Here is a 144,179-nt window from a genome sequence, read left to right on the forward strand (position 1 = left end):
AAACATCCAAAAAACTAACTAATTGTTCACTAAAATCAAGAAACATGGATATGATCTTGTTCCCATCCCTAATTTATCATAGTACATTTAAAACTTGGGTCTAATTTGCTTCATAAGTAGCTCAAGCACCATAGAAGAGAGAGAAAAATAAAACTCTAATTACTCACTAACCAACCATTAAAATAACAAAAAAAAGTGTGGAATAGCATTTTCTTACCTTCTACAACCTCTTCACCAAAGAATTTGAGACAAAAACCTTCCCCCTTAGTAGAGCAATTTTTAGGAGGTGCCCAAGGCCTCCCCACCTTTATTTCACGGATTGGAGTGAGTGACCCGAGGAGGAAGAAGGTGGTGCAGCTGTCTTATATGTGGGTCATTTGTAAGGGCGGTTGGTGATTGAGCCGCCCCTACAAATCGGAGCTATGTATACGGGGGGGGGGGCATTTGTAGGGGCGGCTGGTGATTAAGCCGCCCCTACAAATCGAAGCTATGTATATGGGGGCATCTGTAGGGGCGGCTCAATCACTAGCCGCCCCTACAAATAGCAACTCCAGAGGCGGCTGGTGATTGAGCCACCCCTACAAATCAGACCGCATTTATAGGGGCGGCTCGTATCACCAGCTGTCCATGTTGTTCCATTTGTAGGGACGGCTGATGTCTGGGCATCCGAGCACGTCACTGTAGGAGCGGCTCCATCACCAGCCGCCCCTAAAAAATAAACTGTTGCTAAAAATCATTTTTTACGTAGTGGGTACTGCCACTCATAGATGGTATTAGTGGTAGATATCTAGGTTTAATTTCCATTGAAAAGCAGGTTGGTTGGTTGGTTAACCGTGGCTGGCATGTCACTCGATCACGCGGGCGGCCGGGGCGTTGCTATTATTTGGTAGCGTTGGAGGGAACTGAAATACAGGAGCTAGCTAGCTCCAACTACATGAGCAAGAGCAATGCGATTAAGCGGTGGATAGAGATGACGTACGGTTCAGACGACTATTCTCTAGCTAGCTAGCTCATCTATCCAGTAAGCTAAGCTAAGCAATCAAGCAGCTTGCAGGACACGATCGACGGCGGCGTGGTTACGATTACGACTTTGGGATGATGGAGCTACATCAGCCAGCTACTAGCTCTCTAGCTGAGTGGGAACGGGAGAAAGAAACAACCAAGCTGCTGCCTGCCTTCTGGTAGTTAGTGCGTGTTCATTTTGACATCGAGTTGGCTTAGCACGCGACGCGACTGTTGAGCGAGACCACGACACTGACACGATTGACTAGCTAGCTAATTGCAACTACCATCTCACACTCACACTTTACTCTCTGCCTGGCCTGCTCTTTTTCTTTTGTTCAATTCGCACGCAAAATTATTTTGGGTGAATATAATCCCGACTGATTCGGGGGAACCGGTCGGTCGGTCGATTTTGGAAGAAACCCGGCCACCCTCATTCTGGGAGCCTACTTCTTCTCAAATTGGCTAAGCCGGTTTACTAAGCTTTATTCAATTGTAAAATTGGGTTTCATTGTGTTTTAGTCGTTGAGATGATCGATCGAGTTGCACATATATACACCCTGTTTAGCCTGGTTGGGGCTGAGCTGGAAGTGGCTAGAGTGGGCTGATCATTTCAACCCAAACCAGCTGGTATATATACCGGCCAGGCCACCGCTGGTCTCCGTCTCCCTCTTGTATTCGCTCGCGCCATCCTACGGTTCCTCCTTACCAGCCGCCTCCCGCAAACTCCGGCATCGCCCCCTCCCCTCCGATCTCACGCAGCGGCCGCCCTCAACCTCGTGCCATCCCATCGGGGCTCCCCCATCTGCCGTAGCCAAGCTCGGCCCCACCTATCGGACCTCCCGCAGCCACCGCAGCCAAGCTCAGAGCCTCGCATCGGACCTCTCGCATCCGCCACAACCAAGGTCGGCCCCTCCCATCGAATTTCCCGCATCGTCCACCTTCCACCTCGCCCACTGCACCTCCCGCATCCACCGCCTCCAACTCCGGCAGTCAGCCTCAGTCGTATCCCCAACCGCGCTCACCCTTCAGATCCGTCCATCTCCGAATCCATCCTCGACGTCATGCTCCTCCAACCAGCTCCGCCCGTTTGTCGGTCGCCGCTAGGGTCGTGGCCGTCAAGGTCATCGTCGTCTCCACCGCCACAACCGGTAAGACTTCCGGATCTGTGTGCATTTCCTTTGTGAAATGGTCTGCCCGAGGATGGAGTATGGGGTTACGACGGAGATTCACATTTAGGTCTATGGATTTTACAAAGTTATAGTTCTGGTACATTTATTTATCTTTTCATTGGATTGTAGAACACTAATTCAAATTGTGTTTTGAGAACTATTGAACTCGGCTGCGTATGCGTGCAGTCCAGTAGGAAATCCTCAGGGTGGCCTTATGACTTACATTAACTATAGTAATAAGCGCCATTTCTATTAACTAATCTAGATAGTAATATATACATTCTGATGAGGTTGTACGGTAGCAACAGATTAGTGTCATGCATGGCCTATCTATGGTTTGCAAAGCATTTTCAGTTAGATAATTAATATGGTGCCTTTGATGAGACAAGTTAGAATACATATAATCATGTTTTCTTAATATTAGGTCTCATCATTTGAGGTTAATCCTTGAACGGAAGTCTATGTTTGTAAGAATATTGTTTTTATTCAGTGCTATGAAGTCGTGCACTTGTGTTGCCTCTGTAATGCACATGTGAAAGCTCTAGTTTGGTTTTGGTAAATTGATGAAACCCTAAGTGCTAACCTAGCTTGTCAAGTGATCATGAGATAGGTAGCACATTCCAAGTGGTGAAGCAAATGAAGATCATAACATGATGATGGTGATGCCATGATGATGATCAAGTGCTTGGACTTGAAAAGAAGAAAGAGAAAAACAAAAGGCTCAAGGCAAAGGTATAAATGGTAGGAGCCATTTTGTTTTGGTGATCAAGACACTTAGTGAGTGTGATCACATTTAGGATTGATAGCCGTACTATTAAGAGGGGTGAAACTCGTATCAAAATACGGTTATCTAAGTGCCACTAGATGCTCTAACTCATTGTATATGCATTTAGGATCTAGTGGAGTGCTAACATCCTTGAAAATGATTGTGAAAATATGCTAACACACGTGCATAAGGAGATACACTTGGTAGTTGGCATATTTGAGCAAGGGTTAGGAACTTCACCGGCGGAGTGTCCGCCCATATGCGGACAGTCCGACGGTGCCACCGGCGCCCTAGATAGAAAAGACTGAGGTCAATGTAAGTGACCGGACACTGGTCTCGGTTGGACCGACGCGTCCGGTCAGTGGCAGCAGAGGGCGCGCAACGTCGGTCTCTACCGGACGCTGGGTCACTTAGTGACTGGACGCTGATAGGGTGCGTTCGGTCCTGCTGACGTGGCAGCGCACAGGGGAGTTGCCGTGTGACCGGACGTTGGGTGTGTCCGGTCGAGCATGACCAGACACGTCCGGTCATGAAAATTATTTCTGGATGCTTACTGGAAACGACCGGACGCTGAGGTCCAGCGTCCGGTCACTTTGCAGCAGCGCGTCCGGTCATCACTTGACCGTTGGGATCGGACGCTCAGTATTTTAAGAGAGGGGACATGTGGCGTGCATCGCACGACCAGACGCTGGGGTCCTACGTCCGGTCAATATGACCTGAGCGTCCGGTCACCCCGTGTTATGCCCAGTGAAGGGGTACAATGGCTCTATTTCGTGGGGGCTTCTATTTAAGCTCCATGCCCGGCTCAAGCTTACTCGCTTGGCAATTTGTATTGACATAGCAACCTTGTGAGCTTAGTCAAAGTCCTCCCACTCATCTCCATCATTGATTCATCATCTTTGTGAGATTGGGAGAGAATCTAAGTGCATTGCTTGAGTGTTTGCATCTAGAGACACTTGGTGTTCGTGTTTCACTGTGGGATTCGCTTATTACTCTTGGTGGTTGCCACCACCTAGATGGCTTGGAGCAGCGAGGATCATTGAGCGGAGGGTGGTGATTGTCTCTGGCTTCAATCGTGGTGATTGTGAGGGGTTCTTGACCGTTCCCCGGCGGAGAGCTAAAAGGTACTCTAGTGGAGTGCTCGTGGCTTGTGTAATCCTCATCTTGTGTTGGTTGTGCGGCACCCTATTGAGGGTTTGGCATGTGATGCCAATTAGCGTGTGAACCTCCAAGTGAGTGAATCGCCACAACGAGGAGTAGCTTGCCGGCAAGCAAGTGAACCTCGGTAAAAAATCATTGTGTTCATCATTTGATTTCGAGGTGATTGGTCTTTATTGATATTGATTCTTGTGATTGATTGGTTCACTCCTCAACACGGCGGTATAACTATCTTGCTCTCTCTCGTTACATTACCGCAAACTAGTTATCAAGCTCTTTAGTGTAGCTAGTTGTGAGAGCTTGTTAGTTTGGTTAGTGTGGCTCTTTAGTTAGTCTTTGAAAGCACACTAACTTAGTGTAGTACCATAGCTATTGTGTGGTTAGAGACAATAGAAACTAAAATTGTGGTAGGTGGCTTGCTTTTTAGTAGGCTAGTGCAACACTTGCTTCGCCTCATAATTGTCTAACCGGTTTGTTAAGTGTTGTTGTAGAATTTTTTATTAGGCTATTCACCCCCCCTCTAGCCATTAGGACCTTTCAACATGTTCATACATTTCATAACTTACTTTGTCGTATTCATTCGTTGTAGGAACCTTTGTGCAGTACCATCTGCGCACCACTCCCTACGCTGGCACTGTCATCCTCGTCGTCCTACTCACCTACTGCACGACCACGGTACATCCTACGTCCGCGATCATCCAATCGTCCATTCAAGGTGAGTTCAACTCCGACCCTTTCTCGTTGGACTTAGTTTTTGTGCGACTACGTACGTTTATGCTTGCTACTCAATCCATGGTCGTACTATACACAACCGATGCGTACATTGCTGCCATTCAACAGATGCATGCTCCACGTGCGAACTGGAAAACAACGCATTCCAAACCGCTGCTCAAAATCTGTCAAAATGAGAAGAACCAATACAACTAGTGTAAACAGGGTCCATGTAAGGAAGGGTGGAAGAATGTGTACCAGGGTTGTAGGAATGCAGGGCTGCCGTACGACAAGAAGCAGATCCGCAACAAATTCACAGACATGAAAAAGAAATTTATCAACTGGCACACCCTACAGAACAAAACAGGCCTCGGGCAGGACCCTTGTGGACAAGGACTTGGCACCCAACCACACCGAAGGAGGCAGCCACGAAGCGGTAATGCCTCTTCCCTTTCCTTTGTCATTATGCACTAATCCCAACATGTGGTTTTATTTGCCCTTTTCCACTAATCCCAACATATGGTTACCATTATGCAGGAACCGAGTGCAGATGCAGGAAACTTTGGAGACCCCCCTGCCCACTTCGATGAACTGTGGGCCCTTTTGGGGGATCATCACCGAGAGAGGGGACATTCAATGCTACGGGTGGTGTTCAAGATGTAACACGCACTCCCCCAGGACACCCTTCGTAGCATTTGGCCATTCTAGTGCCGAAGACTCCTCCAAAAGGGCCACGACGGACAATGAAGTCAACAGCCCAAAGAAAGCAAAGAGGTCAAAGGAAGTAGGAGAGTACTTGGCTAACATATCTGACAGCATCAGGGCTAGGAGTGCAAAGCCCACTGAAGCAGAGGAGATGGCTGAGGTCATGTAAATGCTACGTGATGATGGTGTCTCCCAAAAGTTAGAGTTGTTCCTTATGGCATGTGACCTTTTCCAAAAGAGGGGGTGCTGTGAATAGTACAAGAACATCGATGATAGAGAAGATCGTCTCACTTACACCACCTAGACCTAGAAGAATGGCAGAAATGCCAGTAGCAAATAGCATCATCGATAAGCAGTCGCGTGTTTGAGTGAAGCCTACCTAGTTTGCTTTCATACATCATTTGTTTTAGTTGTCACTATGTAACAAACCTTCTGTTGGGCACATTTTTGTTTTCATTTGACCTCGTATATGTCGGACATGGTTTGAGTACCTATGTTGAATGTTTGATGTGGTTTCAATCTAATCTATCTATGCATTAGTGTGGCTTTATAATGTACAACTGTTGTAACTAACTTGTTCCATTTGCTGGTTTGCAGGTTGTTGCAGTGGCTGGGCATCATCGTGAGAACTAGTCAGCGGTGTTGTAAGGTTAGTACTTCTATTCATAAACTAGAAACTTTAGGATGATAACTATTTGTTTGTAGGACTGTGCAATTAATATGATGTTGTTTTGTATCAGGGGACCGATTGCAAAGAGATTGAAGAGGCATGTCGCGCAGTGACAGCGCTAGTGAACATTCAAGTGATTCCATCCTAGTTACTAGGAGGATGTGAGATATGCTGCAGCTGTTGGCGGATACGTAGCCGCTATAGCAGCTAATGTCCTGGTACCACCTCCTTGCTTCGGTTGGCAAGAGTTGAACGGCAGTCAGTGGGTACGCAAGGTTCTTTCTCACCCAAAAAGGAGCGGTCTAAATTTTCGTATGGAACCTACTGCTTTTTTTGAAATGCACGAAATGCTAATTAGTAACCATGGCCTACGAGACTATGGGGACTTTGATACACAGGAGGCTTTAGGGATGTTTCTTTGGGCACTAGCAAAACAAGTCGGACAACGGGACATGGGAGAACAGTTTAAAAGGTGTCTTGGGATGGTTAGCGAGAGGTTTGGTCAAGTGTTGGAATGTGTTGCTAACTTTGCAGATGTGATTTGTACACCTAGGCACGTAGACATGTCAAAAAGTGCATGATAGGCCACACAAGTACACACCTTTATTTGATGGCGCAATAGGCGCTATCGATGGGACACACATCAGGATCAGTGTTAATAGGGTGTTCCATGATGATTACATAAATAGGCACGGTTGGCCTAGCCAAAATGTGGTCGTAGTTTGTGACTTTGATGGGTGGGTTACATTTCTTGTTGTTGGCATGGCGGGGGCAGTTCCTGATATGAGGGTCCTTAGGGAAGCTTGGACTAAACCCAGGTTAATTGCATTTGCTGTTATAAAATTGAACCCGATGTTATCATGGTAATGTAGATGTTTGATGTGCTGATAAGTTGAAGGGGTTGTCATATGCAGGTAGGTACTATCTAGTGGACTCGGGGTATGCAGGTGAACATGGTTATTTGGGGCCACAAAAAAGGCATAGGCACCATTTGAAAGAGTTTGATGATAGGCCGGCTCAAGGTCCTAACGAGGTGTTCAATTTCCACCATGCTAGCTTGCATAATGTGGTGGAAAGATTATTTGGGGTGGTCAAAGCTAGGTGGCACATGTTGAAAGGAGTGCCACACTATCCTAGGGAGAAGCATGATAACATTATTAAGGCAGGTTTTGCCCTTCATAACTACTTGAAAAAGATGAAGTAACTAAGCCACTCCATCCACTAAGCCCACTGTCGATGCAGTGGCTTACTGCAAGTGCAAAAGATTCCATGGACAATGTGAGGATGTGGATTACCCATGGACTGACACATTTGGGGTACATGTAAGCCAATGGTGCCAGTGGCAAGTTGATGATTACGCATGCAAACTGATAGGAATTTGACAATTGTCTCTTTGCAGGTGATGGCTGGAGGTGGACGTTGGAGTGGAAGGGGACTAATGGCTGTCATGACGAGTAGACGGCAACAAGCAGAGCAGTGCATGCGTGAGTGACTATTGTGTTTATACCATGCTGTTGTTGGTGGTTATGTGCCTGAGGAGGGTATAAATTTTGTGTAGCAGCACTGAGGTCATTGGAACAGCTACATGTGTTGTATAATGCTCCAGTAATCCATGTGTACTAGAGTACTGTGTTGCACAAATATACTAGAGTACGGTGTATGTCTTGCTGATGAATAGTACCAAGTCGTAGTTGTTAATGGACAACTTTGTATTTGTATGAAATGTATGCCTTGTAATTGGTGGGTTCAGTTTACTGTTCATTGACACCAAATGTGTAGTGATACCTGGGCTATTGGCGCCAGATTTTGAATGAGCATGTTGAATTCAAATAAGCCATGATCCAACCAGCCGAGCAGGGATCAGCCCACTCCAGCCACTTCTAGCCCAGCTGCCAGCATGAAAATGTGTCAATCGTGCCGGGCACATGAGCAAGCCGGAAGGATCTACTCGATGGAGCTGGAGATCCGCCTGGCTTCAACGCAGGGATGATCGATCCTGCGTACTCCTCCTAAGACATGCCAGTTAATTTGACCCTACAATTGATAAGGAGAGAAAGTTTATCAGTAATTTAAGGTGGAACATGCCGCTCTGTGCCTAGACAGTTCCAAGTGTGACGCTTAGGGAGCAGCCATACAGGAAGAGCGACTGAATAGCCGATCCGCACAGAAATCGATTGTTACGGACTATAAAGCTCGTTGGTAGCGATTGATTTTATATTAACAGGTACAGTGCATGTATATATAAATGAGATTATCAGCTAGGTGGATATTATCAGTATGAATCATTAAGCCAATGAATCTAATGAGAAAATATATAACATGCGAACAAATCGACTATCTAATATAAATGGATCTATTGATGCTCTAAATCTAATCTGTTACCACCAACAGTGAGGTTCGACCAGATCGATGGCAGCTATGATGATAGTAACAAACTAAAACCGAAGAATCCGCAAACACATTCGTACTTCGATAGGCTTTCCGAAAGACATGCTGTACGTGAAGGCTCGGATGAATCGGCTAAAATAGCCGATTCAGGTGAAAAGGACTACAACGTGTGAACAATCGACTATTTCACATGAACAAACCTATGGGCTCCTCAGACTCAGCCTGCTATCTCTAACAATGGGGTTCGACCGGATCGATACAGCCATGAAAAAGACAACAAATCGAATCCTTAAAGCACACAGATCTACTCACGATTAACAAAATCATGGACGCACACTGTAGGTGTTAACGCATAGGCGATCGGCTATTTAGCTGATGCAAGCATAGCAAACAGCTAAGATCACGCCTAACCAAGAACAAATCTACTAACTAGCATTGTCCAATCTACAGTGCCATCAGTGGGGATCGACCAGATCGTTGCAGCCATAATGGTGAACTATAAACCAGATTCAACTAGCCAGCAAACCTCTTCAAGATTACTCATGCCTTAACCGCGTACTATGCATGATCAAGATCGAAGTAAAAATAGCTGATGAAGCATAATCCGTCACTCAGAGTAAGAAAACATCATGTTGTAGTAAAGCGAGCGACGGACTGAAATGATATAAGGCCGATCTAATTTGATCTCGACCGGGCGGATTGATGTTGCTGTAAACTAATAACAATGAAAAACATCAGTAAGATCAGTAACTTAATGAATCTACCCAAAGGACGCCACCCTTAGATAGAGCCGATAACTTGACCTTAATCTAGTTCGAGCAGTGGAGGTCGACCGGATCGATGCAGTCATACTTGAACTAGACAAGAGTCGATAACTAGCTTATACTAGAGTCATAGTGGAGGTCAACCGGATCGATGTAGCCGTACGAACAGAAATATAAGCCATGACGGTACTTACAGACAAGCCAGAGGTCGACCGGACCGATGCAGCCCTGCTCGCTGAAGAACTCGCTGAGATCTACTCTACTCCTACTCCTAAAGGGTGGCCGGAGCCGAAAAAGTAAGTAACTTGTATTTGATTGATTGTGTGTTCTTTACAATAGCCGGGGTCCAATATTTATACCCAGAACCTACGCATGAATCCTACTTAAGCACGACTCATTACAATCTTTGGCATAAGAGAAAACATTCCTAATTTAAGATAACTTGGACCATAATCTTTCCCTTTTTGTAGAGTCCAACATGTTTTTTCCTGACGCCAACCATAGTTTTCATCGTTATCTGCTGGCGCTACCTGAAGAGAGCTGATTCCAGCACTGCATTCGAATCAGCTGATACCGACCTTTATGCAATCGATTCCTTGATGACACGATCTTGGGAGCTTTCGAGTTCCTGCAATTCTTCTTCCCAAATTTTGGTGTAAACACATGCCCCCCAATTTTGGGATAAAAGTAATTTTATTCCAAAATTATCATGCATGTATCCCCGATAGGTCCATAGTCATGGGTGAAGAATCTTGATCTGGGGTCTACTATCTATCACCGTCTTTGCCAGCTTATGAGCCCATGCTTCAAAACTTTACGAGAGCATTATTGCTTCACGGGCGCTTGGATCCATCCTTCAGACTGACTATAAAATGTCTATCCGACTCTAGCGGGAGCAATTCAATAACTTAGTTATGTTTCTTTTCTACCCGCTTTCTCGAGTACCTCTGGCTTCGCCAGACCCTCCATGGTCTCATTTTTTGCCATGAAGACCTTGAGTGGTTAGAATAATTCTTGTGCATAGGGTGATTGTGTCACTCATCTTAGCGCCTTATCGAGCAAGAACATCAGCTACTGTGGTTAGAAGAATTCTTATGATATCACCTGAGTCTTCTCTCTGTGCTCATAGAGCTGTTTTAGTGTTTGCAAGGGCTAAAATGTGTGGACACCTTCCCCTTGTTCGCTCCATCAAATACCCATCGGGAAAGCCACAGACTTCTTTTCCATAGTTTTCTAGTCACCGAGAAATCAGTTGGGCATCTGTTAAGCAGCGCGGCCTTTCCCCTTCTCTTGGTACAATTTTATCAACGGGCCGATGTGACTCGGTTCATGATGACCTTCGGCCTTGTGGGGACTCGAACTCCCTTCAATCCAAAGAGGCCTTGGTGGGTTGATCGCTGGTCAATGTAAACCTTTCGTATCCATCTCATGAGCGTGCAACTCATGATGCCCCCACTGCCTTGGGGCATAGGGCCGACTCCATTTAGCCTTTGGGGTTCTCTTCGTCAATAGCTCACCGCTGGCTCCCCTGCTATCCGAGGAAATGGATCGACAACAATGATCTGCTCGCCTCCATTGATCGGGCTGGCCAGAACCTCGCCGACTACCTTGTAACACCTCGGTGTTATGCCAGCATTTAGGCACTGCAAATCATGCATATCATGCATCATCAAGCATCCTAATCATACATGCCTAATCATGTAAATAACAACTGAAACACTGCTTCGAAACATACGAAACGTGCTCGTGAAACGTCAATGTTGCATACACCTGTTTAAGAGTTATTTTGCCCTGATTATGTTGCTAGGCTAATAAAACATGTTTGGCTATCATGGTAAATCATCTAGAAATGTTTAGCACAATTTTTGGAGCAAGGTTTGTATTTGAATTTTGCCAAATTTTGCTTTTAAAAATATTTCTCCAAAATTAGGGTTTTGAGTTAAAATTGACTTTAATTTTAGAATTCAAAATCTATCAAGAATTTGGCTTTGGTCATAAAAGCAAAGTTGTAGAGAATTACATTCTAATCAATTTTCATTTTTGGTACATTTTCAAAAGATGTCATTTTCTTGCTCAAAATGATATTTGAAAGCTGGTATTTAAAAATTTCTTAAAAATCTAAATTGAAAAAGGGCTTTTCTCACTTCGCGGGCCGCCGCCTCGTTTCCGGCCCACGGTCGAAGCCGGCCCGGCCTGCAGCCGCGAGCCTCCCGCGCCAGCGCCGCGCGCCTCGCCAGCCCAGCCCAGCCTAGCGCCGCGCCCGGCCTGCCTCCGCGCTCGCCCGCCCGCTGACGCGCCGCGCCGCGCCCCGACCATGGCAGGGCAAGCCCGCCGCGTGGCGGCCATGCGCCGTCGATGCCGCCGCGCGTCGCAGCCGGCCTACGCCCGTGCCCACGTGCCCGCCTACTTCTGCTGAAGCCGCTGCGCTCGCTTGCACTCTCCCACGCTGCCTCTCCTCTCCGTCAGCGCGAGCTCACTCACTCTCCCCCTCGCCGCGCCACCGCACCCGTCGATCAAATTCGCCGCCTCTCCTCCACCTCGGCCAGCAATCGTGCGCCCGTAGCTCCGCCTCACTCTCCGGCACATGGTGCTTGCGCTTGTGCCGACTGTTGAGCCCAGGTAGCGCCTTCTAGCGCCTCGCCACCGTCGGCCATGGCGCCGCCGTGCTCGACCGCCGTGGAAGGCACCCTTCCTCCCTTTCTCCTCCCTGCCTAGCTACCTGCCTGCATTCGCCAGCTTCGCGCGAACCACATGCGCCCGCTAGCTTGCCTTGGCACGGCCGGCAATGGCCGCCAGCCCTGTTGGCCGAGCCGCGCCGCTGCGACGTCACGGCGCCGGCATGGCTTCGCCTCGGCCGAGCTTGGCCAAAGAGGCCATGGGCCGAAGCCCCTGCTGAGCCGCCTCCCCTTCCCTTCGCTCAGGCCGCACAGGCCAAGTGTGGCAGTGGGCCGGCTGATTTCCGCGGGCCGGCCCAGTATCAATAGGAGGATTCGTTTTCAATTTTTCTTTATTATTTGAAAATAGAAATGGTTTGAAAAATGTTTGGATATTCAAATTTGCTCCAAATCTATTGAAATAAATTTTTCTAGGTTCCTTATCACTAGATCTACTTGGGAAAATTATTGCATGTCATTTTTGGGACACTTTTCTGTAGGACTTTATTTAACCATGGATATTGCTGATAACTTGAAAAATGTGTAGAAAAATCTATGGGCTTTAGAAAAATATGATTCCAAGTTTGTTAATCTTCTTATGTAATGTACTTCCTAGGAAAAATATGTGTCATGCATGTACTGTAGAAAAATTTTGAGGTGTAGTTCAAGTACCTTTAATGGCTGATTTTTGTTATTTTAGCTAGAGAGCAAACTTTGTATAAAACATGCATGTGATAATTTTTGTACAGTAATTGTATGCTATGAAGAACATAGAAAAAATGCTAACTCTGTTGTTTGACACTTTTCGCAGTACAAAGTATTTTCATGTTCATAATCATGCCATAGCTTGTTATTTTTGTGTAGGCTAATCCACTCATTCAAATACCATGAAAATCTGATAGTAGACTATTTAGGGTAGTACTGTGCTGTAGTAATTTTCTAAGATTTTTCTAAGCAATAAAAATAGATGTTGCTATTCAAACCTATTATTATTAATTAGGGTTTAATTAAGTGTCGCTTTTTGTGTGATTAAGAAATTAGTAAAGCTTTGGTGTATCTTTGAAGCATTTAATAAGATGTGTTGATTTAGAATATTAGTAGTAGAAGAGAATGCAGTAGATGACATGTGCTTGTAGTATATGTTCTTGGATGATGTTGACTACCTTGCATTCAAGCATATCCCTTGTATTCATCTCATCCAATGCACCGATTGCATAAGCCCTTACGCACATTGCATCATACAGGATCGCAAACCGAGAACCCAGTCGTCATACCCGAGGAGCCCGAGGAGCAGCTCGAGGTGCAGCCGTAGGAAGTGCCCGAAGCCGACGAGGAGGACGTTGAGGAACTTCCAGAGTGCCCCGATCACCGCCCGAGCTCCTTCGAGAGAGGCAAGCCCCGGAGCATTTTCTCCCGGTTTGCAATTATTAATTAAATGCTTTACTTTAATTGATGCATTACGTTCAGGAGTTGTTTGCAACTGTTGCTGCATTATACCTTGTCTACCTTTGTTATACTATATCCTTGTTACCCTGGTATCCGCAGTCGAGTCAATGCTTAGCTGGCTTAGACCGGTAGAAGTCGGGTGATTTCCTATCACCTGCGAGCTATAGGTGGTTACCTGGATCTGCTTGGATGACTATGAAGTCATGGTATAACTAAGTGTTAAATGAAGTTGAGACCGGACGGAGACTTGCAGAGTTTTGGACTGTAGTGCTTTCCGTCTGTGTTGATTAAGGACCGACCGTTGTTGGGCCTCGAGTCATGTTGAACGCATGCCTTACATTTAGCTAGCCGAATAAAGTACCTTCCGACTATGAAGCTGGGAGATTATTCGGGCCGAGTAGATTGCCCGCAGCGCACTGTGCCGGAGCAGGTGTGGTAGGACACGGGGGCGAGATGATAAGACCAAAGTGCAGTCGGTCGGCCCCCGGGTACATGTGGTTCCTGGCAAACTCGAGATTCCTGGATAGTTGACTCGGTGATCAATATCTCACTTTAGCGGGTGAGTGAGGTTTGTGTAAGGAATAAATCACCAGCTAGTTAGGAATCGATTCGAATCGCCATCGCTCCTGGATAGTGAGCACTTGACTTGAGTTACTTCATCGTAGTAATGTTGATGGAACACTTGGACAGTTATAATGAATATGACATTATGTAAGTTGTTTAATGATCATTGGTTATCATTATTTGCTTAATCACATGTTTGCTCTAGTGTAGGTGCAAATCTAGTCGACAGGTTATAAATAATTAATTTGGCAATAATACTTTTAGAAAGGTCCTTGAAATGCTAAAAATGCTTTCTTTTTGCAAATGAGTCAGCTACCCTACTATAAAGCCCTTCATAATCCTTGGTGTCACTTATTTTCGATTATGTCGGGTAAGTCTAGCTGAGTACCTTCTCGTACTCAGGGTTTTATTCCCACTTGTTGCAGATGGGCAGATGTATTACGGCTACTGTATCAACTGCCTTTATCCTGCGATGGGTGATGCTTAGGACCATGAGCATGGTCATTCCTTACGTCTTGTCTAATGCTTTTGTTGGAGATGATCATTCGCTGGCACTGTATTTGAACTCCGTGTGAGAGTGTGTGTGGTTTGAACAAATGGCTTCCGCTACTTTTATTCGAACTTGTTTTGTAATAACTATGTTTAAACTCTGATGTATCTAAGATGCAAACTTTTATGTAATATGTGATGGTGACCGCTAAACTTATTACGATCTTGGCTGGAATGGAAGTTGGTTTGAAATCCTTCGTGATTTCACGGACTACCGGGTTATACGGGCTTAAGTTTGCTAAATCGTTTGCTTTGGCGGATGATTTTCTTACTTAATTTCGTATAATTGGTCGGTTCTGTTACATACCTCTCCCTCACAGAATTGGCTCTGGCCATGGTTTGGTGCGGATCACCTCCCGAGGTTGATCTGGTGGAGGATAGGTTGGCCGAGGCCGAGGTCAGAATCATGGGTGAGATATCTACCATAACTTTCTGTCTCCTCTTAATTTTATCTTCAAGATCCTGATCATCTCCCCTTTGAATCTTTTTAGACCTATTAGCTCAGCTAGAAAGCCTCCAATCAGCTACGGAGTATGCGGCGGGATTCATCAATGTCAGAGGCGCTATTCTAGTGGTTCGCTTGCACAACATCCCAAACCGTGTCAGGGAGGTTGCTTTGCATGATGTTCGTTATGGTGCTGCCATGGCATTGGCTACTGCGTAAACCCGTTCCGGCCATGAGCTTCAGCTTCTTCCCCACGGTTTTCCAGCCGCGGCACACCATGGGGATCTTGAGCGCCTGGTCAAGGATTTCTTTGACACCGCCAACTCTATAGCCCTTACTTCCTAGGCTGATGATATAGTAAACAAACTATTTTCTGGCCTGTAGTTTGTAATAGGTGATATTAGCAAACAATTTCTTTGTCTCAAGTGATTTTCCTTTTGCTTCGCACTTCATATTCCATGCATCAATCCATCCGTGTTTGGTTTGCTTTTATAGGTGATACATATCGTACCGGCTTCTACCCCTTCGGGCTTATTTTTGTACTAGAGGCGATACCCTTCTGGTATCAGCTATTAGAGCCGATGACCGAACAAATTAGTTGTCAAGTATTAATCCAAATGCTAGGATAATATTTCTTTAGATATTTTCCATTGATCGCTCTACCAAATTCTTTCTCTCCTCTTAGTGTTTCCAAAATATAAGCATTACCACGCGCACAAAGTTTAATCCGATAAGGTCCTTCCCAATTAGGTGACCATTTGCCGAACGTGCTGTCTCTTGACCCGATCGGCAACTTCACTTTCCAGACCAAGTCTCCTTTAGAAAATTGCTTGCTCTTGACCTTTTTATTATAATATTTTGCAACCCTTAGTTTATTGGTTTCAATATTCTCAAGAGCACGCAGCTGATGGCAACTCAAGTCCTCCAAGTCATCTATCATAAGATTCTTGTAGACTTCGGCTGACAAATCATTTTACAATGTAACATGCCTCGATCCAGTTTGTACTTCCCAAGGAAGGACTGCATTATGGCCATACACAAGTTCGTAAGGTGACATTTTAGTCGATCCATGACAGGCCATCCTATATGCCCATAATGCCTCATTAAGTGTTGAATGCCACTTCCTTGGCTGCTCCTTAATCTTTTTCTTGATCAGCTTAATCATAATCTAATTGGACACCTCTACCTGGCCATTAGCTTGAGCATAGTATGGAGAAGAATTTAGTAGCTTAATTCTCATACCGGCAGCAAAATCTTCGGACTCTTCTGATGTGAATATTGTTCCTTGATCGGTAGTGATAGTTTGAGGAATCCCAAAACGATACACAATATATTCTTTGACAAAATCAACCATGTTCTTTGAGGTTACCGTCTTCAAAGGAGTTGCCTCAACCCACTTAGTGAAGTAATCTATTGCTACCAATATGAACTTATGTCCTTTACTTGAGGGCGGAAAAATCTGGCCAATTAAATTAATTCCCCAGCCTCGAAATGGCCACAGTTTGATTATTGGATTCATAGCCGATGCAGGCGATTTCTGGACATTACCAAAACGTTGACAGTCCTGGCATCCCTTATAATATTCAAAACAATCCTCCAATATTGTTGACCAAAAATATCCAGTTCTACGAATAATCCATTTCATCTTATAAGCTGATTGATGAGCTCCACATATCCCTTCATGCACTTCGCCCATCAACACCTTAGCTTCCTCTTAATTTAAGCATTTGAGCAACACGCCATCGACTGTTTTGTAATATAGTTGATCATCTAGTAAAACATACTTAGTTGATTTATACCTTAGCTTTCTGATAACTTTCTATGACGGATTCCTAAGGTAATCGGCTATTTCAACTCTCCAATCATCATTCAAGGTTTCACTACTCAAGACTTCTTGAAACACTCAATAACCTGATGCACTTTGAGCTAAATGATTAGTCTCTTGATTCTGTGCTCTCGAAATATGTTGAAAAGAGACATGAGGAAATTCCTTGAGCAACCTTTGGCACTCATCATAGTATCCCCTCAGAGTATCTTCTTTGCACTCATATAGGCCGATCAACTGATTAATGATTAACCGTGAATCTCCAAATATTTCAATTGCTTCAGCCTTTACTTCATGAAGAAGTTGAAGTCCCTTAAGAATAGCCTCATATTCTACTTAGTTTTTGGTAATCATTGGTTCAGTTGGAAGAGCGAACTCAAAACTTGCCCCCCAAGGTGAAATAATAACAATACCAATGCCACCACCTTGCTTGCATGATGACCCATCAAAGAACAGCGTCCATGGTACCAGCTCCACATAGCCAACAATTGGCTTATGATGCTGGGTGACAAAATCAGCCATTACTTGTCCTTTGACTGCTTTAGCCGATTCGTACCTCAAGTCAAATTCTGATAACGCAAGAATTCACTTTCCCACTCTTCCATTCAGTATTGGCATTGATAACATGTGCTTGATCACATCAGCCTTGGAAACAACCGTACACTCGACCGATAATAAGTAGTGTCGCAACATAGTGCAAGAGAAATATAAGCACAAATATAACTTTTCGGTGGGAGAATATCTTGTTTCTAGATCTAGAAGTCTTCTACTCAGATATAAAACAACGCACTCTTTTCCTTCAAACTCTTGCATCAAGGCCAACCCAATTGTTTTGTCATTGGCCGATATGTACAACTTAAAAGGCTTACCTTGCTGAGGAGGGACCACCACAGATGGACATTTCATATATTCTTTTATCTCCTCAAACACCTTTTGTTGTACGTCATCCCACTTAAATTCTTGATCATTTTTCAACTTCAACAAGGGAGAAAATGGTAGAACTCTTTCCGACAATTTTGAAATGAACCTTCTGATAAAATTAATCTTACCAAGCAAAGATTGTAACTCTATTTTAGTAGTCAGGGGAACTGTCTCATCAAATGCTTTTATGCTTTTTGACCAACTTCGATTCCTCTCTCGTGGACCATAAAACCCAAGAATTGTCTAGCTGAAACTCCAAAGGTACACTTCTTAGCATTAATCTTTAGACCATGTTTTCTTGTGCATTCCAGAGTCTCCCATAAATCAGCTAGATGCTCCTTGTACCCCTTGGATTTTATCATCACATCATCAATGTAGATTTCAACAATCCTGCCGATCAACTTATGAAAGACATAATTCATTGTCCTCTTGTCGGTGTAGAAAGTGACCAACTAGTAAATATTTGTAGTTTTGCTGCACGTTGTGATCGGAGGTGGCCTAGCACTCAATGACATAGGATTTATACTGGTTTAGGCAACGTGCCCTACGTCCAGTCGGGGTCGGTCGGTGACTTTATTCCTGAGCCCAGGTGCTCGAAGTCTATAGTGGGGTTACAAACGAGAAGGAGAAAGGAGGGGGAGTACAAGAGGTTCGGTTGGCTCCGACCGGAAGGGTTGCGGTCAGAACTTGGTGGTCCTACAGTTGAGAGTATTGATGTCGATCTGGTGAGTCTAAGCTTGAAGAAGTCGATCTTTTCTATTGGAGGGAGGGCATCCTCTTTATAGATGAAGGGGATGGCTTTATAGGTGAGAGGGAGAGAGTACGGGTGTTTCTCAGCCTTGCTGTCTACAGTGATGAAAACTAGATAATGGTTGACGCCCCCAATACTGTCGATGTCGCTGTAGGATGTCAGATGTGCACGGGAGGTCGAGCTATCTTCTTCAGGAAGGATGACGCCGGTACCTGCAAAATACTTCTTGATGCCTAGTGGCATGTGAGGAGTCGTGCTATGTTCACCCGGTATGGCAAATCCTGGAGCCCATACGGCGATCGATGTCCAGAGACACGTGGGGGGCTTACCATATGGGAGTTTCAACTGGGCTAGTTGATCAGAGGAGTCTAGAATTGTCCATGTGTTTGTGGGCGCTCGATGAACACTACACTTCATTTTTTTATTTCAAAGATGAATAAACACGACACTTAAATACTGCCACTTGACCAGCATGTCATTTTCATCAGTGCACTGATCAGCATTCGCACAGACAACAAGCAAATAACTGAAGCTGTTCAAAACTACTTTGCATCCATCCATGACTTTGGAAGTCTTGTGCTGAGTGGTATTATTAGCTCCACTGTTGCACTTCACTTAGACATACCGAGCCACATGCTACATCCTATAGTTGATTCATGATGGACTTGGACTCGAGTGTGTCTTTGTCGTGCCAACAGGGCTGATTAGCAATAAAGAGTGTATGTGTGCTAATTAAATTAAGAAGGGAGAGGGAGAAGATCATTCGCAGACTAGCTCAAGACGAACAAGCAAGGAGACGCGTGCGGGCTCGGTTACTTCTTAAACACGACAGCAGGACGGCCAGGCCCAACGTGGCCGGCAGGGCGTGTCGGTTGGCACAGACAAGACCACGGCCATAGAGCCAAGCAAGGCAGGCAATCAGAGAAACAGAGACAAGCAGTGAGGGAGGAAAAACAAGGAGCAGCTCGGCAAATGTAGACAAAAGTAATCAAGTCAGAGAGAGAAGCAAAGCAAAAGCCAGAGAGCATGGATGCAGATGGATGAGAAGACTTTGCAATGTAGAGAATTGCAGGGCCACGATGAGAACGAGACAGTAATCAAAAGTAATGCCAGGCGAGTACGTTGCACGTCGAAAAAATAAACGAAGCTGCTCCGCTCTCTTTCTCATCAGTTCGTGCTTAACAAAATAAACCCGTGAGTTTATATATATGTATCGTTCTATTTATTAATGGATTTTATTTTATTTATAAAAGTTGACTTTCATGCTTAATCTAATTGAACAAACCGTTCTCTAGAATCATCGTCGGACATTCCTGAATATTTCTACGCACTGCGTAATTTATCTTGGGTGTTTATTTGAGTCCACAAAACTGAGTCACACAGGATTCACTTATCGTATCAAGTACATTTTAAATCCAAAAATTCTGAGAACTCATTTCGAAAATTTTACTTAGGCCTAAATCGCGGTGCTAAATGAGATCGTAACACTATGGGTGTTACAACCAACCCCCTTTAAAAAGAATCTCGTCCCGAGATTCGAAGCAAGAACCAGAAGAGGGGAAAACACGATTACATCCCGCAGATCAGAGGTTACATGAAAGATTACACGGCTTCGAATACTAAACCACACGGGGATCTAGGGACACATGGTTAAGAGCAACCTGGTACAACCGAGACTTAATCCAGAAGTCGAGATAGACGAGGACAATGGAGAAACAACAAGATAATGATTATCCAAAACATGGCATAGCACCAACAGATCCAAAAACAGTCGATTGAGAAGTAAAACATCACAAATCCTAAAATCAAACTATCCAAAGGAACTTGAACTTCTTCGGCGAACCAGATCCTTTCTTCTCTTCAGGTCACACCATCATCTTAGACTGACGAACCTAGCTTCACAAGATCAATTGGATTTTGTAGCTCTGCTCCGTATGCGAGGGGAATGGAGATGAAGAAGAAGAGCAAGGACCAAGGGTATCTTATAGAGACGAATAAAGGTGGGGCGCAACACATCGGAAGTGGAGGCAGAGTGGATGGGATACACAGACAGTTCATGCTGTGAAGATAAGATCGGACATGGTGCGCTTCCTGCGCGAGCGGCAGAGGGGGAAATAAAGGAGAGGAGAGGGGGACGGGTCCGCTCGATGAGGCAGGCGTGCGGGCGACCATGTTCACAAAAGACGAAAGGAGGGAGGGGATGGGGGGTCCGGTACAAGGGACGAGGCGTGGGCGTCGAGAGCCGACCGGATGCCAGGAAAAGGAAAAGAGTACAGTGCACAAGGACGGCGAGTGCGGCACGATGCCACGGCCACGCGAAAATGGGGTGCTAAAGGGCCCAACACAGACAGCGTTCGCAAGGCATGCAGTGAAATAACCCAGCATACGTTGCGCGGTCAACTAAACACAGTACTTGGGACACGACAGCCACTCAGACTTCTACACACACTCCCTACTACTCGAGACTATCCTTTCTTACTACTCTTCTTTTCTTTCCTTTACTCGACCATGTCCGTCTTTCATGTAGACTGAGACCATGTCATACTTTCTTCCTCCAAAACCATCTCCTCTTGTTTACCTTGAGAGAACACTATGTCATCAACCCGTTGTGGATTTCCCGTTTGAACACCTGAACATTACCAAGGAGAAAATTTTATAGCAAAACGGTACGGCGGTGTAACTTGGTAAATGTACTTAGTCAAAAACCTCGATACCATAGAAGTAGTAGCAACATATTAGCAGATAAGTAACAAAAAAAGTTGATCGGTGGAGAAGTCCGAGCACCAGGTGATGATCCTACAATACAAATATGTAGAACGGGTAGTACATGATGTAAAAATATAAGAACTCTGGAGAAAAATCAGCAATGGTGATGAAATAGTGTATGTAGCTCGGCGGTCAGTTGGTGTGAAGATGTATTTATATTTAATATATACCGCCCGACCAGTTAGTGTATAGCTGAGTCTCCAGCCCTAGCTAGCCTATAGTCCATAACGTCGAGCGCGAAGCCCGTGCACGTGTAGGAGGAACAAGCGTCGCCAAGGAGCCGCTGCCGACCACCCATAACGCAGAGGACAGACGCTCGTGCACGTGTAGGGAGGAGCCGGAGACAGGGCCATCTCTGGGGACATCCGAGCGTCAACATGACTGTTCGGGGGTTCAGAAAATCGTTTGGAAAGCAAACATGGAGAAAACAACTCGGAGAAATATTATGGCGATATACGAAGATTGGAGAATAATTAGAAAAATATTAAAGCGTGACTTAGCTTTGGACGGAATGTCTGGTCGGCGGCGTATGGCGTTATCTGATCGGCGTATGGCCATACCCCCACATCGAGCGAAGGTAAGTTATGTCCAGGGGGTGCCAATGCACCACCCAAAAAATATATAAACAGTGAATTTGATTAAATTTCTACCATATATGCACCTCATATTAGACTTGTTTATACACCCACAAGGCCAATGCACCACCCTCTAATTTCCTATAGCTTCGCCACTGGTCCTCTGTTGAGCAGGGGAAGAGAGAAGGGAGGAGTCATAGGGAGAAAGATGACCGTAGGGGCAATATGGTCTACGGACCAATCTTTCTCTCTCCAAAACTGTGTAAAAAAAACTTTATACATACTTCAAACTATATTTCTAGTTTCAAAACATAGTGGAACTACATTGATTGAATTGAGTGGCAAGAACAGAGAAACCCCATCGAGTGAGATTTATGTGTCATGTAGGCTGTTTTATCTCTTCCTTGATTTGTTTTGGCTCTGAAGTTGCTTTTTTTTAATGTGTCATGTACTCATAAAATTTCTGAAAATTCTTCTACTATATTAGACTCAAACTTTGTCCAAATCTCACATACCATTGGGTGTGTCTATGATATATGTAGACATGCATAATGTTATAGACTTAACATGTGCCGATGAGGAACTAATTCTTCAAAGTACGTTGTTACAGGTTTTCTAATAAAAATAAGTAATTAGTCAAAAAAAAAGTAAGCGCTCAGGCTAGGCTATCGTCGTGTAGCCGTACAGCTCGAACCAGACTCACTAGAAACACGGAACATTTTGGGCCTCGTTTAGTTCGTGGCAAAGTTGGCGTTTGTACAGTGCTCGATGTGACGGCGAATACTGTAGCACTTTCGTTTGTATTTGTGAATTATTGTCCAAATATTGACTAATTAGGCTCAAAAGATTCGTCTCGTAAAGTTCAACCAAACTGTGCAATTAGTTTTTTATTGCATCTACATTTAGTACTCCATGCATGTACCGTAAGTTTGATGTGACGGGGAATCTTCTTTTTGCATAGTGTCAAAGTTGGGAGTTTTGTAGTAACTAAACATGGCCTTGGTTATCGCGGCTAGTTCCGACAAATGCAATTAAGGTGCACACCTAAATCATACGCATCAAGGAATATTATGTCTAGCCCTAGCTACCAAATAATTTCTCAACCGATTTAGAAACCACGGAAGTAAATAACCAAACGCTTGCACCTACACCCATATAGACAGGTTGAGAGTTACGGCCAGGCTAGGAGCATTCAAGAAGCGAATCACGCCCACAGGTTGTGATCGGTTTCAAGTCGAGCCTAGCCTGGCTAGCATATGGGAACCAAACCCTCACTAGCCTAGCTAAGTCCATGAGACTGGTTCAACCTAGACGGGTCGAGAGTTAAGAACTTACGAGTCAGTTTAGGAGTATTCAAGTAGCGAATCACACCCACAGGGTGTGTTCGGTTTCTAGTCGAGCATAGCCTCGCTAGCATATGGAAACCAAGCCCTCGCTAGCCTGGCTAATCCGTGTAAGGCGTGTTTGGTTCCATGATTGCATCCTAGTCTAACTGTCCAACTAAGCTCTAGCCTATTGTTTGGTTGTCCAGCTGTGTTGTTCACACGTCAAGTGAGTGGTGGTTCCCCTGTGTTCATGCCAGTACACCACGAACCAGGCGAGCCAGGCTCCACGGAAAGAAAAAAATTTCCGCAACATGCGAGCTAGCATATGGCACGTGGACGATGTTGTTTGGTTGCCCAGCTGTGTTCATCACACGTCAATTGGGTCCCCTATGTTCACGTCGTGCACCACGAGAGCCAGGCTAGGGCTACGGTTTTGCATCACGGGCTAGGTCTAGGGCCTATTTCAGGCATCCAACTACGACGGACTGCTTGCATACTACCCAACCAATTATACCCATATAAGCGATGAACAAGTGAAGGCACGCGTAGCATGCCACTTATACACGTCACAATAGTTTGATTTCTACATTGATTTTCTTGCTTTACTTGAGTCATAGAATTTTTGGTAGCGAAGGCTAAAAAACCCACTCTAGCATGCTACCTATTTCGCCACATAAATTTGTTAGCCCCTACTTCTCCTCTCCAACTACCTACTTCTGTTGACTCAACACATGAGCACCTAAAATTCTTTTTCGCCGTTTGCAACCCGTGCTCGTCCGTCGTGGCTCGCTCGCGGCTTCTCCCATGCTGTTGCCCCAAGGGAGCCTGCTGTCGTGCCCTTCCTAGACCTCGACGGTGACGTCTCAAAGCTAATGGCGGATGGATCTGGCCACCCCTAGCCGTTCCCTGCCTCCACAACCGTCGCACGGCTCCTCGCCACATGTCTTCCCCGACCGGAGCCCGTCTCCTACTCCCCAGCCACAGGGAGCACTCGACGACCGGTTCCGGCGAGGGCAGATCTAGCGCTTCCCCGGTGGTGTGGATGCCGCAGCGGCGGCCCTCTCACCCGAGCGCTCGAGATGGCGATGAGGGAAGGAAGAAGACATGTGGGTCCACATGTCATTGACTTTAGAATGAACTTGAGGGCTATAGTTTAGATAGTATTGCTAGATTTAGAAGAAAAAATAGATATGATCAAAATGGATGGCTATCCAAACATGCAAGTAGGGGTCTATTTTAGATAGCATTAGAGATGCTCTTATGCTGAGAGAATGGATGTAAATACGTCCCATCCGTATACTTCTCACCTTCATAGATGTAGCTCGTATCTTGAGAAATTTGAGCGCATGGGCCCCACACAGCAAAGCATAGATGGCACTGCATGGACCCGAAAAAATTAGGTGGATATATAATATGCATAGAGCTTCAGTGCGACCATCCATGATATGCTGTCACGTGTATACAAATAAAATAATCAAACGTCTATGGTCTTTCTCTATCTACTTGTATGGATCCGTGATTGACTCGCCCCATGTAGAACCACGAGTCTGATGTGTGCCGTAGCCCGTGCTGGTTTCTACGACTGATTTATTATGAAAGAAAAATACTATATCATAATTAATAAGTCGGTATATTTTATATGCATCCAATTTACCTTGCTACATAAGACGTGGCATGGAGCACGGTTTGTACACGTCATGCGTGCATGCAGGGCCCCACATGTCAGGGAGGCAGAGCCTCCAACATGCGCATGCATGTCACGTGACCCGAGCCAGCGGCGGCGAAATGATCACTTTTTTTCAGATATAGAGAGCCTTTTAGTTGTAGTATAGTAGCAGTACTACTACTCCATTAATTATGCAACTGCAGCAGAGATTAAACCTGTTAATTACAGTTGAGCCCTCCCTCTTCAGTCCCCTCTGCTACCATGCATAAACCCTGTTTCTCGAGTATATAAAAACGCAACATTATGGATCTCATTTTTTTTGCAACATCCCTTTTTTTAACTGCTATATAAGTAGTATATACTCTATAAATTAGTGCGTCTGAATAGTATCAATCAGCTGATCAGCAGCAGCAGAAGTGAGGCCAGCTACATCAACCTCAGCTGCTGCGGCTGCCTGCCACCTTGATATGGCGCGCACAAGAGCTCCATCTGCGGCGGCCGTGGTGGCGACGGCAACGCCGGGGGAGCAAGCATGCCCATCGGCCGCAGCGATGACGAAATGCCGTGCCACGCCGCCGCTGCCGCCGACACCGACGCCGGGGAATGCGTAGCGTCCGGCCTCGCCTGGTACTGCGACACATGGTACTGCCACATCATCTGCTGCTGCGTCGGCATGAGTTGCTGCAGTTGCTTCATCATCATCGCCGACGAGGTCGCGGCGGGGAGGCTGGCGCGCGGGCCGTACCCAGGGCTGCACACGTACTGTTGTGGCATCTGCGAGTCCACCCGAGACGAGACAAGACGCCATCGGTCAGACGCCATTTGAATTGAACCGCAACGCAATGCAGAAGCCAAGAAACCAGAAGCAATGGTGCAGTGATGAGTGATGACAGGAAAAAAAAAGAACTACCTGCTGAAGCGCCGCGGCGTGTCCCAGACTACCCATGCTGTAAGGGAGGTGCGGGAACGGGTACGGCGTCGCGTCCCGCGGCGGCGGCGGCGGCCGCGGTGCCATCTGATGGTGCAGGTACTGGACATGCTGTGCCGTCTCCGGTAGCGCCGACGATGCCGTGGCGGGCAGGTTCTGCCAGGAACCACCACTGACCTGAAACATGCAGCGGCACAGCAACGGCTTCGGTTAGACAAGAGTTCAGAGCAGCTCAGTTACTGGTAGCAGCTTTCACAAACATGATCAACGGTAGCCAAGCTCTAGTGTCTGTTGCGCTCACAATCTTCTGTCGGCTGGCGCCCACATCGCAGATGCCAGTGGATGACTGCTGGTGAGCCGGGACGCGCACGTCGAAGTGCACCGTGTAGAACTTCTCGTCCCGCGTGGCAGCGGTGGCCTTGTGCGAGGTGGTGAAGCCACCGTTCGGAGGCCTCGAGCAGCGGGCGAGGGGTCTCTCCTCAGGCTTCGCTTGGATTTGTGACGAAGAAGCGGTGGCCTTCTCCTTGTTCACGTGCATCTGGATCACATGGCTCACGTACACATGGGTGATGCTTCTCTTCCATGCCTTTGGCGCACCCACGTTTTTCACCAGAGGGTGCTGCAGACAACAGCGTTGCATCCATCAGCTAGATAAAAAAATATTCAGTTTTCTCAGTAGCTTGGCCAAAACCATTTTGGATTAGATGAATTTTAGCGATCAACCAGATGATATTTCTGTTGCATTTGCTGAATAAGCAAGTTAAGAACGTAGGCAAAGAATGAAGTAGATAGCACCTGCCTTGTTCTGATTTCCAGGTGTGGTGAAGTTTGTGGATTCAGAAATTGTATTGGCGCGAGCTGCCAGTTTGCTTGAAGAGGGCCTGGGAACAGTCATACATTTATCATCTTCTTAAAAACCCAACTGATAATGTCTTCATAGGAAAAGAAATAATGTAACCAGTTTAAACAGAAACTTACTTTATTAAGTACCCAGCTGGGGTACAAGGCAATGGAGTCTGAACCAGAGGTGCAATTTCTGATAGAAGTAGTAGCAACATATTAGCAGATAAGTAACAAAAAAAAGTTTTTAGTCTAATGAACTTCAGCTGTTCTGGCGTTCTAGATTTGTAGGAGTACCTTGTGCACTGTTGTTCTTGGCATTTTCCCTCTCATGTGGCACACCCTCAGATTTATCAGAATTTACCTGTACAAAAAACATATTTGAGGGAACCATGAAGCATTAGGACCAAATGAAGGTGTGGTTACACCTGTACTTTCAGAAAGATAACAGTGCAGTACCGGCCAAAGAGGAGCCTCTGGCTTCTGTGCAGGGTGACATTTGCTATCATCAAACTGCACTTTCTGCTGCTTTCGCGTGCTACAAACAGAAATAAACATGAGAATGCAGTTTAAAAAGGACAAGATTAGCGACCAAAGGGCTTCCATGAGCAGTTCTCTACCTGTTATTGGAGGTGTCTTTAGATGGGCTTGGCAAATTCACAGCAGTTCCCATAGAAAGGTCCTGTATTTGCTCGGTTGCTGACAAAGGTGGGGTTTTGTTGCTGGATTGATCTGTAGTGCCAGCCACTGGATTTACATTTGGAACGATATTCGTTTGTTCCACCACTTTATCTATGCAGGCACTTTGGTTAGCCAGTTCGTTAGCAGCACTTGGCAGTACGACTGTTTGGTCACCCTCCTTAGTAGGTCCTGCATGGGCAATCACACAAGGACTATGAACATTTTCTAAAATCACAATACTTCCTTTTTAGTATGATAATCAGAAAAGACAAGAGTGCAGACAAACCTTTTGAATAAGAAGTTGAAGCAACATTTGTGTTTGAACTATCTGCTATAGCCTTGTCGGCTGTGAGCTCACTATGAAAGGGTACTTGAGATAGAGACAGCAAAACATCAGCAATTGCTTCCTCTTGTTCTGTAAACAACTGTAAACAGAATGTGCATCTCACTACCAGTTTTCAGTTTTGCGTCAAGAGAAAACAGAGGAAATTGTAGCAGCAGAAAAGTATTTACAGAGCTTCCATTGGATCTTGTTTCCTGGTCTACAAATGAAATTTGAGCACTGATAGCCGAAAGATGACGCCTCTTTTTGACATGACGTGATGATGCAGAAGCAAATCGACCGGCTCGCTTGTTTATGGCTGAAAGTAGGATGCCAAAAGTTGAAATATCATCTAAGCTTAAAACCCACAAATGAAACTACTCATCCAATATGCCATCCTCACAACTCAGAATCAACTGCTTCCTATTAATTAATTACACGATGCCATCTGTGGATAAAGCAGAACACTTGGAAAGAAATTCAAGTACCCACAAACACATAACCACCAAGGTTTCAGGTGATCACTATCAACTGTTCCCTGTCTAACAATAACAACATTAACAAGTTTCTCCAACCCAGCGTTAAACCATATTGTTAACTTCAATTTTAGTTCACAAAAAAATGTCAACTTAAAATTAATGGTATTTCGATTGAGCTGTCTTACATTAGTGTGGCTATATGTGAATCGCAGAGGTAATCTCTTGCAATTGTATTCTTGAATCCCATGCGAATACTACACTTATTTTGGTGCTGCACTATTTTTAATTTTATTTTTTATTATATAGATAAGTGCAGAAGGGCGGGCCTGGTGCAAGCGGTAGAGTCTTACCGCCTGTGACCGGAAGGTCCCGGGTTCGAGTCGTGGTCTCCTCGCATTGCACAGGCGAGGGTAAGGCTTGCCACTGACACCCTTCCCCAGACCCCGCACAAAGCGGGAGCTCTTTGCACTGGGTACGCCCTTTTATTTGTCGAGTATACTGTAATTAAAAAATAACAATGGACGAGGAAGCCGAATTCCCTTTGCTCTGACCATGCGGAAGAATAAATAGTGTGGTTAATTGGTACCTGATCTTAATTTTCTTGGAACTGGAGGATCGACAGCATCACACCGCTCAGCCACCTTTGAAATAGAAAGAATGAGCTCAAAGATGCGCATAACGAACAGAAAGCAAATGGTTGAACACGGACATGGTAAAAGGCAGGAAAGATACCTTTCCAAGGGTCCTCACTCTTTTCCAACTAACCAGGCCGCTGAAGCTGGCTGTAGACATCGAGCAGAGTACTGCATCATCACAGACCTGATCAGATCCCCCCGCCTCTACCTTGCTGTTCATGTCGCCGTTGCTTGATCTCCACTTCAAGGTCTTAGCCTTCAGTTTCTTCTGCCTCAATGCTGCCTTGTGATCTCCACCTTTTCTCTCCTTCCCGTTACAACCTGGAGACAAACAATATGCAACAGCAATTAGCGTTACAAATCATGGCGCGGCAATTTAACGGTTAAAACAGCTAGGCACAGTTTTACAAATTGCTTTTCTATAAAAACAAGAAACGAAAGGGACAGTTGATGCCATTTGGTCTTTTGGAAATGATAGTAATCTGAAAAGTTCAGAATCAAAAATCTTTTACACTAATAAAAAAACTCGAAAGCAGTACACACAGCAGATCACGCAGGGGGAAAAAACTATATGATTGCGGTGCCAAAAAACATTGAAACAATTTAAAAAGATTTTTTTGGAACGACAGTGCCAAAAATCTGAAAAGTTGGAGAGAAGAGCTCTAAAAGCTCTCCAATTCTCCATGTTCCATGAGGGGAGCCACAAGCAGCATCTGTGAAAAGGACAAGAAGCTGAAAACGAAGGCTTTCAAGGGTCGCCTTGCGTGCATATCTATCTACACGTAGGCAGTAGGTGACAAGCGAGCGTTACGACCCAAGGCAGCCAGCCAGCATCACCGTATCTCGGGAAATTTCTTCACGAAAACCTTCACCCAAACTAACCATCCAAAACCAGGAAAAATCTGGGGCGCTCCACAGAAAAGAAAGGCTTCAATCTTGTGGCCAGGGGATCGCTACACGTCAGGGCGAAAGGAGCACAGGCCATGAACTGAAGATGGCAAGCTCCATCCATCCTACGGTTTACGCTTACAGCTAACTTTAACTTCCCAAAATTTAAGTTCATTGAAATTTTTAGATCGTCTATCTAAGAGGATGAGGAAATTTGAGAAAATCAGTTAGTACTAGTAGTGGCTAGTAGACAAATGCTGTGGTGGTCTCCAGCACGACCCCTAGTACATGATAGTACGAGCTGCAGCCAATGCTGCTGCAGTCAGTCTTGTCTGAAGCCTGAACCAATAATAAAAGGAGGAGATTTCTCGAAGGGGGAAAAAAGAAGAGAGAGATATAGTAGGACCTTTAAAAACAATCGCAAGAACACACACTATATCAAGGTGGTCAGTGGGCCCAGCGTCCCCACCGGGTGAGGAAAAGAGACCAGAAAAGTTTTGATCTTTTGAGGAGGAGCGCGCATTAGGAGAAAGATAAGGGGCATTTTGGGGACGACGACTACAGAGATGGAACAGCCGCCGGGTTAGAGCACTGTGACCATCTGCTACTGCTCTGAACATCGGCGGCGGCCGGGGAGAGAGGGATAGAGAGAGAGAGGGATAGAGCGAGAGAAGCACCAATGGAACAGCACGCAACGCGACACAACACAACACATACCAGCGGCAGCAGTTGGAGGAGGAGACGAGGTGGAGCCACTCCCTATCGCGTGTCTCCTTGCGAGCTGCTGACGCCCAACCACCGGCTCCTGCTTCTCCCTCTTCTCCATATCGACCACCCAGAAAGGTTCACTCACCGCTAGCTAGTCCTAGGCTAGTCTATCTCCAAAAGATCTCACAGTGCTCTCTCTCTCTCTCGTCTTCACTCTACACGGACTCGGGGAGAAGGAATGCAGCGAGAAGAGGAAGAGGAGGAGGAGAGGAGATGAGGCATGGGATGATGCATGGACGGATAGACATGCACATGCTTAACTTAGGGCAAAGTGAACGGCAGCTATCTATAGGACTGCTGTGACTGGGACAAGGAGACAAGCATCCAGAGACCAGCAGTACTACTCCGTACACTCGAAGCAAAGTAAGGCCCGGTCAAAAAAAAAAAAACACAAACTATCACAACAAATCTTACCGGACATGTATGCAATATTAAATATAGACGAAAATAAAAATTAATTGTATAATTTGGTTGAAAATCACAAAACGAATGTTTTAAAATTAATTAGTCTATAATTAGCCATAAGTGCTACAGTAACTAACATGTAGCTAATGATGAATTAATTAAGCTTAATATATTCGTCTCGCAGTTTTCCGACAAACTATATAATTAGTTTTTTTTATTAATATCCGAAAACCCTACAACATCAGCGAAACATCACGTCCAAAATTTTCATTTCGCGAATTAAACGCACCCTAAGGCAGCAGCGGCAGGGAAAAGATAGGATAGATAGGAGGAAGAAAAGAAAAGAAAAAAACATGCTGCTGGCTGCTGCTGCTTGGTCAGTTAGTCCTATGATGAATGCCGACGAATCAGATGCCGGGAAAGTGTGATGAGGGCATTGCAAAAGGCAGCAGGCTGGGCGAAATGGAAGGAAAGCGGACGGACGGGGAATTTCTTTTATTTTCTGTGGTGGTGTTTGCTGCCTGAAAACGATTCATGGATCTTTATTGAGTCTCATCTTTATTAGACGACCCACCCCCTCCAACCCCCCACACAAAGGAGAGGGAGTGCATTTCTAAACCTTTATCCAGATCCAAAATATAAAATCTTTTTGTTTCCCAAACTATTATATAGGCAGAAAAGAGGCAAAACAAAATCAGATTTTTTTTTGTTTCTTTCTTTCTTCAAGGATCAGATGATGATAGCTTCTAGTATTAACTACACGCCCATATCTTTACCCAACCAGAAGGAAGGAGACGATAGATGCTAGCTTTACTACTAGTTGGGAGGACAGAGACACAGAGTTCATCATATCTTGGGGATCGTTACATTTATTTAACACCAGAAATGGTTGGTACGGCAGATTACATAGTAACCGCCGAATTAATCCTGATCCTGGGCCGGGAGAGGAGATGCCCGAGGTCCCCATCTCATGATCCCAGGCATGCAACTAAAGCTCGAGTAACTAAAAAAAATCACAAAACAAGACGAGAAAACAGGAGCAAAACTGAAGTGATAAGATAACAGCAAGAACCCAAGAAAAGGAAAGGAGACGGCTGCGCCTGCGACTGCGAGAGAGAACCGTCGCTTGGAATCCGCAGGCCGCAGCCATAAAACCGTAACGTAACACAGCATCGCAAGAAACATAGCAGAGCAGAGTCGTCGTTGCAGGAGAAGACGCGACGCGGCGCAGAGCAAAAGCCCGAAAAACCGGAGCTTTCCGCACACAATCCTCCAAAAGCTGGAAACGCGCGGTCGCACGGAAACGGAACGGGAGCGCACGGGCCTTACCTCCGATCTGCATCTCCTCGACTCGAGTGGTTGCCGCAGCAGCGGCGGCGGGAAGAACGGCGGCGGCGTAGCAGGGGAGGGAGCAAGCACGGGCGGCCGGCGGCGCGGGAGGGCGCGAGCGGCATGCGACGCCGAGAGCCGCGCGCGGGTGGGGTGGGGGCGGCGGTTGGGTGCTCTGCGGGAGAGGATGAGATGGAACTACTGGAAGCAGGAGGAAGGGAAGGGGAGAGGGTGAGTGAGTGAGTAGAGTGGTAAATGCGAGGTGAGGACAGGGGGGAGCAGCAGCGGCAGGCAGTATAGATGACCAACGGGGCGGTCCGGCCCGGCACCGCACGGGCCGTGCCAGCACGGCTCGATAGTCAACGGGTCGGCAATCGGCATGGTACACCGTGTCTCCCGGACCGTATCTCACAGAGCCACGGGTTTGGTCTTCGTCCAGCCACGACCCTATGGACTGATTTTTGTGTCACACCGGGCCAAGAAACACGGCCATTTTCACAGGTCGTACTGGCCCGAGGTCCACTACTAGCCCAAGGTCCACTAAGTGTCGACATAGAGAGAGAGGAGGGGGAAGAGGGTAGGCCAGGTCGCCGGGAGCAGGCAGGGTCGCTAGGACGCAGAGGGCGTAGAGGAGCGGCGGGGGCTCAAGGCCCGCCATCGCGCGGGGGCCTTGGGGAGGAGGGCGGCTGCCGGCGTGCTCAAGGCTGGCGCGTGCGCTGCGGCCGCGAGGGGAGGCGAGGAGGAGGTGGCCGCCAGAGCTGGGAGCGGCGGAGCTCCGGATCTCGGAGGCAGGAGCTGCGCAGGCGGCGCCCTCCCTCAAGCGATGGAGAGGAGATGAAGAGGGGGTGAGCGAGATGAAGAGGAGAGAAAACAAGGAAGGGAGGGAGTCGCCGGATCTGCTCGCCCGTGCGCCGCCGAGGGAGAGTGAGTGAGGGAGGGAGGTCATCGTACCTGCACCAGATCTGAGCGGAGGAGGCACGACAAGGGAGCCCGCCGTACACCGAGGGAGAAGATGGGAGGGAGCCCGCCGTGCACCAAGGATGAGGAAGAGAGAGGCCATCGGATCTGAGCTAAGGAAGGGAGGGAGGGAGAGAGATCCGCATGGGGAGAGAGAGATGGAGGATGGGGGAGGGAGGGAGGGTGCCGTCGTGCACCGAGGATGAGGGAGAGAGGGAGGCCACCGGATCTGAGCTGAGAGAGGGAGGGAGAGAGATCCGCACGAAGAGGGAGAGATGGAGGACGCCGGGGCAGCCGTGGGAGGTGGCGGCGGCCATCGGCGTGCTCGTCCCCGAGGCGGATCTGACTGGAGGCGGCGGCCGTGCACCCGCACGTGGCAGGAGGAGGCAGGGGCAGCCCGCGGGAGGTGGCGGTGGACGCCACCGAGGAGGATCCGGCCACGTGTAGCAAGAGGAGATAGGGTTAGGGGGAGCCGGGGAGGTGAGCTGGGAGCGCTGCCGCGCGGGGTTGGCAGACCGGGCCGCTAGCGGGCCTCCGGCTCTAGAGCGGGCCGTGTCCGTGCTGGGCCACGTGCCTGGGGTAAGGCCCAGGCATGGTCTGCTCCTCCGGGCCGTGCCAGCCCGGGCCCGCTAGCCGTCGGGCCGGGCCAAAAAAATAGGCCTCGGGCAGGGCCGACGGGCTCGAGTTGCATGGCCATATATAGCAGACAGGCAGGCGGCTGCATGGCTGAATTTTTTATTTTCAGCTTTTTCTGAAAGATATTTACAAATACACCCCATGCAGTATCCTTTCAAAAAATAGACACTGACCTCTGCGCCGTGATAATTGGCGCCGAGCTTATACGTCTCGACGCCAATTGCTTTGGTGCCGAGGCCCAGGGTCATTTTCTGTGTGTCGTTGACGTGGCTGCTTGCGTAGCGCAGACGCGACATGAGCTCGGCGCCGTAGATCTTGGCACCGAGCTCGGTGCCGTAGATCTTATCGCCGAGCTCGGTGCCATATTTTTTGGTGTCGACCTCGACGCCACTTTCTCTGGCGCTAACCTGCCTGACATGGCTGGGCCTAACGTGCATGTCTCCGCCGGAGTACTATAATGTCTGCAGTAGAGCCATGTTCTGGTAGACTAGAGGAAGTAGTACTAGCGTGATAGACTGTATGAGTACTAGCCGGTGAATGAATGCCTAAGCCAAGGAGAAATGTGATGCATTATCTGGGCTCACATCCCCATACGGTTCACGGCAATTTTGAGCTATAGTGTGGACAGTAGCTAGCTGTAGCAGTAAATTTTCACTTTCTTTTTTTGAGCTATAGTGTGGACAGTATCTGGGCGTCGACATACCAACATAACAAGTTGCAAAACAACAGCATGGAATGGAAAAATAAAGGAAAAAAGAAAAAAAGAGTAATAAGGGCTGGGTCAGCCCACCTTCGTTCCAAAAAGGACGCAACTATGGGATTCGTGCCAGTCAATTTATCTAAAATTTAACGAAGGCTATGTTGGCTTAGCTGAAAAGCCAGATTGAAAAATATTGTTCGTTGATTTATTGTGCGAGAGAAAAACACTGTACCATGGCTGAGTTCAAGCTAACAGGGCCCAAGTTTACAGTGATTAGTATTAATATTTATGCCTAAAATAAGTTTTATTCCAAAAATATATTCCGTCACTAATCTATTGATACTTATTTTGTATTAAAAATGCTAGTATTTTTTGTATAATTTGGATAAAAGTTGAAATTGTTTGACTCCTTCGGAAGTCGAGAATTGCATTATTTTTTAGGACGTAGTACTACTCTGAAGGGTTAATGTTTCTCTGACTATTACGCATGCGTTGTTCAGTCAAAGTTGCTTGTTTCAAAAAAAAAAGAAAGTGAAAATTTGCTGCTACTGTCCACACTATAGCTCGAAATTGCCGTAAACCATATGGGGATGTGAGCCCAGATAATACATGGTTCTCCTTAGCTTGGGCATTCATTCATGTGCTAGTACTCGTTGAGTCTACCGGTCTAGTACTACTCTCTCTAGTCTACCTGGATATGGCTCTACTGCAGACATAATAGTATTTCAGCGGAGACATGCACGTTAGGCCCAGCCATGTTATGCAGGTTGGCGCTAGAGAAAGCGGCACCGAGGTCGATGCCAGAAAATATGGCGCCGAGCTCGACGAAGATCCACGGTGTCGAGCTCATGTTGCGTCCGCACCATGCAAGCAGCCACGTCAACGACACGTAGAAAATGACCCTGGACCTCGGCGCCAATAAGCAATTGGCGCCGAGACGTGTAAGCTCGGTGCCAATTGTCATGGCGTCGAGGTCAAGGTCTATTTTTTGAACGGATACTGCCAGGGCCGTATTTGTGAAAATCTTTCAGAAAAAGGCTGAAAAACAAAAAATTCAGGGCTGCGCGGCCTGAGAGTAGGGAGAGGGGAGGAGCAGGAGTTGTTGGCTGCTGCTGCGGTGCGACGGGGCCCACCCTTTTTCCTTCTGCTCGTTTGACTAATAAGTCATGACTGAAAATACTGTTGACTGATTCGTTGTGAAAAAAAATACTGTTAGTTCGATAAAAAATACGAATTATAAACCAAGCGAACAGAGCTGCGGCCCTTTGCACTTGCCTAATCTCCGTCCCTCCGCTAGACACGCTAGAGAGACGAGAGAAGCAGATACATAGCATAAATATCTGAGTCAAACTAATTTAATAATAATATAAATTTATATAAGAAATGGCCATACTTAATTAAGTATCTTTAGGTTCATTACAAGATATAATTTTTTATAGAATATCTCTCGCTGTCTCAAAATAAATACATATCTCATTTTTTAAAGTCAAACTTTTTAAATTAGACTAGTGATATGGAAAATGGTATCAACATTTATGTCTCTAAATAAATTATTATGAAAGCATACCCCATGCTCGATCTAACGATACTTATTATACATCATAATATTAATATATTAACTTTTAAAAAATTTAGCTGCTCAGAAAAACGAGATGTTCGTTTACTTTGAAATGGATAGAGTATATTTTATCCTATAATATTACTTAGTTAAATTTTAGAGAGCTTGACTAGCGATAGAGCTAGAATTACGCCTTTTCCTAGACTAGAGTAGGCAGCAGTGGTATGATGGTGCAGGACTGGCAAGCGGATGGTGATTGTTGCGTGGTGATCTGCTGATGCTGCCGCTTCTTTATCAGACGTGAACATCCCCTTTCCTCCTTGTTTGTTTGTTGCCCCTGAATCGCGATCAATAATAATTGCTGCAACGAGTTCAATTAAACGACCAAGAAGATCACGTACTCCGTACGCGTCTGTTTAAAAATAGAAGTCATTCTCTCGCTGGTTGAGAAGTCAGCTTTTTTAACTTTGACCTATTATATATAAAAAATATTAATATTTATAATACATAATTAGTATCATTAGAGAGATCGTTGAATATACTTTCATAATAAACTTATTTGGAGATATAAATGGTGCACGTATTTTTTTACAAACCTAGTCAAAGTTGAAAAAATTTGACCTACACGCATCACATAACGTCGTCTATTCTGGGACGGAGGAAGTAGTTTGGAAATAGAGTGCAAGCGGGCAGTATAGTGCCCAAGTCATGTCTGGCACGGTTAAGAGGCATTGGCGAATCTAGCCGAAAACATTGTCGGGTCAACTCCATTACATATATAATTTTTCTTAAACATTAACAGCCTTTTGCTAAAGGATTAATTTTGATAAACCCCTCTAAATCCACCCCTGTTCAGAGCCTCATGTTGCACTTTCAATTGCAAACTCGATTTGGAGAGCTCAGGCTGATCAAAGGAAACCATAGCATGGTTTCTTAGGCAAGCAAAAAAAAATCTTGAGAGCTGATTAGGTAGAGGCAGAAAGTTCTTTTTTTTCATTTTTTCTAAAAAAATAGCGACACTTTGTGATAAGCAATGAACGGCACTTGACCTATGTGTGCTTTGCCTTTTTTTTTGGCCGAGGAAATGTGGACACGTCCACAAATGACGGTACGAGAGATTGGCCGGACCAAGCATTAGAATTCGTGGACTGCTCAACACTGTGGCCCTTTTGGTAGCATTTTTTGGTAGCTCCTCGTGGCCATGAACCAAATAGATCCTCCATCAGTGCTCTGCTCCATATAAGACTATCTTCAACAACCGTTACCTAAAATACAACATATTTTACGTTTGGGTAGCGCTATAGACAAAGAGTTCAATACATATTTTTAATCTTCTCCAACAACAAGACACAAAAGAAAACCCTTTCTGTAAATAGGACTTCAGGAGAGAGGATACTCAAATTTTGGTTATATCTCTCCTGACATCCAAAATAGGTTTTCCATACAGGTACTCTGTTGGAAGCTATAGATATTTTGTTGAAGCCCCATTTTGGGTTTGGGTCTCCTGATGGGTCTCCTGTTGGAGACAGCCTTACCCGCTCTTTGGGGTCTGAATCCACTGTAGGAGCTAAAAAATAGCTTCATTCAACTTCTCCTTTGTGCATGCGAGTCCTCGAAATGCACTTCCTTTGTGCGAGTGAGGCGCAGGGCGGGGGAGGTAGAGGTGGGGAGGGGGGCAGGAGGGACAGAGACGGAGCTAGCGACGCGGTTGCGGCCAAGGCGCGAGGGGAGGTAGAGGCGGGGAGGGCGTAGAGGGAGGAGCTAGCGACGCAGTCACGGCCAAGGCGCGAGGGGAGGCAGAGGCGGGGTGGGGGAGGACAGAGATGGTGCTAGCGGCGCGGTTGCGGCCAAGGCACAGGAGGCAACATGAACGAGGAATCGACGTCTGTCCATGCGGTGGTGCGCGAAGGCACAGTGAGGGATGACCAGATAAGGAAGAGATAGAAGGGGGAGAAAGGAGAGAATAGGAGAAAAAATAAAGGAAGAAAAAAAGAAAATTACATATATTTTATCCTTTTTATCCATTTTAAACGGTTAAAAGAAGTTGTTTTACTTGATACCTTTTCGAACCAGATGAGCTAGAGCAAAAAAGATGCTTCATCAAAGGAGTTGCTGCCAGAGTCGTTTCTGAAGCAGACAGAGCCCTATCAAAGACACCCTCCATAGAATCTTGGTAGGCGGCTTTTTTGTAGGGACATTCCGCAAAGGCAGCAAAGGGCAATTGTAACAGAACCGCCCAATTTATACAAGATCAAGTACGGCTGTCCCCGCTAACACGTTGACACGCGTATACTTTCACTCATATAAACCCGGTAGTCCGCCGAGTGTCCCGAAAGACCTCGGTAAATCAACATCACAACCAAGATCGCGTGATTAAGCAAATACACATCACATACGCAGGGTTGCAGCGGAAAATAATATTACAAGTGGATTCATAAATAATAGTACAAGTTTGGGTTTCAAAACCGATTAGTGAAAACAACATAGCTTTCAAAAAATTACATTAATATATGTTCCAAATACATTGCTAGCATAAGTGACATCATCCGACAAAAGCATATAGATGAGAAGTAACTATAGAATAACCGAGCCCATCGGTGGTTAGCCACCATCTTCAACAAGCCGAGAACTTCACCTGCAACATGGTGGGATAAACCCTGAGTACGAGAAGGTACTCAGCTAGACTTACCCGTCAAAACTAGAAATAAAGGACACCAAGGGTCATGCAAGGCTTATGAGGTGGACTAGCTTGACACAGTTGCATAAAAGAGCTTATGAATATAGTGACCAATTAAAACTTAGCATCAAGATTATCATCATTTACCTGTCCACTAGATTAGCACCTGTACTAGAGCACTCACTTATTAGGAGCAAACAATATTAACCATAGCAGGTATAATAAGGCTGTCATCATCATATCATCATGTCTGAACCATTATGTTATTTAGTGTATCTACTTTGGAGATAAGCCCGTCAAGTTCTCACTAACCGGGAGAGACGGCGACTCGAATCGAATTACAACTCAGCTGAGGGGGTATTCCTAACTCTCACCCTGGCATACTTTGCAAGGGCAGCCGTGGGTCACTTTTGGGACAACTCATGAACCAAATTCGTGGGTTCGATCAGCGCCAGCACTCTCAGGGATTACCCTTCTGCCAGGACGATCAGGACTTTTAAATCACCTGCCCTTGGACTCACGCCTATGGCTCCCTTCCGAGGCGTACTTTATACTTATCGACTCCTGGCCTGAGGTGAGCTACTCGGCTTCGTGGTCGGTCTTCGGACACGGCCAACTAAGAGAGAGGCATGCGTTCAACATGAATAGGAAAGGCTCCAAGATTCAGTCCTTAAGCGACACAAACGGAGTCACTACAAACCGGCAAGCCTCCGCCCGGTCTTCATTTCAAATTAAGACAGGTTCTTTTCCACGATAGCAAATATAGTCAACCGTGCCATATGTATATTCCTATATCTCGCAGGTGACAGGAAATCACCTGACTTCTACCGCGTTTAAGCAGGGCTAAGCACTACACGAACCTGAGCTACATAGGATTAAGGGTATCAATATCTGGACAAGGATTGGATAACCAATGCAGCAAGTGTTTGCATCCAACACCTAAACTTAATGCAACAATATATATATGTAACAATAATACTTTAACTGTATTTCGGAAATTAGGAGGCTTAATATGCTCCGGGGCTTGCCTGGGATCCGACACAAGTCAGTTCAGTTAGCTTGCACCGTCATGGGGACATCTCCGGTCCTAGCACTTGCTTAGTCCTTCCATCTTCGGGATATATCCACCAAACCAAATCTTTGGGTTTGGCTCCAACATCGCATCCTTCACGTGGTGCATCTAGCGTACCTAGATGAGATGCAATATACAAGTGCATAAATATGAAGAATAGTACCATGAGACGCATCACAAAATAGCAAGCAAGACAAGCATAGTTTACACTAACACACTTAAGTACTTTGCGATGCTTAACTTAAACATCACACAATCTATCATGCTAAGATGGCAAAGAAGACGACAACCCCAAGCATGACACAAGTTTCCCAAGATCTCAGGTGCTCTAACTCAGTCATCATTCAAGGCATAAGTCACACTTAACAATATACAAACAAACACTATAATTGGAATCTACCAATTTCTGGACATGCAAACAGCAGCTACAAGATTTAGCTATAACTAGAGTTACACAAATCCAAATGACTTGCAAGAAGACATTTTGGAAAGCTTATGGAATTTTCTACAATTCATATTTAATCATCTTAGCATGATTCTCAAGTTAACTAAGTCAAATATATCCATTTATAGAAACTGGTCCACAATTGACAGAGAGCAGCCATTTCTGAAACCCAACTTTAAACAGGCATAACTCACAAACCATAAGACCAAATACCACCAAATTTTAACAGAAGCTATATACATGAATTATCTATAACTTTGTTATTATCACCAAAAGCTCATTCAAATCCTAACTAGATCAAACACTAACATCTTTTAGATCTGCTCAGAACACAATTAAAACCTGACAGAAGACTTAAAAGTCATGTAACTCCTACACTATCAGGCTTATGGCCTTACAATTTGAACACAAGCAAGACCATGAAATTTGCTACAACTTTTGTATTCACTACAACCATAGCAAACATCATTTACACCACGAAAATAATTGCACAAGCAAAACTGCCAATGCAGCCCAACCGCAGTGGTACAGAAAAGTGATAGGAATTTCCGAGAAGCATAACTGGAGTTCTAGACCTCCAACAAACATAAACCATAACTTTTTTAAAAGCTTAGGAAGTTACCTACAACTTTCTTATTCTCATCTTAAGATGATTCTATAGTTAGAAGGGTCAATTAATCCAATAATTGCACCTCTATCCAAAACATAGACAGAAACTGACATGCCACTTTAAACAGCTATAAATAGAGTTATACATGTCCAATAAATGTGGTTCTAGACTTTTTAGAAATCTTATCAAATTCTAAACAACTTTGTTGTAAACACCTAAAGCTAAGTCTACTATTAAGAAGGCCCCACAGTAAGAACAAGGAAACCCTCTCTGGGTTTGGGCAGAAACAGCCACAAAGATTTAAGCAAGTATAACTCAAGATCTACTTAACCAAAAATCATGATATTTAGCTTTTTGAAAAGCTTAATAAAAGTACAACAACTCATGTATTATCATAAAGTCATGATTCATAACTTAACTAAGCCAATTAATTCAAGCATGCAGGACTATTCAGAGTTGGAGCAAAGCAATACAGTACATTTGTTATTTTTAGAACTCTTAAAATATAAATCCTACACTTCTGAAATTTTTACCAGACAACAACAATCAGCTTATGAGAACTTCATAAAAATTTCACATTTATTTGAGCAAAATAACTACAGTTATGAAAAAGACAAATACAACTAGCATTAAAAACCTAACTGCCTATATCTATTTTTACAGCTAAACCTTTAAACTAAAACATGTAATATTATAGATCTAGTGCATAGATAATTTCACAAGGATTCCAAAAAGTCCTGATTTACTATTTTAAGATTTTTCTATTAATTATTACGATTTTCCAAAGTTCAGCACAGAATATGCATAAAAGGAAAAGATAAAAGAAAAACACTTTTACGTAGGGAACCCTAAACGTTTCACGAATCGAACAAGCCCAAGAAGGTAAAATCTTGTCTCTGGCTATTTTACAAGTGGAACCTTGATACTTGTTTCTATTTACACGTTAGTCCTTCACTCCTTCTTCACGGAGTCGCAGCAGAGCACGGTAGAGGACCGACGGATCAGCCAGCTCCGGCGCGGTGGTGCTTCGCCAGCGGCTGCATGCGTGATGGCGAAGACGAGGGCGTGGATGGCATGGCGGTGGACTGACCCACGGGCGGCCAAGGAAGGGCCGGTCTGGCCAGCGACTACCTACGGCGGCTCGAGCACTGGAACAGCGACGTGGCGGTGACGGCGCTGCGAAAACGAGAGGGCGGCGCGGCAAGGGTTACGGTGGCGCATGCGTGCCGTGCCTAGGCACAGCAGCGGAGGAGGAGAGGGAGCAACGCCTAAAGCAGCAGCGACAGCGTGAGCTCCGCTCGGAGTCAATGGCGGCCATGGCCATGGCGCCCACGGCAGCAGAGCGGAGGAGGGCGAGGGCATGCGCGAGGGAGAATGAGGAGTGAGGAGGCTCGGGTGTCCGCTTTGGAGTAGTAGGCCACGCGGCAGGGTCGCTGGGACACGCGGAGTGGAGAGGGAGAGCCATGGTGGGGCAGGCTCTGCATGGCTGCCACACGCTCCCCCATTGAGGAGTTTCCCAGAGCACCTGGCAGGCGACGACGTGGCCACATTAGAACCAAGTTTTGGGCATCTTCCGGGCATATTCGGTTCTAGGCGCCTTAAGCAAATTGGCTGCTCTCTACGTCCTCTCCAACTTTCATTAAGGGTAACTGGCCATTAGAGCTATTTATCAGCGGTTAACTAAGGCACAAACTGCTAGTGTCAGCATGTTGATAACGGTCACGGGAACTCGCATTCGGAGGTCAAAACTCGGTCAAACTCAATGCAACTTTTTGTATGCTCTTCTCCATAATATAACCTTCAACTTTTATTTTTGGACCAACTCAAGTTGCTTAGCAAAATTTAGAGAACGCGGGATGTCAATGTCGATGCTTAGTGAAACTCCAGACTTAGAATAATTCTAAGTGCTGAAGACTGCAGCAGAATCAATCTTGTGACCTTTGTTTGTCAAGCTTAGAGATAGATTTAGACTTAGGTCCTTAAATAAAGTTTGTAGTACACAAACTATACTACAACTTTTATTTAAGGTCAAACCTTGTATCTTGAATATAAACCATTCTTTTACTTTGGTCAAAGCAGCATCTCGTTAACCCTAGAATTAGAGTTTTCGACCAATTGAGGCATTTTCTTGACATGTGCTCAACACAAACCCTTCATGACTTTTGTTGTAGAGTTCAATTAGAGTTATTTGAGCAAGGTTGCAAGGTTTGGTTGACTTCATAGGTTTCCATCCACTTGATAAAGCAATTCATGCAAAGATATGACTTATCATTTCATGTGACTTTTTGATTCCAAACTTCATGAAACTTTTCCATGGATCAATATAGATGGATATTAATGCGAGACACATGAAACAAGTACATCCAGCATTACTCAAGCATACTTTTTAGAAAGGGCAACATGTAAGCAATGGTGCATGGTCCAAGTTTAAGTGGTGGCTCATTTTCATATGTTTGACCTAACATCTCCAACACCACTTAACATGTCATGGTTGAGCTTAAACCCATTGCTTAACTAGTGACAAACACCTGGGGTGTTACAGCAATGGCCCCACATTTCTAACGAAGACCGCTTGAAATATTTGGAAAGGGAGGAATATGAGAATATATTTCCAAAGGGAAGACGAATTCACCGGTACGAAGTTGTTGACAGCCAAAAGTGGCCAAGGCTTAAAAAGGACTTTATGACAATGTTCCTAGTGTTAAAACAGTAAGAAGAATGTTGGAAACATCGGAGCTTGGAGGGTGAAGAAGAGAGAAACCGGCGCTTGTAGAACTAGTCTGGCTGGTTTTCATGTGAGCTAGCCCGGCCACCCGCATCAGGCTCGTGAAAACCGTCCAGGCCATTTTGGGACTCGGTATGGCCGGTTTTCCTATCCTATTCCGAACTGATCGGTTTCCAAATCGGTTTTGGATCTATTTTTGACGTGGAAAATTTGGAGATTACAATATGAAGGTGTTTTCTACTAGGATAAGACTACTCCCTCTATATAAACAAGAGGACATGGCCTATTGAGGGATCCAACATCCAATTGACTTTTTTTTACATCGATTACACCTTTGCCATACTTTTCCAATTTCCTGTTGTTCGTTGCATCTCCCTGCGAGATCCAGCGGCGTCTTAGGTGGCCTTGCTGACTCTAGGACAACCTCAGACATGCATCTCCCCGACGTGTCTTCCCTAGAGGTGTTTCCGAGTTCTTTGCGCGGCAAAGAACGGGCTCCAAATCGGTCTAACCGATCCCTTGATTGGTTCATCGGTCTCACTGGTTTTGAAGTTGTTTGATTTGTGTGATGGATCCTGTGCGACCTCAGGCGTGCTAGTCCGTGCTGGTGTGTGATCCAATTCGTCGTCAACAGAAGTGTTTGCCTTGATGAAGAACGAATTGGCGTTACGAAGAGATGCTTCTCATCCATGGATGGATTAATCTTGTTTATCACTTTGAGTTTGTGTGTGCTCCATTCCATTATGTAATAAGACTATGCAACACCTGCCTTGATCAAGAACGAATTGCCTTGAGTATGAATTTATATTTATATGATGTATAGCAGTACGTGCTCTGTGCTCCTGCTATTGTTAGCAATCAAGACAGGCAGGCGATGACCGATGAACCCATCTGCTGATCTGCAAAGCAAAGCTCTTTGATCGGCCTAGTTATAGCTCCGATCCAGTGATTTCGGTGACTCAGTCAGTCTCATCTCTGCAAATCTTCAATGGTGGCCAATGGGGATATGTACATGTACCCTCCCTCCTGTCCTGCGTCTGTACCGCGATCTTGCCATTGAAGGAGAACATGCAGTGTTTCCTCTCCGTGTCATTTCCTCCTCGTGATCGAACGTTTAACGCCCCACTCCACTCGATCAGCTTGCTTCAGAGCAGAACACATGGATGGTACATACGAGCTGTACTGAGTTCCGGAGTTACTCTTCACGCGTGTGCCGCACAGCGCAGCACATGCATGCGTGTATTCTTGCTGCTGTTTGGACTTTATTTGGGGGGTTGGAACTGGAATCCAGGCGATAATGCATTCGGATACTAGCTCCGTCCACGCAACTATAGAATTCGTGTCGATCAAAATAGTCTAAGTTTAACTAAATTTATATCAAATAGTATTAATGTTTATGTCTCTAAATAAATTTATTATGAAAATATATCTTATAACGAATTCAATGATACTTATTTCGTATATCATGAATGTTAATGCTTTTCTATATAAATTTAGTCAAAGTTTAAACTGTTTAACTTTTTTAAAAACAAGAATTGCATTCTTTCGTGGATGGAGGGAGTACTAGCACCGGTGCAGCAAGGGTTTTTGCTCCCGGTTGGAAAACCCCTTTAGTCCCGGTTTCCCAACCGGGAGTACCAATCCGGGACTAAAGGTACCCTCCTTTAGTCCCGGCTTGGCGCCCGGGACTAAATCCCGGTTGGAAACACCAACCGGGACTAAAGGGGGGTCTCCAGGGTTGGCGTTCAACGCCACGCGGCAGGACTTTTAGTCCCGGTTGGTGTTACCAACCGGGACTAAAGATCCCTCTTTTTTTTTCCTTTTTCTGGTTTCTATTTTTGGTTTCTTTTTTCATTTAATGATTAGTTAGTTTTGATATTAAAATATATTTTCGAATACGCTGCTAATAGTAATATATAATAGTAATATATATGTGTACTTCGCACGCGTAAGTTTTCGTTCGAACTTTGTACATAAATAACAAACGAATATACGCGTCCTTTGTACACCATACTCTATATATATTACAAATGTTTGATATATAAATTGTTTAGGTCCTTAGGAATTCACTCCTCCAGATTTGGATTCCACGTTTCGTTCGGGTCATTGTAGAACTCGCCGTTAGGGTTGATGACCTGGTCATTGAGAAATCCTGCTATAGTCTCTCGAATTGCTTTAAGTTGGTCAAGTCGTATGACTCTTTTCCTCAACCATTCAGTCTTCAATAAAAGTTAAAGGAAAAAGTATTAATATATATATATATATATATATATATATATATATGTATGTATGTGTATTGCTCATGTAATTACTTATACAAATGAGAGCAATAAAGAAATTGTAAATATACGATCGAAATAATATGAAGGAAAAAGTATTTATATACGTACTTTGAGACGCTCTTCAGGAGTTCTCTTTGAGTACGCCATGATGAACTCGCAAACATAGTATCCGCAGTAGTCGTTACCCTGCTCCTGCCTTAGAACCCACTTTTACGAAAAAAAATCAATTAGGGTGAATTGAAATCATCATATGGTGTTAATTGAATATAAATGTGTAGTTATAGTACTTACTTTGTGTGCGATTACATCCAGTGGCTCTTTGCAATGTTTTATTTTTTGTTCCTCAATTAACCTTTTCCAAACCCTGCTCCCAATAAAATAAAAAAATAATTTAACCTTTAATAATTGTTGAGAGATCGGTGCCATTATATATATATATATATATATATATATATATATATATATATATATATATATATATATATATATATATATATATATGTTGTTATAGAGAAACTAAATTAATTACCCTTGTATAATATCTATCATGTCTTGATATTCAGTTTGTGATTTTCTCAACGAGTCTAAGATTTTCAATCTACTATTGGCCATATCGATGACCATCAATATCCAGTGATTGCTGCATAAACATATATATATATATGTGTGTGTGTGTGTGTGTGTGTGAGAGGTAACTAGCTAGTAAGGAAATATTGATGTCCCATATATATGATCGACATTAATTACTTATAATAACACTCACTTGAAGTTGTAGGAGAAGAGTCTCTCCTTCTTGTCGCGTTGGTTCACTAAGAAATTCATGAGATTTCTCTCAGGTTCTGGCTTATAATCCTTCGGGGGGTTAGGGTGTTTAAATACGACATACGGATCAACGAACCCAACATCATTATCCTTTCTCTTTCTAAGTTCTGTCATCTCATATCTACATACATGAAAATAGTGAATATATATTGTGAATATATAATAAAGAAATTGTGAATATAGTAGAAAATAATCACACTTACAGACAATAGCAGCTAACGAGACTTTTTATCGAGAGAGTCCAGGTGGCATAGTTGGTGTAATTCTGGAAGCTCGACATAGATAATGTCATTGCCACAGAAGTAATGGTGGTTTCTAATTCTGACAGAAATATAGATTTGTCCCGCAGCAGACGCCGACATGTACCACTCGTTTAGCAGGTACATTTACGTACCCAGTTCATCTAATTTCTCTGGGTTGTATAGACTCTGGCCTGCTACAAACTTCTTGTAAGGATCCACTTCCGGAGCAGATGGTCCTTCAGCGAGCACTTGGGCAAGGTTCAAACCAGTGTCGTGATAAAACTGAAGCAACGACTCATAGCCGCCTACCTCCTCCATTAAGTTTAAGTTTGAACCATATTCGTTAGGAACGACAAGGGGGGGATTGATTGTTGCGATTGTTGTCCGAGTTGTGCAACACCTTTCCCTACTGTCTTCTTTTTTTGCGCCGCCTCATATGACTTGATGAGAGAGCGGTCATAGTCCGATATCGGTTGTTTCGCGGCGCTCTTAAGAGAATCCCGTTTTTTTTTGTTCCACCTTCTTTCTTAGCTGATCCGGAGGTAGGTAGAAGTATGATTTCTCCGGGTTGTCCCTCGCTCGTTGTGCCTGTTTTACACCTTCAAAGAAATCATGCACATCTTTTTGTACTGCATCCTTTAATTTCTGATCACTTTTCTCATAAGATAGTTTTTGGGGAACTGGATGAGTACTTGCTTTCTGCTTCTTTGCCGACGGGCGGGGCAACGGCTTCGTTTGCGGGGCGGACCTCTTAGGGGCTGGCTTCCTTGGAGGCGGGGGAGGCATTGGAGACCGCCTTGGAGGCAGTGCAGACTTTGGAGGCGGCGGAGGCGTTGGAGACCTCGGCGGAGGAGTTGTGGACTTCCTTGGAGGCGGCGGAGGAGTTGGAGATGGTGGGGATGCAGCAGTGCCTTCGAAGGCGTCATCATTGCCCTGAGCACTATGATGGTCGGGAGAAGCAACAACTGGACTTAGGTTGGCGGAGGCCCTGCTTTGTGAGTACAAAAAATAATGAGATATAAGTAAATGCTTATTATTAGTCATGCCCATAGAAAATTATCAAAAAATGTTTTGTTAACTTTTGTCCGCACCTAATGTCTGCTGGCGGTGGAGCAGACGCCCTAGGGATAATGATGTAGCGCTTGCGCCATAGTATATATGCCTTCTCTGCTTCTCCTAGAGTCTTCTCTCCATCACCTCCTGGAATGTTAAGAACTAGATCCTCATAACCTTTGCTCACTTGGTCCACTGCAACCCTAGCATATACAGGTTGTATTGGTGCCCCATGGATTCTTGGTGTCTTGGTAGGGTCTGGAGGAGTAAAAACACCGACAGCGACCTTGATTGTGTCATTCCCCCTTGGAACATGTAGCTCAATTGATGTCATTGGAATAGTGACATCATCCACGGGGAAGCGCAGCGCTGCGTCATCTTGCTTTGGCAGCTCAGTGGAAGCGCAGCTACTTTTCAACTGACCAGGGGGGCTAATATTAACATTCATTCCTGGCTCTGATGCCTGCCTCTGAGCACTCATTGCTATCTGCACTTGCTTTCTGATTTCTTCCTGCATTCTTGCTTCCATTGCTTTTTCTCGCTCCTTTGCTTCAAGCACCATTTCCTCCAACACTGCCACCCGCACTGCTTGCTCCTCCTTGCTTCTCTAGCGGCTTCGGTAGGTTTCCCTGTCATCAGGAAAACCATGAACCCATGGAGTGTTGCGTTCTAAGCCTCTGGTTCGGCCAGTGTGTTCAGCAGTCCCGATGGCATACGTCAGCTCATCCTTCTCTCTATTGGGCTTGAACGCACCAATCTCTTTGGCTTCTATAGCAAAAGCCAATCGGCGTGCTGCTGTTTCGAGTTTTGGCCCATACACTGCTCGACCGGTCTGTGGGTCGAGTCTTCCCCCATGACCGAAAAACCAATTCTTCGAGCGTAGGGGCCACTTGGCTGATTCTGGTTCGATCCCCTTGGCAATAATGTCCGCTAACATTTTTTGCCACTTCGAAATGGCAGTATTGTAGCCACCTGATCCCATGTCATGGTGGTATACCTTTTTTCGGGCATTCTCTTGGTTCCTTCTCACCCGTGCCTCACCCTCTTCTGATGTCTTGTACTGTACGAAAGCATTCCAATAGGCCCTCTGTTTCGAGATCGGGCCCTTAGCAGTAACCCAATTCGGCGTTTCGTTCTTCTTGATGTATGTGTTGTATAGGTATTTCTTCCAAGTCTGGAATTGTGTGGCCATCTTCTTCATAGCCCACGATCGAACTAGCTCCTTCAATTCATCATCGTTGATATCATCATAATCATCCGCTTGCAACGTGAAATGGGCAAGGATATCATTCCAGAGCAAATTCTTGTCAACATCAGGGACAAAACTAACATAAGGCTCGTTGATCTTTTTCTTCCATTCACGGATACTGATCGGAATTCTGTCCCTTACAAGGTACCCACAGTGTTCCATGAATTTCCTTTTATGTGGACCAAGTGGTTCGCCTGTCTCGATCTTGAATTCCGATATTATGTACCGGCCCTCCAGTGGTTTCTTCGGTCCTCGAACATTTTTGCTCTTCGCCGTTGTGGTCACCGATCCAGAGGGCTACATATAAAATAATAATAAATAAATATCTTTTGTACACAGAAATATATACAATATTCCACATATAATATATATTTAGTATATATACCTCGTCTGTATTTTCTTGCAAAACAGTTTCTTGCTCATTTTCAAGAGCTAGATATTGACTTCCGTCATCAACATCCTGCGCATCACCTCCAGCAATAATATTCATCATTTCTTCATCCATGTTGTCTCCCGGGGCAGCCATATCTAACAAATTTAACAAAATCTAAGTCACATATATAAACAAGTCATATATATAAACAATTCATATATGTAAACAAGTCATATATGTACAATTCGCCCTAGCGAGAACGACAATTCGCCCTAGCAAGAACGACGATTCGCTGTAGCTAGAACAACAATTCGCCCTAGCGAGAAGGAAAAATCGCCCTAGCGAGAACGACGAATTCGCCCTAGCGAGAACGACGATTCGCCCTAGCGAGAAGGGCGAATCGTCGTTCTCGCTAGGGCGAATTCGTCGTTCTCGCTAGGGCGAATTCGCCCTTCTCGCTAGGGCGAATCGTCGTTCTTGCTAGGGCGAATTCGCCCTTCTCGCTAGGGCGAATCGTCGTTCTCGCTAGGACGAATCGCGACGTACGTTGCTACGCATATACAACACAACGGGGCGGCGTTGCTCCGCATATACAACAACAGGGCGGCGTTGCTCCGCATATACAACAACGGGGCGGCGTTGCTCCGCATATACAACAACGGGGCGGCGTTGCTCCGCAGTTACAACATACACTGCATACACACAAGTCATATACCATACACACAATGCAAGTCATATACCGTGTGCTCGGCGGTGAGCTTCGGTGGGAGTCGGGGCGGTGATGGCCGGCGTAGGGTCGGCGGCGTAGTGGCAGTGGGGGCGGCGTAGGGTCGGCGTAGGGCCGTCGATCCGGGGCGGCGTGTCGGTGTGGCGTGCGGCCGAGACGGTGTACGTGGAATGCGGGGTGGTCGGGGCGCCGGTGGGCCGAGCCGGTGGGGGTCGGGGGCCGGCGTGAGGTGGAGGAGGGGCGCCGGTGGGCGCGAGGTCGAGGAGGGGCGCTGGGGCGCCGATGGCCGAGCGGTGGGGGTCGAGGGCTGGTGTCGGGGCACCGGTGGGCCGAGCCGGTGGGGGTCGGGGGCCGGCGCGAGGTCGAGGAGGGGCGCCGGTGTCGTCGAGGTGGGCCGCGTCGGCGAGGTGGCGTGCGGGCGAGGTGCGGCGTCGGCGTCGATGTCGGCGTCGGCGGCGGTAGACTTAGGGCAGTGGGGAGGAGGAAGAAGAGGGGCCGGGCGGGCGCTTATATAGGTGGAGAACCTTTAGTCCTGGGCTCAACCACCAGCCGGGACTAAAGGTCCTTTAGTCCCGGGCGTTCAGAGGGCCCGGGACTAAAGGTCCCTGAGGGGCCGGGGCGGGAGCAGAGGAAAATACCTTTAGTCCCGGGCGCCGCCACCAGCCGGGACTAAAGGTGTTTTGGCGGGCAACAAACCTGCAGTTTCACTGCCCGCCAATTCATTAGGATTTTATTTTGCTTTATTAAATACAATTGATAAAATATTTGTTAAATGCATAGAAAATTAAATACAAGGCATAAAAATGTTTTAAAAAATATAGATTCTATTTTGCTTTATTGTACACAGCAAAATTCTGTGACCTAAAGTTTTAATTTTTTTTAACAAGTTTTAAAACATAATATTGTGTTTAAATTACTATTTCGATAATGCAAAAATATAATGTTTAATTAAATTCAGAAAAACTCTTGTGTTTCGACTGGAAATTTGTTTTCACATCATTTGAACGTGACATTATCCCACCATCAAACATAAATTTGTTTTCACATCATTTCAACGCGACATAATCCCAACATCAAACATAAATTTGTTTTCACATCGTTTCAACGTGACATAACCCCACATTCAAACATAAATTCACAATTATTACATAATATCTCTAATACACACTATTGAACATCAATATATATATATCAAGCGGGCACAGTAGTGAACTTCTTCTTGACGTATGTCCCTTGGTTATGATCGCGCCGTAACCATGGAGTGTCCTCATCGTTTAGCTGGATGCTAGGGTCTTTGTTCACTGTGAAGGGTGAAATTCGGTCATCCTTTTCTTAATCTTCTGACATGTCTGACTTGTCTTCGATTCCGACGATATTTCTTTTTCCTGAAAGAACTATGTGGCGCTTTGGCTCATCATTGATTGGGTGGTTGTCGTTTTTCCCTCTCTTCGGTTTTGTAGACATATCCTTGACATAGAACACCTGAGTCACATCCTTCGCAAGGACAAACGGTTCGCCTTTGTACCCAATATTGTTGAGGTCCACTGTTGTCATTCCATACTGGTTGTCGACTACTACGCCGCCTCCAGTCGTCTTTACCCACTGGCACTTGAACAAAGGTACCTTAAAATGAGATGCATAGTCCAGTTCCCATATCTCCTCTATGCGGCCATAATATGTTTGCTTGTTCCCACTAGGGTCGGTGGCATCTATGCGGACACCACTGTTCTAGTTGGTGCTCCTTTTATCTTGTGCTACTGTGTAAAATGTATTCCCATTTATCTCGTACCCTTTGTATGTGAGGATATGCCACGATGGCTGCCTAGCCAACAAATACAACTCCTCATCAATACTCTCATCATCCTGACATTCTTTTCGCAACCAGTCGCTGAAAGTTTCCATGTGCTGACGCGTAATCCATGCTTCAGACTTCCCTGAGAACTCAGATCGGAGGAGGTTCTTGTGTGTCTCGATATACGGATCTACCAAGGAGGAGTTCTGTAGAACTGTGTAGTGTGCTTTATTGAAATAATCATCACCCTTACCAATATATGTTTTCTTCCCTAGTGTCCCCTTTCCACTTAGTCTCCCCTCGTGTCGTGATTCAGGAACACCAATCAGGTTAATATTGGGAATGAAGTCAACACAGAACTCAATGACCTCCTCTGTTCCGTAGCTCGGGGAGGAAGAAGCCGGCCGGTATATATAGGGTGGACCTTTAGTCCCGGTTGGTGGATCCGACCGGGACTAAAGGTATGTTTTCAGCCACGGGCCACGCCACCAGCCGGGACAAGAGCTTTACTCCCGGTTGGATCCACCAACCGAGAGTAAAGGTCGACCTTTAGTCCCGGTTGGTGTATCCAACCAGGACTAAAGGTCCCCTGCCACAACGACCTAGCACAGGAGCCGTTGGGCAGGGACCTTTAGTCCCGGTTGGATCCACCAACCGGGACTAAAGGTCTCTCTAGTCCCGGGCGCAAAAAATGCCGGGACTAGAGCCTGATTTGGCCCTTGGATCAAAGGTCTGTTCTCTACTAGTGTAGCCAGCTACTACTACGATCTTCTATCTGATGAGCTACAAGTGATCAAAATATCGCTTTTCGTAGGTGTGCATCCACGCATGTAATACAGTTAGGAAGCTAAGACAATGAAGAGTGATGGACGTGTTAAGCTAAGCATGCTTGCTACCGGCCGGTCGAACAAAAGGGAACGAGTCTAGTCAGTAGGATCGGACGTCAAGCAGGACGACCTGCCTGTTGGCTAGCTGATGATGACGGTGATGCACAAGCACAGTCAGTGACGGTTGCTTTCTCAATGGCCATGGCCCCGGCGGCGTCAGTCTCAGTGATGGACGACACATTGAGCAGTCCAGTGGCAGTCCTAAATCCGCTGCCCTCGTATCGGCCGGTCGGCCCATTCATTCTTCTTTGCTTGGGCAGTGGTGCTTCTTTTAGCCACGCATTGGGTAGTAGTAGCATAGAGCATTCCTTCTGTTGTAGGAAAGGCAAAACATATATTTACACGATTTTAATCCTATACATATATCTATATATAAAAAATGTTCAATTTACAGTTGTGTTAAAGCTCTCTTTGGCAGGGCATCAAGGAGGCTTCAGCTGTGGCTTCTCTAATTTTTCAGGAGAAGTCCAACCAAACACTAGCTTAAAAAATGGCTGAAGCTGCAGAGGGGAGAAGCTGTTTCTTTACTAGATGGGTAAAAGCCACCTAAACGTGGCTTCTTCGACTTCTTAGGTGAAGCCATTTGCAAATAAGCCAGCCAAACAAGGCTTAAATATACATTCCAACATCTTTAATAGGGCACCTACTCATATACCATCCTACTTATGAGTGTCAGAGATATTGTGGGCTCTCTTCAGCGTCACAAATTTTTAGTTTTAGTAGTTTACCTCCCTGTGCACCTCTTGGACCCGATCACATTGTCCCACTCGAGCTCCCTCCACCACCACCGGCCCTAGATCTAGCTGTCAGGCATTGCCTTCCCCCTCTCCATAAGCCAAATTTCAGGCCTTGGGCTTCCTGCCCAAGCTCCGTCCTCCTGTCACCCCACCACAACGTCATCCCCGCTCGAGCACGACCTCTCTCTCCCTCAACTACATCCTACCGAAGCTTGATCGAAGAAGGGAGCGAGCGATGGTGCGACGAGTGAGGAGTGACCATGGAGGTCACACTTGCGGTCATGGTTGGAGAAGGGGGAGAGGGATGAAGAGGAGGCAGTGGTGACAGAGCTTGGGCATGCCGGGAGGCGGTCAGGGTTAGGGTTAGGGAGAGAGACATAAGGAGTGTTTGGTTGCCTAGGCTACCCCTATCTAGGCTCCCGCAATGCAATTTAAAAGCATTTGGTAGCTTGGTTAAAGCTCGTTGCCATGCTCTGGTAGTGCACTAACAGCCTCCTATCTAGGCCTAGCAAGAACACGGTGGGTGACCATTTTCACGAAGGCAGGCTTGTCCATCGCTCGTCCGCGAGCACCACCGGATGACTTCCTTGACGCGAGCACTACTAATCGTCGTCCTCCCCGCGTGCCGCTGCTGGTCACCACACGAGCGCCACCGGGCACCACACGAGCACCGCAGCCATCGTGCGGGATTTGTCGACCCCACGCGAGCTCCGTCTGGCCCTCGCATGCACGCTCTCACGACCTCCTCCCTCCATGGCTCCACCACCACTGCGCCTACACCACCCACAATCGCGCAGGGACGATGATGAGCTTGAGGTTCGGGGGTGCCTCCATGGTGCGCTTCTATGGTCATGGGCCATGGATCCAACCCCATAGCACCGGCCACAAGGCGCAGCTCTACTACCCCCACCGACCATTTGATGCAAGCTTGACGTGCGCTATAGATGATGCCCACCGAGTGTTCGATAGAATGTGTGAAGGGGGTAAACTTGCCATGTCAAAGATGAGTTGATTCTATGTAAGCCAAACCAGACACCAAACACACTAATTCTAATACAGGCTTACACAGTCCATGCAACCAAACAAGTGCATCTTGTATAGCACTAGCCAGACTTTGACTGCCATGGCTTAGAAAATTAGCCAAGCTAGGATAGCCTAGGCAACCAAACACATCCATAGAGTGATGTGGAAGGGGAAGACAAAAGAATAAAAAAAATATATCAATGACCGGCGGGCCATATGTATATAAGAAAAGTAGAGTTCCTGATTTGAAGCTAGCGCTATAGTTAATCAGAAAAAGAGAAAAAGAAAAATATTGTTTTGTCCTCTAACAGAGTATTGCACCTGACAATTCATTATTACAGACCCAACCTTCATGTGATTAAAGACTCACAAAAACGAAATAAGGGTTCGAGAATTGAGATGAAACCAAACTCACTGATGTACTAAGCACTAACAAGTTGTTTGGTTCGGCTGAATGTAACGGTATGTGATTGCACCTGGTATTGGATAACGATACGATCGTTTGGTTAGGCCCGACCCGTTATAAGCTTACGCGCAATCAGAAAATGCCCCGTTCATCCCTGATACCGCTCCTCCTTGTCCCTTATCCGATTACGCCGCATCTGTCTCCCTCCACCGCTCGAAGACTCGACGCCTCCCTCTCGCGGTGTCCCCCGGGGTCTTCCTCCTACGCACGGCGGTGGCGGCAACCCAAACTCTCACCGCTCGCTGGTGAGCTCTCTCCAAAGCTTTGCCTCTCCTCTCCTTCTCCCTCTCCTCTCTCTCATCTCCCCGCGCGATTTCTGAACCCTAGAACGCATTTTTTGTCAGGTCCAAGATCCTTGCACAGAGGAGAAGAGGACGCGCTCACTGGTGAGCTCTCAGGCTCCGCCTCTCCTCTCCTTCTCTCTCCGCTTTCCTCTCCCTTATCCCCGTGCACCAGCGTGATTTCTTTCTAAACCCTAGATGGTCGTTTTTTCTTCAGGTCCAAGATCCTTACACGGAGGAGAAGAGGACGTGGCACGGAGCAAGCAAGGCGCTTCAGCGCAGGTGACCGTAGTTCTCCCTTGCCCTAGGTATGACATAGTGGTTGCCTTCCTCCTCTCCCTCTCAAATCCCCATTTGTTTCATGCGCTTGTGTTGCAAAAGTAGGATACATGTCCGGGTGCTTTGAACTTTGAATCAAATTGGAGATATTTTTGTTGTGTCAACAAAATTAAAGTATCTCATGCATACTGTCAATTCCATGTCGCCACTGATGCCTTCATGCAATTGTATTGGAGTGACCAGCTAGCAGATCCATTCCCTAGAAATGATACGGTTGATGAAATTGACATTTATGCTCATTCGTTCACTTATCTAATTAACCATTCAATTTAATTTGTACAGTCCCATACTCCCATTTGTCGCTCCATATATTTTTGTTCTCATGGCATAGTCCCATACTCCCATTTGTCACTCCATATATTTTTGTTCTCACGGCACAGAGTAGGAGTGGACAAAAAGAATGAGCATGCTCTTGAAAACAGCATAAATTTCTCATTAATTGAATCCAAAACCTGCTTTCTTAGTTATCCAAAACAACGTGTGTGTACTGGTGAATATTACAGTGCAATCCAATACGTTTAAACCACGTAGAAAAGGTTGATTTAGTGTTAAAGTCTATTATTTTGACAATATAGCTCTGCTTTGTATTTTTAAAAGTTATATGAGATGATCAATATAGCTCTGTGTTGTCAAGTTAGTGTAAAAAAAATCCATGTTGTATGTTGCTCTGCTCCATGTCAAATATGATATGTCGCTGGACACTTGCTCTAAATTTTTGCTTGAGATGCAACAATGCATTTTTTTTCTAAGTATATAGTAGATTATTTTACTGGTTAGTGCTTAAATAATTAATATATATTACTAATGTTGTGTCCAGCATCATGGCTCGCCTTCCTTTAACCACAAGAACTCGAAGAAGAAACATGGCCCTTAGAAGTATGCTGACTTCTATCGTCATCATGTACTATTACATGTGGTTCTTTCTTGCATTGGCATATAGAAGGTGGTGTTTCAATATAGAGAGAAGGATAATAAATGAAGAACTTAGAAATGAGAAGTTGTTCCAACTAATTCGTAGCAGTGACACTACCTGTATTAGTGAGCTTCGCATGGATAGGAGAACGTACTACATCCTGTGTGAGATGCTTAGAGATGTTGGTGGGTTGAAGGACACACGTAATATGGAGCTAGAAGAGATAGTCGCCCAATTCCTATACATACTAGCCCATCATTTGAAGAATCGGACGGTAAAAAATACTTTCTTCCGAAATGGCGAGACAGTTAGTAGGCAGTTCAATTTATGCCCGCTAGCTATTCTGAAATTGCACCATTTACTGCTTAAGACCCCAGAACCAATACCGGAGAATAGCACAGATAGTTACTAGAAATATTTCAAGGTAAATGACTTGTTAATCAAATTTTCTTTTAACAAAGAAAAATACATATTACAAAGTAAGCATGTGACAATTCTTTTTCTATATGGATCTTGTTTGTAGAACTATTTGGGAGCCTTGGATGGAACTCATATAAAGGTGACTGTTTCAACTCAGCTAAAAGGAAGGTATAGGTCTAGAAAAGCAGACATTGTGACAAATGTCCTAGGTGTTTGTGCACCTGATATGCAATTCATCTATGTACTACCTGGTTGGGAGGGCTCAGCACATGACGGTCGTGTGCTGAGAGATGCCATTACCAGGCCAAATGGCTTGCGTATCCCCCAAGGCGAGTTTGGTTTTGTTAACTCGTGGTTTCCTGATAAGTTATCTAGTGTGTTGATTTTGTTTCTGTTTGCAATCTTAAAGGGTGTTACTATCGTGTAGATGCTGGCTATGTAAATGCAAATGGATTTTTAGCTCCATATCAAGGTCAAAGGTATCACTTGGGAGGTTGCACTGCACAAAATCCCCCACATAGCGCAGATGAATATTTTAATATAAGGCATGCAAAAGCAAGAAATATTATTGAGAGGTGTTTTGGAAGGTTAAAGGGTCGGTGGGGAATTTTGAGATCTCCATCTTATTTTCCTATAAAAACCCAATGCCGAATAATAATGGCTTGTGCCCTTTTGCACAATTTGATTTTGCAAAATATGTCGAGAGATCCAATGGAATTTTTGGATGAATCAGTGGTACCTTCAATGAAAATTACTGAAGGAGAAGTTAGTAAACCAGAATTTATCACCTGTGTGTCAACTTCTAATGAGTGGACTAATTTTCAAGATGTTCTTGCTCAAGGGCTATATAATAACTATAGGGCTTCTTCTAGTTTTAATTGAGGTCTACTTTTCATATTCTTCTGGTTCTGAAATTATTCTATATTATTAGTTGTGTAGTATTTTAACATGGCCTTATTATATATTATTAGTTGTGTAGTATTTTAACATGGCCTTAATACTATGCAGCTATGGACCTTTCTCATAAATCAACAATTGTGCGTGGAAGGGGAAAGAATAAAAGGAAGTGGACTATGAATGAAGATGATGAGCTTATGAAAGCACTATATGAGATATCACTAGAGCCAAAGTGGAAGGGGCAAGGACGAGGCTTTAATAATGGGTATTTATCTGCACTAGAAGACATTCTTGCTAAGAAGCTACCAGGTGCTGGAATTTCAGCTTTACCTCATATTGAGTCTAGAGTCAGGCATTTTAGGACAAAGTATGGAGCACTGGAACAAATGCTGAGCAGAAGTGGTTTCACCTGGGATGATACTAAGAAGATGCTTCAGTGTGAAAAGATACAGTACGATAAACATTGCAAGGTACCCTATCCTTTTGACTTTACATATGCATGTATGTGGTGATGCTTTCTTGTTCTGATTCCTAAGGGCCTATACTGTAATGACTGTGCTTTGCCTTCTATACACAACTGTCCAATATCAAATTAGTAGAAGTTAATCTAGTTGACTTAGTGGATCCAGTGAAAAGCTTAGGTTTATACTATTTTTCAAGGATCTGTACTTGAGTTTGTTCTGCGAGAGCTCTATCTGTTGGTTGTTTTGAAGTTTCAAAAACTTCTGTTCACCCACATGCCCTGTCTTCCCAAGTTAGAAGGTATGAGAAAACGATGATTCCATGTTAGTTAGCGCCATCATGCTTCTGGTGCTATCATGCTTCTGGTGTCATTCTTGCTTTTTTTAGTTTTAGTTTCTAGCGCCATCATGCTTCTGGTGCTAGTCCTTCTAATACTCTGTGATCCACTTGATTGCGTAATGATAAGTTTCGATTAGGCTTTCCAAGGAGAGTAAAAGTAGGTATCAATGAGAATAGCATGCAACAATTACTCTAGTATTTCTCTGATAAAGCCTAATCGCTATAAGCTTATTCTATATAAAGTTTTTGTTTCTTTCTATTTAAGATGGAAAGATTGTGCGCCGACTGTTTGTAGAGTTCCTTATGGTTATGTTAGTATGTTACTATCACATATGAATGTATGATTCGAGCAGTACTTTGGACTAGGCACAGAACACTTTATAATTATTGTGATATTATTTTCATTGGTATTACTTCTGGAGTACATGTTACTGTGATTTTAGCAAATGCTGCTGTAGTTGGCAAACTGTTGACAAGCCTATTCAGTCCTACTAGTTCAGTGCAAAACTGTTTTCAATCCTAGTAGTTATTTAGTCCAAATAATAAGCTACATGGCAGGATTGTATCCCATAGACTCCTAGTATTATCAAAGCTTTTATGTGCTAAAACATATATCCATAAATGATGAAATTTCTTCTGTTAGACACTAGAGCAGCCGGTATACATTCAAATAACTTTATAAGGACTTCGGATTGTCACTACTATTGAATCTCAAATTTTTCTAGCATAGTCCATTTTGACTGACCATGGGTTTATTATTTAAGCACACAAGTGATACATTATCTACGACTATTAACATATTGCTACTATCATATGTAGGATCATCCTGATGCTAAGGGCCTATACGACATCAAATTCCCTTACTATGATACATTATCTGCAATATATAGAAATGATATAGCCACTAGCGAAGGTGCCGAAGATATCAATGAGGCTGTTGGCAACATGAAAGAAGAGCTTGCTGCTGAACATGGTAATCAGCATTATGAAGAAGAGGATAGGATGTCCAGAGAAACCCCTAGATGGTCCGTTAACTCGGCATCATCTAGCTACAAGAGGAGGAAGTGGCAAGGAGGGAAGAGCAAGGATAGTGGAACAAGTTATCCTTTTTTGGACATGTTACATGAAGTCCAAGGTGATCTGAAGGGTGTGGCTAGTAATGTTAGAAAAATGGCAGAAGCAATGGAACGTGAGGCTGCAATTCAAGAGAAGGCGATGAATGAAAATCCACAACAGATTTTAAAGAAGAAGGCTGTAGCAGAGTTGCGCAAGCTGGGGTTTACTGGGATAGAACAAATCAAAGCTGCTACTGTTTTTGTGAAATCACCAGATCAAATGAGTATGCTGATAACCCTTGACGAGTCTTTGAGGAGGGAGTTCATTCTAAACATGCTTAACGGTACGATTGTTAGCCAACACTCTTTATAAACCATGCATATACTCTGTCCCGTTGTCATTGTGAGCTACGCAAAAAATCTTTTGTGCTATTTTTGTGATGCACATATACTCTGTACTATCTTCAACACTCATACTGTCTTTCTAAAATCATTTTTTAGAGGAGAAGACAAGGAAGCGGATAGAAGGAGGAAGATAAGATGTTTGCATATTCATTCAAGAGTCGAAGGTGGAAAAGGGATGTTGATAGTGTTGCTGTTGGAGGTGGAAAAGGAATGTTGACAGTGCTTGCTGTCTTTGTATTTGCATATGCATTGAAGACTTGAAGTTAGAAGAAGAGCATTGACAATGCTTGTTATCTTTTATTTTACCCTTTCTCAGTTTTATTTATATATGATTGGATCTCGGCTTTGCTCTAGTGTTGTACTTGTTGGTTTGCTATATGGTTGAACTCCTCGATAAGTAATATGGTTAAACTCCTCCATAAGTAGTCATTTTTCTATCATGGAATGTCCGTTTCAATTGGGTTAAAATTGTTACTGTAATGATGGTATGGTCGCCAATTTCAAATTTGTACATTTTTTTTTATGATCTTCAATTGTTATTATCAAAAAATATTCTTGCATTTGTGTTGCCTGGCATGTCTCTTTTTATTTGTGATGATGATCTGACAAGCATGGACTATTGTATAGCATTGGATAGCCTGTTAGATTATTGATCAGACTACTATAGTAGTATTCAAATTGGATTCCCATACTGTAGCAGCAAACCAAGCACCCATAAATCCGTAATGGTATTGGATACATTTACACTGTGCAACCAAACAAAATAATACAACAGTATTGCATTTCATTCTCTCCCGCAATCTGTTTCCATTTACGTTTCCCTTACCTGTGAGTGAACCAAACAACTTGTAAGTCTCTTAGAAGACCGCCACCAATTCTTTGCGAAGATCTCTATTGCCGCAATCTCTAACAAATAACAAGCCTCCTTCGTTTTTTGTTTGTTACGTTCCCTATGATTGTTGTGCTATAGTTAAGCGCAAAAAAACAGGGACACCTAATAAAAGTAAAAAAATATGGGGGCTATTGCTTTTTTCTAGGGGAGGGATATTGCTTTTTTTATATATAAAATCGGAAATGATCTTTTTTTAGGGGAAAATCGGAAATGATCTTCCAGCGTTTTCTTCGACCTCTGGGCCTAGTTTTCTCGCCCCGGACCAAGCCTCGGCCCGGCATCATCACTCCACTCGACGCCATCCAGGCTCATCGTGCCTCTCGGCCCGTGGCCACGTCGAGATTTGTGGCGGCCCAGCCCAACGACGATCTAGCCGTTGCTCCGTCCGACGTGGACCGGCGCCTTTGCAACCCGAAGCAAGGCAAGGCAAGGCAAGGCAGCAGCGGACAGAGATGCTTCCCCTCCCCGCGTCGGCTTGGGCTCTCGGCCCGCCTCCTTCCCGAGCACGCACGCCGCCTCCCCTCCTCCAATTCTTCCCCCTCGGTTCCTCCCTCTTCCTCGTCCGCTCCTGGGTTGCCGTGGAGCGCTGGGGGTTCCATTCCACCCCACCCCTATCCGGACCCCCGCGCCGCCGGCGCGTCGGTTCCTTCGTCTCCCGGTAAGGAACCCTATCCTGCTACTACTGGTTGCTCGGACGGATTCCCTTCTCCTCCTCCCTCCTCTAGCTGCTTATTATAAACGAGTTTCAGTTGCTGCGAATGCGGGCAACCAATTCGAATGCGTCCTCCTCCGGTCGCGCGGATTTCTCCGCTTCGCTGGTACGCTGCTAAGCTAATCTAGCCCGTCTATCCGTCCGTGCGTCCTTGCTGCCCGTCGTCTTCCACCGCGGCCGTCGGCGGCTGCTGTTTCAGCGCGCGCGAGATCGGTTCGGTTGACCCGGTAGGATAGGATAGGATGGGACGCAAACGCAACTGGATGGTCTTCGACGGTTCTACCCTGCCTCTAGGCTAGCCGCGGCCAGCGTTACTGCGAGGGATTGTGATTCGTGTTAGTCTGCTGGGTTCCCACCATGCCCCACCTCGCCGAAATCCCCTGTACCTGCCCTTTGTCGCTACTGTTGCGATGAATCCATCTGTACCTGCTGAAGGACATCTCTAAAGTATGTATGGATTGCTACGGGCATGATTGCCTGATGGTTTGTTTTGAGGGCTGTTTGGATGACACATGATTGCCTGATGGTTTGATTTTGAGGGCTGTTTGGGTGACACCCTGGCCTGGAGGTCTTGCCCAGGCAGCAAATCCTGTCCACAGGCGTTGGAAATCCGACGCCTGAGATCGCTGCCTGGTGCGGCAACTCTGCCTGGGCACCAATCCAAACACGACAGGCACGGTGCTCACGGTGCTGAGTGGGTAGAGGCTTAATATGGAGTGTCGGTTGCTAGGTATTGGCTGCATTCAGTTTATCTGGGGGGATTTTGTGATTCGAAATGGCGTTGTCTCTGCTATCCTTGTTCACTGCTGCTATTTTTATCTGTTTGTGTAACGGGCGTTTAATGCGGTGCAGGGCTCAAGATGATTGGTTCATTCATTACTGGAGTGCTAACGTAAGTAACGACACCGACCGTTTCTTTCTTTTCTGTTCTTTGCTACGGAGCGTTGTTGTTAGGTCATCAGACCTGTCATCTGTTCGATCTGTGTTTTCCTGTCTCGCAGGCTTGTTCTCGGATACGCGTACCCAGCCTACGACTGCTACAAGACGGTGGAGCTGAACAGGCCTGAGGTCGAGCAGCTGCGGTTCTGGTGTCAGTACTGGTTCGTAAGGGCGCCCCTTCTGTTTTGATGCAGACTTTGCATATGCGGTCCGCTTCATGTTGTAGGGTCGTGGCTTTTGCAGGATTTTACTCGCGTTTCTCACCGTACTGGAGAGAGTTGGGGAAAGTTTCGTATCATGGTAATGCCGTCCCATGCTACTTTTGGACTTGCTATTTTTAGTAACCTTTGGTGGTTGGAATTGGGGATAGTGACTTACCTTGTTGCTGATTGTTCTGTTCTTACACAGGTTGCCAATGTACAGTGAAGCAAAGCTGGCATTTATCGTGTACTTGTGGTATCCAAAGACACGGGTATAGTATTCTGTTTTCTTTAATTTGTTAGCTTATATACTTCTCTCGTGGTTTGTTTGTAACAACGGGTTATTTCAGGGGACTGACTATGTATATGAGTCATTCTTCAAGCCATACATTGCAAAACATGAAACTGAGATTGATCGAAATCTGCTTGAGTTGAGGACAAGAGCCGGTGACATGGCAGTTCTTTACTTCCAGAGGGTTGCAAACTATGCTCAGACAAGGTCCTATGAAATTTTGCAGTATATTGCCTCACAGTCACAGACTCAAAGATCTCGCCCTCAGGTATTGCTTCCTTGCATGCCATTTCTTTCTGCTATTACAGCTATTTTAGCAAGTGGACATATGTAATTCATGCTGCATAATTTATGTCTGAACCTAAGTATTTCCATAAATATAGTAGTGTTAGGTTTCCTTGAGCTTGTGCTCAGATGTTTGTTTCACTATGTCACCTGGACTAACCATTCTCATATATTGAATTTATAAAAAGCCTCCTGTATTCATCACTACAAGTTTTTGTTTTTACAACCTGCTCCAGTTATGTTTTTGGGATGCTGGCACATCTAATTGCTGATGCAGAATACAGGAGAGGCATGATGCTGCAGCACCTCTCTCTCTCTCTCTCTCTGCTAGATAGTGTTTCCACATATTCAATGATAATTGCTTTATGCAGAATTTGAACACGCTGATGTTTTGAAAGCACTAAAATTGACATTCCAGCAAATTGACAGATTCTATACTTGCCAATCATCATGCAAACCTTTTCCCAGAAATTTCTCCACATGTTGTGTCAACCATGAGATTTCCTATTTCATCCATGCTCAACTGATTTTTGGAACCAATGCTAATTAGTGTGTACTTAGTTCACTAATCACTACTTTTTGGGTAAACATGTGTTGCAAAGTTAGCTGATCATGTACTATTGAAAGTTTTGACACATGCATATCTCAATGCGGATTTTCCTCTTGTGCTAAGAACTTATGTGCTATTATCTATGAGCCTAAGATTGATTTAATTGTTTTCATTCTGCTAATGTTAATATAGACGATATTATCATTAATTTCACTGACTAGGCTATTTTTTTTCTCGAACATGGACTAGGCTAAAACTTTATGCAATCAAAGTGGCTAAATTTTTTGAGTTATTGGCCACTGATCTATTAACAGTTTCTGTTGTGGATGATGGCATTTGGTATGGTTTATGGTGTCATTTGCCTGTGATGTTGCGCCGTCTCCCATGTTGTGTCTAATTGCTGCAGCTGCCCAGCCCGTCTAGGCAATTATTAAGTGCTAGCCTATATGGCATAGTCGCCTGTCTAGTACCTAGCACATTTTAGAAAAAAACTGTGGTTCTGTAGTTCCATCAAGTTTCCATACTGTTGTACCCCCTATTCTGAACAATGTGCACTAGGATCATTTGTCCTATCCTATAGTCTGCTTTACTCAATTTCTTCAGCATGAGGTCTCTCTGGCAGCCATATTGCTGCGTGTTTTTGGTTGCATGGGCATCCTGATAAGTCCAATGGGTTATTGGATATTTGGATTGCATTCTGCAAACTTTAAGAAGAGGATAGCAGACAGCCATATTATTCTTTCCTCAAGAAAAGAACTATTGCTGTGAGGTTATTTAGGAGCCTTCATGCTATCAGGCTTAGCATGTCCAGAAAATGGGCTTTTGAAAGAACCAAAATGAAATAAAATGCTGCTGAATCAAGTCTGTCAGATAGCAATTCGTTATGGGCTTTTCAGAGAACCAAAATGAAATAAAATTCTGCTGAATCAAGTCTGACAGATAGCCAATTCTTTATGGGCTTTTCAAAGAACCAAAATGAAATTAAATGCTGCTGAATCAAGTCTGTCAGATAACCAATTCTTTATGGGGTTCAGCGCTTCTGTAGTTCTACCATGAGGTGATGGAATTTTTTTGAGATTAGAGCAGACATGAGGTGACATGTCAGCTAGCATTTTTTCCTTGATTATAATCAATCCTGTCATGGGAAGTTCTTTTATATCTTCTGTCTTTTTCTGTTATATTGTTTTTTGCTTGATTAATTCTGAGTTGGTTGTATGATCGATGTACCATGAGTAGTTTTTGACCGAATACCATGAATAATTTTTGACTGCATACCATGAGTCAATTTTTTGAGCCTGTAGTGGTAGGCTGTGAATCTTCTTTAATGTAGATAAAAATGAACGACCAATTCATGCTTTTGTCTGTATTATCGGTCTTCTAGTAGACCTCTACTACTTATTTCATGCATAGTTTAGATCGTTAATTATGAATATTATGAAATATTGTGAATAATAGTGATGTTTTTACCATGCACTGGGGTCAGTGACTTGAGAGGCACATATTATCTCAATTGCATTGTGATATGACTGTATCTGTTTTAGAATTTCACCATGTGATTTTCTGTTCATTCTATTGACAAATCATGTTCCTTTCATGATTGTTGCTGCTGACTGTCAGCTGATGTTAAAGCATGTGGTTATGATTGTTGGTGTCTTTACTAGACTGTGATATTTGCGCAGCATACTGATTTGTCTTCACTGCCTCTTCCTTTCTGCAGGCACAGCAACAGCAGCAGCGCCCACCACCGCCACGGACTCGGCAAGTCAACCCTGCACCTCCACCTGTTCCCGCACCATCCGCGCCTCCGATGCCACCACAGCCTGCCCAAGCTCAAGTTCCTCCCACTCCACCAAGGCCCCCAGTTCCAGTGGCCCCTCCTGGTGCAGTGCCTCCTGCCCAGCCACAGCCAGCACCTGCTCCTGAAGCCGCTGCTACCAAAGGTCCTCAGGACACCGAAGCCATGCAAGTCGACCCACCCCGTCCGTCAGTGAGCGGCGCACCGCCACCACTACCACCTGAGGAGACGCTCATCGAGGAGGCGATCCGGCTGACGCGGGGCCGGCTCAGGAGGCGCTTGGCTGGAGGATCTGGACTACCGCCGAATTAGCATCGACCAAGGTTCATATCACACGAATCGCTCCACACTGGGCTGGTTCTGGTGCTTGACTGAAAAGAGGCAGATGCTGGGTTGGTTGAACAGAGTTTGGGTTTCCTGGCACGCGGTCTCCAATGTACGAACTGGAACCAGTTTGGTGTTTGATTCACGGCTCAAATTGTGAATAGAATCCCAGAAACAGAAGTGGACGATGTGATGCTAGCCATAGATCAATTCACAGGGTAGCGCTAGGAAATATGATTGGGAACCATCTTCTGCGAAACGCCCAATGTCTGAAGTACGCCTCTTCTGGTTCTTGAAGAACCAAAAAAGTACCTGTATTCATTAGCATTTAGCAACGATGGTACTACTGGTTAAAGTAGTCTGGAATCCAAATGCCAAGAACCAAAAAGAACAGTGCCTGTATCTGTATGTTTGCATCCCACATCATGGTGAGTGTGTGACCCATCGTAGCATGTGATTCGCGTTTTCTCTGTAGCATCCAGTTGGACGGCTTGTACCACCGTATACCTGTCGTATGTTTCTGAATAGGACACCGTGATCCCTTTGGTGACCTTTGCAGCCACGAAAGTGTACCTGTCGTATATTTCTGAATATGACACCGTGATCCCTTTGGTTACCTCTGCAGCCAACGTTGAATTGTCAACAGATCGAGCTGGAATATATTTCTATATCTATTGAGGAAACCAGACCTGGAATATATGAACCCTGGCGATTCTTAATTGGCCCAGATATGTAAATAAACAATATCAACAAAGCCTTTAAGTCCCAAACAAGTTAGGGTAGGCTAGAGTTGAAACCCAACAGAAGCAATCAAGGTTCAGGCACGTGAATATCTGTCTTCCAAGCACTCCTATCTAAGGCTAAGTCTTTGGGTATATTCCATCCTTTCAAATCTCCTTTTATTGCCTCTACCCAAGTCAACTTCGGTCTTCCTCTGCCTCTCTTCACGTTACTATTCTGACTAAGGATTCCACTATGCACCGGTGCATCTGGAGGTCTCCGTTGCACATGTCCAAACCATCTCAACCGGTGTTGGACAAGCTTTTCTTCAATTGGCGCTACCCCTAATCTCTCACGTATATCATCGTTCCGAACTCGATCCCTTCTTGTATGACCGCAAATCCAACGCAACATACGCATTTCCGCGACACTTAGCTGTTGAATATGTCGTCTTTTCGTAGGCCAACATTCTGCACCATACAACATAGCAGGTCTAATCGCCGTCTATAAAACTTGCCTTTTAGATATGTAAATAAACACACGTAAGAAAAAAGAAAACATTACAATTTTACGGCACGATAACTAATCAGGATCGCTACAAATATCCAAAAATTTCCATTTATTCATGGCGTGTGCCCGATAGTCAGCAATCTCATTCGCAAAAAAGGTCAGCAAGCTCTCTTGTCTCTCCCCCCTTCACATCTCAGCATTTTGTATTGCGTTTTACATTCCGTAATTAAGTTTTTCTAAATGTGTGGGCTGTTCATATGGTGTTAGGACTTAAACCACCTCTGATGTCCAAATCTTATTTGACACACACCACTCTAAATTGTATAGACACGTGAAGCTTGGAGATTTATTCACTGGTCACATTATGCGTTCGAATTTGTCTTTTGATCGGACTCTGCACCATGCCTGTATATGCTGGTGTAACTCATACATGTTTGTACGGGTTTGAGAGAGACTGGTGGGTCATGGGAACGTTTTGTAGATCTTAGGACCGGATTACACACTATACCTAGACACACTAATGTAACTCGTATATTTGTCACAGAGGATCGAACTCTATATCATACTTGGACACGTTGCTCTAACTTAAATAAGCACCGCATATAAGCATTGCATATAGAGTGATGGGCAATAGAAATGCTTTGTAGCTACTTTAAGATTATGTATAGATACGTGCGTTGCCATGCAAATGCTGAACTTTTGCTCCAAAGTGCAAATAAATAATTGATGAGCCAATATTACACTTTGTACTTGGTCAAACACACATCCTGACCCACTTTGTTGGTGCAAGCGTCGAAGTGCTGAACACAAGCAGACTTGCCCAAGCTAGCTGCCACTCTGGTTTTCAGGCTATGATGTCTTGTTACAGCTTCACCGGCATGCAGTGCATGTGCGTCGATTGTGCTGAAGTTGCCAATGAGCCACCATCAGCAGGTAGTAACGCACGTAAGGGCCTACTACGGCTAGCAATCAGACAAGCGCGCAAGGGAAACGTGGATCATGACGGACTCCTTTTCCTTCTTTAGGACGAGGCAAACCGAGAAGTAAACGTGATAGCGTGACCGAGACCAAACCTTATTGGCAACGGGTAGGTTTGGATCAGAGCAAGTGCAAGGTAGATGGATGAAAAAAAAACACGGCACAAATTTTGACTCTTAAATATTAGGTAGTATAGATTGACAGAAGCAATAATGATTTATTGGTCTATTTGGCTCACAAGAAACGAAGACAAAACAAACTGGCCCCGTTCGCTAGTCAGAAACTTGGCTGAAACTGGCTGAAAAACACTGTTCCGGCTGAAAAAAAGAAGCCGAACAAACCGAATATGGGGTAAGCCGAACATGGCCACTATATTGCGGATGTTGGGATAACTACATTAACACACTTGCCAGTGATAACGAAAGCGTTTAATTTCACCACAATATATATATATATATATTAGTAGGGAACCCGCGCTTCGCGCGCAGCAGTAAACGGTGGGACAAAAAAAAAGGTTGGTACTGTTCTTTATCAGGACGGGTACTGTTCATCGGGATCCGTTCATATACAGTGATCCGAGTCTGGGGGCGCGCTGGATGAACAGTATTTACGATGGGACACCCCTCAAATTTATAGTCTTATATATATATATATATATATATAACTACTATCCTGTAGCTGGCTACAGAATAACTTATTCTGTAGCCACTTTGAGTTATGATAATTACTATGTTAATTTATGAGATTATAGTAACTCCTTACTAAGTGGTTTAATATAACGTTATGGTAAATATCCCCATGTGTTATAGTAACCCAACTATCGTAAATATGTATTGACATTATAGTAAATTAGTATATAAAATTATAGTAAATGGAGGTGGCTACAGAATAACTTATTTTGTAGCCGGCTACTGAATAGCCTCTCCCTATATATATATATATAACTACTACCCTGTAGCTGGCTACAAAATAACTTATTCTGTAGCCACTTTGAGTTACGATAATTACTATATTAATTTACGAAATTATAGTAACTCCTTGTTAAATGGTTTACTATAACGTTATGGTAAATATCCCCATGTATTATAGTAACCCAACTATCGTAAATATGTATTAATATTATCGTAAATCAGTATATAAAATTATCGTAAATGGAGGTGGCTACAGAATAACTTATTTTGTAGTTGGCTGCTGAATATATATATATATACACACTAGCATATAGCTAGCTACAAAATAACTTATTCTGCAGCCACTTTGAGTTATGATAATTACTATGTTAATTTACGAGATTATAGTAACTCCTTACTAAGTGGTTTACTATAACGTTATGGTAAATATCCCCATGTGTTATAATAACCCAACTATCGTATATATGTATTGACATTATCGTAAATTAGTATATAAAATTATCGTAAATAGAGGTGGCTACAAAATAACTTATTTTGTAGCTGGCTACTGAATATACTCCCTATATATGAAACGATGTATATCTATAGTTGATCCATACATGTACGTTGTAGCAAAAGTTGAGAGGCAAACTTATTGCGAAAAAATCCATAAAAAAAATAACAAATTTTAGGTGCAAGTACACTGAAAGGCAATACACGTGAAATTTGTTATTTCCATATGAGTTTTTTCTAGATTGATTTTGTTTCTCAACTTTTGCTATAACACAAATGTATGGATAAACTATGGATGTGCATCGTTTCATAATTTTTAGAAACCTCTAAGCATGATTTTTGAAGGGTTTTCACTGTTGCAGCGAGAGCGTCGTTTGCACATTTTCCCGTGCAAACATACGGCTGCATCTGCATAGCACAGGGCATTGGCTGCATCTGCATAGCACAGGGCATTGGCTGTTTGCTGCTGGAGGCCTGTGTTGGCAAGCGGTTAAACAATGGGCTGAGTCACAGCTTGTTCCAATCAGTTGTGTTCACATCAACCGCAGTTGCAACTAGTTGTAATTGATCACAACACAGCATCAACAACAAGCACAACTAGTTGCGGCAAATCATTTGTAACTGTAGTCGCAACTAGTTGCAGCCAAACTCACAGCAACAATAAGACACCAGATTTAACGTGGAAACCCCCCTAATCGGGTAAAAATCACGGGACCAAGCCAGCCAAATCTTCTTTCACTATTTGCTTGTGGGATTACAACAAGTTCATCTCTAGATAACGCTAGAGGAAATCATACATCAAGATACGCAGATCTTGATAACAACAATAAGATTTGGGGCTGCTACTTAGAGAGTCATCAAATGATGGTGGAACTCAGATTAGAGACACCAAGGATGTGGATCTAAAGCTTCACAACCTTGAGGATGAACCCTTCTTGATCTATTGTAAGATCTCCTCTCTAATCTCACTCTTCTCCCTCTCTTTTCTTTCTCTAGTTTTCTTCCCTCTCTCACACGAAGGAGCACAAGGGGCTGAACTAGAGCTGCTATGTTCTCTCTCTGCTGAACTGAGACTCACGAAGCTTCCCTTTCCTTCTCTGGTAAGCCAAGAGGCAAAACACTAGATGCACACAAGGTTGGTCCATTTCCTATACTGCACCTATGACGTGTGGGCCTGCTCACTAGGAGCATTTACTCTCCTCAACACCCACTCATGAGGACAATTTCCCAACATATCTCCCCCTCCAACTCATGAGGGGGGCACCATCATGCCCGCTACCTCATTGCATACTTGCAGCTTCTCCTTCGGTAGCACTTTGGTCATCATATCCGCACCATTGTGGTCGGTATGGATTTCTCAAGTTGCAACAACTTGGAACTCACCACTTCTCGAATCCAATGGTACCGGACGTCAATGTGCTTGGTTCAAGAATGAAAGCTTGAATTCTTGGCAAGATGAATGGCACTTTGGTTGTCACAAAACAGATTGTACTTCTCTTGCTTATGTCCCAACTCTTGCAAGAAGTTTTTCATCCATAACACTTCCTTGCAAGCTTCTGTTGTTGATAATGAAACACACTTCGATAGCCTTGATTGCCATGACACTGCTCCCCTACAAATGTCATCAGGTATCCCGATGTGGACTTTCTGGAGTCCTTGTCTCTAGCATAATCTGCATCTGTATAGCCATGCAATACAGGATCACCATTTCCAAAACATAAACACATTTTGAAAGTACCTCTGAGATACTAAGAATCCACTTTAGTGTAGCCCAATGTGCTTCTCCTGAATTACTCATGAACTAGCTAACAACCCCAACTGCATAGGCAAGATCAGGCCTAGTGCACACCATGGCATACATCAAACTACCCACAGCAGATTGGTAAGGTACTTTCTTGTAACACCCCGGTGTTACGATCCTTTTTAGCGCCGCGTTTTAGGCCTAAGAAAATTTCTGAAAACCAGTTTCTCAGATTTTTAATTTAAAACGTACTTGAGGCGATAAGCGAATCCTGTGTGACGTAGTTTTGCGGATTTAAATAAACGTCCAGGTTAAATTTCAGTGCGTAAAAATATTTAGGAATGCCGAACGACGATGCTAGCGGACGGTTTGTCCTGTTAGCTTAAGCATGAAAAGCAACTTTTATAAATAAAATAAAGTCTATTAATAAATAGAACGATATACATATATATATATATATATATATATATATATATATATATATATATATATATATATATATATAGCTCTTGAATAAAAATTTAAATTCGCGCTTTGTTAAAATTTCCCCGTAGACGTTGCAAATTATTTAAATTAGTAAATCGTTATATATATATATATATATATATATATATATATATATATATATATATATATATCGTGCTATTGGAGTGTTATTGGAGAGCTTGGATCAAAAGCATATGCGGCCAGACGTTTCACACAACAACACGTATTATACTCCTCGCACTTTGAGAAGCCGGTCGACAGGAACAAACAAATTGCGAGATTTGTTTTATCCTTGCAGCTTTCCATTGTTTTAGAAAATCGAGATGTGCTTGGCAGAGGTAGCCATGTGCGTACAGACATTTGAATTCATGCACCACGTCCTGGTAGCGTAGAGCTCTAGCTTCAGCAATTATCTAAATTTTTCCTGTCCCTTCACGTCTGCGCGTTTCCGGCCACGTTATGCCAGCCGGCCATCCTTGCTGCTGCCTGGCACGTCGAGCAATCAAAGCTGCTGCTCTCACTCTCTGCTTCACTTGTCTTGTCTGTCTTCGATTGTTTTTCCACGCCGACCGGACAGCGTGTTCGTCTGCACTCGCTCAGGTCTCGCCTTTTTCTTTCGCGCTGCTGGCCGCACTGCCCGGGCCGTCCTCCCGAGCCTACATCGCCGGCTTCGCATTTTTTTGCTGCGTCCGATGTCTCAGCTCCGTTCCCCCCCTCGCTCTTTCTTGCTGCTCGCGCATGCTCCATGCCATGCCGCTCCTTCCCGTCCCCGCTGGTCCCCCGTGCGCGTGCCCTCAGCCGCGCGCGAGCATGTCATGGTCGCTCCACCGCCGCGCCCCTTGCCCTCTGCGCTGCCTCTCTCATGTCGCGTGCCGGCACTCCTGAGTCGCCCCGCCGAGCAACCGCCTGGGTCGCATCCGCGCACCTCCTCGCGCCGAGCTCCACAGCACCACGCCGCCGTCCACGCGCGACCTCGGTCCCACGCCGGACTCACTGCTCCGCCGCGGAGCCGTTCCACTTCTGCCGGCCGCGTACCCCTTTCTTTCCCCTACGCGGGCGCACGTGCCGCACCTCTTCCCGCGCTGGAGCCGCGGTCCAGCTCCTGCTCTCACCATGACGCGCCTGGCTCGGACTACCGCGTCACCGAGCCGCCTCGCCAGCCGCAACTACCGCGCACGCAGGCGTGCGCGTGCCACTACCATGGCCGTGCACGAGCAGCAGCGTCCCTTGTTCCGCAGCACCGGCCGGATGTGACTTGCCCGCTGCCGTAGCACCATGGCCGCGCCCGCAGCCATGCGTCTCCCCCGCGCAAGCTCACGTGAGCCCCATGGCTTGCTCTTGACAGCATCTGCATTCTCCGTGCCCGCACGCCCAAGCCTTCCGCGCCACTGCACACAAGTCTTCGAAGCACCGCGCACCATCCGGTCGCCCGCGCCCCTGTCCTCGTCGAGCCACCGTGAATTGGAGCCGCCGCTGCCGTTTTTTTTGCCACCTCCCGTGGGTTGCGCGGGCATGCTACCGTGGGGCAGCTCGGGCCTTGCCGTGGCCGGGTCATGGTCGCGCGAGTTCCTGGGCAACTCTCCGGTGGGTCTTCCGCCATCGCCGTGCCTCTTCCAGGCCCCGTCGTGTCGTTCCAGCCGCCGCCAACATTTCCCGTCGGTCCTCTGTTTTGAGGATGAAGACAGGGGTAAGAATCCAAGAAGATTTTTTATACGGGGACCTTTCTGCGAAATACGTGACATAGGTAAATAGTGCCGATGTACTGCTGGGTATTTTGTTAGAAACTCGAGGGTCTCGTCGCATATATGCCATCGCCGGTTCGCTGGGCAGCGGCCTGCTTTTCGCTGGGCCGGCCTGTTGCTAGCTACTGTGCTTGGCTGGGCCGCTGCTGGCGCTTGGGCCACGCCACCGCCGCGCCTGTGGCCTGCCTGGTCGGCCTGCTTCCACGCAGCTGGCATGGCCGCGCCACTGGGCCACGCCTGGTCGCTGGGCCGACCTGCCGTGCGCGCCGATGGGCCGCTGCCTGCGTTTGGCCCGCGCTTGGTCCGTGGGCCATTTTGGTGACAGCTGGCCCCTTTTTGTTTTTCTAAAGCACTTGGTAATTTAGTTTGGGAAGTAAACTTGTAAAATAACTATAAAATAGCATAGGAGTCCAAAAATAGCGAAACCGGTTTTGTTAGTCCCCCAAAATCATGCTCTACATGTTAGTATATTTTGTTCACAAAGTTTGGCAATATTTTTGGGAGCTATATAAGTATTTTAAAATGCTTAATATTGCTAAAAGATGAACTTGTAGGAATTTCCGGGATGAATCGGTAATAGTGTTGAATCTAAAATTTGCACAGTAGGTTCCTAGCAATATTAGGTACTCACTATAAATTTTGTAGCTCCGAAATAATTAGTTTGTTAGGTAACTAATGATGCTTTATTTTGAATAAGGATTAATCGATGGAATAAAATAAAGAAACAACTTGGGTTTATATAACTGAAATAATTGTTGGGAAATAACGTCTTATCCGACAACGTGTTTATGTAGCCTAAGTATGGTCGTCGTTAGAACTAGCCTGTTAGCTCGAGAAGCGTACGTCGTATGTTACGAGTCACGATTGCAGTTGGTTAATTACATCTTTGCATTGCATCGTATGCATATCATATAGGTACGATGATGGATCAACGGATCGATCGAAGGATGATTGGGAATCCGAAGATGGTGTAAGGGTATTCTCTCCAGGAGATGATGCAATGGGCTTCTATCCAGTTGATGGTGGATAATCTAAAGATGCAGACACTAACTTTTAATATATCTTACCCAGGCAAGCCCCGGTGCACAACCCCTACTTTCTGCAGTTTAAATTATAATTGTGCATTAAGTTTTAAGGAGTTGAATGAAACCCACTTGCATATACATCTTTATTCCTATGAGTCTTACTAGTATGACAGGATCGTGTAGAATGCTATGCTACAGGACTCCGGTAGAAGTCAAGTGATTGCCTGTCACTCGCGAGAGATAGGAAATATATTACTATCACTTGGAATATATAAAATGGTGGAAAGGAAAATGGTGACCGGGCAGGGATATGGTTTGGGTATTGGTGGGTGTAAGAAGTTGTGTCGCCGCGGAGGCGGGTCATAGCTTGGTTACACCATTTTTCCCTGTCTGGTCGGTTAAGGGCCGATCGTTGCATATGACTCTAGGCAGGTCACAGACTTATTATCCCGAGCACATACTTGTGTATGGGCGCTTGGAAGACTTGTTGCTCTCTTGTCGCAGATCCGGTTCTTTCCGGACCGACTGCTAGGGTTTGTTTTTGGTGGAGGAGGTCCTTGCACCACACTGAGTCCGGGACTCAGGGGCGGGGGCTTGGAGTCCTAGTTTGGACGGGGACCTGGACACCCGGGACAGGAGAGTGACGGGTTGGTCCTGCTCGTGCCTAGGGTACAAGCGGGGCGTGTGTTTTCAGGGTACCCAGCTGGGGGCATTGATTCGCGAATCACCGGGTGATCCGGTACAGCTTGTCTACGGTTTAGCATCGTAGTAAGAACTGGAAGATGAAAGATGGAAGATGGATAAAGGAAATTTGATTGCTTATCACATGCTTGAAAGTAGCACAGGTGCTTACATAGAATGGTTAGTTAATGAACCAATGCGGCTATTAAAACAAATCCAACATAAGGACACACGCTTAGTAATGCTTCCTACAAATGCAATAAACCCATAAGCCAGATAGCCTTGCATATCCTTGGAGTCTTTTCTTTCCTCCTGTCGGGTAAGTCTTGCTGAGTACAATTGAGTACTCAGGGTTTTATTCCCCTTGTTGCAGGTAATAGGTGAAGGCTTGAGCTGACCTTTGTGTGTGGATTCCTCCTGGTGGGCTCAGCGAGGATTCCTTTACACTGCGATCGTAGTTGTTATTTATAACTCTCACCAAATACTTTTATAAATGAAAGTTTAATAATCTGTTGTCGTAGTTATATATCAATACTTCATCATGTCATTAATAGATGTTTATTTCCGCTGTAACTCTGATCACATGTTTATATTCCGCTGTTTAATTAAATTGTTTATAACTCTGATAATATGATTTTCATTCCGCTGTTATATTAATAAATATTATACTCTGATGTACATGTAAAGTGATATAAGAAGTGGTTCAGAATGATGTAAGCTTTATTCTCTCATTTGTGATCCTGATGGCAAAAATGTGGATTTTCGGGTTCTCCCCTGGGGTGTGCCCGACGGAACCGAGTAATTTAGTGTTCTCCCTCGAGTGCTTAGTGTCTAATAGAAGACAAGCACTCCTATGAGGCATTAGATTAGGCGGTTCTGCCACAGGTGGTATTAGAGCATAAATGAGGAAATAAGGTTTCGAAAACCTTTTCTAAACTAAAATTTGACAGTCCATTGTTGCAAAAAGTTAGGACGTTTATATGCGAAGTTATATAAGTAGCCCTATTACTATTGTTATGTATCCAGGATAGATGGCACTCTGCTGACTTAGATAGGATTATTCAAGTTTCTGCAGGTACACTGACTCGAGCATAGTTCGATAGTATCGACTAGTTACAGGGAGAGAACGATGTGCCAAAAATCTAAGAACGGTTGCCCTATATGTTGGCAACAGTGAAAGGACGTATAGGACGTGCATTCATGCATATCCTGTTTGTGAATTATAGTGTTGTATTGCTGGTAGATACGCCATCCATAAGTGTCACGCGTGTCGTATTGTGCACGAATGACTCGTCCCTGTTCTAGAGTTAGGTCTGAACTGTGGCTTCGTGTTTTGCGTTCACCCGTGGTTCGCGCCGGTCGTGACCCACGTCTCCCCGTACCCCTTTCTACGCTCTTGTCGGACCCTTGCCCTACAGCCGTACTAGTCAGTAATGGCATCGCACGTCGCTCGCCTCGAACGCGTGGAATTTGGTCGATCCGCCGTAGTGATCTCGCGCGGGAACCCTGGTGAACCACGCCAGGACCACTGAACGCTCTGCCTTTATAAGTAGAGCCTGACTTAGCCATTGGTACCACCACTCAGCGCACTTTAGCTCGCTTAGTTTTTCCTTTGAGCTAGCTTTTCGCTCAGCCTTCCTTGCAACCACCACTAGAGATGGCAGGAGCCTGGGTTAGCACCTACTGCCTAAATGTTGAGGGGTTTCCCAAAATCCTGCATGCCACCCTGCAAAAGCTTGGAGTCAATGATCGCCCCGAGTATGAGGGCTGTGAGTATGAGGAGCATGGCACCGAGCGGTGTGAGGTTACCGTCTACATCGGGAAGAGTGAGGAGTTCCCCGACCTCACTGAAGCCTGGAGTGTGACCACAACCGGGTTTCACTTCGTCGACACCTACCAGGTTGTGGCTCGCAAAGCCTTGCGATACCTCTGCCAGATCTATGAGGAGCCCATTGCCCGTACCCCCATGCGGTTCTTTCCTCCTTTGGACAAGAATCGGCGGGCATGGAGGGCCCGCATGGAGGCTTTGCAAGGACGAGACGTGCAAGAGGACAGTCCCACCATGGTGCACTTGACCACATACCTGCTCGCTCTAGATGAGCAGTACGACCGTCAAGCCTTGGAGCTGAGGGCGTGCCTTCGGCGTGCCAAGGAAGCTGAGATCTTCAACCGGATGCTTCAGGTGCAGCTCGCCGAAGCGCATGCCAGTGCTGCAGCTGCTAAGAACCGGGAGACTACCATGTCAGAAGCTCTGAAGGAGGCTGAAGATCAGCATGTCCATTAGCTACGGGTGGCCTATCTTGTCACCAGGGCCGAACGGAGGACGTTGGCTACTGGAAGGTAGGATGCCCCCATCTTGGAAGGGATCCCTATCCACCCGCCAGAAAGAAGAAGAACAAGTGTTGCAGCACCGCCCGCACCTCCACCCTCAGAAGTGTCCGAAGAAGAACCCTTGATTCCTCTCACTCAACCGTTGCCCCGTGGGGATGTAGACTAGTTGCCTTGGGATATTGTACCCGTAGTAGTAGTGCTTGTTGTCGCTGTCCCCCCCAGTATTGTACTCTTGTCTGTTGTTCATCCTCCGTAGTTGTTGAGATCGTTCGACCGTAGGTGAATGCTATGCTATGAATGTGAGCCTGAATGCCTATACGTTATACCCATATAAGGCCGTTGGAACATGCATTTTAATTATTCGCTGTGTTTATTGCGTTCATCTACCTTAAGTTCGTTAGGTGTGCTTAGGAGTTTCATGGGTGATATCAAGTGGGTTACAAGAAAAGTTGCCATTCTGATGCCAGCAGACCAGCCGTGATTGGATGTTATTAAACATTGTATCGACTAATTATGGATGTCCCAGCAGAACACTTGAATCTTTTTAAAACAAATCCATCGTTGGATTTGAATTCCTTGTCCCTTGTTGTGGAGGGAAACCTTTGTTGTTGAATTTTTCCCTTGCGATACCCCCTTACTCTGTGGTCTATGACCCCACTGCCTTCATGGCGTGTAAGTTGGTAGTAGTTGCCTAGTTAAAAGCTTATGGTGCCGCGACGAAACCGAGGGCTCCCTGTGGAACAGCTGCCTCATGTGACGCTGCTCGGCACGCGCTGGTATCGAGGTTGTTAACCAAGTACCTTTGCCGAGTTACACCGCCGTACCATTTTGTTTTAAAAATTTTCTCCTTGGAAATGTTCAGGTGTTCAAACGGGAAATCCACAATGGGGTGATACAGAAGTGTTCTCTCAAGGTAAACAAGAGATGGTTTGGAGAAAGAAAGAATGACATGATCTAGGTTTACAGAAAAGACGGATGTGGTCAAGGAAGGTTAGCAGTGGATAGTCGGGAGTAATTGCAAAAGTCAGAGTGGACGTTTGGTCCCAAACCCTGTTTTTAGTGGACCACGCTTCGCATGCTGGGTCATTTCGCTGCGTGTCCTACGAACGTTGTCTGTATCGGGTTTTTAGCTCTCCGTTTTCGTGTGGCCGCGGCATCGTGTAGTGCTCGCCGTCTTTGTGCATTGTGCGTTGCTCCTTTTCCCCTGCATCCGGTCGGCTCTCGACTCTCACGCCTCGTCCCTCGTACCGGACCCCCTTCCCTCTCTTTTCCTTCTTTCTTTGGTGGCATGACCGCCCGCATGCCTACCTCGTCGAGCGGACCCCCTCTCTTCTCCTTTATTTCCTCCTCCACCGCTCGCACAGGAAGCGCACCATGTCTTTGACCTTATCTCCGCAGCATGCACCGTCTGTGTATTCCATCCTCGTCGCCTCCACTTCTGGTGTGTTGTTTCCCCTCTGTTCGCCTCTATAAAATACCCTTGGTCCTTGCTTTTCTTCTTCATCCCCATTCCTCTCGCTTTCACAGTAGAACTATGAAATCTAGGCGACGTTGTGAAGCTAGGTTCGTCTGTCTGAGGTGATGGTGTGATCTGAGAAGAAGAAAGGATCCGGTTCGTCGAAGATGTTTAAGTTCCCTTGGTTAGTTGGCCTTAGGATTCACGATGTTTTACTTCTCAGTCGACTGTTTCTGGATTTGTTGGTGCTACGCCATGTTTTGGATAATCATTATCTTGTTGTTTCTCCATTGTCCTCGTCTATCTCGACTTCTGGATTAGATCTCGGTTGTACCAAGTTGCTCTTAACCATGTATCCCTAGATCCCCGTGTGGTTTAGTATTCGAAGTCGTGTAATCTTTTGTGTAACCCCTGATCTACGAATGTAATCGCGTTCCCCTTTTCTGGTTCTAGCTTCGAATCTCGGGACGAGATTCTTTATAAGGGGGGTTGGTTGTAACACTCCGGTGTTACGATCCTTTTTAGCGCCGCGTTTTATGCCTAAGAAAATTTCTGAAAACCAGTTTCTCAGATTTTTAATTTAAAACGTACTTGAGGCGATAAGCGAATCCTGTGTGACGTAGTTTCGCGGATTCAAATAAACGTCCAGGTTAAATTTCAGTGCGTAAAAATATTTAGGAATGCTGAATGACGATGCTAGCGGACGATTTGTCCTGTTAGCTTAAGCATGAAAAGCAACTTTTATAAATAAAATAAAGTCTATTAATAAATAGAACGATATACATATATATATATATAGCTCTTGAATAAAAATTTAAATTCGAGCTTTGTTAAATTTTCCCGTAGACGTTGCAAATTATTTAAATTAGTAAATCGTTATATATATATATATCGTGCTATTGGAGTGTTATTGGAGAGCTTGGATCAAAAGCATATGCGGCCAGACGTTTCACACAACAACACGTATTATACTCCTCGCACTTTGAGAAGCCGGTCGACAGGAACAAACAAATTGCGAGATTTGTTTTATTCTTGCAGCTTTCCATTGTTTTAGAAAATCGAGATGTGCTTGGCAGAGGTAGCCATGTGCGTACAGACATTTGAATTCATGCACCACGTCCTGGTAGCGTAGAGCTCTAGCTTCAGCAATTATCTAAATTTTTCCTGTCCCTTCACGTCTGCGCGTTTCCGGCCACGTTATGCCAGCCGGCCATCCTTGCTGCTGCCTGGCATGTCGAGCAATCAAAGCTGCTGCTCTCACTCTCTGCTTCACTTGTCTTGTCTGTCTTCGATTGTTTTTCCACGTCGACCGGACAGCGTGTTCGTCTGCACTCGCTCAGGTCTCGCCTTTTTCTTTCGCGCTGCTGGCCGCACTGCCCGGGCCGTCCTCCCGAGCCTACATCGCCGGCTTCGCATTTTTTTGCTGCGTCCGACATCTCAGCTCCGTTCCCCCCCCCCTCGCTCTTTCTTGCTGCTCGCGCATGCTAAATGCCATGCCGCTCCTTCCCGTCCCCGCTGGTCCCCCGTGCGCGTGCCCTCAGCCGCGCGCGAGCATGTCATGGTCGCTCCACCGCCGCGCCCCTTGCCCTCTGCGCTGCCTCTCTCATGTCGCGTGCCGGCACTCCTGAGTCGCCTGGCCGAGCAACCGCCTGGGTCGCATCCACGCACCTCCTCGCGCCGAGCTCCACAGCACCACGCCGCTGTCCGCGCGCGACCTCGGTCCCACGCCGAACTCGCTGCTCCGCCGCGGAGCCATTCCACTTCTGCCGGCCGCGTACCCCTTTCTTTCCCCTACGCGGGCGCACGCGCCGCACCTCTTCCCGCGCTGGAGCCGCGGTCCAGCTCCTGCTCTCACCACGACGCGCCTGGCTCGGACTACCCGTCACCGAGCTGCCTCGCCAGCCGCAACTACCGCGCACGCAGGCGTGCGCGTGCCACTACCATGGCCGTGCACGAGCAGCAGCGTCCCTTGTTCCGCAGCGCCGGCCGGATGTGACTCGCCCGCTGCCGCAGCGCCGTGGCCGCGCCCGCAGCCATGCGTCTCCCCCGCGCAAGCTCACGCGAGCCCCATGGCTTGCTCTTGACAGCATCTGCATTCTCATTGCCCACGCGCCCAAGCCTCCCACGCCACTGCACGCAAGTCTTCGAAGCACCGCGCGCCATCCGGTCGCCCGCGCCCCTGTCCTCGCCGAGCCACCGTGAATCGGAGCCGCCGCTGCCGTTTTTTTTGCCACCTCCCGTGGGTTGCGCGGGCATGCTACCGTGGGGCAGCTCGGGCCTTGCCGTGGCCGGGTCGTGGTCGCGCGAGTTCCTGGGCAACTCTCCGGCGGGTCTTCCGCCATCGCCGTGCCTCTTCCAGGCCCCATCGTGTCGTTCCAGCCGCCGCCAACATTTCCCGTCGGTCCTCTGTTTTGAGGATGAAGACAGGGGTAAGAATCCAAGAAGATTTTTTATACGGGGACCTTTCTACGAAATACGTGACCTAGGTAAATAGTGCCGATGTACTGCTGGGTATTTTGTTAGAAACTCAAGGGTCTCGTCGCATATATGCCATCGCCGGTTCGCTGGGCAGCGGCCTGCTTTTCGCTGGGCCGGCCTGTTGCTAGCTACTGTGCCTGGCTGGGCCGCTGCTGGCGCTTGGGCCACGCCACCGCCGCGCCTGTGGCCTGCCTGGTCGGCCTGCTTCCACGCAGCTGGCATGGCCGCGCCACTGGGCCACGCCTGGTCGCTGGGCCGACCTGCCGTGCGCGCTGATGGGCCGCTGCCTGCGTTTGGCCCGCGCTTGGTCCGTGGGCCATTTTGGTGACAGCTGGCCCCTTTTTGTTTTTCTAAAGCACTTGGTAATTTAATTTGGGAAGTAAACTTGTAAAATAAATATAAAATAGCATAGGAGTCCAAAAATAGCGAAACCGGTTTTGTTAGTCCCCCAAAATCATGCTCTACATGTTAGTATATTTTGTTCACAAAGTTTGGCAATATTTTTGGGAGCTATATAAGTATTTTAAAATGCTTAATATTGCTAAAAGATGAACTTGTAGGAATTTCCGGGATGAATCGGTAATAGTGTTGAATCTAAAATTTGCACAGTAGGTTCCTAGCAATATTAGGTACTCACTATAAATTTTGTAGCTCCGAAATAATTAGTTTGTTAGGTAACTAATGATGCTTTATTTTGAATAAGGATTAATCGATGGAATAAAATAAAGAAACAACTTGGGTTTATATAACTGAAATAATTGTTGGGAAATAACGTCTTATCCGACAATGTGTATATATAGCCTAAGTATGGTCGTCGTTAGAACTAGCCTGTTAGCTCGAGAAGCGTACGTCGTATGTTACGAGTCACGATTGTAGTTGGTTAATTACATCTTTGCATTGCATCGTATGCATATCATATAGGTACGATGATGGATCAACGGATCGATCGAAGGATGATTGGGAATCCGAAGATGGTGTAAGGGTATTCTCTCTAGGAGATGATGCAATGGGCTTCTATCCAGTTGATGGTGGATAATCTGAAGATGCAGACACTAACTTTTAATATATCTTACCCAGGCAAGCCCCGGTGCACAACCCCTACTTTCTGCAGTTTAAATTATAATTGTGCATTAAGTTTTAAGGAGTTGAATGAAACCCACTTGCATATACATCTTTATTCCTATGAGTCTTACTAGTATGACAGGATCGTGTAGAATGCTATGCTACAGGACTCCGGTAGAAGTCAAGTGATTGCCTGTCACTCGCGAGAGATAGGAAATATATTACTATCACTTGGAATATATAAAATGGTGGAAAGGAAAATGGTGACCGGGCAGGGATATGGTTTGGGTATTGGTGGGTGTAAGAAGTTGTGTCGCCGCGGAGGCGGGTCATAGCTTGGTTACACCGTTTTTCCCTGTCTGGTCGGTTAAGGGCCGATCGTTGCATATGACTCTAGGCAGGTCACAGACTTATTATCCCGAGCACATACTTGTGTATAGGCGCTTGGAAGACTTGTTGCTCTCTTGTCGCGGATCCAGCTCTTTCCGGACCGACTGCTAGGGTTTGTTTTTGGTGGAGGAGGTCCTTGCACCGCACTGAGTCCGGGACTCAGGGGCGGGGGCTTGGAGTCCTAGTTTGGACGGGGACCTGGACACCCGGGACAGGAGAGTGACGGGTTGGTCCTGCTCGTGCCTGGGGTACAAGCGGGGCATGTGTTTTTGGGGTACCCAGCTGGGGGCATTGATTCGCGAATCACCGGGCGATCCGGTACGACTTGTCTACGGTTTAGCATCGTAGTAAGAACTGGAAGATGAAAGATGGAAGATGGATAAAGGAAATTTGATTGCTTATCACATGCTTGAAAGTAGCACCAGTGCTTATATAGAATGGTTAGTTAATGAACCAATGCGGCTATTAATACAAATCCAACATAAGGACACACGCTTAGTAATGCTTCCTGCAAATGCAATAAACCCACAAGCCAGATAGCCTTGCATATCCTTGGAGTCTTTTCTTTCCTCCTGTCGGGTAAGTCTTGCTGAGTACAATTGAGTACTCAGTGTTTTATTCCCCCTATTGCAGGTAATAGGTGAAGGCTTGAGCTGACCTTTGTGTGTGGATTCCTCCTGGTGGGTTCAGTGAGGATTCCTTTACGCTACGATCGTAGTTGTTATTTATAAATCTCACCAAATACTTTTATAAATGAAGGTTTAATAATCTGTTGTCGTAGTTATATATCAATACTTCATCATGTCATTAATAGATGTTTATTTCCGCTGTAACTCTGATCACATATTTATATTCCGCTATTCAATTAAATTGTTTATAACTCTGATAATATGATTTTCATTCCGCTATTATATTAATAAATATTATACTCTGATGTACATGTAAAGTGATGTAAGAAATGGTTCAGAATGATGTAAGCTTTATTCTCTCATTTGTGATCCCGATGGCAAAAATATGGATTTTCGGGTTCTCCCCTAGGGTGTGCCCGACGGAACCGAGTAATTTAGTGTTCTCCCTCGAGTACTTAGTGTCTAATGGAAGACAAGCACTCCTGTGAGGTATTAGATTAGGCGATTCTGCCACATTTCTTCATTGCTTCTTTCTCCTTTTTGCTTGTAGGACAATGATCCTTACTCAATTTGTGATGTCTTGCAAGTGGAGAGTTAACTGGTTTTGCATTTTACATATTAAACCTTTCAAGTACCTTCTCAATATATTCTTCCTGTGATAGCCAAATCTTCTTGTTTGCTCTATCACAGGAGATCCTCGTGCTAGGTATTTGTTTTGCCGAACCCAAATCCTTCATGGCAAATGACTTGCCCAATGCCTTCTTCAGGAGAGCAATTCTTTTTGTGTTGTTTCTTATAATCAACATATCATCAACATACTTCTTCATAAAGGCACAATGATCATACTGTGCTTTATGGTAACCAAGATTTGTCATAAAAGACTCAAACTTCTTGTACCACTGTCGAGGAGCTTGCTTCAAGCCATACAAGCTTTTGTTCAATTTGCCAACCAAGTGCTCTTTGCCTACAACCGCAAACCCTTCTGGTTGCTCCATATAAATCTCCTCCTCTAGGTCACCATGCAAGAATGTTGTCTTCACATCAAGTTGTTCAACTTCCAAGTCCATGGTGGCAGCCATACCAAGCACAACTCAGATTGAAGACATCTTGACCACAGGAGAGACTTCAACCTGTACACCCACTTATTCTTTAGTGCTTTCTTGCCCTTTGGCAACTTCACCAACTCAAAGGTGTTGTTCTCATGAAGGGAATTCATCTCGTCCTCCATGGCTTCCAACCAACGATTCTTGTGCTCATCAGACATAGCCTCCTCATAGCATAAGGGTTCACATGCATCTGTCAACAACAAATACTCATATGGTGGATACCTGCTAGAGGGCATGTGAACTCTACTAGGTCTTCTCAACTGCTCCTACTGTGGTTCTTCTGGAGTATCATCAACATCAACATCCTCATCCGCATCAACATCCTTAGATGACTGATCATCACCCTGGCTTGAACTTGCACCTTCAGTGCCATCATCTCCCCATGATTGCCATGCACAACAGGAGACGAAATTTGATCCATATCGACAACTTAAGGTGTAGTGGTTGGCTTCTTTGGCTTCACAACATCTTCTATTATCTCATCTTCAAAGAACACTACATCTCCGCTTCTCACAATTTTCTTATTAACAGGATCCCACAGCCTATAGCCAAACTGCTCATCGGGGTGGCCCAAGAATACACACTGCTTGGACTTGCTATCAAGCTTTGACCTCTTATCTCTAGGAACATGCACAAATACCCTGCACCCAAAGACTTTCAGATGCTTGTATGATACTTCCTTTCCTGACCATATCTTCTAGGGAATATCACCCTCAAGTGGAACACATGGAGACAAGTTGAGCACATATATTGCAGTCATCAATGCTTCAGCCCAAAACTGATTTGGTAACTTTGTATGAGAGAGCATAGCTGTGACCCTCTCAATGAGTGTCCTATTCATCCTCTCTACAAGACCATTCTGCTGAGTTGTCTTTGGCACTGTCTTTTGTTGCCGGATTCCATACAACCTGCAGTACCTCTCAAATGGTCCTCTATATTCACTACCATTGTCTGATCTGATGCACTTCAATTTCCTGTCAGTTTCTCTTTCAACCTTGGCATGGAACTCTTTGAAAGCATCAAGTACCTAAAATTTGTTCTTCAAAACATATGCAAAAACCTTTTGAGAGTGGTCATCAATAAATATGACAAAATATAATGCACCACTAAGAGAACTCTCTGTCATAGAACAAACATCAATATGCATAAGATCAAGAATATTCTTATCATGATGTGGAACAGTGGATGTACAAAAAACAATCCTGTGTTGTTTATCAGCTAAACAATCAACACAGGGTGTCAAGGTCATACCTTTCAACTCAGGGAGGAAGTCCTTGTGAGCTAGGGAGTGCAACCCCTTCTCACTCATATGTCCAAGTCTCTTGTGCCACAACTCAATGCTGGAATCCCCCTCAGCAATGTTCACATCTGTCTTGCACAACTTTGTTTTTGTCACATAAAGACATCCTTGCTTGGCACCATGAGCCAGAATCAAGGAACCTTTGGTGAGCTTCCATTTTTCTTCACCAAAGTAACTGCCAAGACAAATATCATCGAGCTTTCCCACTGACAACAAGTTCAGTCTAATGTTAGGGACATGCCTCACATTCTCAAGTGTCAACTTGCAACCTGTGCTTGTCTCAACACATATAGTGCCCTTGCCAACAATGGTTGACGTATCTTTGTTCCCCATCCTCACATAGCCAAAGCCACAACTAGTGTAGGATGTGTAATACTCTCTGTGTAATGTTAGATGGAAAGAGGCTCCTGAATCCACTACCCAACTCAAATCATCACCAGTAACAGCACCGAGACAACTATCATCATCGACAATGAGATAATCCTCACCAGCCGCAGTTACAACTGAGGCTTCACCCTTTTGCTCAGTATTCTTGCCTTGCTTTGCTTGTGCAAGCTCTCTTTTATAAATTATGCACTAATTTCTTTTGTGGCCTTCCTTACCGCAATGAAAACAAATAATCTTAGTGCTTGAACTTGACTGTGATCTCTCCCTGGATTTACTTCTGCCTCGCTGAGGAGTCGGCTTCCCATCTGGAGCTGAGTTGCTAAGTGATACAACAAGCATGTTCCAGTTGTCCAGCAATGAGCTCAACAACAGCAGTGCCTGCACCTCATCATCAAGGTTTATCTTCATTATTGTCAGCTGATTTATGTGGCCTTGGAAGACATTCAAGTGTTCAATAACACTGTTGCCATCTCAGTACTCTAGCTTTGCAAGCTGCTTTATCACCGAGGCCTTATTAACTACTGTCTTCCGCTCATACATAGACTCTAATTTTTGCCACAACTCAAACACAACTTTATCATTAGCAACATGGTGAAAAATATTGTGGTTGATGTGCAAACGGATCATACCTACTGTCTTCCGATTTAATACTCTTCATTCTTCTTCCGTAACTCCGGTGGGTACTTTATCTCTCACAATTGGCCCATACAAATCCTTACAATAAAGCAGATCCTCCATCATGGGCTTCCATAGAGAATAATTTGTAGCATCAAGCTTGATCATGCCACTTGGAGTATTGCTGTCCTCCATTGCCAAAGTGAGGAATATCACCTCCAACAATCAATTACGGCTCCGATACCAGTTTATGTTGGGATAACCACACTAACACACTTGCTAGTGATAGCGGAATCGCTTAATTTCACCACAATGCGAAATCAGCCATATCGTCACCTATTCATGGAAGGAAACATATGCATCACACATATATATAGAGGAAATAACAGGCAGTCACAATTGGTCCCAATCAGTTGTTTTCAAATCAGAAGCAGTCACTAACCGGTTCCAGTCAGTTGTGTTCACATCAACCTCTACAATTGATCGCAACAGCACCAACAGCAAGCACAACTAGTTGCAGCTAACAGCAGTCGCAACTAGTTGCAGCCAAACTCACAGCAATAATAAGACACCAGATTTAACATGGAAACCCCCCCAAATTGGGGTAAAAACCACGGGACCAAGCTAGGCAAATCTTCTTCCACTATATGCTTGTGGGATTACAACAAGTTCATCTCTAGATAGCACTAGAGGCAACCATACATCAAGATACAATAGATCTTGGATAGCAACAATAAGATTTGGGGGCTGCTACTTGGGGAGTGGAAAGACCTCACCAAATAACGGTGGAACTCAGATTAGAGGCACCAAGGATGTGGATCTGAAGCTTCACAACCTTGGGGACAAATCATTCTTGATCTATTATAAGATCGCCTCTCTAATCTTACTCTTCTCCCTCTCTTTGCTTTTCTCTGGTTTTCTTACCTTCCTCACGCACAAGGAGCAAGGGGTTGAACTGGAGCTACTCTGTTTCCACTGAACTCAGAACTCACGAAGCTTCCTTTCCCTTCCCTTCTCTTGTAAGCCAAGAGACAAAACACTAGATGCACACAAGGTTGGTCCATTTTCTGTACTGCACCCATGACATGTGGGCTTGCTTACTAGAAACATTTACTCTCCTCAACCGCCCACTCATGAGGAGGATTTCTCAACACATTGTTAGCTCAGAACTTGCCTGCCAACTTGATCAGCGCAGACAAATCAAAGGCAAAATTTGTGATCGATCCAATCTGAATTCATCAACTTGAACAAGACTGGATGCACGCAACCCACGTCATGCTCTGGTCGGCTAAGCTAGCTCAGCCAAGGTTTTAGAGATGGGGTAGATCAAACCGCAAAAGATATAACATAGTTCCAATGCATGCTATCTGTCAAACCGCAGTTTAAACACTAACGTCTCTACTATGAAGCATGTTTTCTTCTACCATCATCTGCCACGGAAATGAGCTGTTCCGAGCTGTGGTCGTGGCCATTGACGCACCAACCAAGTAAGTGCTCCAGTGCCGAGCAAGGGCGATTGAAGGCGGTTGACACGTTCCGAAGAGGGCTGCCCTGTTCGGCTTACCCCATATTCGGCTTGTTCGGCTTATTTTTTTAGCCAGAACAGTGTTTTTCTCTCACAACAATTCAGCCAGAACAGTGTTTTTCAGCCAGTTTCAGCCATGTTTCAGACCAACGAAAGTGGTTCCCATTAAGGTCACTCTTCAATAAAATCCTATGCAGTGGCATCAAAATATACGTGCATCAATGCATGGCTCCCGGCTGCTACATCGTCAGGTAATCCGGCAGATTGTTGGGCGCGTCGACGATCCTCCCGCCGACGTCCGAGAACAGCTCGTGCCCTGGCAGCGGCTCCACCCTGCCGTCGGCTCGGACGTGCACCGGGTACCGCATCAGGTGCCCCTGCAGTGGCCCCTTGACGTCGTCGTCCGCCGTGTACCTCCTCTAGCGCGTTCACCAGACCAACACACCGGGGAGACTCCGGCCGCCGGACTTCCTCCTTCCCTAGGTGCTCCTCCCACAGCCACATCTTGTACGCATGCACCTTCCCGCCCAGTGAGTCGGCACCCGTGTGGTTCGGTTGGTATGCGCCGACGGCGATCTCCGTGTCGCGCGAGCCCGCCAGCGAGCACTGGTTGGTGTTGGTGGAGCCGATGATGACGTACTCGTCGTCCATGATCATCCCCTTCGAGTGCCGCCGCTACAGAGCTCGTGCTGTCGTCGGGCGGATCCGCCATCGCCGCCTATTTATTGTGGTGGCCGCCATCGCCGCCGCCGGCCGCCGCGTCCTCCACCGCCAGCTCCCAGTTGCCGAGGCAGTAGAAGTTGAGGTAGTCCTGCGGGTGCCCACCTTCTTTCCCCTCCATCGCCGCCGCGACGACCCTGTACATCATCTCCATGGTCTGGTTCTGCCAGTAGAGGATCTCCTGCGCGGGGCCGGATCTGGGGTTGCCCTCAGGCCACATGGGCATGACCACGTACGCGGTGAACGGCTCGTCGGCGTGGACCTTGCTGGCGACCTTGAGCGCGATCTCCATGGGGACTAGGTTGCAGGCGCCGCTATTTCCGGTACGACGGCCACACGTAGGAGCCACCGATGAAGTTACCGGTTCTCCACGTACACGAACCGCTCCGCCGACCGGATCACCTCTAGGTACGCCGCGTGGATGCTCTGCTCCACCGCCAGTTCTTGTCGCTGACTAGGTGGTGCCAGGACATCTCGGCACGCTCCTAGGGACGCGGGAACCGCTTCACTGACTCGGCGTCCACAGACCGGAAGTTCGGAACACCTGCCGCGTGCCACCGCTCTGAGTCGCCGTCCGGCACCACGTGCAGCGCTGGCTTGTCGCGCTCGTCGTCGGCAATCGGCGTTGGCGTCTACGCGGCCGCCCGCTACCGTAGAGCGATGCTTGGAGGGGCTGAGGATCTATGGGGATGCGCTCCAGCTTTAGTAGCGTGTCGTCCTTCCGTGCGCCGCCTTGCCGCCAAACATCTCCAGCAGCCTGGTCGCCTTCCGCCACCGTTGCTCGAAGTTCTTGAGGACGTCGTACGCCGTCGGCCCATCCAGCCGGCAGTGCAGGTCGTGCCATGGCTGACGCGGGCCCTTGGTGTCCCCCCAACGAATAAGGCTTCGTTCGGCTGGCTGGCTGGGCTCAGCCTAGCTGGCCAGCTCACTCACAGAAACACTATTCATGTCTAGACAGAACAGTATTTTTTCTCTCACAACAATTAGCCAGAACAGTATTTTGGCTTATTTTTCAGTCCTGCCGAACAGCCCATAAGACGATTGCATTATCGATCGTCATAGATAGAGACATCATCAATCTGCTAGAGGTTTTTAGTGGCTAACGACGTACACCAAACAAGGGGTTGTAGACGTCGCCGTGGAAGACGGTGTCGTGGTCACGGAAGAGCCGGTGGCTGGGCGTGTCGTAGCGGCCGGCGCAGAGGTCGAGGCTGTCGAGGAAGGCCGTGATCCGGCGGGTGGACTCGGACGCTGGCGTGTCAACGAGCACGCACTTCTGGTGGTGCGTGTACAGTGTCCCCACCCCGCAGCTGCACACATCGCACTCAGTTTTTTCATTCTTTGACCCATAATAATTGCAAAAAATTAGATGATCTTCCACCGTGAATAAATCGTGCGCTTCACTGAGGGCATCCGTGTGGCGTCCGCGAATGGTGTTTTGACATCTGGCGCTTTTGTACCATCCACCATCGGTTACTTTGGTGAACAAGTACTGGTTTATCCGGTTCTCTATACGCCGCTGTGTACATATGTTGTTTGCGCTCGCCCACACGCGCTGTGACTTGGCACGCGCAGCATCGCTCCCTCGCTCCCTCCGTCACCGCGCCAATGCCGCCTGGCTTCACCGCTCTTAGCGGGAACCTCGCCCCCTTCCTTGCTGATGCGGCCGCAGGCCCTACCGGTGCTTTCGCGCGTGGATGCGGTGGCTGGCCTTGAAGGCCGCTGCGTGCGCGGGTCGAGTACGGAGAGGCAGCCATGGCGTCCTCTTTCCCGGCAGCGCCGACAGATGCAGCGGCCAGCTTTGCTGGCGGCCGTGTGCGCAGGTCTAGGATGGACAAGTGGCCACAGTGTTGAGCTGAGGCACTGACTGCCTTCCCCATCATCAACGGTTTGCGATTTGCATCCTCCGCCTCCCATTCACCTTGCTCACCCAACGCGCTTTACAGTGAATCCGGCCTCATTCGACACCCATCTCCACTGAATCGAATACCACTACCATCTGAATCCCTATCGTCAACCATGCCGCTATGCCAGAGCCGTTGTCTCGACGTGAAATTTTTGCATTTTGGTTCCTTTTGAAAACATTTTTTTACAAAAAGACCTATGCTAAAACGTTTGCTGAAAATAGACCATTTTTAGGTGTCTTATAACATGACATCAAGGTATGAGGGTCGGCGTCGACTGACACGACGCCGAGGTCTTGCCACATCACGGACGACCCCGGTCGACGGCGGCACGGTGGCGCATGGGGTCCGACACGTCGGCGTTGTGTCAACAAACGCCACAGGACTAACCTCGCCGCAGTGGGACTAAACGCCGAGCTATTGGCACCCCCCTTTCCTCACCCCCTTTCCTCTCCCTCCGCCGAAACCCTTTCCACTCGAGGAACCTCCGCTCGACATTTGCTAAAACTAAACCAGAAAACAAGTTGTGTGGATGTGGAGCAAGACATGGAGCACTATATATAGAGATGAAGGCAGGTTCACCATGAATGCTACTTGACAAAAAACTTGTGTGCGTACTCATTTATTGAATCTGCAAAGGCTAGATGCTTCATCTGAAAAGCCTACAACCATGACTGGTCATTTCATCTGAAAATGCTACACCTATGTTTTGTCACTTCATCTAAATGCAGTACATCACTTTGATATTAATTCATTGCGTATACGGATACAACAGTAAACGAATCTAGGCTTTTCAATGAGTTTTCAAATAGACTTTTCATTGACTGCAACAGTACTTGTAGCCCTTTCAATGACTGCAACAGCACAAGTAGCCTTTTCAGTGATATAAATAGTAGCACTACAGTCCTAGGAGAGTTAACGAAGTACAGGGCATAAGACCATCTGAAATAAAAGCATAGTGCATTACAACATAATAAAAAAAGTCCAGGGAATAAGTTCATCTGAAATAAAAGCAGAGTGCATTACAACATAGTAAAAAAAAGTCGAGGGCTACACGACATCGCTCATGAATAAACCAAATACCTACTGAGTGCAACGAGGCCACTTTCCCTTCCTCTGGGCATCGGGATTCTCCTCCATCGCTGCCTTCGCTCGGCGCACACGCTCAAGCTTCTTCTCCCTCTCCGCCCTGTACGCAGCAACACGCCTCCTTTCCTCCTCTTCCTTATGCTCCTTTTCTATAGCCTCCTGTCTGCGTCTCTGCTCAAACCTCTCCTTAACCTCCGCATCCTACTCCTTCAGGCCTTCTAGATGCTGCTTGTCCGACTCCTTGATCTCAGTGTCAATCCACTGCTCAAAGTCACACAGTGGTAGAACGGTCTGCAAGAAAAACAAATTGTTACAAAATAAATAAAATAAGCAATACTTAATATCACAAGAAAATTAATTAACACACAATAAAAATTCCTCACAATCGATGCACGGCGCTGTTGCTTTATAGGTTCCCATGCATAATTAGGACACATCCAGTACCTCTGTCTATATGTTTCCTCATCTTCAGATATGTCTACCTTGCAAGGATCACCACAAAAGCACATGGATCGAGGAACACCTTCAGTGAGAGGCTTTAGGTCGTAGGGATTTGCCCTCTAGCGACCATAGCTACAATTGAAAGAATTTAGTCATATTAATAGAGAACCAAACCTAAACCTAGGGTTTTCTATTTGTTGCACAAATAATGAATAAACATTGGGATTACCTTGGAATACGAGCTTTACCACGCCTTGGCATCCTAACATTACGTAGAAAAAAAATCAACCCAAAGTACCTTGCAACGAATGTAAAGCTACTAACACTAAATCACCATACCTCCCAAATAAGCTTTTCATTACAAACCCTAAGCAAATTTGAATCCCAACAAACATAAAATTTAACTCAATGATTATAAACCAGAACATATACAACAACAACAACAACCATACATTTGGGTCATTCAATCATTTGAGCCACTATACATTGCACGAATGACATGAACATGAACCAAACCTATAATGCCAAGTTCAAAAAAACACAAACAACCGAATCTAAATGGATGAAATGAAAGAGGGGAAAGAGGAGTACCTTGGCAAAATGTTCGAGTCATAAAAAATTAAAATCTAATGACCAACAAATAACTAAAATACATACTAACCCTAATGACCAACAAATAACTAACCCTAATGACACCTACAACAACACAAAGAACCCTAATGACCAAAATAACTAGAAACCAAACTAACCTAACATGTTCAGCACATAAAACAGTTAAACAACAATGCACTCAATCAACATAAGCCATACATTTTATAAATGCAAATACACATATACCAAAACACAATACACCCATGATTCCACATGATTAGAGACAATGCAAGCACATCTACGCGGATAGATTGAAGTAGGGGAGGGACCATTACCTCGAGGAAGCTTCGGGAGACGAGATCCGGGCACCTAGGGTCGTATTTGGGGGTTAGGGTTTCGTGGGGGGCGGTGGGGGAGACGAACAGAGAGCAGGTCGGCGCTTTCAGAATGGAGAGAGAAAGAAGAAGGGGGCCGCGGCACAGCTTCAAGAGTCCAGACCTCGGCGTTGAGTCGGGCCACGCCGAGTCTGGTGGCTCGGCGTTAAGTGACCCCGCGCCGAGCTACTGGGTCACGAAGCGTTGTTGGGCCGCCTGGGCCGCGCGCCGGATGGTGCCAATAGCTCGGCGTTTAGTCCCACCGCGCCGAGTTTGGGCCTATGGTGTTTGCTGACACAACGCCGACGTGTCGGATCCCATGCGCCACCGTGTCGCCGTCGACCGGGGTCGTCCGTGACGTGGCAAGACCTCGGCGTCGTGTCAGTCGACGCCGACCCTCATACCTTGGCGTCATGTTATAAGACGCCTAAAAATGGTCTATTTTCAGCAAACATTTTGGCATAGGTCTTTTTATAAAAAATATTTTCAAAAGGGACCAAGATGCAAAAATTTCACCGTCTCGACCAGGTACGAGTCTGTGACCCCCCCAAGCCCCGAACCAAAATCTTCGCTGTTGATTCAAGCTCACCCGTCGGCTCAAACTGGTGGGCGGCTTTGTCCAGCCGGTGGTCAGACAGATCCGCAAGCCCGCGTATACAAATGTGGCGGCTGGGTTGTCCATGAGCCTTGCCATTCAGCCATTGTAGTCCCATCGCCGGCCAGGGGAGATGAACATGTTGGCCGCTATGATGTCCAACTGTTGGCCGTCAGACTTCGACTGATCTCATTGTGGGGATGCCTCCAGGATTGAGATTTGTTTCTTCCTTTTTCCCTATAATATTGCAATTTGCTTCCACGGACTTTCTAGAGCTCAGTTTTTCATTGGGACATGCTTTGACTCTAATCCGTTTGAGATTCTTCCTTTCTCTACGTTAGTTACCATGGTTTTCTTTTGCCTACACCTTGTGCAACTAATTGAATGAACCCATCCTGCTTTGAGGGTGGACGTGCAGATATATGTCAAGTGTGGACCTGCATGCTTCTATCCTGAGACTGCAGCATTATATAATCTTGACTTGATGAAAATGCAATCATCAGCTGCCTTCTGGAGTTCTAGCAGCACAGCTGAAACTGCTACCGTCCATTAGTATCCACTTCCCTTATATAAAAAATACAAGAATACTATTGTTGCTTTCTTCTTCTAACTAAAATACTTTATTTTTTTAGGCATCAGCTCTATCAAAGAATGCCGACTATTTGTACAAATGTTCTTTCTGCTTATATTTGCATTGGTGAGTCCTGAAGTAATATCTTTCCTGTTAATGATTGGAACAGACAATAAGATTTCCAGGTTTACAGATTAGATGAACATAGAAATGTAACATGCATCAGGATTAGTATCATGTATCGACATGCATGTCACACATAAACATAGGTTACCAATGATGTGGAGTTTGCCCATAAAATTTGCAGACTTATATGTTCTCATGCCACTAGACTGCCTATTCTTTTTTTTTTCCCATCCTCCCAGTGGAATGTTTCAGATACTGAATTGTTTGACCACCGTTGCCTTGCTGAATTGTGTCATCAAACATAAAGTGATGTGTCAAAGCCATTCATCCCTACAATGACGTGAATCATGTTTAGTTTCATCAATGTATTAAATTTGGCCTAGCAAGCTGTACACCAAATTTAATGGACTGCTGCATGTTTGATTTTTAGAATGACTGATAATGATAGAACACTCAAGGTTGAGGCAGCCCTTCTATAACATGTTTCGGAGATCCTTGCCTTGCCTGCAAGGAAGGTGCTTCAGTACTCACTGTAAGCTGAGCGCTTTCCGTGAAAAAAATTCAAGTTTTCTGACGTGTGATTATTGGGATGGTGAAAACCAACGTATTCTTTATGTCCAAATTCAGCCTCCTTTTCGTTGTGAGACCGCACGTCCATGGCCTATGGTCATGCCGAGGTGTGTGTTCGCAGAAGTCTCTTTTTCTCCATTAGGTTCGCAGGCCAGTCAGGTAGGTTTTTTTGTGTGTGTTGCTCATCATTGAAGAAAAAGGTTAAAGTAGGCTTCACATGGCACAGTGACAAGATCAAAGGCGCAGAGCAAACTATGATTCGTTCAACAATGGAAGGGAGTCGAACATTATTTTCGAACTTGGCATGCAATGGAAGGGAGCAAACTATGTTCGGTTGGCTGGTTCGTATCGTTGCTGGTTCGTGAAGAAGTACTGCTGGCTAGTTTGCGTGAGAGAAAAATACTATTCCAGCTGGAAATTTACGATCGTTTACGACAAGCCACAGCCAAACGAACAGGCTAGGGAAAATTCACTCACTCACTCGTGGTGCCCTGCCCTGCTTCAAATGCAAACTTTACTTACCCCCGCTTGGTTCACGATCACGAGGAATGCATGGTCGTTTTCCTCCCGACATGGCATGTGTTCCGTCTGTTTCGTCGCACGCAGACGCACCCGCCGCCGTGGCAGATAGATGTGCCTGCTTCTTCTGTCTGTGGAACCAGCCGCGTTGCACCGGAACCACCACAAAAAGCCCACGCAACCGGCGTCTGCCACCTCGTGGTCGCAGCCTGTAAACATACCAGCCAAGCTGTACAGTACGACGTGCCCTTCCCCGGCCGAGAAAAAGAGCCTTTTTCACTTTCACGCCGCTGGCCGACCAGCCGGCCCAAAGCAGCAACAAACAATGCACGGCGGTTGCAGATACGTACCACTGATATTTGCAGTTTTGCACATCTGGTTCTGGCGCGGAAACCAAGAAAAGGTAAAATTACGAAATTGCCCCTACGAAATATCTTCCACCGCCGTCTTGGTCGAGCTTCGCCCAACACCCAATCCCAATCCAATCTTCGGTCCGTCTACCTCCCCTTCTCACTGCTCGCACCGCATCGCCGCGTCCATGACATGCCGCACCTCTCCACCGCCTCCTCCGTAGAAGTCGCGTCGATGTCGCCCTTCCCGCGTCTCCACGCGCCATTGCCCATCTCCGCCTCCTCTTCCACAGTGCTGCGAGTGTGCGGAGCGGACAGAGCTGCCTGGGCCACGACGTCGGAGAGGTGACGGAGGAGTTCGACGGTGGCAGCGTGGTACTGGGCAGCGCCGGCGACAGGGCCGACGCCGACGCCGCGGGTGCTCGCCGGCTGCACGCGCTCGCCCCCCTTCGTGCTGACGGCCGCTGTAGACTGGGTGGAGGCCGTCTGGGGAAGTGGAAGGAGTGGGCACGCCCAGAACGGTGGCGCAGCGATGCGGAATGAGATCCGCACCCTCGGCGCGGAAGGCTGAACGGGAGAATGAAGCTGCGTTCCTATGAACGAGACGAGGAGCTTCTGGAGAGCTCACGAGAGCCTTCGAGTCCAACGAGATCGTTGGTTCTCTCCTTTCTTTTTTTTTTATTTGTGACATAAATTAATTAATTTTTTATTTTTCTGATCTCACCTGTGGCTGGTATAGTTTGTTGTGATAGTTACAGGTGACCTTTATTTTGGGAAAAAACTTGAATGGTAGATGTAGTTTTATTAGTGGGACGGAGGGAGTGCATAGCAACTTGGATAATTTATAGCTTCAAATTAACTCAGTACATGGAAAGCGATCATTGCACCCAGCGATCCACAGTGATCGATGACATCAGTTCTTAGTAGGGTAGGGGCGGTAAGGATCGCGATAGCCAAACGCAAAACCTCCAGGGCGCGGATGCAGCACACGGGAGCGAAGATAGCACATTTCACAGACTTTCTGCACATGCTGATGTCCACACGCAAATATCTTCTGTATGCCAGGATGTGGAACATCAAAGCGCTTGTAGCACGTCTTGCAAAAGGAATCCACTGCAAAAACACAGGAAGCCAAGCAATATACTTCCGTATAAAAATGAGTAAAGTGAACGATCGTGTGGTCTGTGTGAGATACGAAGAGGAATAGGATGAGAGAGGGGGGGTCATACATTTGCCACTACGACGAGTAGAGAACCCAAGAGGGAAACCCAAGACACTGTAGGATTCAGTAACTGGTTCATCTGAAAACAGAAGGAACAGAAGGCAAAAATTAATTTATACAGAAAGCATTACAATGTAACCGCAAAGGTACTCATGAGGTAATTGTAATGATCTTCTTCCAACGAGTACATACAAGATAGGTGTGTTGTATAAAAGAGAAACAAGAAGAAAGAAGTAGAGCATACCTAAGGGGGTGCATGTGACGACGCCATCGAAATCATTTATATGAGCAAGCTCGAAGAAAAAGAGAGTCCTTGGAGCAGGAAGGAATGAGAACCAACCAGAGCGCTTCTTACGAGCTACAAAGTTCCCATGAGTCCAGCAAACGCCATTGTGAAAATGGGCATTCCGGTACACCTTGCCTGGAGCAGGCTCATACTTATTGCCCTGACTCAAACCAATCCAATCATTCACGAGGTAAGGAAATTGGCTAGTGTAGCAGGGCAAAAACAGTAACAAACATTAGATTAATGGGTTGCATCGTCCACTAATCAAAATTGGTGTTGAACCCTAATCGGTAGACTTGTGATCCTAATCAGTACACAGGTTAATCATTATACTTGTGATCCTAATCAGTACACAAGTTAATCATTATACTTGTGATCCTAACACAAGTTAGGACCTTGATCAATATAGATGCTTTGGCACCTAATCAGTGCACAAGCTGCGCCCATAATCAGTACACAGTGCGACCATAATCAGTATATCTGCTGAAACCTTAATCAGGAGACAAGCTGCAGACCTATAATTGGTAACGGATGCATCGACCCTAACCAATGTACTGGCTGTGGCCTGTAATCGGTATGGGTGCATGGACAACTAACAAAAATGGATGTTGAAACACCGAGATGTATATTTGTTGTGGCTCTTATTTGAACAGATTCCGCGAACTTGATTAGTATAGATGATGCAAGCCTAATCAGTAGGTACGAGTAAATGGAACCTGTGTTGTGCTTGGATGCATACCACGAATCATGCCCGTAGCTAATTAACTAACAACGATATACTTGGAGAGGAGACATAGGCACATAGTAGACTCATTTTTCTATTTTCCAAAATCAAAGGCCCACTGTTTAGGCAAAAAAATTATTTGACACTTTGCATGCGTAGCCATTGAAATGTTGTTATTCATTATTTTTATTTTAGGATAATCTGCCACTATTTTGTGTCAAATATGGAATACTGAAGAAATTAACAAATGGATTAGTTTCTTTTTAATCCGTATGCACGCAAACAAAAATCAGTAACATAGCTGCACGTAGCATACTCTAGCGCTTGGGTCGGAGGTGCATGCATGCCTGTCTCTAGCATGTGGTTCGTGTATGGCTGCATGCAGTGCGTGTCAGGTCCCCCCTTGCGCGGGTGGACAGGGCGTGTGGCGGGCAGGAGTGGGTGCGTGTGGGGTGGCGCATCCGCGCATGCGAGGGGGTTGGTTTGGTTCGTGGTGGGTTTGTTTAGTTCGCTGGACTGATCCATGGTGTAGAATATATATACTGCCGGCACCAAAAACTATATATACTTAGCTACCCCTCCGTTTCAAATTATAAGATGTTTTAGCTTTTCTAGATTCATAGTTTTTTTTGGCTACGTACCTAGATATACGTTATGTCTAGATACATAATAAAAGCTACGAATCTAGAAACGGCAAAATGTGTTATAATTTGGGACAGAGGAGTTACGGCAAGTAATAAATTCCCTGAAAGATCAACTAACTGGTTTTTATTGCTATATTGCTGTTTTATTATTATGGTATAAAACCAGATTCAGAATCGCAGTTTGTCACACATTCATCCATTTTATGCACATACGGGGTAGGATCCATGATAGGATGGATCACGAACCGGATGCTTAAGGTTGTAGTAGTGCAGGCAATCCATGGTAACCTCGCGATCCATAGCTAATCGCTTGAAGTAGCCCGGCCGTCTATGTCTGAACAAATAGAATAGCACGGCATTGAATTGTAATATGCGCAATCGAAATCGGAACCGAAAACAAGAAAGAAAAAAACGGATGGAACGAGGGGTTACCGTAGAACCATCTCCATCTGTTCCTCAGTCAGCGCCTGACCGACGGGGATGGAGCAGGGATCGAACCGGGAGAAGCACTGGCGCCACAGCCGCGCGAGGCGCGAGAGCAACGACTGCTTGGCTGGTGGCGGCGGGGGAGGAATTACAAGGCGGTCCAACGCCTCGTTCCCGGCTGGGGTGAGGAGGAAGCCGAACTCCACTGACACGGCGACGCGGGGGGCCTTGGCATCCTGCGCTGGCATGACTCCGACGAGGGGAGTAGCCTCCGTCTCCGTCTCCGCCTCCGTCACCGTCAGCGTGACCGGGGCCATGGCTGCTCCGACCCGAGCGGTCGCGGTTGCGGGTAGGGTTAGGGCTAGTGTGCGGTGCGAGTCGACAAGACGACGACCGGGGCGAAAGGGAAAAAGAAAGAAGACGCCGGTAGTAGATGCGGGGCAAAAGAAAAAGGAAAACAGACACAGAGAGATAGAACGGCCTAGGCACACGGCCCAGCCCACCCGAACTCGATGGGAGGACGGCCCAGGCCCAAGAACCCCCACCTTCTCCTTCCCCCTATACTCTGCTCGCCTCCTCACTGTTCCCTGCTCTCTGCCTCACAAAGCGCCGCGGCTGCTCGCGGTGGACACCAGAGCTAGCGACAAGTTGCGAGGCGACGACGAGCGGTAGAGCCGACCGCCAGCGCCGCCGCCCTCCTCCGTCCACAAGCGCTCCGATCCTCCTCCCCAGGCGCCGCCGTGCCACCACTAGTGAGGTATATATACCCTCGTCGCTCTACTAAAACCCAAAACCCCACCTTTCGCCGTGGCTGCCTCTCGGCCTCTCCGGAGCTACATTCTCTTCTCTCCAACCCAAATTTTGAGATTTTGCTTTGATTTAGGAGATGGGGACGAAGATTGACTGGGATGCTGTGCTCCTTGGGGAGGTTGACTGGGATGCCGTGCTCCCCAACCATCAATGGAAGCGACGCGGCGCGAGGAGCTGGGAGCACGTGATGCCGCCGCCACAAAGACAGTTGGAGATACTCCCCAAGGATGTCGGTAACGCGCCTCCCTCCATCGCCGGCCTCCGTCCATACACCGGCCTCCGTCTGTACACCGGCCTCCGTCGTCCGTACGATGAAATTTAACAGCTTTGCGCTTTGTTGTATGCAGGTGGGTCGTGCGCCGTCCACTCCTTCTCGGAGACCCTCACCGGCTTGCTTCGCATAGGCCTTCCCCCATCCAGCATCAAAGTCGACCTGCCCCGCCTTCTCCATCTGTCAGCCGCCAAGGGCATCCTCACCGACGAGGGCTCTGCCCTGGCGTGGATCGACCTTCTTGCCAAGAGTTATGGCATACCCTTGATGGTAAGATTGCTGAACGCCACATAGGCCGCGAAGAGTTCGGGCTGGGGCAGCTGGACGCTGACGCTGACATCTACGCCCTCAACACCTCCATCTTTTCCTTACCATCACAGCCCATGCCATTCAGCAAGCGCAGCCGCACCCCTGAGGCAGCGCAGCAAGCCATCGAGTACCGCGAGCGCCTTCTGGACGTGGGGCCGCTGATAATCTGTTTGGACGATGATCAGCGCTACGGTAAACCACGCCAAGATGGTCAGCCTTACTATAGGGTTAAGGACTCATGGCTCTCATTTGGCGTGTTGGAAATATGTGCCTAAAATACATTCTAGATTTTATTTGGAGGAAAAACTCATAGATAAAAAATAATGCAAGCACATAAAACATGTAAACAGGCAACGTACTGACTAGGATAGGATTGCGCAAGGAAAATACTCAATGATCCCGCGCAGAACGTAGTCGAACGTGTTGAAGTAGATGTTGCAGATCACCAAGCGGTCACGTGTAGACGCTGCCCAAAAACCTGATTGCCGCCCCGTGCAGGAGTCTCGCGGCAGTGGTTTCGGAGATCCCGCTATCTTCAAGTCCGGTGCACGCCGAATTCAAAGGTCGACGAGGCGCAGCAGCGAGAAGCTCAGCACAGCGAGTGGGGAGGTGAGCGTGTGACTGCGTACCCTTCAACCAGGACGTCTCCTGGTTCTATAGGCCTTCATAGTGCATCAATTCCCCTCATCAAATAGTAGAAACTGTCCATTTGAATGACAGAAACTGCTGCAATTGAATAGCAGAAACTGACACACCTTATTACTGTTTAAAATGGCAGTTTCAATCACATTGAAGCGCCATTATGCCCAGCATAAAAAATAGAAACTACATAAATAATAGCCTGCTGTACACATACGTGTCGCGCTCGTCGCAAGTCAGGCCTAAATCCAACATGGCGATCCTCCCAAGACGGGGCATTGTATCACTGCTTATGGGTATAGGTGCCCGGGAGGCGATGTTCGCACTCTTCGTGTGCTATACCAAGAGAACATGACCAACACCCCTACTGATGACCCAGGACGTCTGCTCATTCACCCAGACGCGATCGACTCTTACCACGTGGTATGCCTCAAAGATCTCCACTTGAGCAATACACCCAGCCCGGGTTACATGGATGTGGAGCTGCTTCATGCTCGCAAGAAGAAATCTTGGTGGAAGAAGACTATCGATAGCATCTTCTAGGCTGCTACCCGCTCGGTATGGTTAAGTGAAAAACAGAGTTTTCTAGTCGTTTGGCACATTTTGGGCTGTGTTCAGGTTTTTGCTGTTAGGATTTCATTTCCACGAACATGTCTCATGAGAATTCCACTTTCACTGTTTTTTAGGGTGGCGGCGGCAGAAGAGGAGAGGAGAGGGGCGGCGTGTAGAGAAGAGAGGGAAGGGAGAGAGAGATAAAGGGTTTAACCCTAAACTTGCTTGCCTTTCTCATTGTCTCCCTCATATATATAAGGGGGTTACAATTGCTAATGGGCTTAGCCCATGAGTCTATCCTCCTATCGAGGCCTGATCTATAACAGCTGGGCCTATTGCCCCTGGCTACTTTAACTAGCCTATTGCCTTGTTCTGTCGTCATCTCCTGGCGTACGTCTTACCGACCATGACATCTCTCCCCGTCTGAAGAATCAGCTCGTTCTCAAGCTGAAATTTGGGATATAGCTTCTGGAAGAGCTCAGCATCTTCCCAAGAGGACTCTGTAGCTGGCTGTTTCTTCCACTTGATCAATACCTGTAGTTGTTCCCAATGTAATCTTGATTTAAGCATGAGGTCGGGTTCTAGAACTGCAGCTCCTTCGTGCATTGTTGGCACTTGTCCTGGCTTTGAGAGTGGTGTACCTTTATGTGGATTAAGCATACTCACATGAAAGGCATTGTGGATGCGAGCCTCATCAGGTAGATTCAAGCAGTAGGCAACGGAGCCGATGCATTCACTTATCTGAAAGGGCCCGAAATATTTTGGAGCTAACTTGCCTTTCTGGAGGTTGGAGATTCCCACCGCTACTCGAGCCATTAGTTTAAGCCACACCCAATCGTCGACTTGGAATGATTGATCCGTGTGCTTGTTATCATAATATTTGTTGTAGTAATCCTGGGACTGTTGGAGACGTACCTTTGTTTGTTCCAAAAATTGGTCACGTTCGGTAAGTAAGTCATCAACTGAAGGTAGTGTAGCATCACCTGGGCTATATGTTTTAAACTATGGAGGGTCACGTCCATAGACTAGTTTGAATGGTGTAGTGCGGATGGATTTATGCTAAGCAGTGTTGTAGCAAAATTCTGCCCAAGGAAGCCATCTGATCCATTCTTTGGGTCTGTCTCCTGTCAAGCAGCGCAGGTACATAGTGATGATTTTGTTGACGATCTCTGATTGGCCATCTGATTGCGGGTGGTAAGCTGATGTCATCTGTAGTTCCTGCCATAATCTGTTGGTGAAGACGGCATCCCTGTCTGACAATGGACTTTGGTAACCCATGTAATCTGACTATCTTAGAGAAGAATTTGTGGGCCACCGTTGTTGCGGAATAAGGATGTGCCAGAGGGATGAAATGAGCATATTTGGAGAGGCGATCCACGACAGTGAGAATAATAGATTTACCTCCGATCTTAGGAAATGCTTCAATAAAATCCATGGATATGTCCTCCCAGATTTGTTCTGGTATTGGTAGTGGTTGAAGGAGGCCAATTGGGTGGAGGTGTTCTATTTTATTGCGTTGGCAGACTGTGCAGTTACTAACAAACTGTTGAACCGTTTGTTTGGCTCGAGGAGTATGAAAAGTTTGCTAGAACCGATGTAGTGTTTTCTTAGATCCCTCATGTGTAGAATTATGGATGGCGTGGAGAACTTCTTGTAAGATAGGTGAGGATGATGGAATATGTACCCGTCGTGTGTAGAGGATGAGGCCATCCTCGAATGTCCATGCAGGAGAGAGTTGCCCTATTTTGATAGACTATGCGAACTTGCATGCCTCTTCATTGGTAGTGATTTCAGCCTTGAGATGATCAAATGCTGGGAAAGTAATCTCTGACAGGACCATCAATGAAGGCTCGGTCGCATCCCGGTGGGACAAGGCGTCCGCCACTGTATTCTGTTTGCCTAGTTTATACTCAACTATGAAGTCATAGCCCAACAATTTACTAACCCATTGGTGTTGTGGAATTGTTGAAAGGTGCTGATCCAGAATGTATTTGAGACTGTAATGGTCAGAACGGATAAGAAACGTGTGCCCCTAGAGGTAGGGTCGCCAATGCTTGACTGCTGTGACCAAACCGATTAATTCTCTTTCATATGCAGCTAATTTTGCATGTTAGGGAGCAATTGTGCGGTTGAACAAAGCTATTGGACCGTCTCCTTGATGAAGTACTGCTCCAAACCCTGTGAAAGACGCGTCGCATTCCACCAAAAATGGTTTGTTGAAGTCAGGTAGCTGCAAGACTGGTGCTGTAGATAAGACATGTTTGAGTTGTTGGAATGATGTCAGTGCTAGCTCAGTCCAGCGGAAATTGTCCTTCTTGAGGAGGTCTGTCAGAGGCTTGGCGATTGCACCATAATTTTTGATGAATTTTCTATAGTAGCCAGCAAGTCGAAGAAAGCCTTTCAATTGTTTAACTGTCACAGGCTAGGGCCAAGAAGTGATGGCTTTAATTTTTTCTAGGTCAACTGCAACTCCTTGATCTGATATAATGTGTCCTAGATAGCCCACAGTGGTTTGTCCAAAGGAACATTTGGATTTCTTAAGGAATACTAAATTAGCCTGTAGGAGAGCCAGTACCTGTCGAATGCGTTGGAGATGTTCTTCCCAAGTTTTACTGTAAATCAATATGTCGTCGAAAAATACCAAAACAAATTTCCGTAGGTAATGGCCAAGAATGTCATTCATAAGAGCTTGGAAGGTGGAGGGAGCATTGCACAGGCCGAAAGGCATGACCAAGAATTCAAAGTGGCTGTGGTGAGTTCTAAAGGTTGTTTTCTCAATATCATCGGGGTGCATGCGTACCTAATGGTATCCTGATCTGAGATCCAATTTGGTGAAGCACTTAGTTCCTTCAAGTTCGTCAAGTGGTTCATCAATTACCGGGATCGGAAATTTATCTTTATTGTGTTGTCATTGAGAGCACGGTAGTTAACATAGAATCGCCATGATCCATCCTGTTTTTTAACGAGCAAAACCGGTGATGAGAATGGGGAGGTACTATATCTGATGATCCCCTGTGTCAGCATACTATGGCATTGTTTTTTCTAATTCATCTTTTTGAATCTACGGGTAGCGGTAGGGTCGAACAACTGTCGGTTTGGTTGGGTCTTTGAGATGAATACGGTGGTCATATCGCCGTTTTGGGGTAACCCTTGAGGTTCCTTAAGAGTGATGATAATGTCTGCAGGAGGTTGTCCATTGATTTTGGAGCACTCAGTGTGTGTGGACGTGGTTGTTGCGGTGGCTTGCTTAAGCTTGTCCATATAATTCAGCGTCCATTGCGCCAGAATTTCATAGTGAGGTCGTTGAAATCCCAGATGATTGGTCCGAGTAAGCTTAACCAATAGACCCCTAAAATAAAATCATATCCTCCGAGTTTGATGCTGTAGCAGTCAATGATGAATGGTTCTGTGTCGATCTGGACTGATAAATTGTTATAGATACCCATATTAGAAATTTGATCTCCATTTACAACTGCAACTTTAGGAGAGTTCGGGGCAAACGTGCGCTGGAGGTTGAGGTCAACTGTTGTATCTAAATCAATGAAGTTGTGTGTTGAACCTGAGTCTAGTAGTGCTAGGAAGCTAGTCACGGCCATCGATTGAGAGTTGAACCTGCATTGTTTGACTTGTGGTAATTCATGTAACCGCATTAAGTGAGATTTGTATGTCTTGGTCGTCCGATTGGTCATGCTGAACAGACTGCTATGGTGGAGTTGTGGGCTGAAATTTCCTAGCCAATGCTATTGCTGTCTCCAAGTCTGGGGTTGTTGAAGTTGAATGCCCATCTGCAGTGTTGATGCTAATCCGGTGGTGTATAGCATCACTTGCTGAGCAGTTAACATGCCTGTTACCTTGGTAAGCGTGAGGAGAAATTGATTGGTATATTTGTCCAATTCACTTAATTGGCATGTGTTGGTGAGGTCGCCAAGATGGTTGTGATGGAGCGGAGGGCCGAAGCATCTATCAATCGCTTTAGAAAATTGGGGGCAATTTGGGTGGCCAACTTCTTGCTCCCATCGGATGAACCAGGTGAGGGCGTCCCCTTCAGGTGAAAGGCTGCCAGATGCATCTGTTCGTCCTCTTTGGTGTTCTGAGCGACAAAAAATTTGTTGCATTTGTACAGCCACTGAGACGGCTCCTCGTTCCCATTATATTCTAGAAACGATAATTTATGGTGGTTTGTCGGGCAGCAAGGATGATGTTGTTCGCCTTTCTATATGTCCTTGTTGTGCTCTGGATCTGGTGGAGCCTCTGGTGAACTGCTTGAATTGGCAGAACCGGTTTTGGTGGAGGAAGTGCGATCTGCGGTATGGAGGGAGTTGGTAGTATTGTGCGCTTGGATGGTGGTACATACTTCTGTTCAGCCTCCGGATTGGAAAAAAATTCGAACATCTTCATCCAGCGATCAGTGATGACACGGATGTCCTCCATGGAGATGTCGCGACGTGGCTTCGGATACTAGTTGTTAGTCGCTTGATCGTCTTCGGCAGCTGACGGGGAATTGGGCAGCCGGTTAGGGCTTGCTAGCAGCGGCTGGCAGGGTAGGGGCGGTGTCCTGGTAGGGTAGCCTGGTAGGCGGTGACCGGTGGAGCAGCGCAGCAGCGGGCAGGGAAGGGCGGTGGCAGTAGAAGAGGAGAGGAGAGGGGCGGCGCATAGAGAAGAGAGGGAAGGGAGAGAGAGGTGGTCTAAATATGTTTGTATCTCCTAAAATAACAAGTGAATTTAGATGTGATAGGAGCATTTACTGAGATAGTCTAATGAGCATTGCTTCTGTAAATTGATTTATAGTTGTAGGCCTTCTAACATGACAATCTCTGTACATAGAAGCATTTACAAAGACGGGCCTAGTAGGAGGCCCGCCTCAAGAAAAGCACACGACCCATTAAAAAACTACCCCAACCCTAACTCACGCACTTAGCGCCTCTCTCAACCGTTCCCCCACTCATCTCTCACCCAATGTCCCTCTCCCTCCCCCCTCTCCTCTCCATCACCTAGATCCAACACTAGACAGCCTGACCAGCTACCTGACATGGCCGACGATGGGTGGCTCAAGGGGCAAATTGGTTGGCGCGGGCGACGTGAGGGACTACACATAGGCAACCCAGGGAGCAAGCAGCCTAAGACGCAACTAGTTCATCTGGAAGTAGTGGGGGGATAAATCCGATGAGGGGACCAGCTGACCCGGTCTGACTTACTTCAATGACAGAGACAACTACTACATGGTAAGGCTTGCTCACCTTGTTATGGTTTCTAGAGTAAACAATGTGTTGGATTTCATGTGCTAGGGCCAGCGGCCGTCGCTTTTGTCCTTGATCCGGTGATGCCATGTGGCCTTTTCGATGTCACATGGATCCATCGATGAGAACCATGCCTCCCTCTTCCATTTGTGATGGTCCAAGTCAGGGTTTATTGGCGGGGCCTGACGAGCCTCTAGAATGGGCAAAAAAATTTCAATCCATTTCCAGATGCGGATTTCTAATACACCCACCTCTAGATTCCATTTTCACAAATGGGTGAATCGCCCCACCACTAGAAATCTTCGATTTATAGAGACCTCCTAGCAGGGGCGGACAGACATGCTACCTTTGTTAATGCTAAACGATCGACTGTGTAAATCCATTCTATAGTAGAGACCATACAGGATTGGGAGCATCTAGGCTTTATCCTAGTTTGGCTCTGCCAACCAAAATTCAACTTCATCTGTTTGTAAGCTCTACTAGCTAGAAGTGAGAAGGCGACTCCACTGTTGAAAGGACCCATTATGTAGCTAGAAAAAATAAAATGACTCACTGACTCTAGGCTGGATTGGTATAGGTCCTCAATTTGGAAAGTATTTGGGACATTATATTTAGCTTTCCGACATGTAATTAAACCTATGTGCATATATAATACCACAAATTTACAATGTTTTTTCTTTCAAAATAGAGTATTGACGCAGACGCGCTCAAATAAACACACACGTACCCACAACCCTAGTAGAACCCCAAGTGACTGAGCCAACAAATCTTGAGATTGATAAAGCCATCTAGGTAGGTAGGTTTTACCGCAATGGAATGTAACCAACCGAGTCATGTTCAGTTCTTGTGTACAAAAATCTCAAATTTGAAAAATCCTAGTCCATTTCACTATGTGACATTGAAAGCTTAGTTGTTGCATTTTGACGTACAGTTAAATGCTTCCATGACGTACATATTATGATACCTAGCTACATGTAGTAATGTTGCTCGAGCGTATACATCCATGATGCATATGTATAGGTATGCATGTATATAATAGCAATAACGCTCATATTGATCAAACGCATGCAAACGATGATTTTCTTGATCAATAGACATTATTGAAATCATCGATGAGCTTCATTCTTTAGAGAGATTATGGGGGTCCTTTGTGTACTTCCTAACAATGAGGGTGAATCTAAAAGCAAGGATAGTGTCGAAGATGGGAGGAGAGTGGCGGGGTGATGGAACAAGGTCTATTATATATGTGGACGTCCAAATAGGAAGGGAAGAAACAAGGAGAGCATTGGATGCTCATGGTTGATCATCGAAAAGAATAAGAAGTACTAGTTTTAGATGTTTGTTCTATAGCATCTCACTTGATACATATATAGGATCTTTGGCATGTTCCTTTGTACTGTGGTTCTCACTACGCCAGATTCTTACTGTAGCAACGGGGGGATTTTTACTGTAGGGGCGGCTGGGGTTGGGGGCGCCCCTACAGTGGGCGTCCTCGGGCCCCAGCAGCCCAGCCGCCCCTACAGATGGCACTGTAGGGGCGGCTGATAACCTGAGCTGCCCCTACAGTTGGGGCTGATCTGTAGGGGCGGCTCAATCACCAGCCGCCCCTGCAGTGCCCATTTGTAGGGGCGGCTGCCACCAACCGCCCCTGCTGTTCGACTGTAGGGGCGGCTGAATCACCAGCCGCCCCTACTGATGGCGCACGAATAAATACCAGCCACTCCTTCTTCCACCTTGGGACACACTCTTCTACAAAAAAAGGTTGGGAGGCCTTGGGCTCCTCCTAAAAATTGCTCTACTAAGGGGGGAGATTTTGATCTCAAATCCTATAGTGGAGAGGCTCTAAAAGGTAAGGAAATGCTTCTCCAACTCTTTATTTGAAGTTTAATTCGTTGGTTAGTGAGTAATTTGATTTTTGGTTTTCTCTCTCTTCCATAGAGCTTGAGCTAGTTATGAGTGAAATTGAACCCTAATTTTCACTATACTAAGGTAAATTAGGTAGGGAAGTAAGATTGCACCCTTTGTTAGTACATCTTTGTTGATTTTAGTGTAGTATTAGTGAAGTTTAGTGCATGTGTCATGAAACCCTATATAGATCTAGGATTTTGTTTTTTTTTCTTTTTCAAATTTTTCTTTATGTGACTAGGGTTTGCATGTAGGTGAATGTGTAAGATTTTAATTGTTGCTAATGTGTAAAATATCCTCTACCATGGCTACTAATTATCATTTAATATTTATTTTGATTCCTTTCTATAATGTGTGTTTTTAATTAGTTATGGATAAATAGGCCATTAATTAATTATCCTCTACCATAAAATTGGAATGGAGTTTGCATGAAAGGTAGTGGATGAAATATTAAATGTTGCTCATTGTTTTCTTTGAAATTGTTTATTTGAACCAATTAATTTATATTTTAAAATATTTATGCTTTAATAGTAAATTAATTAACTATCCTCTACTACCATGGTGCGTGTCTCAGGTATATACAATTATTCTCGAGTAATATTCTTTCTTTGGTTGTTTTGTTTCTATAAGATGGACTACAGGAACTCTTGGATGTATGGTTCGTTAAGACACGACGCTCTTTTCTGTGATGAGTGGACAAATTCATCAAAGCCGCAGAGAAGCATGCAGCGACGTTGAAAGAGAATAGTGACACGATTATTTGTCCCTGCAAAGATTGCAAGAACCTTATTGCATTTCGAGATGTGAGTACCATCAAAGAACATCTGATTAGGAGAGGATTTGTTTCGGACTACATAGTGTGGATTCATCATGGTGAAACAGTGGTTGTTGATGACAGCGACAATGATCTAGCTGATGAAGCTAAAACCCTAGCATACTTGTCCCGATTCACAGATGATCTTGAGCAACAAATGGATCGTGACTATGGCAATCAACAAGGTGGTGGCTTTTGCAATGAATAAGGTGGTGGCTTTGGCAATGAACAAGGTGGTGATGATGCTGGTGGTGTCAGCAATGATGGTGAAGCACGTGAGGGGGATGCAGATGATGGTGACAACTTGGACGAAATGCTTGGGGCCTTTGGACCAGAAATATTAGAAAAGAGCAAGAGAGGTCTAGAAAATCTTGAGAGGGTGACAAAAGCATCGAAGAAGACCATGTATGATGCTGAGAAGGGTTGTCCGACATACTTCACACTGCTACGTTTTGTGCTTGAGCTACTCATCCTGAAAGCTAAGTACGGCTGGTTGGACTGCAGTTTCGATGATCTGTTGTGCCTCATGTCACAGTTGCTCCCATGGCCGAACACAGTTCCCGCCAACACATACCAAGCGAAGAAAGTTATAAGTCCACTCACATTGGGGGTTGAAAAAATCCATACATGCCCCAACCACTGTATCCTTTTTTGGCGTGGCACATCGTTCGAGACTTTAGATACATGTCCTAGGTGTGGGGCTAGTCGGTATAAGAACAATGACCTTCAAAGTGGGGTGGAAGCCTCCATAGGAAAGAGAAAGAAGGGTGGGAAGAAGGTGGTGCAAGAATCTCAGCCCCCAGAGGAAACTCCATTAGGCAACGGTGCAAATAATAGAAGAATTCTTGCCCTGGTTATGTGGTACTTACCAGTGACCGACCGCTTGAGGCGTATGTTCCTAAACCCTAAGGAAGCCGCACTGATGACATGGTGGGATGATGAGCGCAAGGTGGATGATGATACGATCGCACACCCGGCCGATTGTAGCTAGTGGCAAGCGTTCGATGCCAAGTACAAAGCAGAATTCAGTGATGACCCACGGAATGTACGGTTCGGCTTGAGCACCGATGGAATGAATCCCTTCAATGAGAGGATGACCGACCACAACACATGGCCAGTCATCTTGACCATGTACAACCTCCCAACGTATTTGTGTCAGAAGATGAAGTACCTTCTCCTCACCATTCTTATCTCTGGCCCCAAACAACCAGGCATTGATATAGACGTGTTCTTGGAGCCTCTGATGCAAGAAATGGAGAGGCTATGGAGGTATGGGGAGCCGATGTACGATGCATTCTGGCGGGAGGACTTCATATGCAAAGCAATAATATTTGTTACTACCAATGATTACCCCGCGTTGTTTGCCCTGTCTGGACAGTTCAAAGGCAAGACTAGATGCTTAGTCTGTTTGGATGGTACTAAATGGGTGTTCCTAGATGGATCCAGGAAGATAGTTTACATAAGGAACCGGCGCTTCTTAAAGATAGGTCACAAGTACCGCGGCAAATTGTACCTAAGATACTATGGCAACATCCCGGAGGATGAACCCCCTCCAGAGAGACGTCGTAATGGAGAACATGTGTTCAGAATGGTCCAAAACATACACGTCGTCTATGGAAAGAAGAATCCAGATGGAACGATCAGAGATAGAAGCACACCTCCCATCGAAGGTGTACCATTCAAGAAGCAATCGATCTTCTTTCAGTACCTGCCTTATTGGCCAGACTTGGAGGTCCCCCATGCCATTAATGCGATGCACGTGCAGAAGAATGTCTTTGAGAGTCTCATGGCTACCTTGATGGACACGGGCAAGTCAAAGGATGGTCTTAGATCACAAAAAGACATGGTGTAGCTGAACGTGATGCAGGAGCTTTGGCCGGTACAACAGGATAATGGCAAGTACAGTCTTCCCACGGCTAGCTTCAACCTAACCCTAGAGGAGAGGAGAGCTATATGCAATTTCCTTAGGGGGTCAGAGTGTCGACTGGGTTTTCGGTGAACCCGAAGAAGCTAGTGTCGATGAAGGACCTATCATTAACATACTGCAAGGCTCACGACTGTCATGTGATGCTGACAGTGTTCCTACCAATTGCAATCAGGGCTATAAAGCCAGAGTTCCTAAAGATGGCCATCACCCGCATGTGCTACTTCTTTTCGAAGATCTCACAGAAGACGATTCGCAGGCAAGAGCTGAGTGACCTACATGAATTCATGGCGGAGACCCAGAACCAGCTAGAGATGTGTTTACCTCCTGCTTTTTTTGATATAATGGTACATCTCATGGTTCACCTGGTTCATCAGATCGAGGCGTTGGGCCCTAGCTTCTTGCATGAAATGTGGTCCTATGAGCGGTTCATGTCGGTTCTAAGCCGATACATGCATAACCGAACACACCCAGAGGGCTCCATGATAGAGGGTTACAATTCTAAAGAAGTCATCGAGTGCTGCCAAGAGTGGCTAAAAGTACAGAGAGGGATTGGTATTCCTGATTCTCGTCATAAGGGAAGGCTAGCTGGGAAGGGCACAAGTGGTAGAAAAGTGTTCCTCGACAATGATTACAGAGAGGTGAGTCGGACGCATTACAGTGTCTTGCAGAGTATGGCAATGATGCAATCGTACATTGATGAACACATGGCTATCATTATGGCGGAGAGAAATGGCCGTTCAGATGATTGGGTCATGAAACAGCATAAGCAACGCCTGACATCATGGTTGAAGGACTAGAACATACAGCCTGGAGAAACCATAGATTCTATTACCATCAGTCTGTTGGCGGCCGAGCCATCGAAACAGGTGATGTCTTGGAATGCTTATGACATCAATGGGTACACATACTATACCAACACAAAGGACAGGAAATCTATGAATCAGAACAACGGTGTCCGAATAGAGGCTCTCGACGGAGTGGGGCAAAAGGTCCTGTACTTTGGCATAATTGAAGATATATGGGAACTTGACTATGGAAGGGATATAAAGGTGGCCCTATTTCGATGCCGCTGGATCAAGCAACATCAATTCAATGAGATCGGACAGAGAGTCGTCGACCTCTAGAATGTAGGCTACCAGGATGACCCTTGGGTGCTCGCTGAACGTGTCACACAAATCTTCTATATGCCCGACCCGCAAAGTAACCTCCCCTCAAAGAAGAAGACAAAGCACGTGGTGGCCTCCGGGAAATAACATATCATCGGAGTTGATGGCGTGGACGATGTTGAAGCTTACAATAAGTACGATGAGATGCCGCTATTCATAGACTTTTGTAAGAAGATCGAGGCTGTGGAAAAGAACCTGCCCAAAGATGTATTGCCATAGGAACGAAAAGGTGTCAAGGGGAAAATTGTTACGGTGGGCTAGCTAGTTTATGTAAGTGTGTCAGTGTTCGTAAGACTACATTCATGTATGTGTGTGTGAGACTATATTTATGTATGTGTGTGTGAGACTACATTCATGTATGTGTGTGTGAGACTACATTCATGTATGTGAGACTACATTTATGTATGTGTGTTTGAAACTATATTTGTTGTGTGTGTGTTTGAGACTACATTCACGTATGTTTGTGCGAAAAATGTGTACTAATAATTTATCAAATTATGAAATTCTAAAATAAAAGTTGTAGATCTCCATGAGTTATTCAACTTTGGTATTCATTACTTTTTCAGTTGAAATGATTTGGGGGTCCAAATTATGGTTTCAACTTATCTTTTTTCAAATTTCAAAATTTGAAAGGTTCAAATTTAGTCAAATGACAAGATAAACAAAATAAAATTTGTAGATCTTAATGAGTTGAACAAATTTTGTATTCATCACTTTTACATCTGAAATCATTTAGGGTTTGAAAATTTGGTTTGAACTTGTTAAATTTCAAATTTCAAATTTTAAAATGTGTAAAACACTGTCACATCCAAGTTTGATCAAACTTAAATGCTGAAGTATGATTTTAGAAATTTTTAGGAAAAAAAACCATCACATGGAGTTAGTATGAGGGAGAACAACTAGTTACAAAGTTTACCCACAGATTAAAAAGAGAAATCACACTGTTCTAGATGATCCTTACATGATCATAGTGAATAGTGTGATTTATTTTTTTAATCTGTGGGTCAACTTTGTAACTAGTTTTTCTTTCTTATACTAACTCCAAATCTGATGATTTTTTTCCTAAAATTTTCTAAAATCATTCTCTATCAATTTATTTTGTTGGTTTTGTCAATATATACATATGAAAAGTTTGAGTAATTTAAATTTTGAATTTCAAAAAAATGCAACTTCAGACAAGATTTTGGTACCCTAAATGATTTCAGCTGAAAAACTGATAAATACGAAAGTTGAATAACTCATCAAGATCTACAACTTTTGTATTGATCATTTCTTCATATGACAAAGTGGTAATGACATTTGTTCACAAATGTGACACATCTCTCATAAGGTTTTTTAAACTATATGAGACATGTGTAAGATTAGTAAAAATATGTGCTAAGAATTTGTCAAATAAAGAAATGACAAAAATAAAAGTTGTATAATTCATGAGTTGAACAACTTTGGTATTCATCACTTTTTCTGTTGAAATCAATTTGGGTCTCAAATTTTGGTTTGAACTTGTCGTTTTTTAAAATTTCAAATTTGAAAGGTTCAAATTTTGTCAAATGACAAGATGACTAAAATAAAAGTTGTAGATATTAATGAGTTGAACAACTTTGGTATTCATCATTTTTTATGTTGAAATTATTTTGGGTCTCAAATTTTGATTTGAACTTGTCGTTTTTCAAAATTTCAAATTTGAAAGGTTCAAATTTTGTCAAATGACAAGATGACTAAAATAAAAGTTGTAGATATTAATGAGTTGAACAACTTTGGTATTCATCAATTTTTATGTTGAAATCATTTTGGGTCTCAAATTTTGGTTCGAACTTATCGTTTTTCAAAATTTCAAATTTGAAAGGTTCAAATTTTGTCAAATGACAAGATGACTAAAATAAAAGTTATAGATATTAATGAGTTGAACAACTTTGGTATTCATCACTGTTTATGTTGAAATCATTTTTGGGTCTCAAATTTTGGTTCGAACTTGTCGTTTTTCAAAATTTCAAAATTGAAAGGTTCAAATTTTGTCAAATGACAAGATGACTAAAATAAAAGTTGTAGATATTAATGAGTTGAACAACTTTGGTATTCATCACTTTTTATGTTGAAATCATTTTGGGTCTCAAATTTTGGTTCGAACTTGTCGTTTTTCAAAATTTCAAATTTGAAAGGTTCAAATTTTGTCAAATGACAAGATGACTAATATAAAAGTTGTAGATATTAATGAGTTGAACAACTTTGATATTCATCACGTTTTATGTTGAAATCATTTTGGGTCTCAAATTTTGGTTCGAACTTGTCGTTTTTCAAAATTTCAAGTTTTAAAGGTTCAAATTTTGTCAAATGACAAGATGACTTAAATAAAAGTTGTAGATATTAATGAGTTGAACAACTTTGGTATTCATCACTTTTTATGTTGAAATCATTTTGGGTCTCAAATTTTGGTTCGAACTTGTCATTTTTCAAAATTTCAAATTTGAAAGGTTCAAATTTTGTCAAATGACAAGATAACTAAAATAAAAGTTGTAGATATTAATGAGTTGAACAACTTTGGTATTCATCACTTTTTATGTTGAAATCATTTTGGGTCTCAAATTTTGGTTTGAACTTGTCATTTTTCAAAATTTCAAATTTGAAAGGTTCAAATTTTGTCAAATGACAAGATGACCAAAATAAAAGTTGTAGATCTTCATGACCTCTACAACTTTGATGTTTATCAAATTTTCATTTGAGATCATTTGGTGTCTCAAAATTATTTTAGTAGTTTTGATTTTATTTTTTTAAAATTTAATTTTTTCCCATTTTTAAAGGTTCAATTTTGCAATTTTAAACTGTTGTTGTTGATTTAGTTATTGTATATGTAAATATATCTATAAAAAATAATTATAAAATTTTGTACTGTATTATTTATTATTTACATGTGAATAATTAATTTTGATTTAGAATTTTGAAAAAAAAATCAACTGTAGGGGCGGCTTATAACCTCAGCCGCCCCTACAGCGGCTCTGTGGTATTTTGAAAAAAAAATTCAACTGTAGGGGCGGCTTATAACCTCAGCCGCCCCTACCGCGACTCTATAGGGGCGGCTTATAACCTCAGCCGCCCCTACAGCGGATCTGAGTTATTTAGATGTTACCGTCGCTTTGAGCGAAATCGCTTTGGGCGAAATCATACACTTGGACCGTCAGTCTGCCCAATTTCGCCGCCGCCGCCGCACCTGCACCACCGTCGCCTGCCCCTCCCTGACCCCTCCACCGCCTCCTCCACCGTCTCCCTGACCCCAACCGCCGCCCCCGCCCCATCTACCGCCGTTCCCCAGGCCGCGACGACGGCTAGGGTTTGGGAGCGCTCGCCCGCGGTCGGCTGCCCCGTCTCGGACCTCGACGTCGACGTCGTCCTTGCCACGCCGTGCTGCAGCTGCTCACTGCGGGCTTCCGCGTCATCGTCCTCGATAGCCTCGCCAACTCCTCTGAGCTCGGCAGGGTGGTGGAGTCCCTAGAGAGCTGCTTCTGTGACGGCAGCTACGACGCGTGCGTGGGGCTCGGGGAGTATTTGCGTCTCTTCTTGATTCTAGTATCTGTTCTCCCAAACAAGAAGCATCTATTGTCTCTGCTTGCAGATATACTTCGGTGATCTGTAGGATTTGGTGTTGTAGCATCTATTAGCTTGTGCTGGAATGTCATCTACTAGTATCTATCTGTTCTCCACAGTCTATTAGCCTTTACCAAAATTCTTCTTCCATTGAACTAGCAAAACAGTTTTCAGTTTAGATTCTGGGGCTTTTGTGAATGAAATATCTAATTCTGTTGAATAGTAGTAGCTCATTATATATAGGAAAAAATGGAGAGATTGGCTTGTAGAGAGCTCTTTCTGTTTAGGTATGTGACATTTTTTTTATCATTGGATTGGACACATTAATGTAAATAAACTGCTGCTACTGAGAAATGTATGATGAATTTTCTAAAACTACTCATATGTGTCTGGATGGTTAAATGCTTCCTACTGTGGTTGGTTCCTTTAGAAAGGATTCTACATTTCTGTCAATTGATAGCAGTTAGCAAACAAATGCACTTTGTATATTTTATAATTAATCACTACATTTCTGCCGAATAGCATAGGCCTCCTCATTCAAGTCAGGTATTTTCATAAGGCTCTTAGCACCTAGAGACATAGCTGCATCTTTGAATCGAGTTGTAACAAGGACCATGATGATGACGACACCTCATCAGGGGGATATGTAAGTCCCGATGATCCTTTCCCACAAGAACCCAGACGGAGGCCAACGGAGGACGAGTTGGACAAGCATTTTGATCCGAACGACGAGGTACGGATAAAGCCTTAGTAGTTTGTAAATTTGGCTAATGCTATGGCTTTATGTTACCTCTGCTAACACTTTTGACCTGCCGGATACATAGGTCATCCCTACTCAACCTCTGAAAAGATGACGTCGGCCTCTGGCTCGTCTTGCTGGACAATATGTAGCGGGGCAAAGGAGATCAGAGGAAGGAGCCACAGATACTCACAATGAGGCCTCCGCTCCACAACCTCAGGACACAACCACGACTGAGACTGCCCAGCCAAAGAGGAAACGAGGGGGGATTAGAAAGCCAAACCAATATCACGACAAGGCATGCTATGTGATAACGGAGGTCGGGCCAAACGGGTAGATCCTTGAGCCATATACATACAGGGCAAAATTCCGTAATCACATCGGGTTTGTAGTTAGAGATAAGTTGAACCTAGCTATCCGTGGCTAGAATCTTGTACCTATGAGCCAAAAGGTAGACCTATGGGAGAAGCTAAAGCAGAACTTCAGGTTTTCGGAGGGAACACACGAGTTGGTACAACAAAATGCTTTTAAGATAATGGGGCAGAGCTTCCGACGTTGGCGGTCGGATCTGAACAAGAACTTTATCCAACAGAAGTTAAATCCTTTCCACGAGTATGGCAACATAACTCCTAGTCAATGGGAGGAGCTTGTGGTTGAGAAGACTTCAGAGGCATCATTGTCTCTCAGTGCCCGTAACAGCGAGCAGGCGAAGAAGAACCAACACTACCCTCGTCTAGGCCCCGGTGGCTACGCTAGCAAGCAAGAGGTCTTTAGGAAGATGGACGCAGAGGCCGAAGCTGCCGGGAATACGGAAGTGCCGAAGTTGAAGCCACGTCTTAAACAGTGGATATACGCGAGGAGTGTCGATTCATCCGGTAGTAGCCTCAAGTTTGCTAAGCCGGAGACTGGAGAGGTAGTATCAAAGATACTGAAACTTGCTGAAGACAAGGAGAAGGGCGCATTCAACCCTTCCAGAGAGAGGGACGAGCTTACCGTTGCCTTGGGAAACCCTGAGCACACAGGATGCACCAGGGGGCTAGGGAAGAGGATGTCCTGGAATCACGGATTCATAGAGGAGAGACACATGTATAAGAAACATGGCAGAGACCGAGAATCTAATCTTGAGCGCCAAGTGAAGGCTCTAGTTGAAAAGATGTTGGTGGAGAAAGGATTATCTACGATGGAGCCACAGACACCAATGGGGCCGCTCGGAGAACTGGCGGTAGTTGGCAGCCCTCCGGATGTTCCCAGCAGTCAAGGTTCCAATGCAACCAGAACCCCCGTCGATCGCATACGGGCGCCAACCAGTTGCAAATTGGTGGTTCCGATGGGCAGGCAAAACGTGATCATTGAGATGGCAACGGGCGTGGCACATCCTCTGGGTGGCACGTGGCACAATAGGGATATCCCGTAGGACTACACTCGGGTCGAGGTGCATACCGTGAAGCCTGAGTTCATGACTTGAAAGATAGAACACCCTACTCCTGAGGGGCTCGTGTTACTCGGAGACATCATGAACCAGTTCATCCTCTAGCACAGATGGGACATTGTATTGACCGAGTCTTCGCCAACTCCGACTGAAGTTCATCCTCTGGAGCGACCCGTCGAGGACGGGGAGGTATACTCACTGGCCCATGACCATGACCACCACACGCTAGAGACTTCTCCACCTCATACCGAGCAAGGGCATGATGACATGCCACATCCTTCTCCACCTCGTATCGAGCATGGGCATGATGACATGCCACGCCCTTCTCCAGCTCGTACCGAGCAAAGGCATGATGAGATGCAACATCCTTCTCAACAAGCGTAGCTGATACATGAACAACAAGTGTCTCATGAACAGCAATTGCCTCGTGAACAGCCGATACGTGAAGAACAAGTGGCCCCTGGAGCAGGTGATACACAAGTTGACAAGGACGTGCCCGAATGGGAAGCTCAAAACAAATCTCAATCAAGATAAGGCCATCATATGTGGACATTAATGATGTCTCGTCGGTGCACAAGTGGATGGCCCATGATCAGTTCAAGCCTAAGAACCAAGTAAAAGAATTCAGAGCACCAGCTTCTGAGGAGGGCACCACTAGCAAACTGCACAAAGGGTTTAACAAGTATCCAGCTGTTGATAACCTCAAATGGTCAAATGATTGTCCGGATAAATATGAAAAAGGCAAGAACTTCCTACCAAACCGAGTCATACAGTGCTTGCCATGTGGAATGAGAAAGTTCCACGATTGGTACTTGCGTGCTCAGATAACAGAACTAGAAATCCTACAAGCATGGATCCCTGCCGGCACATTTGGAGCCCCAGGTGGGGCAAATTGCCATTGAGTTTAAGGATATCCAGGCATGCTTCCACCTCGGACGAATGAAAATGAATCTAATTCGCATATGGTGCCTGTAAGTCCTTGCCCTCTCGATATGATATGAATGTAATCTTTTAATTTTGTTGTAACTAACCCACGCCATGATTTGTAGAATGCAAGCGGACTTTGTGAAAAAGAGGCCAGCTCTGAAACACGGGTATATAGACCCTTCACCTATAGCATCAACAAATTTTAATTACCCTAAAGATTGAAAACTAGATTGCAAAGAACTAGGAGCTAGAAAGACACTTAAGCAGAAAGAGGACATCAGGAACAAGAAAATATTGGAAGAGTCCCTCAAGGTTGCGGCATACATTGCCCTATGTTTTAAAAATCTCCAACAACACGATAATATATGGATACCAACCACTTCAAGTAAGTTCGACTGTATACTTAGCTTTGTTCAATATACTTTGTTGGATGCAAAAGAGCTTATGTGTTCCTTCTATGACTAAATTTATGCAGCGATCACTGGATTTGCATAGGCGTCTGGCTCTCACATAGCATGGCATGGGTCTTTGATTCAGCGGATTTCCCAGTCGAGACATACAAAGACTTCATAGCGATTGTCAAGATGTATACATATTGACAATCCTCATTTTAGCTACTATGTTTGTATACATACTTGTAAGGTTCAATGTGGGATACTAACAAGTTGCATTTGCTAAAACCATTGGAACAGGCATTCAGGCACTATGTCCAGGAACATAAGGGGAGGCATCATCCAAATAGGAAGGAAAAGTTGTATGTCAAAACTCTATGTGCGGTAAGTGTCATTTACTTTGGTACTTCATATATTACGTGTCTGTCAATAGCATTACTTAATATCTCCATATGCAAAACACACAGTGCCCCAAGCAAAAGCCTGGGAGTCTACATTGTGGATACTACACATGTATTATGATGAGTACCATCGGTGGCTACAACAGAAACCCCAATCTGGTAGGTCTGAACCTCTTTCGCTCGTAGTATGAAAAGCTCGCATATGTTGTGATATAGTAAACCTAAACTTGTTCTCTTGTAGTTGGAGAAAGATAAAGATACGAGAAGGAACCCATACAAGGATGACGAGCTCTTAGAGATGGTCGGCGACCTTTGCAACTTCATAATGGACCAGATTGTGTACCATAAAGGCACTTACCATCATCTTCTTTCCGACTTAGGTAGTAATCCTCTGTACCAACACCTTCGGGAGACTGATAGGCTAGCCCTAGGCCGTTGATGACAATGTGGACTTGTGGTATGGTTTGGATCAGACTTTGGAACGGTTTGGACTTTGTTTTGCATGTGGACTTGTGGATTTCTTAATGGACCATGTTATAATGATGGACTTCATAATGGACTATGTTGTAATGATGGACTTTTGTGAATTATGACTTGTGATGTTTCTAAATAATGGTCTTGTGTTTGTGGATGTATATATGTATATTTGTGGCGGTCAGATTCGAATTTGAATCTATATATATAATATATATATATATATATATATATATATATTATATATATATATATATATATATATATATATATATGGTCAGATTTGAATTTGAATTATTTATTTTTTTGCTGAAAAATCCACTGTAGGGGCGGTTCTTGATTGAACCGCCCTTACAAATACACACAGCAGGGGCGGCTGGTGATATAGCCGCCCTTACAGAAGTCCACTACAGGGGTGGCTGATATTATCAGCCGCCCTTACAGAGGGCACTGTAGGGGCGGCTGAAAACACCAGCCGCCCCTGCAGGGGCGGTTAGAAAACCGCCCCCTACAGAGGCACCCTCTGTAGAACACCATGGGAATGGCGGCTGGCGCAGCCGCCCCTACAGAGGCTCTAGAGCCGCCCCTACAGTTAACTTCTGTAGTAGTGTCTGGTGGTGGAAATGATAAACACAATCAATAAAACTAATGTTTGTGTCTAGATCGATATGTTATTAGACAAGTTTATTTAGGTCCTAGAGATGAAAAGAAAAGTTGAGATAAGCATGAACAAGTCCCACAAAAGAAACAACAAAGGAATCATGCAGAAAGCAGACACCAGACTATTAGCATAGTATCAACGGTGTATTTGATCAAGCTCCATATGGTTCATCTAATGAAGAATAATGCCACAAGAAATTCTCGGTGCATCGGAAACACTAGATTGTCTGCTCATGATGGAGGGCTTACCGCCCGAATCATGCCACGAGGAACGAAGAGAGCCCCGCGGTCATGCTATGCCCCGCGTGTGTGGATGGGTGGGTGGGTGGTGGGGTGTCGAGGACGAGAACAAAGGCGACACTGACTTTGTCCTCTTCGCCGTCGTACCACCTTCTTCTATACATCCTTGACATCGCGGCATCACCAACAACGCAAGGGCATCGACGGCAGCCCAGGAAGATGGGCTCGGCCATTGGTGAGTTGGTGAGCTTCTGTGCTGGGCTTAGGGCGGTTCTTTTTTTGTTGATTTACAAAAGCAGACCTGCTCGCAGTCTCCGTTGTTCTATGGATTAATAGGTACGATAGTAGAGAAGTCAGTGGACACCTGCCTCTAAAAGTGATTTTTCCATTTGATTAGTGCTTCATGTAGTAGTGTCTCGCTCTCCAGAAGCGTGGGAAAAACACAAAACGAGGATGAACAGAAGCAGAGCGAAGACATATGCAAAGTGACACATAAACATGACCGATGAAGCTGCACCAGTAGTTTGCATGTGTGGTCACATATATCAAATAGGAGTCACACTGCATCCAACGAATATATATGCATCAAAACGTTCGCACTTGAATCTGAATCTAAGACAGCTGAGCGGCAGACACTAGTTTCCAGTCAAAAGTTTGGTCAGTCATGCAATGGACTTGTGGCATGCATGCGTGTTATATGTGTGAAACCAGTAGTTTGTTGCGGCTCCAGCAACTAAATGTATATATGGTCATGATATCGATGAAAGCTGCATTGCTGAATTAATTCTTATATATATCTGCGGTCACAAAAACTAGCAGCACAGATCCAAATTGACTTGACCTATATGAAACCTCAGAGGTTCCCCTGAGCATCCGACATGCATATGTATGTAGTATGGCCAGAACCAGTTACTACGGTACCCAAATCTGAGTATGGCTACCAGCAGTCCGTATGTCAGCCAACCACTGACGACAGATTTTTTTTATTTTTAATCCTTTTTTAAAAAATATTTTAATAATAATCCTAAAAAAATAATATTCAAATCTGACCCTTTTGGTCGCGCCATGGTGCGTGGCGTGACAACAGCACTCTGTCGCGCCACATGCACTAGCGCGGCAAGCCATGCCACGGTGGCAAGTGGCGTTGACCAGAGCTGGCGTGCACAACAGTGGGGGCCCGCCTTGTTGCGCCATCGACCCAGGCGCGACAGCGTTGTCGTGCCAGCTGGGCCGGCGCGACAAGCGCATATAAAGGCCGCGGCCTAGCTCGTTTTTCCTCCCTCTCTTCTCTCTCCCTCACTCTTGCCGAGCACGAGTGAGGCTCCAGGAACGGCGGTGTCTCTCTTCTCTTCCTCCCTTCATCTATTTGCCTTTGATTTAGTTTGCATCTGCAATTTAGGTTTGAACCCTCTAGTGCATGTGGTATGACTCCCTCACTTGTGTTGTTATTTTTTTGTTTAGTTGATGTTTCTATACTGCTATGGTTTACACTGGTGTGTGCAATAGTGGTTAATGAAAGTTGCTTTGGCTAATCACGTTTAATATATTATGGTTCATGATGTACTTGTAGAACTTGTATGATTTTTGTGATTGGTTTTGTTGGGCACTGCATTAGGGTTTTAATTGGATTGTTTTAGACAACAGTATGGGTTGGAGTGTTGTTATTAAACCTTGTTGGAAGTGTGTGATTTGAAGTATTTTTGTGTTCAATAGTTGTATAGATGAGTTGGACTATGTAGGTATAGACATCATTTACATTCATTAAGTTTGTTTCAACGTTTGGATTCATGATTTTTCATGATTATAGAGATGAGCGAGATGAAAATACTTGTTGAACTGTGTAATAGTAGTGGTTCATATCATTTCTTTGTTGAACAACTTTGTAATAGGTTTAATGGCGGTTCCAATTGACAAGCAATTTGTGCACCATCCGAAGGATCATGGTGGTATCGGTCCTTTCCTACCAGCAGAGCCAACACCATTGTGTTATTGTGGGTTATCGGCATTTGTGAAGCAGTCAAGGCATCCTGCGTCTGTAGGGCGTGCTTTATACTGTTGCCAACTTAAGCGACGTCCCCCCACACTTAATGCCTTTCTAGAGGGATGCAGCTTCTATCAGTGGATCGATGGCGACAAAAAGTTCGATCCGTTGATTAAGTTGTTTCCTTATGACCACAGGAAGAGTGTTCCATATTTTGAATTTGTTCATTGGGTTCCACCACCACCGAACCCTCCGGAAATGACAGAGGCGAAGAAGGTTGACGCAGCTTTGCGGCATCTAGCCAATCCTCCTAGATGCCATTGTGGAGTGTTGGCGTGACTACCTACTCCCAACCAACGTGGAGCATTCACTGCATTCTATCGTTGTGGATTGCCAGATTATGTAAGTTTTCATGAAAGCAATGTATCGCTAAGTTTGTTTATTTTTTAATACATTAAATGTTAATTTTAGAATACGTGTTATTTGCAGAGAGGGTTCCCATCTTGTGATTTTGAGGAGTACAACTATGGACCCAAATCGCACTGGCCTTCTGAGTATGAATTTGCGGAGTTTGAAGCAGGCATTAAGCCATGGCCATGCACAAAGATGCCGGACCGTAAGTGCAAGTGTCGCATCAAGGCTCGCGAAGGAGTTGTTCCGTCTGAGCTTGGATACGGATACTACTGTGGAAATGCTTATGGCGGGCCGTCAGAGTTATGGGTAAGTTGACGGAACCGGTCAAGGTGGTACATGAACATAGGTTACCAGTTTGTTTGCTTATTGCTTTGTGTTTGCTTAGGTTGGGAGGACATGCGATTGGGAGGACTTCACTGGTCGTGGAGAGTTATTAGAGAGGCTGAAGATACATTCGCCTCTCGAAAAACTCAGGAAGCGTTGGATGCGGGCGGAAAAGCAGATGGAGGTGAGGATGAGGTATGGGGTACAGATGCCATCATGGAAGACCCGTAACAGGATTTTAGAAGACTTTGCTCGAGTGATGGGTCGACCCTTGAATTATTACAATAGCGAGGACGAGTTGATGAGCTTCTAGAGACAAAACAAGAAGGCCTATGACTTTAAGGAGGCCGAGGATGCAAGGGAGATGGCCTTTTTCCATAGGCATATCCGTCGCTTATGTGAGTACATGATGTATACATTTGGTTGCTGTTGTGCATCTTTTACAATTGTTGTCAAAGAGACATTATTTTGTTGTTGTAGTCCCCGATGATGCACCGAACGACGCCCATATCCTCGCAGCCATGGAGAAGGACGATGAAGATAACGATGGCCATGACTATGACGATGACTATGACGATGACGAGGATGAGGACAATGATGATGAGTAGTGTTTCATCTGAAGAGATGGCAAAAAGTTGCAGGACATATTTTGCAAATGCCTATAGTTTTGACATTTCGTAGGTATTGTATATGGTAGATGGAGGACTCGTACGATAGTGCTGCTTCTTTTGTGTTAGTAGATGGAATGGGCAAGGCCATTTTGTAGTACTTGTTCATGGTAGATGGAATTTTAGTGTTAGTAGTACTGCCTGAATATGGAATAATTATGTAACGGATCATGTTGATGATGACCCTCGAACAATGCTTCGAACTTCTTCTCGTCTGTAATGGTTGGAATGCGAACAATATCACTAAGTAATGGAACCGTGTTTTTCAAAAATGGTTTTACAAAAATAGTGTGACTTCGTAGGGTAACAAGTTTTTTATTTGCAAAGAAAATTTGAATACAATAGTATGTGGAAAAGTCAATAAAACTTACGAAATGTAAATGCAAGGTACACTAAATGAAGAAAAAAACAAGCACTAAGGACTTAACTTCGGATTCATGAATTCCAGGACTGTCGCGCTGGCCACATTGGCGTGGCAGGTTTGTCGCGCCATCGACTCTGGCGTGACAGGCCTGTCGTGCGGTCGAGTCTGGCGCGGCAAGCCTGTCGCGCCAGTTAGCCTTCAAAAACAGCAAGGTTTGGCCTGGGCTAGTGAGGGCTTGTCGCGCCATGAAGGCTGGCGCGATAGGCCTGTCGCGCCAGAGTCGATGGCGTTATAGGCTTGTCACACCTGAGTCGATGGCGCGGCAGGACTGTCGCGCCAACACAGGTGGCGTGGCAGCCAAATGTGCAATGATTGACCGTGCCGTATCCTGGCGCGACACACCTGAAAACATGTATTTTTTCATATCTTAGGTAGTCTTTGAAACAAGAAAATGGCGTACAAGCATCCTTGTAACACATTTGCAATATGCCTTGTACATCACATCATTGTCCAAATACCGAATGACAAGCCATTACAACAGGCCTTTACAAGCCGTACAAACCAATTACATCAAGTAATTACAAACACCATGTCGTTACAAGGGATGTTAAATGACATTGGATTAGTCGAGGCTTTACAACACTTGTACCACTGCACTACATCTTAGTAAGGACCGTAGTGGTATACAAAATTTGTACCTTCCAGAGGCACATAATGACCACCAAAAGCATGGTACAAACACAAAACTAACTTAAGCATCGTTCATTGGCCTTAGTCACCTTCGACCCCAACCTCAAGCTCCAGCCATCACCTACAAAGTCACAATTATCAAATTCGTGTCCATTGGCACCACTAATCATCAACTTGCCACACTGACCATGGTCTTACATGTACCCCAAATTTGTCAGTCCATGGGTAATCCACATCCTGGCATTGTCCATGGAATCATTTGCATGTGCGGCATGCCACTGCATTGACTGTGGGCTTAGTGGATGAAGTGGCTTACTTACTTTGAAACTTTGCAAGTAGTTGTGTAGGGCAAAATTGGACTTAATAATGTTATCCTGCTTATCCCTAGGATAGTGGGGCACTCCTTTCAACATGTGCCACCTAGCTTTTACCACCCCAAATAATCTTTCCACGATAATACGAAGACTAGCATGGTGGAAATTGAACACCTCTCTAGGATCGTTAGCCGACATATCATCAAACTCATCCAAATGGGACCTGTGCCTTTTGTGTGGCCCCAAATATCCATGTTCACTTGCGTACCCGAGTCCACCAGGTAGTACCTACCTGCAAGTGACAACACCTTGAATGTATCAGCACATGAGACATCTGCATTAGAATGACTACATCGACTTCAATTTTATCACAGCAAATGCAACAAACTTGGTAGTGGGTGGGGGAACCTAGGTTTCTGCCAAGCTTCCCTGAGGACCCTCATGTCATGCACTCGGCCGGCCATGCCAACACCAACAAATGTAACCCACCCATCAAAGTCACAAACCGCGACAACATTTTGGCTAGGCCAACCGTGCCTATTCAAGTAATCATCATGGAACACACTATCAACGCTGACCCTAATGTGTGTCCCATCGATAGCCCCTATTGCGCCATCAAAGAAAGGGGTGTACTTGTGCGGCCTCTGATGCACTTTGGACATGTCTAAGTGCCTAGGTGTACAAATGACGTCTACAAAGTTAGCGACACATTCCAACACCCCAGACCCCTTTTAAAGTGATCTCCCATGCCCCTCGGTCTGACATTTTTTGCCAGTGCCCAAAGAAACATCCCTAAAGCCTTAATTGAATCGAACTCCCCATAGTCTTGTAGCCCATGGTTACTAACTAGCATGTCATGGAGCTGGAAAAAAGCAGGAGGTTCCATACAAAAATTTAGAAAGCTCCTTTTTGGGTGCGATAGAACCTTGCGTACCCATTGACTGCCGTTCATCTCTTGGGTACCGAAGTCAGGAGGTGGTAACGGGACTGCAGCTGCAACAGCGGCTACGTATCCGCTAACAGCCGTAGCATATCTGACATCATCCTAGTAATTTGCGCTGGAATCACTTGAATGGTCACTAGCGGTGTCACTGCGGCCATGCCTCTTGAATCCCTTAGCAATCAGTTCACTAACAGATCCAGATTCAAATACAACATCATACGTCATAGAAGTAAGTACTCAGGAAGCTAAATTGGTGATATACTATTTGGATGAAAAACAAACAACTAAGCGAAGGTTCGAAGAGAAGTAGTACCCTAACAGTGCCGTTGATGAGTTGTGACTTGATGGGCAGGTGCGGCAACAACCTACAAACCATCAAAACGAACAAGTTAGCTACAGCAGGTGAAGCGTATGAAGCCACACCAATGGACCATTATATTACAATCAAACCGCATCAAACATTCAACACAAGTACTGAAACCTTGTCCGACATACAAGAGGTCAAATTAAAACACATCGTGCGCAGCAGAAGGTTCGTTACATAGGGACAACTTAAAAAATTGTTCGACAAAAGCAAACTATGTAGGCTTCACTGATGAGATGGGCCTACTTATTAGGCCAGCTACTTGCTGTCGGCATTTCTGCCATTCTTCCAAGTCCAGGTGATGTAAGTGAGATGATTTTCTCTATCATTGATCCTCTTGTATTGTTCATGACACCCCCTCTTCTGGAAAAGATCACAAGCCATAAGAAAAACCTCTGACTTTTGGGAGACACCGTCGTCATGAAGCATTTGCATGACCTCAGCCATCTCCTCTGCCTCTAAGGGCTTAGCAGTCCTAGCCTTTATGCTATCAGATATGTCAGCCAAGTACTCCCCAACTTCCATCGACCTCTTTCCTTTCTTTGGGTTGTTCACTTCAAACTCCCTCGTAGCCCTTTTACCCGAGGTTCCGGCCCTAGATTGGCCATATGGTACATATGGCGTTCTGGGGGGAGTGCGTGCTACATCAGGAACACCACCCACACCATTCATTGTCCCCCTCTTCTGATGATTATCCCCGATAAGTGCCCATAGTTCATCAAGGTGGGTAGGGGGGTCTCCAAGACTTCCATCGTCTTCACTGGGTTCCTGCATAAGGAGATTATATTTTTAGGCACACCAGACCTTATGTTCAGATTAAAAAAAGCCAAATGAAAGAGAGCATGCAGTACCGCTTCCTGGTTGCCTCCTTTGGTGTGGTAGGGGGACAAGTCCTTGCCAACAACTGCCCCTCTGGTAGGATCACGCCCGAGTCCTGTTCGGAACTGAAGGGCGTGCTAGTTCAGAAATTTCCTTTTCATGTCATTGTATTTGTTGCGTATCTACCTCTTGTCATAGGGCACACCCCCATTGCTACAACCCTCATACACATTCTTCCAGCCTTCCTTAGTTGGACCCTATTTATTCTAGTTGTATTTGTTCTTCTCAACTTGACACACGGCGAGCAACAGTTCTCATGAGCTGTTTTCCACTTCGCACGTTGACCATGCATCTGATCCATGTCAGGCATGTATAGATCGGTTGTGTATAGTTGGAGCATAGTTTCAGTACCAAGGATTCACGTCCATGTTCACATAAAAATGAAGTGAAACGAGAAAGGGACCGAGTTCAACTCACCATGAATATAATGGACGATTGGATGAGTGCGGACGGAGGCTGTAATGCGGTCGTGCAGGTAGCGAGCAGGACGACAACAATGACAATACCAGCGTAGGGAGAGGTGAGCAACTGGTACTACAAAAAGGTTCACACACCGAAGGAAAACAAATTATGCACATTCACTGACGTTAGCCATATTTGTCAACGGATTTGTAAGCATATTTGAAATACATTTGCAAAATGTAGGCGAGTATATGATTATTTCCTTGCATATGGGTGCCTTTGAATTTGAAATCATGCATTCGAGGGTCACATATATTGACATGGTGTCGATGCCTAGTATTTTGACATGTTAAAAATAGTAACTACACCATGTGAAATACGATGTGCATACATTTTTGTACTAAATGCAAACGGATGTGTATAGTTGTATTATTGGGATTTTCAATCATAGCATGTATGATTAGATTTAAAATTAGTAGAAGAGGGAGGCGATGGGGATAGTTAGGGTTTGGGTGCTCGGTATGTAAATCCACCATGCCAACACATAGGGGTGCAATACGTCGTAGGTGGCTAAAGCCATGGAGATGGGAGCTGTATCGGCCGATTTGGGTGTGAGGCAGATGTCGTAGTTCTCCAAGCCGATGCCGGTGCTCAGCCTACGATGGGCAGCATGAAGCTAGGCAAGAGGAATCGACGGTGACGGTAGCCCCAGGGATGAGGCATGGGCACCCTTCACCGACGACCCAAGGTGGCCACCAACGGTGGCGATGGACAGCGTGCGTGATGATGGCAGCCCTCGACGTGGCGTACGGGCGGCTGGGTATGCGAGCTTCGAGTGCAACCCTGCTGCCTTGCAGTGGAAGCAGCTGGCTTATAAAGCCAAACAAGCTAGGCTAGGCCGAGCCTGGCCCATGAAGGAACTATATGCAGTCGGCTCTGTCGCGCCAGCCATTGGCGCGGCACTGTCGCGCTAGGCAGCAATGGAAACCAGCAAGGGTAGGCTGGTCTAGGCTGGCATTGTCATGCCACCACAGCTGGCGCGATAGCCATTTGCCCAGGACTATCACGCCACTATGCCTGGCACGGCAACCCTAGAAACCATTTGTTTTTTTGCTTCGACACTCAAACACACATGAATACAAATGAGATATAGTGAGAACTTGACATATCACCAACCATACATATAAGATGATTTCGATATACTTCAAACATGATGATAGTCCTTAAAATTGACATGGACCACATAGTTCACATAGTTGACATCCATCACATAGTCCACATAGTTGACATCCATCACATAGTCCACATAGTTGACATCCATCACATAGTCCACATAGTTCACAAGATATGGAAAAAGTTCACTTAGTTCTAACTGACCACATAATGGACATAGTTGTTTGCTCGGTCACTAAGATAGGCAACAAAAGAAGCAGAAAAGCATGGTTCAAATGCATTAAATAGGTGTGAAGGGCTCTCTAGGACGATGCATGCGGCCTAGATTTGTCGATTGGAGATTAGGACTGCCGACGTCGGACCGGTCATAGGCACGTCCTCGGACGTTTCATCCTTGACCTCGTCGCAGACGTTGCGACGAACTCTACACAATACAACATACAACATACAAGTCAAAGAAGCAACAAAGTTTGAACAAGCACTATGGTTTCCGATTTGTGGCATCCTAAGAAGACTGGCACATGTACTATGTGGTAATGACACACGCACCTGAGTGTGTGTACCCTGAGGAGCATCTACAAGTTGTGAAACTGTGAGCTCATCTTGGTCATACGATGGATCATTTATGTCATCATCATCTCCATCGTCGTCATCGTCTTCGTCAAGCATAGATCTTGCACGGGAGCTCTCGCCTCTGTCAATTGCTGCCCTTTTGCGGGTATGGATCTATGGTCCTTGCAATGCAGGAGGTGGTACTTGTACATCTTTTGCTCCCATGCACTCAACTTGCGAGCCATCCATCGACAGGAGGTCAACACCTTCTGCAACCATGTTCATGTCAAATGATAAGTGGTTACATATCATTCTGGGTAAACTACAAATAGAAAGGCATAGGGCTAGTACCTTCGCAAATTCTTCAAGGTATGAATTCTCGACCCCTGCTGCACGTCCAAGGTAAACTCCCGCCTCATTGGAGAGGTGAGCTAGCTGAGTTGCCTATAGTACATGCATAGTTACCGTTACAACGTACTTGTCAAGTAAAAATGAGTGAAGGCATAGATGAATTGAAAAGTTTACCATGTAGTTCTGAAGTGGCGCTCTCTGTGGCTGAACGCTAGTCCTTGTCATGACATCATACGGGTCATCGTCGTCATTCCCTTCTTCATCAATGGGAATGCTGGAGACCGAAGGATGTACAGTGATCCTTGTTGACCTGTGAAGCCACGCGAGGTACTCACGGTAGTCACTGCTCACATAGTGACCCCCATTAGTCGGTTCCACCCTCTCTCTAGCTTCCCACTCTTGCACGTATTTTTTATGCTTGACAAGCCAGTTGTTCCCGTCGAATCTTTTCCTCCTCGAAATCCTACAAGGACACATGGTACATTTTGAGGACTTGAACGATGCATGGAATCATGACTGATAATACATGTAAAGTCAAGCTTACTCATGCAATTGACGGGTTGTGGACTCATGCTATAGAGGGAAATTTTGATTCCTACCGAACTGCTTCATGGCTCTAAGGGGCAAGTGGTGCTCGACCACATAGTAGAAGATCATGGCTACATTGGATTGCCATAGCACCATCTCAGCCTGAACATATGGGGCCATGTTCAAGTCCCGTACGTTAGGTCTATCATATGGATCCCATTCAACCTGTAAGTTGTGTTGTTAGTACATGGCCTTGTTGAAACTAAATGAATAAAATAAATGGAAGGACAAAGGCCGAACATCAACTTATTGCAATCACATTCTGCATAGTAATAATTGAGATTATCAACACTGCTCATAACTATATTCGTGCCTGCCATAATGTGTTGTTCTACTCATTAATTTGTGCTATAAAGAGTTCATCAGCATCACATATTAAAGATGAAAGCATTTTTTCATGCACTCCTAGTTGGGGTTCGTATCAACTTGTAACAATGAACTTGCAACACATATATGGCAAAAAAAGGAATCAACTTTAGGTATGCAACCAAGCAAGAACAAAGTCCTTTGTACTATAACGAACCTGATTATGAGTTAAAACATCCAAATCATTGGAGTATTGAATGTAGCGCCGTTGCGGCTGACCCCGAACCGACTTAATACCCGTCCAAAGGTAACATACAGGGGGACGACTGTCAGCATGTGTCCAAGCCTGAAAAACACAACAATGTTAAACATTATACATAGTGCATGAAGTACTTGATACACATATACGAATTGTATTTGAGGTACTTACCGCAACTCTTCCTCTATGCACCCGTTCGATAGGAATGCGCTCCCAAATCCAAATCTATAGCAGGTAAGTGCAACCACCTATGTTTGAATTGGGGTTCGCCCTCCTGCATCCCTCACATTGCTACCGATACAGCCAAGCAAGAGTGGCTGACCCCCAACTATATTGGGCGATGTTCTCCCATGGCTCATGTAGCTAGGGTAGGACCATCCACGACACCGTGTTCCCAGAAGCGTCTAGAAACAGGAACTACGCCACCATGTGTGAAAGGTGCTAATGGCTAGAGGGGGTGAATAGCCTATTAAAAAATTCTACAACAACACTTAGCAAACCGGTTAGACAAATATGAGTCAAAGCGAGTGTTGCGCTAGCCTACTAAAAATACAAGCCACCTACCACAATTCTAGTTTATATAGTCTCTATCCACACAATGGCTATGTCACTACACTAAGTTAGTGTGCTCTCAAAGGCTAACTAAAGAGCCACACTAACCAAACTAATAAGCTCTCATGACTAGCTACACTAAAGAGCTTGACAACTAATTTGTGGTAATGTAAAGAGAGAGAGTAAGATGGTTATACCACCGAGTTGAGGAATCGACCAATCAATCACAAGAATGAATACCAATGAAGACCAATCACATCAGAATCAAATGATGACACAATAACTTTTTACCAAGCTTCACTTGCTTGCCGGCAAGCTACTCCTCGTTGTGGCGATTCACTCACTTGGAGGTTCACGTGCTAATTGGCATCACACGCCAAACCCTTGATAGGGTGCCACACAACCAACACAAGATGAGGATCACACAAGCCATGAGCAATTTACTAGAGTACCTTTTGGCTCTCCACCGGGAAAAGGTTAAGAACCCCTCACAATCACCACGATCGGAGCCGGATACAATCACCAACCTCCGCTTGACGATCCTCGCTTCTCCAAGCCATCTAGGTGGCGGCAACCACCAAGAGTAACAAGCAAAACCCACAGCGAAACATAAATACCAAGTGCCTCTAGATGCAAACACTCAAGCAATGTACTTGAATTCTCTCTCAATCTCACAAAGATAATGAATCACAAGGTTGCTATGTCAATGCAAAATGGCCGAGAGCATGAGCTTGAGCCGGCCATGGGGCTTAAATAGAGAGCCCCCATGCATAGAGCCATTGGCTCTCTATTCCCTAAAAAATCAGGGCGACCCCAGCGTTCAATCCTTAGATTTTTGCCACGTGTCCCCGGCTTCAAATGCTGATTGCCTGATCTCAACGGTCATTAGTGCACTTAAGTTGTGACTGGACACATTGCTCAAAGTGACCGGACACTCCATCACTGGAGTTTGGCCATTTCTAGTAAGGCACCATAGCTAGTTTTTCTCGACTGAACGTGTCCGATCATAGGCGACCGGATGCGGACCAAAGTCCGGTCCTTACTGGCCTGTTCAGATGCTTTCATTAGCGTACGTCATCACTTGACCAGACGCACCCCAGCGCGTCCAGTCCTATTTCTTCTTAGCATCCTGTCAAAGGACCAAGGGCGGCCTTCACTACGCACCACTAACCAGATGCAGGGTCAGAGTCCGGTCACTGCCCAAGGCAGAGTCCGGTCAATACAGAATAGCTCCTTTTGACCTGAAACTTCACCACCCTTGATCAAATGTGCCAACCACCAAGTGTAACACTTCGTGCATGTGTGTTAGCATATTTTCACAAACATTTTTAAGGGTGTTAGCACTCCACTAGATCCTAAATGCATATGCAATGAGTTAGAGCATCTAGTAGCACTTTGATAACCGCATTTAGATACGAGTTTCACCCCTCTTAATAGTATGGCTATCGATCCTAAATATGATCACACTCACTAAGTGTCTTGATCACCAAAACAAAAAAGCTCCTTTCAAGTTTCACATTTGCCTTGAGCTTTTTGCTTTTCTCTTTCTTCTTTTCCAAGTCCAAGCATCTGATCATCACCATGTCATCACCATCAGCATGATCTTCACCATTGCTTCATCACTTGGAGTAGTGCTACCTATCTCATAATCACTTTGATAAACTAGGTTAGCACTTAGGGTTTCATCAATTCACCAAAACCAAACTAGAGCTTTCAATGTGCCATAGCCACACACGATCGTACCTCTCAACGATGTCTTCCGGTGCATGGGGAGGGCACATGTTGAAGCATTGCTGCAACCAAGCTGAGCTAACACCTGAAGTCTTCTTCTCCTTCTTCCCTTCTTCAGGGTCGGGCGGCCTATGGCCGGTAAACTCCTCCACCATATCCTTCTAGTTTAGTGGCTCTACCGTGCCTGTCACCGCCGGACCATCCAAGCAAAGGCCCAAAATATAAGCAATGTCTTGCATAAGCATGAACATCTCTCCACTTGATAGGTGGAATGTATGGGTCTCCGGACGCCACCTGTCCACGAAGGCGGTGACCAGGGGACCATCCATGTCTAGGAGGCCAGCATTGATAGCTCTAGCCAAGCCTAGAAAACCGGCTCCTATTCTTGCGAGGTACGGGGCATACCGCTCATCCCACTCCAGCGGTCGATGAGTTTGGGGACGTAGGGGGCCCAAGGCCTGCAAAAAAATAATGTTATAATGGATAACGGGGTTAAGACATTATACATGAAATTGAAATAATGTGTGCAAATCACTTACATCACCGTTGTCGACCATCAAGTGCACTCGGTGGTCCTTGTCATAGTACGTGTCCAGAAGGGAGAAGTGCGGCTGCGCCATGCTGCAATTGTGAAAACAATGGGAGCACATCATAACATGGAAAGAGTGAATAAAACAGGGTACATGGTACATAAACAACGAGCAAATGCATGTAATTTATAGTCATGACATATTTTAATTTATGTATGTACCTTTGTAACTTTCAAAGCACTATGACTCGTGTTTTGTGTTTCTAATTTATTTGACTTCTTACGCTTCTTATGTGTGGCAGCTGTATGATCGGTTTTGTGGCATTTGGAGCAACGGAGCTGTCCCGGTGCCTCATGAAAGTCGCCAAAACCATACATATCCTCACCATAATCGTTGGCTACATCCATAACTCCTCGCAACCGCTTTTTCTTCCTTCTACCCTTCTTTGTCTTCAGGAGATCCGAGTCAGGAACATAATCCAACCCGTAGTACTCGGGCCATTGTGTCGGATCTAGGTACGGCTCGAAGCACGACTCCCACACTTTGAGAGTGTTTGACATGAGGTACATAGGAGACATGAACTTTTCAGTTTCATGGTCTAGACCCCTGCATCTGCAAGCTGTAATGACATGGGAGCATGTGACATGGAGGATTTGAGGAATGTTACAAGAGCATTCAGCTTTTTCAAGGTCGACCCTATAATTCCTACCACCGTACTTCTCGCCCCCCGGGTTCATTCCTCTGGCTGACCTAATATTGTAAACTAACCTCGATGGCCCAAAGGCCTCCCCCACTTGGTTGCAAGCGATTGTCTCCGAGATATCCAAGTGTTTTCTACCGGCTCTACCTCATTTCTCTTTGGACACCTTTGCTATGTTCCAACGATTCACAAAGTATTCGTTCCACTTCCTGAATGAGTACTCCACAATACCTGACTTGGGGACTACACAGATACCCTTGAACACCTTATAGAACGATTCTAAACAATTAGTAGTCATCACACCATACCAAAGACCTCCGACATCGAATGCAAGAGCCCACTTCTCCCTTTGAGGCATCTGATCCTCAAGCCAACTCTTTGCCCTGCCATTGAGGACCTTCTGTAACTCCTCAAGCGTCTCTTCGAACTTCTCCTTGGATCAACACCCACATAGTGACTTCAACTTCAGCACTACCTCCTTTTTCTTCTGCCTCCTCCATATGTTGGTAGCAAAGTGCCTCATGCACCACCGATGCTCGAGAGGAGGATGTCCATATACATGCTCTTTCACAGCTGTGAGCAGACCGTGATGCCGATCTGAGATCATGCATATGTCCCGAGATGAACGAACCACATTCTATCTCACAAGCTTCAGGAACCAAAACCAGCTGTCGTCGTTCTCTCCCTTAGCCACAGCAAATGCTAGAGGGACAAGTTGATTGTCTGGGTCCACTCCAACAGTAATCATCAGTACACCCCTGTACTTTCCTATCAAGAATGTACCATCAACAAGTAGTAAGGGATGACAATGCTTGAGGGCCTCCGTAGACTGAGAAAAACACCAAAAAACTCTCTGCAAAACAAGCTTCGGGACGCCATCCACGTCCGTCACAATGCGACCAACATAAGGATACCACCTAAGGCCTAGATTGTAGTGTTTCATGGCACTTAGAATCCTTGGAACTTGGTTGTATGCCTCTTTCCAATCGCCCCATAGCAACTCTATAGCATGCTGCTTTGCCCGTCATGCCTTTGAGTAGTTCACTCTATAATCAGTGAACCCAAATATGGTCTCGATCATGTTTGAAACAGATGTGTCACTATCGGCCCTAACCATGCCAATAAGATGACGACCAAGGTAACGGGCTGTGTTTTGTGCATGCATACCCTTCGGCTTCGAAGATCGACACCTGTGAGGTTGCCTCACGTTGTGAATCTTCTACTTTTCATTTCTCTGCCTCCGAGCCCAAAGACCCCATCCACATCCATTCTTGTAGAGGACCGTGTACCTCTTGTTCTTGTCGGAGTGGCTCACATAATATAGCCTGTGAAACCGAACCGCATAATCCATCAGGAAATACTTTAGATGCTCCAACGTTTCAAAAACCATTCCCTTCTTAATCTCCACCTCCTCACTATCAGGTACCTCATCGGCCAACAGGGACAAACCGGTGTCACATATTGCCTGGTCAACCATACTAATGTCCATGAAATTTGGTACCGAGGGTACCTCCACATGTACAACCTTCAATTGCCTCAATTCAACGTCATTGTACTCCATTCTCAATGACCCATCAGCTAGGACTCCTATTGCGTCCACAAACCCTCCCTGACTACAATCACTTTCTTCCTCGCTACCAGGCTCAGACCTGTACTCGTCCTCCAACACATCATCCGAAGTACTTTGCCCTGAAGTAAAGTCATCTTCATCTGCAGAGGCAACATCAACTTCATCATCCTCGGATCCTTCATATATGTTGTCCATATGATGTGTTCCATCTCCGTTGACATCGCCCTCACCAAACGTATCTTCATCAAAATTATCATTCAACGCACCAGCCTCACATGACCTATCAACTTCTCTAACGCCAACAGACTCCAACTCTTCCTCTTGGGTGAGGTTCTCTACAACCTCTACATCCACATTCTCATCCACAACCACCACAATTGGGCTACACCCCCTGTCCACAACAACTTCCAAGCACCTAACACTGCTACTCTTCATAACTTCTATGTAGTTCTTCCATTCACCCTCACATGACAAAGACATCAACACATAGTGTGGTCGTTCCTTCCCACAGTCAAACCGACTTCTCAATCTTAGTGGCCACCCAAATTTATCCTGGCATTGCCTAACCAAACCATCAAAGGTAGGAGGTGTACTAAAGAACTCAACATGTTCTTGCATTCGATCAAACTCCCCATTTCCTTTAACTTTGCCACCATGAAACAAGCGCACTAAATGATCCATCTACAAAATATGAACCAACAAATGAAAAACACACCAATTACGCATTTCGGAAATAAATCATATGCATTCACTAAAACACTACCTAGGTCCATGTCAACATAGGCAACAAACTATCCCATCCAAATCGACCATGCATCAAGTACCTACGACCATCCAAATCCACCATGCATCAAGTACCTACGACTATATCCTAAACCTAATCAATGCTACAAACATTCATATTCTTCCCAAATTTCCTAACCCTAATCAACCAACAAATGCGCTATCAAATCATAAAATCGGGGACATGAAGTTTCACCTTCCACTATACTGCACTCCACGGAGCTTGGACGTTCACTCGCCGGTGAGGGGAAGCCGGACGGCGACGGCGCCGCGCCCACGGACCACGGCCGCGGGAAGGCCCCCTTGCCGCGCTCCTATTCCTCCCTACACCTCCGCACGAATGGAGGGAGATGGAGAGGCCGACGGAGAGGAACGCTCGCTGACGTTGGAGCGCTCGGGAAGGCGCGGTGGCCGCGCACTCATCGCGGTGGCGGCGCGCGCTGTCGGGGAGATGGAGAGGAGCGGCTAGCGAGACAAATGAATTGGGCCGGGCCGGCAAATCCCTTTGTTCGCCCTGTCGCACCAGCCCGCCTGGCGCGGCAATGCTAACGCGCCTGATTCAATGGTGCGACAAGGCGGGCCCTACTCTTCGCCACGCCAGCTCTGGTCAACGCCAGTTGCCACCGTGGTCCGGCTTGCCGCGCCACTACATGTGGCGCGACAGAGTGATGCTGTCACGCCACGCACGATGGCGCGACCAAAAGGTTCAGAATTGCAAATAGTATTTTTTGAGATTATTATTAAAATATTTTCAAAAAAGGATTAAAAATAAAAAAATCCCAATGTCGACCGACCACTTTTACTAACGGATGCATCTTGCTCTCTTGTTCCTAAAAAAATACAATTCTGATTTTTTAGAAGTAAATAATTTTAGGTTTAATAAAATCTTTACAAAAAATTACCAACATTTGTGATAGAATAGGTAATGTTAGATTAACTATGAAAACCAATATTATTTCATAGTACACGTATTTAGTTTAGTTATATAAATGTTGATTCTACTTTCTATAAACTTATCAAACTTAATAAAAATTGATTTATCAACCAAGAATTATATTCTTTTTGGGACGAAAGGATCACAAGCGATTGTATAGTGTAGTGGTAATGACACTAATTTTGGTTTTTGGGTTTTCTAGAAACCATTTTATGCCCCCCCTGTAAATGGCATTAACAGAGGCCATGTCTGCCTTTATTAATCGATTTATAGAGGTGACCGCATGCCTACCTCTGAAAATGGCTGATTCACTGTGAATATCTGCTAGAGCGGACACGCTAATACTTGTCTCTGAAAATCGATTTTTTTGCATTCCTCCGAAAAATACTTTGTGCAGTAGACTGTTCCCGTTCAACCTGCTAGACACATGTCGTAATGTTCCCGGCTAGTACTTTGGAGCTTATATTCTTGGAACGCGATCCCACATATGCAAAATTTTGCAAGATGCATGTTATATAATATATATAAAACTAAATGCGATCAGGAAATTAAAAGTAAAGAAGATTGTTTGGAGATATGAACTATGCTCCAGATAATTTACTAAATCCCCCGTACAGATATATACATATTGCAATGGGTGTATACAGTATACATCAATTAAATCTTACAAAATCCAAACTTTTTTGAAGGAATACAGAATCCAAACTTGACCACTGTCATAGACGATGACTGTTCCCCTCCCCAGGCGCCTCATTCTCATGTAATAAACGTGCTACAGGCAGAATATACAGTGACGTCAACAGTGACGTCTTATTATGCCATATATATTATATATATAATAGCCAATAATGTCTTTTTCTTACACGGTTTCGGGGACCAACGACTGCGGTCGCATTAATTCGTATACATGGAGCTTATTGGCAGCATGCATAAATTGCATTGGTGGGTTCGATTTTTGTAGGATACTACATACATATACAACGGCAGAACCAGGGGGGCAGCAGGGGCCGTGGCCCCCAAATGTCGTAGAAAATTTTATTAATACCCCTATAAGCATTGCAATTTATAGCATATTATTTAAGACACTAATAATTCAATCATTTCATATCATAATATTGTGTTTTTTTTGTTATAAATACTAACTACATATATAAAACATTGAAAAAGTTGTTAAAACATACACTACATATATATATACATATATATATATATATATATATATATATATATATATATATATGTATGTATATTTATCACACTTAGAGGTGTCACAGTATTTATTTGGCCCCCTTGATTAAAGTTGCTGGTTCCGCCACTGTACATATATGTACTCGAAACAATTTCCTATTTTCCTATTTTATGGAAAATACCCATGACATTATTCTCGAAAAAAGAAATACCTGTGTAACAATAATTCCAGTGAAAGAAAAAAAGACAACAAAGTTCAAGACCAGCTAGAACAACATCTGTGGGTGTCATAACTTGTTAGCAAAGGCCAAAGTGAGACCAACGTATGCAGAAATATACTTGAGTGATGATAGCCTCACTTTTGGAAGAATAATGTGTAATGGAATCGTGTCCTGAAATTAAATTCCACTTGTGTTTCCTATAGGACTTGAGGTCGACACACTATGGTAGAACTTCACGTACAATAGTGATATTTCATCCATTGCAACAAGAAAGAAGTTGCAAAGTGAGTATCATATATATATATGCATATACACACACGAAACCAAAAATGATCAAACATTATGTTGTGTTAAACATGTATTCTAAAATCAAATTGTTAAACATTATTAGTTTCATAATTATTTGTAAGTGAAAGTTGCTAAAAAAATAATGCATATGAAAGAATGTTCCGCGGACAATCTTCTCATACCATTGTTAAATCCCAAACCATTCATGTGAATTATTAGTCATCAAAGTTTTAAAATGGTAATGTGAATGAATGAAGAGAGAGTAACCTATAAGCAAACTGAACACACGGACGCATAAATTGGCAGACTTTGGTCTCATTCAAATGTGGAATGATAACCGTTTCCTAAAAATGTATCACGTGTTCCAATATAGGCCTTTCCTTTTCCAGGTACCTAGAGTCCTGTTTAGCAACGATATCGGTGCTTGTGGTACAGTACAACGACTATTCAACCTCTCTGTTCGCTTACAAGCCTCCGTAGTTTTTTCTTTTTTTTTTTGAAAGAACTCGAGGGGCAAAAAGCCCCTACGGAAATTCATTAAAAATAAAAAGTACCAACTCTATATGGTAGTGAGCAGTAACAACGGTTTTGGTAGGGATGGCTGACCAAACAAACCCTCTTTAGCCGCCTCAACAAATCGTTACCGTAGTAGTGCCTGCCTCTAAAAAGTGATTTTGTCCTTTCTATTAATGCTCACTGTAATAGTTTCTGTCCCCTGCAGAGACAAGATAAACAGAAAGAGCAGACACATGCGAAGTGACCATGACCGACGGAGCTGCACCAGTAGTTTGCATGCGTGGCGTGGCACAAATATCAAATAGGACTCACATCCAACATCCAAAAGTTCGCACTTGAATCTGAATCTAATAATACAACTGAGCGAAAGAGACCAGTTTCCAAAGTCAAAAGTTTGGTCAGTCATGTATTGGACGTACCACGTAGTACGTGTGGCATCTGGTTGATTGCGGCGCTTCAGCCTCCAAATGTAAACATATCGTGATACCGATGAAAACAACTTGATTGCTGAAATTCAGGCTGAATTCGTAAATCTGCAGCCACAGAAACTAGCAGCACGTGATCCGCCGCGCGTGGGCTCTGCCGCGGGCGCGGGCTCTACCGCGCGTGCAGATTCACACGCACACTACAGTCCTACAGGAACAGAGACTAGGGGACTGACAGGGACACTGAAGGTGATGTATCTGTATGCCCTGAGAAGAGAACGAACGAAGAGACCTATCACCTATACTAACGACAGGATTTGGACTGCAGTTTGATGCTGGCTCACATGCATAAACACCACACAGCAAACATGTGTACCCTAGCTCGGTACACATGTGCTACATACTACTACGCTCGTCGCTCGGCCTATAAATTGGAGGGCCTGGGCTCACCTCGATGTATATCACTCACAAGCAGGCAGAACTGCACACGGCAAAACAATATACATATAGGCATCATTAGCAGCTTGCTTGCTTGCTTTCTGATTAGGTTGTTTCGTTAGTTCGAGTACTGACTCTCTCTACCAGGACCAATAATGTCTGCTGCACCTGCACGCATCATCTTCTCCTTCTCCTCCGTGGAGCCTCTTCTCCTTGCAGCTTCGCCGGCAGCAGCTGGAAACAGCCGGCAAGGCCGCCGCCGTGGCGAATTCATCCGCCCTTTGGCGGCATCCAACAAGCTTCTGCGCAATGATTTTGATCTCCAGGTAGCCTAGCAAGCCATGCATATCCATTTCTTTTCATTAGTTCTAGATGAACTGTGTGACCCTAACTCTAGTTAATTAGATTTTCTTCACAAATCACAATATAATTATAATAATGACTTGATAAAATGGTAGCACGTCCAAAAGTTTCATATATTATATGTGCTCACTCTCCATGAAACATACCTGTAGGAGGGCCTGATGGACGTCCAAAAGATTCTCCATCAACGTCAAAAGAGCGACCGGGAGATCATGGTCACCATCGATAACCTCAAGCGCCTCTGCATCGACCACTACTTCGAGGAAGAGATCCAGAGCGCCATGAGTGCTTGCATGAATCTCGTCCACAGCGATGATCTCTTCGATGCAACCCTTGCATTCAGGCTCCTGAGAGAGGCCGGCCATGATGTTTCAGCAAGTCAGTGGATCTATACAGAGAATTATATATATTGTTACTACTCTCAAACATATATGATGTTATATCATTTTGGAAATTAGAAAGAATATATATGTCCATGTCCAAAGTATAAATGGTTTATACCATCATCGATGTGCAGCAGATGATGTTCTATGGAGGTTCACCCGGCAGCGACGGCGAGTTCAAGCTCTCTCTTAGCAAGGACATCAGAGGACTCCTGAACCTGCATGACATGTCTCACCTGAACATGGGAGGAGAGGCAATACTCTACAAGGCAAAAGAGTTCTCTAGCAAACACCTTGCATCTACCATTAGGTACCTGGAGCCAAGCCTTGCAGAGTATGTGAGGCAGTCCTTGGACCACCCTTACCACCTGAGTCTGATGCCGTACAAAGCTAGGCATCACCTCACCTACATGCAGAGCCTGCCCACCAGAGACACGGCAGTGGAGGAACTAGCAGTTGCAGAGTTTCAGCTCAACAAATTACTGCACCAGCAAGAAATTCAAGAGATTAAAAGGTATGCAAATGAGTGCTGATGATCTTCCTAGCTAGTTAGTCGTATCATGCATATA

General features: G+C 45.3%; 5 protein-coding genes and 2 pseudogenes across 7 annotated transcripts; 4 read left to right on the forward strand and 3 right to left on the reverse strand.

Moving 5' to 3' along the window:
- Positions 1–24,825: 24,825 nt before the first annotated feature.
- LOC136475564 (probable GPI-anchored adhesin-like protein PGA55) lies at positions 24,826–30,573 on the reverse strand. Of its 2 annotated transcripts, XM_066473060.1 has the most exons (14): positions 30,314–30,573; positions 28,806–29,029; positions 28,660–28,714; positions 28,424–28,552; positions 27,786–27,913; positions 27,559–27,697; positions 27,212–27,461; positions 27,051–27,129; positions 26,889–26,955; positions 26,730–26,787; positions 26,551–26,632; positions 26,053–26,370; positions 25,734–25,928; positions 24,826–25,597 (listed from the first exon to the last, which is right to left on the reverse strand). In XM_066473060.1, exons 1-14 carry the CDS (start codon positions 30,420–30,422, stop codon positions 25,250–25,252), a joined length of 2,181 nt encoding a protein of 726 aa, XP_066329157.1. In that variant the 5' UTR covers positions 30,423–30,573; the 3' UTR covers positions 24,826–25,249. The 2 variants fall into 2 exon arrangements, with proteins under 2 accessions (XP_066329157.1, XP_066329158.1); XM_066473061.1 differs by lacking the exon at positions 28,424–28,552 and having other exon boundaries at positions 24,828–25,597; positions 30,314–30,569.
- Positions 30,574–58,094: 27,521 nt separating this feature from the next.
- On the forward strand, positions 58,095–60,376 carry LOC136468465 (uncharacterized). Its single transcript, XM_066467032.1, has 3 exons — positions 58,095–58,451; positions 59,602–60,181; positions 60,339–60,376. The coding sequence occupies exons 1-3, from the start codon at positions 58,095–58,097 to the stop codon at positions 60,374–60,376; spliced, it is 975 nt and encodes a 324-aa protein (XP_066323129.1).
- A 1,219-nt stretch (positions 60,377–61,595) lies between these two features.
- Positions 61,596–66,624, forward strand: LOC136470956 (putative HVA22-like protein g). Its single transcript, XM_066468686.1, has 7 exons — positions 61,596–61,792; positions 62,699–62,738; positions 62,848–62,946; positions 63,029–63,085; positions 63,194–63,257; positions 63,336–63,545; positions 65,830–66,624. Exons 2-7 carry the CDS (start codon positions 62,707–62,709, stop codon positions 66,217–66,219), a joined length of 852 nt encoding a protein of 283 aa, XP_066324783.1. The 5' UTR covers positions 61,596–61,792; positions 62,699–62,706; the 3' UTR covers positions 66,220–66,624.
- Positions 66,625–89,035: 22,411 nt separating this feature from the next.
- Positions 89,036–91,537, reverse strand: LOC136468466 (phospholipase D delta-like; annotated as a pseudogene).
- Positions 91,538–97,468: 5,931 nt separating this feature from the next.
- On the reverse strand, positions 97,469–100,401 carry LOC136470957 (uncharacterized). Its single transcript, XM_066468687.1, has 5 exons — positions 99,955–100,401; positions 99,769–99,856; positions 98,113–98,314; positions 97,876–97,947; positions 97,469–97,759 (listed from the first exon to the last, which is right to left on the reverse strand). Exons 1-5 carry the CDS (start codon positions 100,263–100,265, stop codon positions 97,560–97,562), a joined length of 873 nt encoding a protein of 290 aa, XP_066324784.1. The 5' UTR covers positions 100,266–100,401; the 3' UTR covers positions 97,469–97,559.
- Positions 100,402–100,582: 181 nt separating this feature from the next.
- Positions 100,583–101,471, forward strand: LOC136470958 (uncharacterized). 2 transcript variants are annotated; one of them, XM_066468688.1, is made up of 3 exons: positions 100,583–100,705; positions 100,832–100,991; positions 101,106–101,471. In XM_066468688.1, exons 2-3 carry the CDS (start codon positions 100,835–100,837, stop codon positions 101,321–101,323), a joined length of 375 nt encoding a protein of 124 aa, XP_066324785.1. In that variant the 5' UTR covers positions 100,583–100,705; positions 100,832–100,834; the 3' UTR covers positions 101,324–101,471. The 2 variants fall into 2 exon arrangements, with proteins under 2 accessions (XP_066324785.1, XP_066324786.1); XM_066468689.1 differs by having other exon boundaries at positions 100,691–100,705; positions 100,835–100,991.
- Positions 101,472–142,907: 41,436 nt separating this feature from the next.
- The window catches only part of LOC136470960 (terpene synthase 2, chloroplastic-like), a 2,722-nt pseudogene continuing 1,450 nt past the window's right edge, over positions 142,908–144,179 (forward strand).

Source organism: Miscanthus floridulus, chromosome 8, assembly GCF_019320115.1.
Source record: "Miscanthus floridulus cultivar M001 chromosome 8, ASM1932011v1, whole genome shotgun sequence".
NCBI lineage: Eukaryota > Viridiplantae > Streptophyta > Magnoliopsida > Poales > Poaceae > Miscanthus > Miscanthus floridulus.

Coding starts and splice junctions, on each gene's coding strand:
- LOC136475564 (XM_066473060.1), bottom strand. CDS start 30,422: ATGGAGAAGAGGGAGAAGCAGGAGCCGGTGGTTGGGCGTCAGCAGCTC. Junction 26,788..26,888: donor CAAGAACAACAGTGCACAAG/GTACTCCTACAA, acceptor TACTTCTATCAG/AAATTGCACCTCTGGTTCAG. Junction 26,633..26,729: donor CCAGCTGGGTACTTAATAAA/GTAAGTTTCTGT, acceptor GACTGTTCCCAG/GCCCTCTTCAAGCAAACTGG.
- LOC136468465 (XM_066467032.1), top strand. CDS start 58,095: ATGGACCTTTCTCATAAATCAACAATTGTGCGTGGAAGGGGAAAGAAT. Junction 58,452..59,601: donor AGTACGATAAACATTGCAAG/GTACCCTATCCT, acceptor TATCATATGTAG/GATCATCCTGATGCTAAGGG. Junction 60,182..60,338: donor CATTCTAAACATGCTTAACG/GTACGATTGTTA, acceptor ATCATTTTTTAG/AGGAGAAGACAAGGAAGCGG.
- LOC136470956 (XM_066468686.1), top strand. CDS start 62,707: ATGATTGGTTCATTCATTACTGGAGTGCTAAC. Junction 62,739..62,847: donor TTCATTACTGGAGTGCTAAC/GTAAGTAACGAC, acceptor CCTGTCTCGCAG/GCTTGTTCTCGGATACGCGT. Junction 63,546..65,829: donor CTCAAAGATCTCGCCCTCAG/GTATTGCTTCCT, acceptor TCCTTTCTGCAG/GCACAGCAACAGCAGCAGCG.
- LOC136470957 (XM_066468687.1), bottom strand. CDS start 100,265: ATGGCCCCGGTCACGCTGACGGTGACGGAGGCGGAGACGGAGACGGAG. Junction 99,857..99,954: donor CAGATGGAGATGGTTCTACG/GTAACCCCTCGT, acceptor CTATTTGTTCAG/ACATAGACGGCCGGGCTACT. Junction 97,948..98,112: donor CGTCACATGCACCCCCTTAG/GTATGCTCTACT, acceptor TTCTGTTTTCAG/ATGAACCAGTTACTGAATCC.
- LOC136470958 (XM_066468688.1), top strand. CDS start 100,835: ATGGGGACGAAGATTGACTGGGATGCTGTGCTCCTTGGGGAGGTTGAC. Junction 100,992..101,105: donor GATACTCCCCAAGGATGTCG/GTAACGCGCCTC, acceptor TGTTGTATGCAG/GTGGGTCGTGCGCCGTCCAC.